The 144,179-nt window shown below is 34.2% G+C and overlaps 3 protein-coding genes across 5 annotated transcripts; 2 read left to right on the forward strand and 1 right to left on the reverse strand.

Moving 5' to 3' along the window:
* The first annotated feature begins 14,143 nt into the window (after positions 1-14,143).
* Positions 14,144-15,355, forward strand: LOC136032472 (neuralized-like protein 4). Its single transcript, XM_065712784.1, has one exon. The coding sequence runs from the start codon at positions 14,144-14,146 to the stop codon at positions 15,353-15,355; it is 1,212 nt and encodes a 403-aa protein (XP_065568856.1).
* A 2,083-nt stretch (positions 15,356-17,438) lies between these two features.
* Positions 17,439-17,846, forward strand: LOC136032473 (protein FAM200B-like). Its single transcript, XM_065712785.1, has one exon. The coding sequence runs from the start codon at positions 17,439-17,441 to the stop codon at positions 17,844-17,846; it is 408 nt and encodes a 135-aa protein (XP_065568857.1).
* A 25,186-nt stretch (positions 17,847-43,032) lies between these two features.
* Positions 43,033-117,377, reverse strand: LOC136032205 (neuralized-like protein 4). Of its 3 annotated transcripts, XM_065712412.1 has the most exons (7): positions 117,225-117,377; positions 112,362-112,544; positions 104,193-104,415; positions 99,249-99,339; positions 64,345-64,544; positions 47,908-48,059; positions 43,033-43,441 (listed from the first exon to the last, which is right to left on the reverse strand). In XM_065712412.1, exons 2-4 carry the CDS (start codon positions 112,483-112,485, stop codon positions 99,333-99,335), a joined length of 354 nt encoding a protein of 117 aa, XP_065568484.1. In that variant the 5' UTR covers positions 112,486-112,544; positions 117,225-117,377; the 3' UTR covers positions 43,033-43,441; positions 47,908-48,059; positions 64,345-64,544; positions 99,249-99,332. The 3 variants fall into 3 exon arrangements, 2 of the variants coding, with proteins under 2 accessions (XP_065568484.1, XP_065568482.1); XM_065712410.1 differs by lacking the exons at positions 99,249-99,339; positions 104,193-104,415; positions 112,362-112,544; positions 117,225-117,377; XR_010618680.1 differs by lacking the exons at positions 47,908-48,059; positions 64,345-64,544; positions 99,249-99,339; ... (1 more) ...; positions 112,362-112,544; positions 117,225-117,377 and adding an exon at positions 47,174-47,227.
* Positions 117,378-144,179: the final 26,802 nt, after the last annotated feature.

A 144,179-nucleotide genomic window follows, 5' to 3' on the forward strand; every position in this document is an offset into this window, starting at 1 on the left:
GACGAATTTGCAGGAATAATATCCACAGGAAGATCGTCCCGGATAGAAGTACAACACCGGATGAAGCTATTCCTCACATACTCGGTTCTTGGCGTGTCCTACTTTAGATAATTGGACCGAACTGTTTGCCTTCATGCCTGTCTTGTCGGTTGGACAAAGGGGGAACAATGCGAGAAAGCTCCTCTGGGGGAGAGGAATTCATGTAGTTGTAGAAAACAGCCATTGACGCTATATTAAACCTTTTACTTAGAGGCTGAACTAAGTCATATGTAGAGTCACAGCCTGTCCTGTTTGCCCTATTTTGAATCTTCTGGAGTGGTGGCAACAGCGTTTTCGGTGCACCAGCATATAATGGGTATCTATATTCAGCTGTAGGTCTGATGCCGGACTTGAAAAGTGGGATAATCGAGCTGGATGGAAGAAGGTTTTTTACAGCGAAGAATAACCCCGGGCTTTCTTGCGCAGGAGGCTCTCAGCCGATCAAGGTGGTTATTCCAAGAGAGATCGTTCGAAAAAGGAATTTCTAGTAGACGAAGCTAGTCGACGGTGCCTTTGATCGGGTAATAAAAAGCTCCTTTGTTTTGGTTGCATTAAAGTTGATAATCTATGTATCAGACCACTTTTCGACCTTAGAAAGATCTGTCTGCAGAGAATGGGAGGATTTTGTTGGTTCTTCGTGTTTTGGGACGGCTGTGTGTGTCGTGGTATCGTCGGCAAAGTGATGCAGAGGGCTTGCAAGGTTGTATTCCTTGTCATTTATGTAGATAAGGAAGAGTGTTGGTCCCAAGACACTGCCTTGGGAAAACCCTGCTTTCACAGAATATTCGCAGGAAATAAACCCGTCGAGAACAACCCGCAGTGAACGATCTGAAAGAAAGCTGTCAATCACTCTTAACAGACATCCACGAACACCGTACGCATGGAGTTTCTTTAGCAGGCCACGATGCCATAATCAGTTGGACGCTTTGGCAATGTCGAATGACAATAGTCTAAGTTCATACCCCATTACCAGAAGTTCGATCCACTCCTGATGCTAGGCGGCTAGGCAGTCTAACGTTGATTGTTCCTTCCAGGATCCATATTGGCGATCACCCAGAAGGTTGTTTGATTCTATGAACTGTTGAAATGTTTTATTGGAAACGCTAACATAGACGGAAAACGGTGCCAAAAGGCATCTCATTACCGCATCTTCAAAATGGAGGTCAGTACTTGATCAGCAAAAGTACTGAGCACTACCCAAGTTTGGTAAATAAGTTCTGAGAATGCACTGGCCGAAGCATGATTTACGAAACGACGGCAAATTTTGGCCCGTGGGTTCCATAGAATAATTTAAACATTTCGGCCTTTTTCTTTGGTTTGGTCCTTTTTATTACGTTTTACGAATTTTATTCAGTTTTAAATTTTTTATCATCTTGCACCGAGGAGGACTGGTGAAAGTCTTTGACAAAATATTTGCATTATTTTCTTTTTTTTCACTGTCTCTCCGCATTCATTTGTTCCGCATTGTTGTTTTTGTATTATGTTTTTTTTTTTGTAAAAACCTTAACTGTAAGGCTGCCTTTTTCCCAAAATACAGGTTGATCTTACTAAGAAATGTAATTTCATCCACTTTATTATTATTATTATTATTATTCCGCAAGTGATTTGTTCTTCCATCTTTTTTTGTTCAAGTATTATCAGAAAAAAATTGCATAAATTGTGAGTGTTATTCCAGGTTTCTTGGCACAATTAGAATAGCGTTTGATAAAAATTATGAAGATTACCTTTCTTATTTCTATTCTTACATTATCAGTATGATAACTAGAGTTTAATTTGAAAAATCGACATTTTCAACTTGTTTACCAGGGCTCAATTTCTATTAGCGAAAAAATACTGCATGCGTAGGGTGCACGCATAGTTATGTGTTTTTTCATATACCCCCTCCTCAAGGTACTTTTGACCTACTACAGATAATGCTGAATACAATTGGGAAAAATAGTTTTGTATCTTCAGAAATATTAACTTTGCTATTTCCCTGTAGCTCCAACCCAGCTCCAAATGGGTACTGGGGAAGGTAAACAGGAAGGGTGTGTGAGAGTACAGGATGGCTGTCCCAATCCCTTCATTGCGGTTCCTGGCTAAAGGGCCAGGAAATGACTATCAGTACCGCCGGTAGGGACTATAAAATCCAGTGTCATATCTTTTATTTCCCGGTAACAAAAGTAGAATTTGAGGTTTTAAATTATGTATTTTGCTACCTGCGGTTACAAAAATTTTACTAAAACCAAAGCCTCAAAATAGAAGAACTTATCTCAGTTCTGATGAATTATAAATAATAGAACAACAATGTAGAAGCGGTCAACCTCAAGAATGTGTTAAACATGGAAAAAAAAGAATAATAAGCGATGTTTTGTTATTCGTGTTTCTATTATTAATTGAAGGAATGCCAAATAAAATTATAAAATACTATTGTTACCTTCCAGAGATTCCACACCTGGGTCACTTGACTTAAAAATTCTGGTAGATTTTAGAATGCATGTTTTTCAACAATAGAACTCTGGCCAAATAGCTCAACAGTCCCCCATCCCCTTTAAAAAAAATCTAGTTTTTTTAATGACTTTGTGTATCTTTAAAATATACGCTTGATTTGAGGGGCTATGTTGAGTTGACGATTCTTGTAGCTTTTGAAAGATAATGGAGGATATTATCTATAAACTGAAGTTCAACGAAGTGATAAAGAGCTCGTTTAACGCTTGAAAATATTATTTTCAATTGTTTGAATATTTTCAATAGTTTACTTGGCCAACAGAAAGCTGACTACTGCCAAGACATTCTTTCGTGGCTTCTCGCTTTCCATAAGTATGAAGAACTTTTTTTTTTTTGATTTGATATTGTCGATAGGGAATACTTGAGCAGTGTGAAAACATGAAAAATTTTGTCATGGAAACGAAACAAGGACTTGTGTAGAGAGGTTCTACGGAATTTGGTCAAGTAGTATGGCTGTCGATCTTGGTTGGTCAATTCGTCTGTTGCAAATTAGAAAAGGAATGACATTATAGAAATTAATTGCCCCTTCTAATTTTCAATTAATAATTCCGAATTACGTTTTGTATACATTTTTATTAATTTACGAAGTATCCACTAATCCAACAACCTAAGCGATCTTTTCTGGTTGTTCTTGTTCGTTTTTCGTTGAGACCAGAAAACTAAAGAAAACGGTGAATTGTATATTCCTAAAAATATATATGTAGACCTATTTGATGTAAAACTAGGTTCTGACATAAAACGGTAAAATTAGGTAAGGGGAGAACGACCAAATTTAATTTTAATTGAGCTTAATTAAAGACATTGAAATTAATGTAATGAAAACAGTAATTACGGTGAATTATGCAAAATGTTAAATGTGGTTAATTTATGAAAGTAAAACAGTTCAAAATAGGGATGATACCTTTTTTATTGACATTGAATAGATATAAAACTATTTAACTGGATATTTCGAACACATATACAGTGTTCATCATCAGCAGTAAAACTTTTTACTGCTGATGATGAACACTGTATATGTGTTCGAAATATCCAGTTAAATAATTTTATATCTATTCACTGTCAATAAAAAAGGTATCATCCCTATTTTGAACTGTTTTACTTTCGTCATGGAAAGGCAGTGTGGTCTTCGAAGTTATCTATGGTTAATTTATGGAAAACGGCCAAGTGATGTCGCTAGGTGAATTCCTGGTGGCGTGTCTGTTTGAACTCAAAATTCTCATTAAGTCATGTTCAGTGAAAATTCTAAGATGACCAATAGACTCGGAATTATTCACAAGGTGTATACGTAGTCTAGAAGTTTCACATCCTGCCCCTATGAAATGTCGATTTTTGCCATTTTATACCACCAAACAGAGATTTTGGTTCAATATGGAGAGGAGAGTTAACTTTAACATTCCCTCATTTTGAATAATACGTTTGGGATAAACATGTAATATAAATATTAAGGTGAGAATGGCTCCCCTATTATCGTATAAATATTTTTAGTGCAAAGTTTATATTTACGTGATACTATTAGGTGGTTGAGACCACTGGGGATTTCCTCATGTCAGGAGAGGCTCCTGCGGATAGGTATTGGGCATATTGAAAAGTGTCTCACATTTTAGGCTAGTTTTTATGTAGATACACTTATGTTGATAGGATGTCCATTTATTAATTGTAATTTACTCTTTTTGTTAAAATAGTCTTTTTTTTGTAATACATGTCATATCATATGCTTGCAGGTAAAAGGGAGGTGGGGGCCTTCCTCAGGAAAAATATATCCCACGAATCCTCATGACCTGGAAAATCATTTTGACATTTCATGCCTCCTCCCCTCCTAAAAATTTAAAGGGGTTGTCAAACACTTTGTGTTAACAAACTACCCCCCCCCCCTGGATACGGCCTTGATGTTACCCATCGAAAGCTGCGAGCATGTGGGAATTTGCTTAATTTTTGTCAAAAAAGGTGATAAACACCCCTAAAACGTCAAGTTATCTTAATGACAATCACACCATCAGATTTAGCATATTACTAAATGAAATCGTGCTGAAGAGGTTTCAAGCACCTATTTGCAAAAATTCGGAATTTTACGCTTTTTTTTATCAGAAGAAAGATCACGGATGCGTGTTTATTTATTTTATTGTATTTTTTTTGTATGTTTTTCCCAGGGGTGATCGTACCGAACCAATGATCCTATAAGATCGGGAGTGGGCTCATTCGATTGAAAACCAAAAGTTCTAGTACCCTGTTTAAGTGATCAAAAAATTGCAGAGCAGCTAGCCCTCCTCCCGCGCCCAAATTTTTCTCCAAAGACAACCGATCAAAATTTTGAGAAGGCAATTTTGTTCAGTATCGTTGAAAGGCTCAATAACTATGTCCTCGGGGATAATATGACCCCCCCCCAAGCCCCTGGGGAAAGGGTTGTAAGTTTCAAAATTTACCCATTGTTTAAGTATTTAATTTTTCAGCGAGGATTAAATCATCTGGAGGGAATTTTACGTGGGGGGGATATTTTACGGGCGAGGAACTTTTTACGAAGGAGTTTCCCACGAGGGGAAGAAATTTACCGGCAATGCTTGAAAAACAATCAGAAATTAAATAAAAAAACAAGGTTTTTAAACTGAAAGCAAGAAGCAACATTAAAACTCAAAACAAAAAGAAATTATTCGTATATGAAGAGGTTGCCCCCTTCTTTATACCTTGCACTTCACGCTAAAGTTTGACTGTTTGTCTCAATTTCTTAAGAACGACTCCTGAAGCACAAGGGCCGAATAATTAGAATAAGAAGCTTTATAAAAGTGCTAAAAACAATAGCGTGTTAAAGAGCAAGTTATTAACGATAAGGTTGACCCCTTCATATAGGGAATAATTTGTGTTCGTTTTGAGTTTTAATGTTGCTCCTTAATTTCAGTTAAAAAAAACTTGTTTTCTTATCGTTTAATTTTTTATTGGTGATTTTAATTTTTTTGGCATTAGTATGCAAAAGTTAAACTGTATCGTAAAGGTCATGGGGAGTCGGGGAGGGATCCCTCATCATATTTATATTATGCCAGATATAATATTGAAAATGAAAAGAAATAATTTTTTCAAACAAGTTTTTTAAAATGTGAATGTTAAGATTGACACTAAAACAAACTCACAGTTTGACTTTAATTCACCGACGCTCCAAGGACGAATACTCTAGAAGAACAGCGTGATAAAAAGTTTTTTTTATGGGGTATTGGAAAAGAAAATTGGAAATTGAATATATATATATATATATATATATATATATATATATATATATATATATATATATATATATATATATATATATATATATATATATCTTTATATATAAAAATAAGTTGTCTGTGGGTTGTCTTTGGGTTGTCTGTCCGCATATGACGTATGAATTATTTCATCATATATAAATTCAAAAACGAATGTATTCAAGCCAAAAAAAACTAAAAAAACTAAAAAAAAAGGTAAAAACTACAAAAAAACTAAACAGAAAAAAAAACTAAAAACTAATAAAAAAACTAAAAAAGCTAAGAAACTAAAAAAAAAAACTAAAAAAGAAAAAAATTAAAAAAAGGAAAAAAATTGAAAAATACAGGAGAAAAAAAAACTAAAAAAAATTAGAATAAAAATAAAAAAAACTAAAAAGGTAAAAACTACAAAAAAAACTAAAAATAAAAAGAAAAAACTAAGAAAAACTAAAAAAAAGGTAAAAACAAAAAAAAAACTAAAAAGAAAAAAAGGGGAAAAACACAAAAATTTATTACATCATATACCAATTCAAAAACGAATGTATATACAGACCGGGACACCGGGACACAAATGACGACCGGGACACAGGGAATATAAATGACGACCGGGACACAGGGACACAACTACAACGGGGACGCCGGGGGGCACAGGGGGATATGTAAATGACGACGGGGACACATGGAATGTTCGATTAGCAATCACCACCAACAAAGCTCAAGGGCAATCATTAGAATCATGAGGTATAATAATAAATATATATAAAAATAAGTTGTCTGTGGGTTGTCTGTGGGTTGTCTGTCCGCATATGACGTATGAATTATTTCATCATATACCAATTCAAAAACGAATGTATTCAAGCCAAAAAAAACTAAAAAATCTAAAAAAAGGTAAAAACTACAAAAAAAACTAAAAAGAAAAAAAACTAAAAATTAATAAAAAAAATTAAAAAGCTAAAAAACTAAAAAAAAACTAAAAAAGAAAAAAAATAAAAAAAGGAAAATAACTGAAAAATAAAGGAGAGAAAAAACTAAAAAGAAATAAAAATAAAAAAAAAACTAAAAAGGTAAAAACTACAAAAAAAACTAAAAAGAAAAAGAAAAAACTAAAAAAAAACTAAAAAAAGGTAAAACAAAAGAAACTAAAAAAAAGGGGGAAAAACACAAAAATTTATTTCATCATATAACAATTCAAAAACGAATGTATATACAGACCGGGACACCGGGACACAAATGACGACCGGGACACAGGGAATATAAATGACGACCGGGACACAGGGACACAACTACAACGGGGAAGCCGGGGGCACAGGGGGATATGTAAATGACGACGGGGACACATGGAATGTTCGATTAGCAATCACCACCAACAAAGCTCGAGGGCAATCATTAGAATCATGAGGTATAACTAAAAAAACTAAAAAAAGGTAAAAAACTAAAAACTAAAAAAAGACCAATTCAAAAACGAATGTATATACAGACCGGGACACCGGGACACAAATGACGACCGGGACACCGGGACACAGGGAATATAAATGACGACCGGGACACTCAAAGAGAAATTACAGACTGGGACACCGGGACACAAATGACGACCGGGACACAGGGAATATAAATGACGACAGGGACACAGGGACACAACTACAACGGGGACGCCGGGGGGCACAGGGGGATATATAAATGACGACGGCGACACAGGGAATGTTCGATTAGCAATCACCATCAACAAAGCTCAAGGGCAATCATTAGAATCATGAGGTATAGATCTGAATACGGATTGTTTTTCCCATGGACAGTTATATGTTGCATGTTCAAGAGTCGGTAAACCTGACAATCTATTTATATGCAGAGACAATGGGACATCGAAGAATGTTGTATATTCGCAAGTTTACGTAGTTAAAAACATATATATATATATATATATATATATATATATATATATATATATATATATATATATATATATATATATATATATATATATATATATATATATATATATATATATATATATATATATATATATATATATATATATATATATATATATATATATATATATATATATATATATATATATATATATATATATATATATATATATATATATATATATTCACAGGTGGGACCCAGGGACATAACTACAATGGCGCGTAACTAATATGGCGCGTAACGACTTACGCGCGTGGGGGGGCTTGGGGGGCGCGAAGCACCCCCACCAATTTGGTGTTGGGGTGGCGCGAAGCGCCACCCCAACAGCTAGTATATATATATATATATATATATATATATATATATATATATATATATATATATAAATATATATATATATATATATATATATATATACATATATGCATATATATATATATATATATATATATATGCATATATATATATATATATATATATATATATATATATATATATATATATATATATATATATATATATATATATATATATATGCATATATATATATATATATATATATATATATATATATATATATATATATATATATATATATATATATATATATATATATATATATATATATATATATATATATATATATATACTAGATAGGTCAGAAGCTTGAGAAGATTCGTTAAGAGGCTTAATTTTGGAAAACAATCTATGTGAGTGATGTCATTTTTATATACGTCAGTATTGCAATGACGTTGTCACACTTGTCAAACTTATGGAGAAAAATTGAAGATTTTCATGCAAAAGAAAAGTTTACATTCAATTGCTTAAAGAGAACAAAACTGGTAATTGCAAAATATTTGTGTGTATTTCAACAAGGGATCACAAGAATTCAAAAAGCTTAAAAAAGAAAACCAAAAGTTTGAAGTTTAGTAGAAATCGTTGTTAGAAATCGGACTTGGTCCAATTATAAAACATCTTTTTAAAAGATACAGAATGAAAAGAAATTAAATTGCGTAAATAGTAAAAAACTAGTAATTGCAAAAGTATTTTTATACATTTTAACAAGGGATTACAACAATTCCAAAACCTTCAAAAAGAAAATCAAAAAGAAAACGAAAAGTTTGAAGCTTAGTACAAATCGTTGCTAGAAAAACATCATACCGAATTTCTTTTGTTATAAGTACACACAATGTCTTTTTAAGACATGGAAAAAAAGTTGAAAATTTTCTTAGGTTCAATTCGGAGTCGCTGAACTTATTATGTAAACTGCGAAAAAAAAAGTTTAAGAAAACAAAAAGTTTGAAGACTAGTAGAAATCGTTGTTAGAAATCGGATCTGCTTTAATAATCAAATATCTTTGAAAAGATTTAGGATGAAAAGACATTAAATAGCGTAAAGAGCAAAAAACGGGTAATTGCAAAAATATTTGTATATATTTTAACAAGGGATTACAACAATTCAAAAACCGTTGTTAGAAATTGGACTTACTTCAATAATCAAATGTTTTTGAAAAGATAGACGTATGAACATTGTATTTGGGAATAGCACATTGTCTCAAATAGTATGCGGTTAGAAGACAAGTGACAATGATTATCCATATATAGAAGCCTGGTGTGTGCCGAGTGCCGGGGTACTTTTTTTTAAGTGTTTTGAAAGGCAATTTAGTAAGTAAGGCAGGCTGTATTTTTTGCACTAAAAATGCTGTCAGTTAATTACTAGTTAAGCTTTAGCTTAAAGAGCATGTTTTTAGGCGGTGTTAAACCTTAATTTACAACATGATTTCTGTTAGTTTTCAGTTTTAATGTCGCACCTTACTTTCATTTGAAAAAAACTTGTGTTTTTTTTTTTTTTTTTTGTTTTTTCTTATCATCCAAAACAGAGGTAAACCGAATAGTCAAACAGTTCGTGGTAACGAACTATAAGTAAGGAGAAAATCGGCTCAATAGTAACCGAAACTCTGAAAAACGGAATTCTAATTAAAAAGAATCAGCAATAAGATAAAAAGAATCAGCTTATTATGCTGATTCCAAATATAGAAGACTAATCAAATTTAGTGTTACCTTTTAAAAGTTAGAAGCCTGAGAAAATTTGCCTAATTTTGAAATATAGATGAAACGCCCCCTAAAATTAAAGGAACCCTGAATGAAAATCACACCATCAGATTCAGCGTACTAGAGAACCCTACCGTAGAAGTTTCAAGCTCCTATCTGCAAAAATGTAGAATTTTATGTCTTCCAGAAGTCATCACGGATGCGTGTTTTTTTTTTCTCTCCAGGGGTGATTGTATCAAAATAATGGTCCTAGAGAATCGGGAGAGGGTGCATTTGAACGGAGATTAAAAGTTCTAGTGACCATTTTAAGTAACTAAAAAGACTGGTGGGTAACTGGGCCCCCTTCCAAGCCCATTTTTTTCCAAAAATTAGCTGATCAAAATTTTGAGATAGCCATTTTGTTCAGTATAGTTGAAAAATCAAACAATTATGTCTTAAAGTGTAAAATGACCCCTCACAGTCCGTGGGTAGAGGCCTATAATTTATGAAATTCACTCATTGTTTACGTATAGTATTTGTTATTAAAGAGTATACAGACATTTTTTTTTGGGGGGGGGGGGGGTTGTGCTTGGGTGGATTTCTATAGGGAGAATCTTCCTTGTGAAGGGAAATTTCTGTGGTGTGAATATTCCAGAGGAAATTTTACACTGGGGGGGGGGGGTTGACAGAATTACTGTACAAAATTGTTTTTAATTGTCTTACATTCTCTTTGCCAAATTTTTCATGTGGAGATGTTCTAGAGGAACAATCTAGGGGCTTTTTTTTGCGTGATTTGTTTTCTGTGAAATAATTTCCACGAAAGGGGGCATTTCTGGAGGGATCGAGAATCCGATTAGAGATTAAAGTCTTATCAAACATTTCTTGGTAACAAACTGTAGTAAGCAGCGACCCGGATCAATAGTAACCGAAACTCTAATAAACGGAATTTTGATACCAATAGTTACAACAAAAGAATCACATTTTAATGATGATCTTAAATATATAAGTTTCATCAAGATTAGTCTTACCCATCAAAAGTTACGAGCCTGAGAAAATTTGCCTTATTTTAGAAAATAGGGGGAAACACCCCCTAAAATTCATAGAATCTTACCAAAAATCACACCATCAGATTCAGCGTTACAGAAAACCCTACCGCAAAAGTTTCAAGCTCCTATCTACAAAAATGTGGAATTTTACATTTTTTGCCAGAAGATAGATCACGGATGCGTGTTTATTTGTTTGTTTTTTTGTTGTTTTTTTTTTCCCAAGGGGTGATCGTATCGACACAGTGTCCTAGAATTTGCGAGAGGGCTCATTCGAACGGAAATTAAAGGTTCTAGTGCCCTTTTAAAGTGACCAAAAAAATGGAGGGCACCTAGGCCCCCTCCCGCGCACATTTTTTTCTCAAAGTCACCGGATCAAAGTTTTAAGATAGCCATTCTGTTCAGCTTAGTCGAAAAGCTTAGTCCCCGGGGGAGGGGCTGCAAGTTACTATTTTTGACCATTGTTAGTAATGTAATGGTTATTATGTAGTGCACAGACGTTTTCAGGGGGACTTTTTCGCGTTAGGGTTGGAGTGGTTCAGGGGAGGGGGTTACGTGGGAGGATCTTTCCACGGAGGAATTTATCATGAGGGAAGAGAATTTCCAGGAAGTGGGCGCAGGATTTGCCAGCATTATTAAAAAAAAAAACAATGAGAAAAAAAATTCACCTGGAAGTAATGAGTAGTATTAAAACTTAAAACGAACATAAAATATTACGTATATAAGGGGGTTCGTCTCCTCCATAATACTTTGCTCTTTACGCTAAAGTATTTTTAGTGGTAAATTATTCATACGTGTTCATAAAAAGGTAAATTCTTCATACGTATATGAGGGGGCAAACCCCCTCATATACGTAATAAAAATAAACAAATATAGAAGTTCGTTACGTAAGTTGATTTGTAAGGTACATATGTTCATTACTAACAAAAATGTTCGTACAAAAAATAAAAATATGTAGTTGGATTTTTAAGTAACCAAAAATTGGAGGACAACTAGGCCTCCTCCCCCACCCCTTTTCTTATCTAAATAATCCGATCATAACTATGAGAAAGCCATTTAGCTAAAATAAAATTAATATGTAAATTTCCTTTTAGTTATTCATGTGCGGTGAGCCAAAATCAAAACATGCATTAATTTAAAAACGTTCAAAAATTAAATAATAATTTTTTTTTTTTAACTGCAAGTAAGGAGCGACATTAAAACTTAAAACGAACAAAATTACTCCATATATGGAAGAGGTTGTCCCCTCCGTAACTCCTCGCTCTTTACGCTAAAGTTTTTTTTATTGTTTTAAGAAGTAGAGTTGTGACAGAGCCGAACTTTAGCGTAAAGAGCCAGGCGTTGCGGAGGGGACAACCTCTTTTATATATGGAGTAATTTTTGTTCGTTTTAATTTTTAATGTCGCTCCTTACTTGCAGTTAAAAAAAACTTGTTTTTTTTATTTAATTTAAATAAAAGAATGCTAAGAAAAAATTTTCAGACTGAATCGTCCGCAAGCAATTTTACACGGAAGGGGGAATCTCAGCGAGGGTGGAACTGTCTGGAGGGAGTTTGACGAGTGGGGGGGGCACTTTACGTTAGATTAAATTTTCATGAAGGAGTTTTCTGTGAGGGTGAGCCAGATTTACTGGCATTTTTTGAAAAACAAACTTAAATTATTCCATATATGATGGGTTGCCCCCTCCTCAATATCTGGTTTTTTACGCTAAAGTTTGAATAGGAAGGTTTTTTTAAAGTGCTAACAGCTTTAGCGTAAAGAGTGAGGTATCGAGGAGGGGGCAACCCTACATATAATAAATAAATTTGTCAAAATTAATATTCAATTTTTTTTTAATTTTTCATATACGGTGAGCCATATTCGAACCTGCATTAGTTGGAAAACGTTCAGAAATTGAATAAGAAATTTAATTTTTTAACTGAAAGTAAGGAGCGACATTAAAACTTAAAACGAACAGAAATTATTCCGTATATGAAAGGGGCTGTTCCCTCCTCAACGCCTCGCTCTTTACGCTAAAGTTTTTGTTGTAAAAAGTAGAGTTGTGACAAAGAGTCAAACTTTAGCGTAAAGAGCGAGGCGTTGAGGAGGGGACAGTCCCTTTCATATACGGAATAATTTCTGTTCGTTTTAAGTTTTTGTGTCGCTCCTTACTTTCAGTTAAAAAGCTTGTTTTTATTATTTAATATTCTATAAGAAGACAGTCTTTTTCATCGGGGACATGAAATCTCGGTGCTGAAACTAAATTTGAGTCTTGTCATTAATCTGGCTTAGATGTTCTTGTAGGTAGTCTGCGGCGGAGAGTGTCACTTATCAGAGCTTCTTAAGATCGCATACGGAAGAATTTACCACTCGTATAGGGATTATTTCTTAGTGATTATTACATGCCATTTATTTATTTTTATTTAACTTGATGAGTTTATTAAATTTGTCTGGTATTCTGGGGAAATATCATGTTATTTGGTAGGAACCTTGCAGAAAATAATATAGACAAATTTAATAGTACAATTTATTTTATACTACTTTTTTTCCTTTAGCTAAACCTCTTCAATATTACCGATCAAAATGTTGGTGTCTAGTTTTTCTTTCCTACTTCTGGCGGGGAATATTTTTTTTATCTGATACAAAATAAGTGATTGATCCAGATTAAGACATTTTTTCATTTGTTTCGTAAAATCAAACAAATTCGTTTGTTATTTCTACAAGCTAAATCTTCGAAATGTTATTTGTATTGAGCCATATCATTTCTGTAAGCACCATTCGATACGTAGCCCCTTTTTTTCTTTTACATTACAGAGCAGAAAAGCTGTGTGCTATAGGTACGCATCTAATTGGATTTAACAATATGCTTCGCTAAAACCAGTATATCGACACTTATTTCTTTATGCTTTTTCATTTCAGATCTGAATACAGTTGTAGTAAGAGGCGAGTACTCCCGTAATGCCCTTGTATGTGCGTCTCATCAGCTAAACAGAGATGAAATTTTTGAAATTTGAGTAGAAAGCAGACATCCATTATTTCCTGGGAGTCTTAAATTTGGGTTCATAACTACAGATCCTCCGAGTGAAAACTTGGCAAATATAGTCGCCAGTCTCGATCGTTGGTTTATCAGTGGCTCCAGTTTGTATCACAATAGCAACCAAGAACAAAAATTTATGTTGTCATTTTTTGAACGTTTGGGACCTGACGACAGAGTGACAATGAAAAGGGACAAAACTGGGGTGGTTGTATTTCAGGTTAATGGCTTAGATTTAGGTGTTGCTGCTCCTAATCATTATAATACAATATACCCTTTTGTTGAACTGGACGGGGCAGTTGACCGTGTAAGAATTCTCAGTAATGGGAACCCTGCGTACCATCCCAGTTAATCTGGAGGCGAATCCTTGTCAATGGGCTCCTTAAGTGCAAATCTACCAGCTTCTCTTGTTCAGGACGTCAATATTGAAGCTGGCCCGTCAAATTCTATTGAAGAAGAGATGAAGTTTAGTGAGATTCACGGTAAAAATATTTGTCTTGTTAATAATGGTTTGAGTGCAAAGCGTACTGCTAGCTATAATCAAGGTCTAGTTCTAAGCCGGATGTCAATTGTAAAAGGTCAGAAATTTGAAGTAAGGATTGAAAAGTTGACAAACAGATGGAACTCATCTGTGATGGTTGGGCTTGTTTGTCAACCAACTGAAAAAAATCCTCTTCCTGTAACCGCTTTAGGGTTTCGTCGAAGTGCTTGGGTGGTAAGTGCTGACACATTGTTCGTCAATGGTCAAAAAGCGAAAAGTCTTCTGCCATTTAACTTAGACAAGATTGCTGTCCATTCTACAGTTGGGCTTTCCTTGTCTTTAGGTGGAGATTTCCATATTCTAACTGATGGAAAAGATTTAGGAAAGGTAGCCTCTGGTATAAGTGATCCTTGTTACGCTGTCTTTGATCTTTACGGTCAATGTGAAGAAATCAAATTGATCAATCCAGAACTGATAGTTAGTGGCTACTATGAGAAGGCCGATTTCGACTGCTCTGTTAAGGAAAAAGAAAAGCAAAACGCAGCTATTGCCACTGATATTGCTAGCTCGTTTAAGCACGGCTGGAACTATATTAATATATGTAAGCTGTTTAAGTCTTTCATTGGTATCCCTTCCTCGTATTTTGTTCCTGAAGTAGCTTGTTACTGTGGCAGCTGTTCAAATGAATATAAATCCAGTGGATCTGAGAAAAATTCAAAGGACCATCACCTCATAGGCTGGTGTAGATTCCCCTTCTCATTGTCAAGGTTTCGTGAAAATACGCCAATACACGTTGAAGGTGCCGAAAGATGGCCCTCTGTTTATTACCCAGCAGAAGTGTGGCCCATACGACAGCTTTTAGACGCTGGACAGCCTTATACTTCTGACGGACTTGGATTGACAAAACCAAAAAGTCCTGTCGAAACTGATTCAAAAACGGAAGAAGTAGAAAGTCCTCAGCTAGTTTTTTACCCTGTTTTACCAAATTCTCCGGGGAGATATACACTACCTTTTCGCTACAAGAAGCAGCTTTACTCATGTCAAGTAGCATTTCAGCTACTTGTTCAGCCCGGATCCTATAAAGTTTCAGAGAATAGAAAATAGAGAAAATAGAGAATAGAGCTTTCCGATATTGTAGAGTGGTCTACTAAAGAAAAAGGTGCCACTGTCTTTCAAGCTCTTCTAGTCAAACTCGAGATCAATAGTCAGTAAATCAACATCCTTTAATCTTTAGCACATAATGTTTTTTTTTTGTACGTACCTACAAAAACTTTCTTTGGCTCTTGTTTTCTTATTTCTTCTTATTTTGATATTATTCAGCCGTGGAAATATGAACTTTGCTCATACATGTTTGTCATCAAAAAGATGACTTATCTGTAAAAATTTGTCTCATGAATTTAGCAGTCCCGATTGAATTCAGCTTTCATAAATTAAACTTCCCAGTGCATCTAATTATTAACTTATACGTCAGACTTATTTTATTTTTGTATTTGCGAACAATTTAGCTGATATAGGGTTATAAATTTTTTGAGGAAATTGAACCTAGTAACATTTTTCTCTTGCATAATTCTAGGCCGTATCCAACGAAAGGATTGGTTCTCCCTCCCATCTGAACCGTGAAAAAACATGCGAAAGAGTTGGTATACTGTTTTTGTTTTATTTAATGGCTCATATACCTTTTTTGAACCATTTGACATTTGCACTATGTTTCAACTTACATAAATGATTCAGCTAAATGAATAATGCAAGTTATTTTAACTATGTTATCTGATGTATTGTTCTAGCTTATGAATGGGCTGAAACGTGAGAGGGGGGAGGGATTCGATAATATTAAAAATCAAGCACTGTGACTATTTAATGGCCAAGATTTCTTTTTTCGTGACTAATCCCCCTCCTTAATTATTCCTGGGTAGAGAAATGCCACAGTGGTATATTTGTCTTGTGCACAGACCTCCTTCAACCTGCGAAAAACCATAAATTCAGTATCTAGATAGACACTTATGTTGGCTTTAAGACATTCCGTTTTTGGCATTTTCGGGTTGGAGGGAAGATTACAAATCTACAGAATCTGGTATTGAACTTTACCAAGTCCGGAAATGTAGCTGTAGAGATTCAGGCTCCAAGAGCTTAATGTTTTGTAAGGCCAGTAAATAATTGCAAGATCAATTTTAAATGGATACCATGGTAAGCTTCTCCTAAATGTTAAGACAAATGAACCAAAACAGAGTCTAATGGATTCTCTTCATTTTTGCTTTGAGAGAAAATCAGGTAGTTTTTAATGTAATTCCTAAGTTGTTAAAATGTTTTTGCCAATAAACGAATTGAGCTTATTTTATAAGTGAAATCTGAAGCATTACCGGCTATTTTGAGATACTGATCACTTCAGAAATGTCAAAAATGAAATTTTATATCGAGCTATTCAAATATTTCACTGTCGTTTACTTGTGACAATATATCTCTTGAGCTTGGGGGGTGAGGGCTGGGTGGGGGAGGTCGCCTATTTGTGAAAATAAACGTTATATTTTGATCAATTTTGCTGTTAACAGAAGCATCACTGGTCGAAATTTTAGATGGGGAGGGGTCGATTTTAATGTGACTTTCTGGTCAATTTTACCGCGTGATATAGATCAGGGCTTCTTAAACTGTGGGTCGCGACCCCCAGGGGGTCGCGAGACTACTGAAAGGGGGTCGCAAAGATCTGATACTTTTCAATCATTATAAATAAAATTTTAAAATTAGTATACACACTAGGTACAAAAATATAAATACAAACAAAAATCATACAAAATACTATTGTAGTTTTATTATAATTTTTTTTTTGAAAAAATTGGCAATGCAAAACTGTTATGTAGGGCCTATAAATGAAAATATGGAAGTAGCATTTAAAATAATAAATACAAGGCGCTTCTCAATTTTCAACTGAAGCTACGACATTGATGTCTGGCCGCCGGCGTCAGTGTTTGCAAGATAACTTAGTGATTTCAGACGCCGCGTCGCCTTGGGCTTACAGGTTACACATTCTGTTTGTACTTCAGTTTGGACTCAGCTTTTTCTTCGTTGTGACATGGGTATTTACTGTGTAATTTTCAGTTGGTGTTTTTAATTATTACGTTAAAGTTCAACTACATTTTGTTTAATTATTTAACCATCATGGATAAATGGCTAATTAAAATTCCAACTAATAAGTATGCCACGCCGTCACAACCAAGTTGCAGTGCTTCAAATCCGACTTCTAGCAAAACAAAATAAAAGAAAATATGACAACAATGAAGAAGAACCAGTGTGCTTAATTTGCAAAGAAGTTTTGGCTGCAGAAAGCATGAAACCGTCAAAACTGCAACGACATTTGAATACTAAACATGCAACGTTATCAAAAAAGCCAATGGAATATTTTGAGCGTCTTTTGCAAACATCAAATAAAGAAAAGAACACTTCGGAGAAGTATGTTACTTTGAATGATAAATATCTATTAGCATTGTATGAAGTTTCGTATTTGATAGCAAAAACGAAAAAGCCTTTTACTATTGGAGAGCAACTTTTACTACCTGCAGCTATAAGAATGTCTGAATTGTTCATGGAAACAGTATGCTACTGAAATTAGTAAAATTCCATTATCAAATGACACTGTGTCCAAAAGAATTTTCAGACATTAGCAATGATCAATTTCAACAGCTTCTTATGAGACTTAAAGACAGCTCAAAGTTTGCAATACAACTGGACGAGTCGACAGACATTTCAAAAATGGCACAGTTGTTATTTTTTGTAAGACATATTTATGAGGGAAGAATTCATGAAGTGAATTCTTGTGCCAAAAACTGTGCCAAAAATGGCACAGTTATTACTTTTTGTAAGACATATTTATGAGGGAAGAACTCATGTTTTGTCGTCCTCTGGAAGGTCATACTCGTGGAAAAGATATATATAAAAAAGTAAATGAGTTTTTTGAAAAAGAAGGATTAAATTGGAAAAATTGTGTTGGTGTGTGCACGGACGGTGCTGCAGCAATGACCGGACAAGATCTTGGTTTTACAGCATTTGTTAAAGCTGGAAATGATCATATTACATTTACACATTGTATGATTCACCGAGAGGCACTTGTTGTTAAAAAAATTGCACCAGAATTAAACACTGTGTTTTTTGATGCAGTCAAAATCATTAACTTTATTAAAAGTCGAGCACTTAATAGTCGATTGTTTAAAAATTTGTGCATTGATATGGATTCGGATTATACAAGTTTATTGCTACATGCTGAAGTTAGGTGGCTATCAAGAGGTCGAAGTTTGAAACGATTATTAACTTTAAAAGATGAAGTTCTTATATTTCTAACAGAGCAAAATTCTAATTTGGCCGATTATTTTCACGATAATTTATGGCTTCTCAAGCTATGCTATTTGGCAGATATTTTTGATAAAATCAATGATATGAATTTATCAATGCAGGGAGTCTGCATTAATATGTTTATGTTAAAAAATAAACTTGAGGCCTTTGTTAAAAAAATTCTTATATGGAAGAACAGAGTGGAAAGTGGATCGCTCGAAATGTTTCCATTTACTGACGAGTATATAATTAGTAACAATATTTCAAAAAAAGATACTCATATAACAAAAATTATAGTTAATCATTTGAAAGAAATGGAAGTTTACATGCATAGGTATTTTCCCAATGATATCGATACGAAACAATGGATTTGCAATACATTTTCAGTTGAAATGGAAGAAATTAATTTTTTAAACTTAAAAGCACAAGAAGAATTTGCCGAATTAACAAGTGATACTACCTTGCGACTCAGATTTTCTCAAGTGCCTGTGCATGAATTTTGGATAGAAATCAAATCAGAATATCCCCTACTATCGGATATTGCAATGAACAAATTACTGCCATTTTGTACAACACATTTATGTGAATCAGCCTTTTCCACATTAACTTACATAAAATCAAAATACCGTTCAACTTTAATAAACGTTGAAAATCTATTACGATCTGCACTAACTCAAATTGAGCCTAGATTTAATTATTTGTGTGAAAATAAACAATCACATCCGTCACATTAATATTGTTTTATGTTAATAATATGTTTTTATTAAAAAAAATTGTTACAAAAGTTAATTTTTTCTATTGAATATATAGATATAGTTTTATGTCATTCTATTTATTGTGTTTTATTACGACCAGTATCCCGTCAACGTTTCCATCTACATCTACGGTGCGATATTACATCTACATCTACGGTTAATATATATTTCATTATATGGAGGAGGGGGTCGTTTAAAATTTCCTAAGCTTGAAGGGGGTCGCTATATAAAAAAGTTTAAGAAGCCCTGATATAGATGTTCTGATAAACATTGGCAAAACGTAACTAAAATTGTTGTTGCCAAAACTGACAAATACTGAAATAAAATCAAATGTTATAAAATAGCGGTGCTTTGGGCGGCAATCTTACGATCTTGATATATACAAACTGGCCTAGAATTTAAGTTCTTATCATATCGAAATCTCATATGTTATGCTTTTGGGTTTTATCAGGTACGGCTAAATAGAGCTGACTCATGTTATTATATATATATATATATATATATATATATATATATATATATATATATATATATATATATATATATATATATATATATATATATATATATATATATATATATATATATATTTATATATATATATATATATATATATATATATATATATATATATATATATATATATATATATATATATATATATATATATATATATATATATATATATATATATATATATATATATATATATATATATATATATATATATATATATATATATATATATATAAATATATATATATATATATATATATATATATATATATATATATATATATATATATATATATATATATATTCTAAGTACCTTAAGTTTATTTTTGTTAATGTTAATGTTAAAAATTGAAGTTGAATGTTACCGCATTTTAATCTGAGTTATTTAGGTCCAGTGTTCCAGCTAAAAATTTCTGTTTTGCTCAAGTTCTTGTTCCACAGGGAAGAGAAGTAGTATCATTCAGAATTAATTTTTATTTGACGATTGCTGCTTTTTTTCGTCGTCTTTTAATAATATTTGGCAGCTGCTTAAAATTAGAAATTTTTGTTATCTATGAGAAAAGAAAGGGTAGGTGATGAAGCTGTATCCAAAATTATGTTTAAATTTCTTCTTTTTTTTGAATTTGCAGTTGCGTGTCCCGTTTTACTATTTTACGTATGGCAAGTGATATTAAAATGTTACTACATACAAGTCCTACGAATTTATGGATTTCACGGAGATCTTTAATAGTTGACGTTGGTGCTCCTTGGATTTGTAGAAACCAGTCTTCACTGGTTTCCATATAAAACCAAAAAAAAAAAAACAGAGATAAAAAATTTGGTTGAACCCTGATAATTATATATATATATATATATATATATATATATATATATATATATATATATATATATATATATATATATATATATATATATATATATGTATATATATATGGATTCTAGATAGTGTTGTAAATGGTCAAATTGGGTGTTCCACGAATTTTACCCCCCCTTAAAATTGGTATTTTACGGTGCCTTGTAATTAACATAGTGCAATACTACCCAAAGGCTTGAAGAAACAGGTTTGGATATGATATTGTTATCGTGATTTTAACTGGATAAACAACAGGGCGAAAGAAAGCAATATAATTATTAATTGCACTCATTCATTCCCTTTGTAATTGAGTTATAAATTAAAAACTGACTAGCCCTTCTCTAACAGCATATCGCCTAATTTGCATATGCTTATTATCTTTTAATGTACAGTTAATGTAACATTTTTACAAAAAAAAAAAAATTCAGAAAGCAATATCATTTGGCCTGTGAGCTTGTAGCAATGTCTCCCAGTCTAAAGTCTAGAACACATGTAGCTTTTTTCGGCACCGATATGGTTAATCGGTGCCAATTTCCTTCTCTTCAGCATGAAATGTCCAAATGTTGGAATGCTACGTGAAATAAAATTATGTGTGTGGTTAAAAACTGTAGACTATAGATTATCTTTAACAGCACACAGAATTCTATTTCAGGTAATATTTTAAAATTCTAACTGCCTGTACGTACATTTGAACGTTCTATGCTTTGACAAGTCATACAACCTTTTAGCCCCGAGAAACACTTTTTTTTTCACCGTTTATTTTACTGAGTGTTTTTCAGTGGTATATAAAAAATTATTGCGACAGATACATTGGCCGATTAAAAAAAAAAAAAAAAAAAAAAAAAAAAAAAAAAAAAAAAAAAAAAAAAAAAAAAAAAAAAAAAAAAAAAAACTGGCAAAAAAGACCTCGAAGGCAGCGACGCAGCTGTTTATTGTCACTGCAATAAAAGATCGCTTATTTTAACGCCCACGCCGAGATGGAAGTGGAACGAAATGGAAGAGGACGCGCTCGGCCTTCTTTTTTTCTTTTCTTTTTTCACTGCTGATTAGTGAGTTTGTTTTTAGAGGATATATGATGAAAAACCTTAATTGGAGGTAATAAATTATTGTTTTTTTCTGGGAAGGGAAAGGACGATTGTAGAAAACAGAAAATGCTACATAATTTTATTGTGGAATGTCCAAAAAAAAAAATTGAAGTGTCAGGGTATTGGGCCCAAATTAGCCCCTGCCTTTGACCCTAAACAAATCTAAGCCAACTTATTATGAACAAGTAAAATGAGTGGTAATTCAGTTTTTGTACCCTAAACTAAATAGTATGTTAACAAAACTTGAATTCTTTTATGTTAAGAAAATTTCTACTTATTACTTTTCAAAATAGAGGAAAGGTATTACCTTTTTTAGCCTAGGAAAATCAAAAATCTTAAAAAAAAATTATTAAAAGCTGAAAAATGATAGACAGAAAAAAATGTTCAAATGATTCCCTAGCTACAGGGCAACTCTAAAACAGCAATTTTATCCTATTTTTCCTTATTTTATCAATTTCACTTTATTTTACCAATTTTACTACCCAGGTTTTTATTTTACGGTAATTTACAACAGTAAATCTAGACTTACCTGTTAAAAGTTATGAGCAACGAAAAATTTGATTTCATAAAAAAGGAAAAACACATCTAGAAAGGAGTCGCAAAAAATTGTAACGTCAAGTTCAGCATATTTAAGAACTCTACTCCAGGAGTCAGTGTGAAATTTTGTGTTTTCCTTGATGGTTATGAGTTTTTTAGTTTGTTTCAAGGCTGTTATAGACTGTTTATACAGATAGTTGTTAAACAGTAATGCATGTAGTTTCGCACCAATTATTAGGATAGTTACAGTGGATTGTTGGGGGGGGGGGGGTAAGGGAAAGTATTAAGAGAGGATTTGTGGATCCTCTTTTAAATATTTGTACTTTTAAATTTTCGTTTGAGGTCCTTGAGATCAACGCAGAAGCAAAAATTAGCCCGATAGTTTTCCTTCATTGGAAGGAATCATTTTGTACTAAGAATGCAATATGGGTACTGAGGCAATGACAGACCGTCTTTTATTGTGAAAACGGTAATTCTCAAATGGAAACGGTAGTTGTCTTTTTAAACGAAATTTCATGCTCCAAAACTTCACCTCTATCACAAAGAGCTGTTGACACCGGAGACAGAAACCCCCTCGTTTTTGACATAATCTTGTTTATCAAACAGTTCGTGGTAACGAACTGTAGTAAGGAGCGACCCGGCTCAATAGTAACCAAAACTCTAAAAAATTGAACTTTGATATCAATAGCTACATCAAAAGAATCGCGTTTTAATGCTGATTCTAAATATATAAGTTTCATCAAGTTTAGTCTTACCCATCAAAAGTTACGAGCCTGAGAAAATTTCCCTTATTTAGGAAAATAGGGGAAACACCCCCTAAAAGTCGTAGGATCTTAACGAAAATGCCACCATCAGATTCAGCGTATCAAAGAACCCTACTATAAAAGTTTCAAGCTCCTATCTACAAAAATGTGGAATTTTGTATTTTTTGCCAGAAGACAAATCACGGGTGCGTGTTTATTTGTTTGTTTGTTTTTTTTTTGTTTTTTTTTCCCAGGGGTCATCGTATCTACCAAGTGGTCCTAGAATGTCGCAAGAGGGCTCATTCTAACGGAAATGAAAAGTTCCAGTGCCCTTTTTAAGTAACCAAAAAATTGGGGGGCATCTAGGCCCCCTCCCACGCTCATTTATTTCCCAAAATTAACGGATCAAAATTTTGAGATAGCCATTTTGTTCAGCATAGTCGAAAACCATAATAACTATGTCTTTGGGGATGACTTACTCCCCCACAATCCCTTGGGGAGGGGCTGTAAGTTACAAACTTTGACCAGTGTTTACATATAGTAATGGTTATTGGGAAGTGTACAGACGTTTTCAGGGGGATTTTATTTTGTTTGGGGGTGGGGCTGAGGAGAGAGGGCTATGTTGGAGGATCTTTCCTTGGAGGAATCTGTCGTGGGGGAAGAAAAATTCAATGACAAGGGTGCAGGGTTCTCTAGCATTACTATAAGAAAACAATGAAAAATAAATATGAAAACGTTTTTTCAAACGAAAGAAGGAAGTAGCATTGAAACTTAAAATGAACAGAGATTATTACGCATATGAGGGGTTCTAAAAATACTTTAGCATAAAGAGCGAGGTATTTGGGAGGAGATAAATACCTTGCTCTTTATGCTAAAGTATTTTTAGTAATTTCAACTATTTATTCTATGGCCTTTCTGATTCAGGGGTCATTCTTAAAGAATTGGGACAAAACCTACGATTTAGTGTAAAGAGCGAGGTATTAACGAGGGTACAAACCCCCTCGTATAGATAATAAAAATATAAAGTTATGAAAGTTTGTTACGTAAGTTAATTCTTAAGTTACGTATATTTTTTACTAATAAAAAGGTTCTAGTTGCCTTTTAAGTAACCGAAAAATTGGATGGCAATTAGGCCTCCTTCTAGTTCTAGTTGCCTTTTAAGTAACCGAAAAATTAGGTTAAGTAACCTCCCTCTCTAGTTCTAGTTGCCTTTTAAGTAACCGAAAAATTGGAGGGCAATTAGGCCTCCTTCTCCACCCCTTATTTCTCAAAATCGTCTGATCAAAACTAAGAGAAAGCCATTTAGCCAAAAAAAGAATTAATATACAAATTTCATTTTAATAATTTATGTGCGGAGAGCCAAAACAAAACATGCATTAATTCAAAAACGTTCAGAAATTAAATAAAAAAAACTAATTTTTTTAGCTTAAAGTAAGGAGCGACATTAAAACTTAAAACGAACAGAAATTACTTCGTATATGAAATGAGTGGTCCCCTCCGCAATCCCTCGCTCTTTACGCTAAAGTTTGACTCTTTGCCACAATTCTACTTTTTAAAACAATTAAAAGCTTTTTGATTGTTTATGCTAAAGATTATGCTAAAGTATGACTCTGTCTCTTTATGCTAAAGTTTGACTCTGTCTCTCAATTCTTCTTTTTAAAACAGTAAAAAACTTTAGCGTAAAGAGCGGGGCGTTAATGAGGAAGGAGCCTCTTTCATATACGAAGTAATTTCTGTTCGTTTTAAGTTTTAATGTCGCTCCTAACTTTCAGTTAAAAAAAACTTGTTTTTTTATATTTAATTTCTGAACGTTTTTGAATCAATGCATGTTTTGATTTTGGCTCTCCGCAGAGGAATAATTGAAACGAAATTTGCATTTTTTTTTTTTTTTTTGGCTAAATGGCTTTCTCATAATTTTGATCGAATGATTTTGAGAAAAAAAGAGCGGGGGAGGAAGCCTAGTTGCCATCCGATTTTTTGGTTAATTAAAAAGGCAACTAGAACTTTATATTTTTTACGAATATTTTTATTAGTAAAAGATTTACGTAACTTATAAATTAGCTTACGTAAAGAACTTTTGTATTCTCATATTTTTATTACATATATGAGGGGGTTCGCCCCCTTGTGGGATCCTCGCTCTTTACACTAAAGCTTAAATTTTGTCCCAATTCATTAAGAATGACCCCAGAATCACAAAAGCCGTAGAATAAATAGTTGAAATTACTAAAAATACTTTAGCGTAAAGAGAAAGGTATTAGGAGGAGGTGAGCCCCTCAAATGGGTAATAATTTCTGTTTTTTTTAAGTTTTAATGCTGTTCCTTACTTCCAGCTGAAAGAACTTTTTCATATTTATTTTTCATTGTTTTTTTTTAAATAATGCTAGTAAATCCTACGCTCCCTTCATGGAGATTTTCTTACCCCATGACAAATTATCGATGGAACGTTCCCCCAGCATATCCCCCTCTTCTCAACCCCTCCCCCAACCAGAAAATCCTTCTGAAAACGCCTGTACACTTCCCAATAACCATTACTATATGTAAGCATTGGTCAAAGTTTGTAACTTGTTGCCCCTCCCATGGGGACTGTGGGGGAGTAAGTCGTCCCCAAAGACATAGTTATAAGGTTTTTTGACTCAGAATTTTGATCCGTTGGCTTTGGTAAAATAATTAGCGTGGGAGGGGGCCTAGGTGCCCTCCAATTTTTTTGGTCACTTAAAAGGGCACTAGAACTTTTCATTTCCGTTAGAATGAGCCCTCTTGCAACATTCTGGGACAACTGGGTCGATACAATCACCCCTGAGAGAAAAAAAAACAAAAAAAAACAAAAAAACAAATAAACACGCATCCGTGATCTGCGTTCTGGCAAAAAATGCAAAATTCCACATTTTTTTAGATAGGAGCTTGAAACTTTTACAGTAGGGTTCTCTGATACGCTGAATCTGATGGCGTTATATGCCTTACTTTTCAATCCACCCTCTCTTACTTCAGCCTGCTTGTATGGATATTGTTTTCATCTGTAAAGCTAATTTATACATTTGTCATGTGTAGTATATATGGGTGATTTCTCCTTTTTTTTTAATTCTTCAATTCTTAATTCAGTTGTATTTGATCAACCAAGTAGTGCTGGTAGACAAGAGGCACACACTTTTGACCCTCTCCTTGAATCTATGGTTAGTTCTAGCTGCAATTATCACACCACCATTGATTATTGTGATAACATTTTGCCCTCACTCTCTTCAAATAGTTGCTTTAATGTATTTTGTTTGAATGTGCGTGGAATAAGAGATAAGTGGGACAGTCTTAAATCGTATTTGTGGTCTAATAATTCTTGCCCTTTTGATGTCATAGGCTTGACAGAAACATGGTTATCTGATAGTGATAATTTTACAGCTTATGATATGGATGGTTATATTGCTATTCAGGTCCCTAGAATGGTAACAAAGTGTTCTGGGAGTATTTCTTTGTTTATAAAATCTAATATTGAAATTTGTAGAAGATCTGACCTTGAATCCTTGTTTACATCAGTGGTGTCTAATAGTAGGACAGTTTATTCTCTTGTCATTGATCTGAAAAGCCAGTTTGCATGTGATACTGTTTGTTTGTTTTATAAGCCCCCTCCTTTTCCAACACATCTGTTCTGTGATTTGCTTGATCAGCTTTCCGGTGTGGGGACTTTCTTTAAAAAACGAATTGGTGTTTTGGGAGACTTTAATTGCAATATGTTAAATGTTGGATCAAATGATGAATGTGACCATCTTTTTGATGTATTTTCTTCTTCAGGGCTACTTCCTTCAATTTTTTTTCCTTCTCGCGTTGACCCTTCAAGAAATTCTGCCACTTTAATAGATAATATTTTCACTTCTCATTCTCCTAATTTGAAGTTCTCTTCTGGTCTTGTTTTCACTGATCTTTCTGATCACTTTCCTATTTATCTATCACTATCTGTGCCTAAAACTGAGATTACTGTGGATGAGAAAGGTAAATCTTCTTTTAGAACTTTTACAGATAAAAAATTTCTAATTTAATACATGGTCTTCAGAGTAATGATTGGTCTAGTGTTCTTGAAGCTAATGATGCTGATTGTGCAACTAGATTATTTTTGTGTCGTATTGGAACTCTGTTGAATAAGCATTTTCCTCTTAGAAATAAGCCAAGGAATTTTACACCCAAATGCCCATGGATGTCTAGAGGTCTGATCAATGCAACCCATATGAAGACGTCTTTGTTCAAGGCTGCATGTAAAAGTAAGACACAGGATGATCTTTTGAAGTATAAACATTACAAAAATGTGCTCACTTCTTCAGTTCGTTTAGCAAAAAAGCTGTATTTTTTGCGTCGAATTAATAAATGCAAGGGGAATTTGCGCAAGGTTTGGACTGTAATTAATGAAGCTCTCTCTCGCAAGAAACTCAAACATTCCTCTCCATGTCTTTATAGAAATGCTGATGGTTCTGTTGTGGACAAAAAATCCTCAGCGAGTGCCTTCAATTCGTATTTTACCACACTTCCTTCAGTTCTAATTCCACCCCCGAGTAGAGTAAGTTGTTTTCCCTTGGCAGAGAAGTCTTTTTTCTTTTCCCCATGTAGTACTACTGAGATTTCTAGTATTATTTCCCAACTTCCTAGCAGTCGTTCAATTGATAGTTTTAGTTTGAGCAATAATGTCCTTAAAAAAATTAGTCAGTTTGTTTCTCATCCGATTTCACACATAACTAACCTCTCTCTTTCTTCTGGTATTTTACCTCATTCATTTAAAGTTTCTACTGTTCTACCTTTGCACAAAAAAGGTGATTCGTCTCTAATTTCAAACTACAGACCTATTTCTCTTCTTCCCGTCATCTCAAAGGTTGTTGAAAAAGTAGTGTATCGTCGACTCTCTTCATTTGTATTTAGTACTAATTCGACTGATGGAAATTCTCTCATCACTAACCATCAGTATGGTTTTCGTCCCTCATTCTCTACCTTACATGCACTTACTGATACTACAGAGTTTGTGCGTGTTAATCTGGACAAGGGCTTGTGTGTTTTGGGTTTATTTCTTGACTTTTCAAAGAACTTTGATATGGTTGACCACAATGTTCTTCTGTCTAAACTATCCTTATTTGATGTGCATGGAGTCCAACTAGATTGGTTTAGGTCCTACCTCTCAGATAGATCTCAGTATGTTTTGGTTAACCGTACTTCTTCCACTAGTTTGCCTGTATTGAAAGGTGTCCCACAAGGCTCTGTGCTTGCACCACTTTTGTTTCTAATCTACATTAATGATCTTGTTGAAGGTCTTCATCCCCATGTTCGCCCTGTTCTTTTTGCTGATGACAGTAATTTTTTCATTGCTGTGGTGGACCTGCCATCTGCCACTTCTATAGCTCAAGGTCTTCTTGATAAAGTAAAGGATTGGTGCTGGTCAAATGGTATGGCTCTTAACAGCCGAAAGAGTGCCATTGTCAACTTTAGGACCCCTTACCGCATGAGAGACGTACGGGAGCCAATCACCCTGACTTTTGGGAATGATATTATACCACAAGCTACTATGGTGAAACTTCTTGGTGTGTATCTTGACTGTTTTCTTTCTTTTAAACCGCATATAACTCACACCCGTTCCTTAATCCTCCGCCAGTCTTCAATGTTGCACCGGATTAATTCATTTCTTCCTCCTGATATTATGGTTTCTCTTTATCATGCTTTTATTCATCCTTACCTTTCTTATTGCTGCTCTGTCTGGGGCAATACTAATAAATCTCTTCTCTGCTCACTTCAAAGAGCCCAAAATAGGGCAGTGAAGGCTACTTTTCTTCTCCCTCGGCTTTACCCTTCCTCTGATCTTTATAATGATACTGGAATAGCTCCGCTGGATCATATTATAGGTAAAAGTACGCATTCTGCTTTTCTAGGTACTCTTCCACCGACCCTGCTGCAGTTTTTCTCAAGGACAGGCTCAGGTAGGTACTTTTCTTCTTTGCGTAATTCTTCTCGACGATTTATTTTACCAAAACGATCCTCTACAGCAGCTCAGAGGTCTCCTGTATATCAGTCAATTCTATTATGGAACTTCATCCCTTTGGATGTCCCTCTTTTTCTTTCTGCAAAGGCATTATTTCGTCGGGTCTTTCCAGTTAAATAATTTTTGTCTCTCTTTTAATTCTATCCCAATTTGTATGTCACTTCTCTTCTTTTAAAATCATTTTCAGCTATATGTTAAATCTACTTCTAAATCTTTTATCTGTTAAATGTCCTTGTCTTGTTCCAGTTTTTTTTTTTTTTTTTTTTTTTTTTTTTTTTTTTTTTTTTTTTTTTTTTTTTTTTATAAGTGTTTTATTTTTGTTCTCTGTGGCCCATTACAAGCATGGCTTCTTGGGCCTATTAACTGATTTAATTTTGTAATAGTTTTCTTTAGTATTAATAAATTGATTGATTGATTGATTGATTATTTTTGTTAAGATTCTATGACTTCTAGGGGGCGTTTCCCCCTATTTTCTAAAATAACACAAATTTTCTCAGGCTCGTAACTTTTGATGGGTAAGACTAAACTTGATGAAACTTATATATTTAAAATCAGCATTAAAATGCAATTCTTTTGATGTAGGTATTGGTATCAAAATTCCATTTTTTAGAGTTTTGGTTACTATTGAGCCGGATCGCTCCTTACTACAGTTCGTTACCACGAACTGTTTGATTACCACGAACTGTTTGATATACCTTTATTTTTTTGTGTGTTTTAGTTAAGACTCATTCACAATGAGATTGTAATGGTGATCTGTTTGACATGTAACATGTTATATCATGTAGACATTATCACCATAGAATTGCTGAAGGGGGGCTGTTTAAGCTTTCAGTTATGAATTTTTACTTGATTATCAGCCTTATATTCGGAATATTTAACTGTTTTGCACAAAAAATTGCAAAAACTAAGATTTTTTTTTTCCAAACTTAATAGAACGGGCTGCCTTCCGCCTTAACTTTCAATTACATACTGAAGTCATGAAAGACCATGGGTTGTTTTGTCTGAAGAATAAAAGAATATTGAATAGAAAAGTGGAAAGTTAAAAGTTAGTTCAAATGTTTGGGGGGATGAATCCCCTCCGAATTACTGACGGCAACACTTAAGATACCTCAGTAGACTTATGAACCTCTTCTATCCTGGGATCCAAAGGTAATCGGTTGAGGCGAATATCTTGCTAACACACAAACAAGACCCTGAGGCTTGAGAGGTTTATGAGCAAATTGTTGGCGATACAACGCAAACGGTATACAACTCATGCTGACGACCTCAACAAGCTATAAGAAACTGAAGTCAGTCTACAGGCCTAAGCCTCCCAACTTGAATCTGTATCAAATAGCTTCGGCATGCGAATAACCCAAAGAAGATAAAAATTAGATGCAACACAAAAGGTTTACATAAAAAGAATGTGCTCGGCCTTCGAGACGAAATATCTCCGTCGTATAGGTTTTGAATAGATTGGGGTGGAAGAGGAGCTTGCGTAGCTGTATGGGCCTCAGACATCTTGGTGCTGCGGTGAGTTATTAGTAGTAGTAGTAGTATAGCTGGTGTGACATATCTAGACAGAGCTTGCAAGGAAGACCTTTGAAGGCAACTTAAGCGGGAACTACAATTCTCTATAAAGTGCGATTATAGCAACTCAAGTGGATTGGTCACATACTCAGGATGGAAAAATCACGCCTACCAAAAGTTACCTTTGAAGGAAGGATCCATAGACGCCCACCTGGAATACCTAGGAATAGATGGCAAGACAACTTCGATTTAATAAAGTAGAATTGAGAGAAAGAGTCAAACTTTAGCGTAAAGAGCGGGGCGTTGAGAAGGGAACAGCGCCTTTCATTCACGGAGTAATTTCTGTTCGTTTTAAGTTTCAATGTCGCTCCTTACTTTCAATTAAGAAAACTAGTTTTTTTATATTTAATTTCCAAATGAAATGACCCGTACCAGTGTGCTCTCTAAGCAGAATTTCCAAGATGGCAAAAAAAGACAAGCTTTTCAAATATTTAACTTCAAAGAACTGTAAAGCTATTCTTAGAAAGTAGTCTCAGCTTCGGTTTAAACGTTGTAGTAGAACAATATATATATATATATATATATATATATATATATATATATATATATATATATATATATATATATATATATATATATATAATTATATATTATATATATATATATATATATATATATATATATATGTATATATATATATATATATGTATATATATATATATATATATATATATATATATATATATATATATATATATATATATATATATATATATATATATATATATATATATATATATATATATATATATATATATATATATATATATATATATATATATATATTCTCTCTATGATATTCCAGTGCCCCGGTAGCACTGAAGAAAAAAGAGGACCGATTAATTTTATTTTCGTGGAATGCCCACCCCCCATCCAACACACACACACACACATTGTTACTCAAGTCTGAAAAATTGATATAATATTTGACAAAAGTGCAACTTTACTTCGCCGAGGTATTTCCACAGTCTTACTGCGGAAAATGATTACCCCGCCCTCTAAAGCTTCATAAGTGTTTTTATACATTGTGAACTAGCAATTTATTTATTTATACCTAGACGTGTTTTTTTGGATTGTAGATTATGTTTTTGGAAGATGACACAGAATTATTGTAAATATCTTGCGGATGTTATTTTGCAATAAACCTTAATCAACTAATTAGATATTCACGACGGAAACCTAACAAGATTCTCTTGTTAATCGATTTTTGATTATTCTGTAAAAAATAATTTTTTTTTATTGTTTTGTAAATACTGCTACTTTTTCCAAGAGTTTATGGAATCCGGAAATCATGTGGCTATTACGTTTACCGCTGATTCTACCCATGTTCTGTGCCAGGAGATTAAGCCATAAATTAACTTCACTCTAAGTAGAATTTAATTTGTTTGTATGCATTCACATGTATCATTGGGGGGGACTCACCCTACTATACGCGAGGTAAAGAAGCGAGATAAAATACGTCGGGATATAGTCGAAACTGTACCCGCACAATAATTGAATGGAATATTAGCTCATATTTACAAAAAACGATCGAGAGGACAGAGGAAAAATAATAGAAAAAATGAATTAGATTTACATATGCTTTCTATAGATCTATGCCAGCTACTTGAATCTAGAGGTATGATTTCTGTAATAAAATGTCTAAATAATTTATCCAAGAAGAATTTAATGAAACTTTTCTGGATTGTTAAGAATAATACTGCTCTTGAATATAATTTTAAAGTAATATGTGATACAATTTGCATTCTAACTAAAACGAAATTTATTTCAAAAAAGAAAAAGTTTGATAAGATTGGTAATAAGGATAACAGATTATATTTACCTATTAATTTTACTTGTAAGCAGATTGAAGATATTAATTTACAAGAAATTTTAAATCAGCGGCATGTGAAACAGGACCTTCCTAGTAATTTGAATTATAATGATAGTCCAGTTTTAACTTATAAATTTTCAAAAACTATTGGGCAAATTATTTTTAATTATAATTTAATACTCAAAAGATTAGATAGTGATATAAATTGGAAACCGGTTTGTAATTGTAAGCAACTTGGCCCATTTGTAAATCCTACTTAGAAACATGTTATAACAGGGGACTTGTCAATAATAAAGGAAGATGATCTTCAAATTATAATGAATAAAGGGGCTAATTTCCGTCTTTCTCATCATCTGAAACCATCGAGAGTTCTTGATGGCTTGGAAAATGATTTTGATTTATTTATTGATAAGTGGTGTAAGAAAGAGAATAAAAATAAAGAGAGTTTTCAAAGTTGGAAGAATTTAATTATTAGTAGAATAAGAAATAAAATATATTCTAACTTAAAAAATAGTAACACTAAATCATTATTTTATAATGCAAAGATTAAACAAGCAATTGCTAATCTACAGAATGAATTTGTAATTGTGCCAGTGGATAAAGCCAATAATAATTTTGCCATAATTTGCCAGAAGCTGTATTGTGATATCTTAAAAAGGGAGTTATGCACAACTAATGTTTACGAAAAGGTAAATTTAGAGGATGAGAATTTAATTGAAAAGACTGAAGAAATACCTTTTAAAAATTTTAATATTAAATTAAATGACAATGATAAAAAGTTCCCTTTCCTATATTGGACTGTAAAATTTCATAAGAATCCCCCTAAACCACGGTTTATTGCTGGAGCAGCTAAATGTTTAACCCGCATTGCTACTACTGACCTCTCTTTAATTTTAAAGGAAATTGTAAATAAACTTAAAACCTATTGTTCTGGTATTAAAAATTTTTCGAATTTTAATCCATATTGGAGTGTTAATAATTCACTACAGGTGATATATTCTTTAACAATGGTTTCAGCTAAAAGAATTGAGTCTTTCGATTTTGCGACAATGTATACTAATTTATCACTTAATGTAGTGTTAGATAATTTAAAAACTGTTAATAAGAAATCTTTCCTCTTATCTAGTAAAAGGTTCTTAAAAATAGACACTTATAATAAAAAAGCTATATGGACAAATTGCTTTAATACTACAGTTAGCTTGAGATGTTACAACTTGGATATGATTTTTGAGTTATTAGAATTTTTTTATACAATACTTATATAAGATGTCAGCCCATTTATAGCTGACTTGTCTTTAAGTCAACTAGAATATAAATATATGATGGATAAGAATAATCCAAATAATTTAAAACATGTTTTGTCAAATAATTAAAGATATTTAGATGATATTTTGGTCTTAAATTGTAAGGATTTCATTGATATTTCTAAAAATATATATCCATCAGAGCTTACTCTTGAACCTAGTCATGGCACTGGTCATGAAGATCATTTCTTAGATTTAAATATTATTATTTGTGATAATAATAAACTAAGCTTTAAAATGTATAATAAAACGGATGATTTTGATTTTGAAGTGATTAGTTTCTCATTCCCTGAAAGTAATATACACTCAAATATCACATATTTGGCGTTTTTCTCACAGTTACTTCGTTATGCAAGGATTTTTGGTAATTATATTGATTTTAAAAATAGATGTAAAATCTTAAGCCAAAAATTGATATCAAGAGGTTTTCCTGCAAATAAATTAACTCGGCAATTTAAAAAATTTAGTTTTCATTATAACGAACTTCTAAATAAATATCAAAAGAATTATCTGGAAATACTTAAAGAAATTTTCAACTGCGTTTCTAATAGAGCGAAATTTTTTTTAAAAATAGCCACATGGTAAAGATGAACTCTATAATTGTTTAGTTCATTCATGTTTTTTGCAATGTGTTAATATTTGTGATTTGGTAAAATCTACCATATTTAGTTTACCTATTGTTGCTAAACAGAGGGATATATTAACAGGATAAGTTTGTTTTGGTGTTACTTGGTTGTTTTACATTTGCTGTTTGTTTTTTTTTTTTTTCATAGGCATGTATTTTGGGGGTGATACCTGACACGGGGATGCCATGGATATTCTGTGGTAGCCACAACACTTGACTGGGTAGAGAATTTAATGTGGCGAAACCCTATAGGTAAGTGTATTCTCCTGATGAGCCCTTGTGTTGGATTGTTGCCTCTGAATTATTTGTCTTTATTGTTTCTATTGTTTGATAAATATTGACGACATGACTGCCTGTCCATGGATTATTCTTTATGGTTGATTGTGGATGGCTATGCTGTTTGACCTATGTGATTGTATGGATGAGTAGGGTTAAGGCCTCATTCAAGTGCTGGTCTATATTAATCACTAATTTTGGAAAACAGTTCCTTTTCTCCTTCTGTCTCTTTTTTTTTTATGTGTTTGTGCTGTTGCATTGGTGATTTCTCTTTTCATGATATATATATATATATATATATATATATATATATATATATATATATATATATATATATATATATATATATATATATATATATATATATATATATATATATATATATATATATATATATATATATATATATATATATATATATATACATATATATATCAAACAGTTCGTGGTAACGAACTGTAGTAAGGAGCGACCCGGCTCAATAGTAACCAAAACTCTAAAAAATGGAATTTTGATACCAATAGTTTTAAATATATAAGTTTCATCAAGTTTAGTCTTACCCATCAAAAGTTACGAGCCTGAGAAAATTTGCGTTATTTTAGAAAATTGGGAAAAACACCCCCTAAAAGTCATATAATATTATCGAAAATCACATCATCAAATTCAACGTATCAGAGAACCCTACTGTAGAAGTTTCAAACTCCTATCTACAAAAATGTGGATATTCGTATTTTTTGCCAGAAGACTGATCACGGGTGTGTGTTTATTTGTTTGTTATTTTTTTTCTTTTCCCCATGGGTGATCGTATCGACCCAGCGGTCCTAGAATGTTACAAGAGGGCTCATTCTAACGGGAATGAAAAGTTCTAGTTCCCTTTTTAAGTGACCAAAAAAATTGGAGGGCACCTAGGCCCCCTCCCGCGCACATTTCCCCCCCAAATTTACCGGATCAGCCATTCTGTTCAACTTAGTCGAAAACCTAATAACTATGTCTTTGGGGAAGACTTAATCCCCCATAGTCCCAGGGAGTGGGGTTGCAAGTTACAAGCTTTGACCATTGTTTACATATAGTAATGGTTATTATGAAGTGTCCAGACGTTTTCAGGGGGCTTTTTCGCGTTAGGGTTGGAGTGGGTCGGGAGAGGGGGTTACGTGGGAGGATCTTTCCATAGAGGAATTTGTCATGAGAGAAGATAATTTCCATGAAGGGGGCACAGGATTTTCTAGCATTATTTAAAAAAAAAACAATGACAAAAAAAAATTCACCTGGAAGTAATTAGTAGCATTAAAACATAAAACGAACATAAAATATTACGTATATAAGGGGGTTCGTCTCCTCCACAATACCTTGCTCTTTATGCTAAAGTATTTTTAGTAATTTCAACTATTTATTCTACGGATCATTTGAAATAAGCCTACCAGAAAGATATGAATCAAGCCAAGAAAAAGCGTTTGATCTTATACCAATATGCAATAGTATCTTTACGAACATCCAAAAATAAAGGTGCCGGGATATGACCAGAATCTATTGCCAAATGAATGAAATTCGAGTGACTCGCTCGGAATCCAAACTGGAAATCATGCAAAAAATCTTTAGCATCCAGAAAACTAAGAAGCCTTGATAGCATAGCCTTCTCCAAAATTTTGCTGAACACAGATAGGAGAGAAAATGGCCTATAATTAGCAGGATCACTCCGAGAACCACCTTTATACAGCACTATAACCTTAGCTCGCTTGAGAGATTCAGGGAAAATTCCTTTCTCGAAAGACAGATTGACAAGCTTAGTCAATGGTGACAGAACAGCAGGCAGAATGGCACGGATAACCCTTGTAGGAATTTAAATTCCTACAACGTAAGTTTCGCTTGTTAAAGCAAAACCCAATTTTGGGCATTTAAAGTAGGACAGAAAAATATAATTCGATTAGATTAACGGATGTTGAGGAAATATAAAAGCCTTTGTGTGGATTAATAGCATATATTCATCGTATGTTAAATAAACTATGAATAAATTTTACCTTAATAGGGTTTATCTACAATATTTCACAAAGGGCTAATGATATTAAGCTTGAATTTTCAGGCAATGTTGAATTAGATAAAACTACGTGCATCCAGGTTGTCAATAGACGCATCTGTATCTGCAAAATCTTAGAAATGGCTTTAAATATTAAGTTGCAACTGTACGAGAATATTGAGGGGCTGTTGAAATAAATCAAAAGACGCAATGTACAGCTAGATCATCAAAAAGGCGTACTTGCAATAACTCAGGAACAGCTCAGCGTATTTAGTTGAAACTTTCAGGGGATGTTGAAATAAATCAGGGACACTATTTACTTCCAGATTTTCTCTTGATTTGCTTCAGATGGTTCTTCTGCAATATCTCAGGAACGGCTAAGGGTACTAAGTTGACACTCCGGGAATCTTATGAAATATATTGAACTGAATCAGAAGACAATATGTGCGTCCAAATCGTCAATAGAATGTATTCTATAATATCTCTGGAACGGCTAATGGAATTAAGTTGAAACTTTCAGGGAACGTTGAGGGAGATGTTAACCGAAATCTAAAGACACTGTTTTTATCCAGACTGTCAAATGACCATAAACTAAAGCCTATTCATAATATTAACAGCAATAAAAATTTGGCAATTATAAACGAACAAAAATTTATTTAAAAAGAATACTTTCCGAAAAGAAGTTTTTCAAGGAAAAGTAAGGAGCCATAGGAAAATCTAAGGCAAACAGAAATAAAGTCCAATAATAATTCAAACTTAAAACAGCCAAAAATTACTATCAATGAATAATATCCCAAAACGAATAGAAACTAAATAAATAATCACATCAAACGTAAACATAACACACAATGATATAGGTGTATAAATAAATCGTAAAATGAGTACAAATTAAAATGAATAATCAAGCCTGACTTAAAAAAGAAAAAAATTACTACAAGCAGGAGCCGGTTTACAGCCTCCTTCCTAAGTCTAGTAAAGGTTCATGTGACGTTTGCACTTTACTGAAAACCAAACGTTGTTTTCACCTTTTTGTTTTATAATTACAAAATTGTAAGATCAAATATAGGAATTGAATAAAATCTAGAAACTTGAATTTCTTAGATTTCCTAGAATTGATATCAATGTATAGCAAACATTCAGTTTATTTTCATTAGTTTTTACAGTCTACTTGATTATTATGGCTTTTTTTTCGTCGATGATTTGACAAAATAAGCCACGTTGTTAAAGACGCTTATAGTTTTCAATAAAACGCAAATGACGTGATAGCCGTTGGAATGTTTAGGGAGAGGGTGGTAGCCCTACTCTTGCTTGTAGTAATATCTGTCCGTTTTAGGTTTGACTGATGATTCCTTTTAATTTTGCCCGTTTCAGAATCATCTATATCAGTGTATGTTTTCTGTTTGTTTCGGGATTAATTTCTTCATTAATAGTTATTTTCGATCATTATAAGTTTGACGTGTCATAAAACTTTTTATATGGCTCTTTACTTTCTGGAAACCATCTTTTTCAGAATTTTTTTTTTTAATTAATTAAATAAAAGGGCAGTCAATTTGCTTTTCGAGTCTTCCAACATCACTAAAGTTTTAAAGCAAAATACCTTCATGTGGAGAGTATGTATTTAAAGCGAGGGGTAGATAGAAGTGGGGCGAGGCAGCCAGCCTCCATTATGATATAGAAAAAATCACGGAAAACCGAAATTAAAAGAAACATTAGAGGAAAAATCCTCTAAAATTGAGGGCTGCACCCTTAAGTTTCCTCATCTTTTTAATGAAAATTTATTTGTCCCTATTGAATGAAATACTTTTTTTGAAAGTTTGTTGAAACTCATGAGAATAATTTTAAAGAATTGCATTGTTTTTTCAAATCATTAAGTGCTGTGTAGCTAGCTACAGGCTTTAGTGACTGTATGCTGTAAGTTTGTAGTTGTATAGTGTAGCTGTAATTCCTGAAAGTTTCGTTATAGGCGGAAAATAATGTCTACGTTTCAAGTATCGCTCAACAAATTGCTCCCTAAAACAACCAGAACATAGGTGTAAATCTTCTAGTGCCACCAGTGCCCGTGGCACTGCACCACCAGTGACACTACTGATGGTACTAGTGTATGGTATTGCGGCCCACAGTCTTTTGTTGCAATCAGTATTCAAGTACTCTGGCACCGACGCTGGTAACCAGTGTAAGTAACGTGGCCTACGATGCCATAGTCAACTCTAACGCGCCACGAATTCTAAAAGTTCTTCTCGCACTGATATTTGTGCTATGGGCCAGCCACAATTATAACCAGTAGGGGAACGACAACTGTTTTACCTTTGGTGACGTATGTGACACTATATTTGGTCTAAGGTAATACGCTCTGTGCCACCAATAATTTCTATATAAGTATATCGTAGGAGGAGGACGGGTCCCTTGGTTGATATTACAATCCTACCAGGGCTGGGGTAAAATAATCAAAACGATGGTAGAAACATAACCCTTTATTTACCAATGTCAAATCCAATATTATTTCGCTGAACTCTAAACAGGGTTCAACTGACGAACTCTAAACAGCGACTAACTAAACAACATATATACGAAAAAGGTAAGTTTATCTCATTCACCACCACGTGAGAACGTGGACCAAAGAAGCCACTAAAACTTTATCCATAAATTATAAATCAATGGCAATATTTAGCTAACCCTTGAAAAGAATAAAAAATAGCTTCAGTGCAAACCGAGATAAGGGGCACGAGCTCCTACAATAGGATTTTGAAAACTTGGTGTATCTCTACTCAGCTAAGAATTTGAATAAAAGGATAAAAAGTAAACATGTTGACGAGACAGAAGAAGCTTTATGGCGTCTGTGCTCGGTGTTGCGAGACAGCAAACTAGAAAATTAAACAGGAATTTTATTGATCAAACCAACTCATGAAAGGTGCATTATACGGAAACTGTGAGAAAAATTACGATTTGTCGTAGACTCAACTTCTTTCAAATACATTAAATTTGTTTGTGCTATATATGAGAATAAAACTGCTGCGATTAATTTAGGATATAAGGCTACTAGCTGGTTTCATATCAAATCAGGAGTTAAGCTGGGCTGGGCTCTATTCCCATTTGTATGGATCATTTTGATGGACTTTGTCTTAAGTAGTACAGTAAAGGCAATGGGAGGACATGGAATCAATGGAGAAGTAAAACTTTCCTTGACTTAAGATTATGCTGATGATTTAAGCACCCTAGATGAAAGTGTCAGCAAAATGAATGAACTTTTAGAGGTTCTTCGAGTTCAGGGTCCTAGAACAGGTTTAAAAATTAATGTTAAGAAGACTAAGTCACTAGGCTAGGAATAAGTAAAGATGAAAAGGTGACGTTGAGTAACGAAAATATCGATCAAGTGGACAGCTTCACTTACCTTGGTAGTAATATAGTAAAGTCGGTGGGTGCAGTGAAGATATTAAAAGTAGAATAGCCAAGGCTTGAGGTTTTTTTCACAGTTGAAAAAAGGTTTTAAAAAATAGGAAGATAAGTCTACGAAACAAGATTAGAATATTGGAAGCTACAATGAAAACAGTTGTCAAATGTGGTTCTAAATCTCGGGCTCTGAAAAAAGGAGGAAGATTTGCTATATATTTTTTAAAGAAATTGCCTAAGGATTGCTTTGGGTATTTTTGTGACTGACCGTATTTCAAACAGTAGGCTGTGCGAAAATTTTGATTCAATCCCGCTTTCTAGGGATATAATGAGAGAAAGGTTGAGATAACCAGGGTATGTTCTGCGGATGAAGGATGACAGATTGCCAAAGATTGTTGTTTTTGGCCAACCATCTAGGGCCAAACGAATAGAAGGTCTTCCCTATATGGGTGGGAGAATATCGTAAGGAAAGATTTAAAGAAAATGGTAACTTCCTGGGAGGATGTAAAGAGGGGAGCTTTGAATAGAATGGGATGGAGGAGGGATGTGGGTAGCTGTGTTGGCCTCTTGTGGCTTGATGCTGTGGGTAGTTGTTATTTGTAGTATTAATAAAGTATGGATTTTTGCATTTTTTGCTGCAAAACAGCACTTCGGCCTGAATAAGGTCAAAATGCTATCAAATAAGGATTCTAAAGACCACTTTGTCCCACGATGAGATACTCGTTCTTAAGCGTATATGTTGTATATACAAAACGAAAGGCTGTTATAGACTGTTTATACAGATAGTGGTTAAACAGTAATGCATGTAGCTTCGCACCAATTATTAGGATAGTTACAGTGGATTGTTTGGGGGGTGAGGGAAAGTATTAAGAAAGAATTTGTGGATCCTCTTTTAAATATTTGTACTTTTAAATTTTCGTTCGAGGTCCTTGAGATCAACGCGGAAGCAAAAATTGGCCCGATAGTTTTGCTTCATTAGAAGGAATCATTTTGTACTAAGAATGCAATATGGGTACTGAGGCAATGACCGAACGTCTCTTATTGTGAAAACGCTTATTCTCAACTGGAAACGGTAGTTGTCTTTTTTAAAGAAATATCATGCTCCGAAACTCCAGCACTATCATAAAGAGCTGTAGACACCGGAGACAGAACCCCCCTCGTTTTTGACATAATCTTGTTTATCGAGTAAAAGAAACACACCTAAATGACTAATTTATTTATAAACTGCTATGAAATAACCATTACTTACAACAACTGCCAAGGGAAGGCAACAAAGCACCTGATAAAAACGACTACAATCCTCAACCGATTAATCAACGTTTAAACAAACAAAATCAAAATTCTCTCTCGTCATACCATTTTTATAAAAGAAATAAAAACAAGTTGTTACAAAACAATTCAAATGACTATATTATAGCTTTCAAAAAATACATCTTTAATTTATTTTCAAATGAACCAATTTGCTCAAAAACCTGAATGCCACTCGGAATGTTATTCCAAATTTTCAGAGCTAGATAAAGGAGAGTGAAGCCGGTGTTTTTATGTATGTGTGGTTTTTTTTATGCTCAACTACAAAAATTGTCGTTATTCCTAGTACAATATGAGTGAAGAACACCATTTGCACAATGAAACTTAGTAAAGGCCGAAGGACACACATTATTCGAACACTGACATGCGAAAATGGCAGTTTGGTATTCATGGACTTTTCCTACGTTAAGCACTCTTAAGCGCTGGAAGCAAGATACCGTATCATTAACTCTCAACACAATTTTCAAACAATAGAACGGCTTTATTCTGTAGAGTTGGACCACAAAACACATTGTATTAAAAAAGTGCAAGGACTCATTATTGCATTGTATAATAGTACAAGAGTCAATAGAGGTAAATCATGCTTTAATTTCCGTACAACTCCTACACCTCTTGTAACTTTAGCTGCAACTAGATCTTGTGATGCCTCCAAGATAAATTGCAATCAAGGAAGAAACCTCGGTAATATACATGATTCACCTGCGTAAAAGCTTTACCATTGAAAAACCCTTTTATCAGAATTTGCTTGACTTTAAATTCTACTAGACACAATAAAACGCGTTTTTTAACGTTAAGTGACTTAAACTTGTAAACGCATTATATGACTTCAAAATCCTGTTGACTTTCAGAAGAAAATCCTCCAATGTTTGATAAGAAACGGTGATGTGGATAAGGTGATATTTAAAACCGGTTTCTCTGTGTACAGTCGGAAATAATAAGCTTAGTCTGATTGAGATAAAGTGCTATATAGTCATTTTTAATTAAATATTTAATATATAAAGTATGTAAGGTTAGGTATTTAATATAAAACGTTCGGTGTGGCCTGCTTTCCATGATTCTTTGTTGTAGTTTCCATAATTTTATCACTAAAGTATTATATTTTTATCATATTTTGGTGTATTTCATTATGATTAACCTAACTTAACTTCTTGAGTGGGGTCGGTATAATACGTAAGTATCCGAAGGAGCAAAAACAGCGATTCTTATGTTGTACAGGTTATAATGAAATTTTTGATTATTAGTTTCGTTTTCTATTTACTTTCCCTTCATTACAGTGAACAATTTGATACGAAGCTCAATCCCCTGATTGGCTAGCTGAAGTTTCTTATCTTTTCTCTTAGCCTTTTTTCATGGAATTTCAATATTCTTTCACATAAAAGGGCTTTTTATTTAACTTTAGTGAAATGTTATAAGCTAATACATTTGAGAACTATCGCTCAAAGGAATTGTGAAATAGAAGGATAGATGCCTGGAGGAAACTAAGGTTTGAAATAGTTTTTTTTTTGTCATAAAAACTTCAAAAATCCTAATTTATTCATTTTTAATCGAATTGTATACTTTTGGCATTTTAAGGGTAGGGAATTTTCTTATGGATGCCCTTGGTCAGCCGTATTTATTTTGCCAATTTTTTATTTAAAATTCTCATACCTATGCGTCTAAATAACTAAAGTTAGTAAATAGATTTATGCAAGATTATTTGTTTATTTCTTTCCAAAATGCTAAAGTAGGTATAGTTTTGAACGATTGGTAGTTTTACCCTTTTCCTGGTCTGGTCAACCAAGAAACCAACTATTAAGAGACCAATGAGGTCTCCTAGAAGTTGGTTTCTTGGTGGCTCTTCTAGTCCTTGGTTTCTTGGTTGGCTTTTTGTTCCCTTTACCAGGAATGCTTGGGTACTTTGGAGTTCCGGTGCCACATCTTGAGCACTGACAAATCTTGTCTGAGCCACAGTAGCCTGTGGCACAATTTTGTACTTGGCATGAAACAATGCAGGCTGGTCTTCCAATACCACAGCTTATGGCTTCAGTTTCATTGATAAAGTGGTTGCAAAAAATATACAAAGGCAGGATGAATACTATAGCCCTCATTTTCTGAAAAGAAAAATAAATTTAGCTTCAATTGACCAGATTACAAGGTCAGGTTTTCCAAGAAATTGACGTTAACTTTACATGAGAAAATACAGCTGAAAATCGAAACTGTTCCTAATCACGCAAAATCAGTTAAATAAACTCTGAACTGTGAACTTTAAGTTTAGAATTTTAAATAATCTTTTTTAAATATCGTTTTTCTTTGCTTTATCTAATGTCAGAAAATATTTCTAGACTTAGAGATCTAGTCTATTTGTAAACAAAAAACAAGCATTTCCAAATGAGAGTAAAGAGAAAATGAAATTCCATCCTACTCCAGAAAAACACTAAATTTTCCATTTTGGAAGAGATGAGCTTGAAACTTCTACAGCAGAGTTGTCTGATATGCGAAATTTAATACTGACATTACCATATATATCAGTTTTCTTTTTAAGGTGTTTTATCCCTTTTCAAACAGTTCGTGGTAACGAACTGTAGTAAGGAGTGACCCGGCTCAATAGTAACCAAAACTCTAAAAAATTGAATTTTCATATCAGTAGCTACATCAAAAGAATTGCATTTTAATGCTGATTTTAAATATATAAGTTTCATCAAGTTTAGTTTTACCCATCAAAAGTTAAGAGCCTGAGAAAATTTGCCTTATTTAAGAAAATAGGGGGAAACAAAAGTCATAGAATCTTAACGAAAATCACACCATCACATTCAGCGTATCAGAGAACCCCACTGTACAAGTTTCAAGCTCCTATCTACAAAAATGTGGAATTTTGTATTTTTTGCCAGAAGACAAATCACGGGTGTGTGTTTATTTGTTTGTTTGTTTTTTTTTTTTGTTTTTTTTTCTTTTCTTTTTCCCAGGGGTCATCGTATCGACCAAGTGGTCCTAGAATGTCGCAAGAGGGCTCATTCTAACGGAAATGAAAAGTTCTAGTGCCCTTTTTAAGTGACCAAAAAAATTGGAGGGCATCTAGGCCCCCTCCCACGCTCATTTTTTCCCAAAGTCAACCTATCAAAATTTTGAGATAGTCATTTTGTTCAGCATAGTCGAAAACCATAATAACTATGTATTTGGGGATGATTTACTCCCCTACAATCCCTGGGGGAGGGGCTGCAAGTTACAAACTTTGACCAGTGTTTACATATAGTAATGGTTATTGGGAAGTGTACAGACGTTTTCAGGGGGATTTTATTTTGTTTGGGGGGTGGGGCTGAGGGGAGGGGGCTATGTTGGAGGATCTTTCCTTGGAGGAATCTGTCATGGGGGAAGAAAAATTCAAGGAAAAGGGCGCATGATTTTCTAGCATTACTATAAGAAAACAATGAAAAATAAACATGAAAACGTTTTTTCAAATGAAAGGTAGGAGTAGCATTGAAACTTAAAACGAACAGAGATTATTACGCATATGAGGGGTTCTAAAAATACTTTAGCATAAAGAGCGAGGTATTTAGGAGGAGATAAATACCTCGCTCTTTATGCTAAAGTATTTTTAGTAATTTCAACTATTTATTCTACGGCCTTTCTGATTCAGGGGTCATTTTTAAAGAATTGGGACAAAACTTAAGATTTAGTGTAAAGAGCGAGGTATTAACGAGGATACAAACCCCCTTGTATACATAATAAAAATATAAGATTATGAAAGTTTGTTACGTAAGTTGCTAATTTATAAGTTACGTATATTTTTTACTAATAAAAACGTTGGTTAAAAATTAAAAGTTCTAGTTGCCTTTTTAAGCAACCGAAAAATTGGAGGGCAACTAGGCCTCCTTCTCCACCCCTTATTTCTCAAAATCGTCTGATCAAAACTAAGAGAAAGCCATTTATCCAAAGAAAGAATTTATATACAAATTTCATTTTAATAATTTATGTGGGGAGAGCCAAAACCAAACATGCATTAATTCAAAAACGTTCAGAAATTAAATAAAAAAAACTAATTTTTTTAGCTGAAAGTAAGGAGCAACATTAAAACTTAAAACGAACAGAAATTACTCCGTATATAAAATGGGTTGTCTCCTCCGCATATCCTCGCTCTTTACGCTAAAGTTTGACTCTTTGCCACAATTCTACTTTTTAAAACAATTAAAAGCTTTAGCGTAAAGAGCGAGGGAATGCGGAGGAGACAACCCATTTTATATACGGAGTAATTTCTGTTCGTTTTAAGTTTTAATGTCGCTCCTTAGTTTCAGCTAAAAAAATTAGTTTTTTTTATTTAATTCTTAAATGAGGCAACCTTTTTCAGGCTAATAGCTATTGATGTGCAGGTTTAAAGTTATCATGAGAACAATCTTTTTACGTATTTTTTTTTTAAGTTTCAGTTAAGACTCAGTCACAATGAGATTGGAATGGTGATCTGTTTGAAAAGTTATATCACGTAGACGTTATCATCACAGAATTGCTGAAGGGGAGGCTGTTTAAAGCTTTCAGTTATGAATTTTAGCTGATTATCAGCCTTTCATTCGTAATATTTAACCGTTTTGCACGAAAAATTGTAAAATTTATGATTTTTTCTACGCAGAAAAACTCAATGGACTGCCTTCAGCCTTAACTATCAATTAAATACTAAATTCATAAAACGCCATGGGTTGTTTTGTCTGAAGATTAAAAAAATATTGAATAAAAAAGTGGGAAGTTATGAGTTAGCTCAAATGTTTGGGGGGATGAGTTCCCTCCGAATTACTGACAACAACACTTATGATACCTGTGTAGACTTATGAACCTCTTCTTTCCTGGAATCCAAAGCTAATTGGTTGAGAAGAATATCTTGCTAACACACAAACAAGAACCGGAGTCTTGAGAGGTTTCTGGGCAATTTGTTGGCGACTCAACACGAACGGTATACAACTAATGCCGACGACCTCAACAAGCTACAAGAAACTGAGTCCAGTCTACAGGCCTAAGCCTCCAAACTTGAATCTGTATATTAAAACTTAAAACGAACAGAAAAAACCCCGTATATGAAAGGGGCTGTTCCCTCTTTAACACCTCGCTCTTTGCACTAAAGTTTGACTCTTTCTCTCAACTCTACTTTTTAAAACAGTAAAAACTTTACCGTAATTAGCGGGGCGTTGATGATTCATCATTTAGATTCTCTAGATGATGACTCAAGAGGATGGGTCACATACACCGAATGGAATAATCACGCCTGCCAAAAGTTACTTTTGAAGGAAGGATCCACCGTAGACGCCTACCTGGAATACCCAGGAATAGATGGAAAGACAACCTCGGAGGTGACCTCCTATGCCTTCTCAAAGAAGCTGACGACCAGGCATCACATAGAGAACTGATCAATGAACGTTTTGAGGGGATGGCCCCAACAAGACCTATGAGAACGTCCAGGACACAAGTAAGTAAGTAAGATATCCCCATAAAGCAAAAGCTTTTATGTACCTTTTGTTGATCAAATTACATCGCTATCGATACAATGATGGAATGCCACTAAAATGGCGATTTTTCATAACTGTTAAAAATCAATGAGATTGGATTAATAAGACACTAAAAAGAAATGAAAAAAAGCAACATAATATTGGGTGCTCCTTTAGTAAAGAGAGCACTTCTTCATCGACTATTTAATATTATAAAAGATTTTATGTCAGAGCATGTCAATAAATTAATTATTTCTAAAATTTAGCAGGTATAGTTTTTACCTGAAAAGTATCAAACACAGCTCTGCAAGTATCCATCTCTTTTATTTTATATCGGGACCCTTCATATCAAATACTAAAATAAATTGAAATAGCTACCTTAACCGTTACTGAGACTAATCAGATGCCAAACTGAGAAAAATACAAGATTACGTTTATTATATACTTGTTTTTTTCGGATGTGACTGCGGGTTTTTCCAAGGAAAGAAACTTTAGCCAACATACATTCCATAATAGAAAACACCAAACATAAAATGCAATCTTTTGTTTGTCTATTCCCTGTTTCTTCGCCATTATAATTAGTATATATTTTTAGAAGCACATAAGCTAATGAGCAATATCATATTGCTTAGAGTCTTCAAAATAAAAATTTATGCATTACTTTTGTCCAAGCCTTTAATGGATCTACTAAATATCTTTGCACGCAAAAGAGAATACCATAAACCCTCTCGGTCCTAGGAATATATGAAAAACTTGGATCTTAACTTTTAGTTTTTGATTCATAAAACTCGCACAAAAATATTTTTACAGGTAAGATCAAGGGTAACAGCTGGGCCGCTGGGTGACAGGAAATAAGTTCAAGTTTTTCAGAAAAGATAAAAATTACTTGACAGCTGAATATTCTTTTTTGATCTATGCCCCCCCTCCTTCCGGGGAATCTACGAAACGCTTTCCTCAAAATTTAACAGGTACCTCCTTTTCCTACCTTTAGTCAAATTATTCTTACTCCTCTACCCTTCCTTTATTTATTACCCCATGTGTGGTTTATGGTCCTTTGTTTTTCTATCTTTCTTTCCGGTTTTAAAAGCTATCATTATCTACGCTGTACCTACCGTTTTAGCAATGTCCGAAGAATATATAAGGATGGAAGGAAACAGCTCTGCCAACACTCCATCAGACGCAGCATCTGGACAGCTTCTGCCAAGAGTGCCGTACGAGGATCCAAACAGCTTTAATAAACCTTTTTCTAAACAGGCTGGGAAGACTGCATATGAAAGATAAAACAAATAAGGTATTTGTTAGTTAAACGAAACACACCGAAGAACTGAGGTTATTTTAATGCTAATGGAATAAAACCTTCATATAACCTTTGGTTCATATAATAATATAATTTGGGCTATATATTTGTACATTAGGGGGGGGGGGGGGTAAAGTATTAGGACAGCGCCCAAAACCAAACCTGACAGGCAAATCTAGCCTAAGCCCCTTCCCCCTAGTGTGCAAATATATAGCCCAAACTATACAATGCAAATTATACAAGTCCAATGCATTCTATGGCATGTCACTTGTCTTTGTTGCTATAAAACCGGTTTTCTGAGATCTAACCTAAGTGCAGTTCTTGAGGGTATTTTGTTTAATTAACAAGTACCAAAATAGAAACTTAATTCCTCATGAAGTTTAACCACAAGTTACCCCCTCTCATAGAAGGGGTAATGTGTACAATGTGTGCCTAAGTGCTTTATGGTCCTCGGTTTCTTTACCTTCTCTCCAATAATTATAAGCAATCGTTACCTATGCTGCCCGTTTTGTGGTTGAATTCAAACTTAGCAATGTCAGAAAAAAAGAAAAAGAAGAACAATAAGGATAACCCTTCACTTCAAACAATATCAAACTAGACGTAACTTTAACATCTGTTCGGATTCTATAGAGAGTGCTGCACGAGGATCATAACAGCTTTAATACAGCTATTTCTGAATAGGGTGGGAGGAGTTCATTGGAAAGATTAAAAAACTGGAACTTCATGCACCCTGAAGTTCCCCCACAAGTTACCTCCTCCATCGAAGGGCGTAAAGAGTAAATCTTTGCATAGACTGAGGCGGAGGAGGTTAGTGTGCAGCTGTGTTGCCCTAAGGCAGGTTGATGTTAGAGTGAGCTGTTAATAGTGGTAGTAGTAACTATAAGTTGGAAATTGAGTCACCCAAATATCGCAAAGAAGGAAAAAATCTCTCAGTCTAATTTTAGTTCAAAACTAGATCTACGTTGCATGGGCAACGTGAGGTGTTGCGGCAACCTGTGTTCGGCTTCGCCGAGTAAAGCGTAATGAGAGCAACACTTTGACTTTGTTTCCTCGGTTCGATTAAAGGCTGAAGCTGTTAATCTGTAAGGATCTAGAAATAAATACTAGGTACACCAACTCGCAAAAGTTGCAAATCCCTGATTGCAATTAGCAAAAGTTGCAAATTCCTCATCGCTAAAGAAGATTGTAGTTTAACAGCCGATTATTGCTTACAAGTCCCCTACAAGTCTTACCGCTGGAACCAAATTGGGCCTATTTTTTACCGCTGGGCCTATTTTTGGTTTCAGTGTGTACCTTACTACTGAATCTCATGAAGGAATTTTTCTACCGAAAAATAGATAATATTTACTTCGATCTGTGCCAAATCTTTGATCCATCAGGACTGCCCTCGAAAAAAAACATCTATCTGTCTTAGTTCAAAGTTGACTTTTTTGCCGTGTGCCAAGTTTCTAACGTCATCACTTAGAAAGGAGCAAAAATTAAACTCTAATTTCCTTAGTAATGGGAGAACTCTTAAAGTTTAAGAGGCATATTTGATACTATTTCTGTATCAACCTATTTTTGGTTTCAGTGTGTACCTTACTATTGAAGTTGTCAACCCCTTTAAACTTTCAAACTGGTTATCTCATGAAGGAATTTTTCTACCAAAAAATGGATGACATAAATTTTGATCAGCTCATCAAGAGCTATCGACTGCCGTCGAAAAAAAAATCTATCTTAGTTCAAAAGTTGACTTTTTTGCCGTATGCCAAGTTTCTAACGTCACCACTTAGAATTCAGTGATTTCTGCTTTGTGATTCAGTGATTTTCAGTGATTCGTGATTTCAGCTTTAAACTCAGCTGAAATCACGAACAGAAATGGGTAGAAACAATAGATGGCAGCACTTTCGGTTCCCACTTTTTATTTCTGTAATTTTTTCTGCCTGCTTGCCTGCTAGAACGGAGCTTTCTACTCAAAAGCAGAAACATGGTTTGATGCAACGAAAGCTTCACTTCATAACTTCAGATAGTTCTCTCTCACATAGGCTATAAAACTCCAAGTCACTTCACACACTAAAGGTTCTGGCTCAAGGACAAGCAAAAACCATCCTTTTTGGCCCCAGGCAAGAGCTCTACGAAGGTTTCCAAAATGCAAAGTCATATTCATCAATCCGATCTGAGGTCCACACTTTCCGTAAGAGCCTCAGAGGCTAGACCCTTACCACTTTCTAGGAATAAGCTGAAATCGGGGTGCTAGGAAAAAAAAACAAAAAAAAAACGACAAAACCATAGTGTTGCTCTCGCAACACAATGGTTTACTACAATCACGAATATCTTTCTTTGCTGGTTCGCGAATGACTTTTTAATTCGTATTGTGTGAAAGAGTTAAGAAAATTATCCTTGGTGATGATAAATTATTCAAAATAAAAATCATGACTGTGAGATTTAATTTTCACCCTTGTGATATTTCGGCTAATTTGAAGGAATTTACATAAAAAATTAAAATGTGTGTTTTCCGACAGTTTGTGTTTATAAGCTGAAAGTACAGGGGATCGGTCTCAATAGTAACCAAAACACTAAGAAATAAGTGTTGTTGCTAGGAAACATGTTAAAATAGTGTATTTTTGCGGTGATTCCAAACACATAAGACTCATTAAACTTTAAATCCCTTAATTTTTTTAAAATTTAATCAACATAACACTAAACGCAACCCCTCCCCCCTAAGGTGTTAGATACTGTTAAAAATCACACCATCATATTAGAAGGTCCAAAAAAGTTATTACTGAGGATACACTCCAAAATCGGTATTACGGGGGGCTGAAATAGTGAGACCCTCCTATTATCCAGGATTACTTCTGTATGTTTGACTTTTAATTTTAACTGTTATTTGAAAAAGAGTCACCTCTTTTCATTTAGTCGCTACACGAAGCACCTGTCAGGAAGTGTTCCACGGGAGGACTGGGAGGAAACATAATCATTGACAGAGGCCTCAGGATACAATATAGTATCTTGAAGAACAAAATCACAGAAATAAAATATTCAGGTATTACTTTAAGTAGGTATTATTTTAACTTTTTAAGTTTTTTCCAGTTTACGTTAGGATATCTATGAAAACTCAGAGTGGTTAGCATGGGCCACACCCAGGGTTGCCATCTGGTGTAAAAAACACTATACTTAGGTGATTTTTTGGCAGATTTGGTGATTTCCTTCAATAGTCTAGTGATTTATGCGCTTATTTAGTGATTTTTGTACGCAATATAAAAATGAAATCCTATGCAAAATAAAGAGGGCATTGGCTCATAATATCAATAAGGAAATTAAAGACAATTCAATGAAGAGCAAAACATCAGTGAGCGTTAATAGTATCATTGGTAGTTTACTGAAAGATACCATCATTGAAAAGAATAATAGCAATGATGATATGTGTGATGAGCTTGCAGGTGCAACCATCTTAAAAGTCGTGTTTGACCCCGAAATGAAATAAGTGTCATGTCAAGATAAAACATGATATTATTTTCTGGAGTGGATTCAAACATTCAAATTTCTTATTATGATGTTAAAAATACATATAATGACATGACCGATTCTATCAACGTAGGCATGATGATTAAAGAAAGAAAATAAAAAAGGAAATGTATTATTCGATGTATGAAATGTTTTCATCAAAATTTGAATTTTCTTGGTAATTTTTGGAATAGGAAATGATAGTAAAATCATGCCGGATATTTTCAAAATCTTAACAAGTATTTCAAGATTACATTGATCTTCAGAAATGTCTTATGAAATTACTGGTTAAGAGAAGTCACTTGCACAATGCATCGTCATTCGACGAATATCAGTACGTAATCATTGGTGAACATAATTTTTTTCTATGCGATTACCACTGTGGGACTCTTTGTTTGGTCATCCAGAGTACTTAGGTTATCATATTTTTTTGAACAGTATTATTTGTACATTGGAAGGATAAACAGTTACACCTCATTTTCAAAAAAAAGTGAAGATGAAATATTTCAAGAAAAGTGTGTTTATGATAAAGTTTTCGTAGCATAGAATGTTGACAAGGACTAATACTTGAACTATGAAACAAGTATTAATGGTAAAAATATTGGAAATGTATTTGTGCGTTGTCATGAAAGTGAGAGATTAAATTCCTATGGAGAATAAAAAAAAATCAAGATTTGTGACATTTGGATATGCGAGAGTAACACTTCCAGAAAAGAAGCCGCTAAAAGAGAGTGCAAGTTTGAAACTAATAGTTGATGACGAGGAGCAACTTCTATCTTATGGTTCTCGTAACACTTTACCTATTGATAGATCCTATCGCCTTCTTTCTGGTATTAGTATTAAAAAAAAAACAGGGAAAAGAAGGTTATATTGCTCTACCAGTACTATAAACCAAATCCTATCTACATGTCGAAACTGTACCTGTGTAAAAACAATGTTGTAATAGACAATGAAATTGCAAATAAAATAAAAATGCCATTGACATAGTATATCGCCAAGGAAATTAAAGACCATTCAACGAAAAGCAAAGCATCTGTGAACGTTAATAGCATCATTGTTATTTTACTAACCTATACCATCATTGAAAAGAACAAAAGCAAAAAATGAAACGTGTAATGAGCTCGTAGGTGTAACCAGGTTGTCGTGTATGAACCCGAAATGAAATAAGGACCATGTCAAGATAAAACATGAGGAACTGTTTTTTGGAGTGGATTCAAAACATTCAAATTTTTATGATGATATTAATAGCATGTAGTATTGTGCGTGCCATTATTTCAATAGAAATATGTATTTGAAATTACTTTGAATTACTGTCATAAATTATTTTCAGACACAGAAACTACTACCAGGCTCAAAAGTAGTGTACTAGAGTCAAAAATAGATGGAATATAGGAGACACATCAAAAAATTGTCTTTTTGTTCAAGGATTTGATGTGGGAAACATTCCAGTGAAACTTTATGCTTTAACTGAAGCTATGATATTTGTGAGCGATACATGGGATCAATAAGCTATAGTTAAAACTATATTAATTTTCGTGTGCAACCACCAAGATATATCTCCCGACCTTTACGGTCACAAAAAACGTACTGGTCTAAAGGAGAGGATGTTAGACTAAGGTCGTTTAATGGAAGGTGGTCAGAGAATTTCATCGATATTTGCAAAGGTTGGATTCTTTTTTGTTGGCCACACTGACCACGTTCCTTTCAGACCACGTTACTTCAGAGTGCCTTTTGTGCAGATATGGTTGGAAACTTGGTAGAGAGTGATATGCCTATAGATGAACATTGAAGACACTTTGAAACATGTCCTTTTGTTCAAGGAGTCTATGGGGAAACATCCTAGTGAAAACTTCTGCTTTAACTGGAGGTTATGACATTTGTGAGTGATACCTGGGATCAAGAAGCAATAGTCAACATTACATTAAATTTCGTCTGCAACCACCAAGATATGTCTCCCAACCTTTACTGTTATAAGAAGAACATACTACTTTTAAATAAGAGGATGTTAGAATAAGGATGTTTAATGGAAGGTTGTTAAAGGATTTTATTGATACCGAAAAACTTGAAAAAGCTGGATTCTTTTTTGTTGGTCACAGTGACCAGGTTCAGTGTGCCTTTTTTGCTTGTGTGGTTTGGAACTTGGAAGAGGAGGATATGCTAATAGATGAACGTAGAAGACATTTTGAAATGTCCTTTTGTTCAAGAAGTTGATGTGGGAAACATTTTAGTGAAACCTTCTGCTTCAACTGGAGAGTATGACATTTGTGAGCGATACTTGGGATAAAGTAGCTATAGTCAAAACTATATTAATATTTGTCAGCAACCACAAAGATGTACCTCCCAAATTTTACTGTCACAAGAAGAAGGCACTGCTCTTAAACGAGAGGATTTTAGACTGCGGACGTTTTTATCAAAACATCAATCAAACAAAACAATTCTGTGAAATCTTGCTACTTCGGATTTTTTCTAAGCCAAACACACGAGCGTGAATAATAGGATTTTCAAATGTTTCATTCAGTCAAATGAGAATCAATTCAAAATGAATATAGCAGAAAAAAAATCTTGTGAAGTCTTGCTACTTTGGATTTTTTTCAAAGTCAGAGACATATGAGCTTTAGTAACCGGATTTTTCAAATGTTTCATTCGGTTACATTACTACTTTTGCCATCCATTCATTTTCAGTCACAGATGACAACACGTTTTGACTAACTCAAGTGTTTAGAGTTAGAAACATAAGAAGTGGAAACTTATCAAGATTCGGACCTGAAAAGATTATTAACTTGCTTTTATTAAAATCTCTACTGCTGCCATCTATTAATTTACAGTCATAGAAGGCAATATTTTTACTACCCCAATTGCAGGCACCTATTTCTGTTCAGAATTCTTCCGAAGAAGAGTAAAAAGTCACACTTCAGTTCTGAATTTTCCAAAGAATAGAAGTGTTTAGCTTATGCTCAACATTTATTCAAGATATAATTGATTTTTAAGCTAGCAAGTAGTTTTTTTGTTTATTTTCGAATGCGAAAATGAGAGTGGTATATGTATGCCGATCATTATTTATTGTTTTTTGTTAAAGGTGAACAAATTAATTTTGTGGGCTAGTTTGTTTGTAATCAGCAATGTGAGAGCCGATTAAAAATGAATCAAGCGGAAAAACACAAAAAAAATCTTTTGAAGTCTCACTACTTTGAATTTTTGTTCAAAGCCAAACACATGAGCGTGAATTACAGGATTTTCAAATATTTCATTCGGTTACATTCCTACTACTGCTGCCATCCCTTCTTTTTCAGTAATAGACGACGACACGAATTGGGAAATTTATCGAGATTCAGACCTGAAGGGAATTATTAACAGGTTAATATTATAATCTCTACTGTTGCGATCCATTCATTATTGGTCATAGATAGTGATATTTGTTTACTACCCCAAGTGCAGGCATCTATTCCTGTTTACATATAAATGATTGCACAACATAATTTTTACCTCCAACCGGGTGCCTGCAGCAAACCTACAATCGTGCCTTTTATCAAATTAAATAAAAAAACTAGTTTTTTAAACTGAAAGTAAGGAGCGATATTAAAACTTAAAACGGACAGAAATTACTCCGTATATGAAATGGGTTGTCCCCTCCGCAATCTCTTGCTCTTTACGCTAAAGTTTGATTCTTTGCCACAATTCTACTTTTTAAAACAATTAAAAACTTTAGCGTAAAGAGCGAGGGATTGCGGAGGGGACAACCCATTTCATATACGGAGTAATTTCTGTCCGTTTTAAGTTTTAATATCGCTCCTTACTTTCAGTTTAAAAAACTAGTTTTTTTATTTAATTTCTGAACGTTTTTGAATTAATGCATTTTTGATTTTGGCCCTCCGCACATTAATTAGTAAAATGAAATTTGCATATTATTTTTTTTCTGATTAAACGGCTTTCTCTTAGTTTTGATCAGAGGATTTTGAGAAATAAGGGGTGGGGAAGGAGGCCTAGTTGCCCTCCAATTTTTCGGTTACTTAAAAAGGCAACTAGAGCTTTTAATTTTTAACGAAAGTTTTTATTAGTAAAAAATATACGTAACTTAAGAATTAACTTACGTAACAAACTTTTATGCTCTTATATTTTTTATTATGTATATGAGGGGGTTTGTCCCCTCGTTAATACCTCGCCTTTTACACTAAATCTTAAGTTTTGTCCCAATTCTTTAAGAATGAACCCTGAATCAGAAAGGCCGTGGAATAAATAGTTGAAATTACTAAAAACACTTAGCATAAAGAGCAAGGTATTTATCTCCTCCTAAATACCTCGCTCTTTATGCTAAAGTATTCTTTAAACCCCTCATATGCGTAATAATCTCTGTCAGTTTTAAGTTTTAATGCTACTCTTTACTTTCAGTTGAAAAACTTTTTCGTGTTTAAGTTTTCATTGTTTTTTTTTAAAGTAATGCTAGAAAACCCCGTGCCCTTTTCATTGAATATCTCTTCCCCCATGACATGTTCCTCCAAGAGAAGATCCTCCCACTTAGCCTCCTCCCCTCAACCCCACCCCAAACCAAAAATATCCCCCTGAAAATGTAAACACTTGACAAAGTTTGTAACTTGCAGCCCCTCCCCTAGGGACTGTGGGGGAATGAGTCATTCCAAAGACATAGTTAATATGGTTTTCGACTATGCGGAACAAAATGGCTATCTCAAAATTTGGATCCGTTGATTTTGGGAAAAAAATGAGCGTGGGAGGGGGCCTGGGTGCCCTCCAATTTTTTTGGTCACTTAAAAAGGGCACTAGAACTTTTCATTTCCGTTAGAATGAGCCCTCTTGCGAGATTCTTGGACCACTTGGTCGATACGATGACCACTGTGGGAAAAAAAAAACAAAAAAATAAACACGCACCCGTGATTTGTCTTCTGGCAAAAAATACGAAATTCCACATTTTTGTAGATAGGAGCTTGAAATTTTTGCTATAGGGTTCTTTTATACGCTGAACATGATGGTGTGACTTTCGTTAAGATTCTATGACTTTTAGGGGGTGTTTCCCCCAATTTTCGAAAATAAGGCAAATTTTCTCAGGCTCGTAACTTTTGATGACAAAGATTAAATTTGACGAAACTTATATATCTAGAATCAGCATGACAATTCGATTCTTTTGATGTATCTTTTAGCATCAACATTCCGTTTTTTAGAGTTTCGTTTACTATTGAGCCGGGTCTCTCCTTACTACAGTTCCTTACCACGAACTTTTCGAAAAGAAAATAATTCGGTATTTTGGGGCTTCTGACATTATTACTCCTTTGCGGAAGTTAGGCTCAAAATTAGAAAAGGATTATATTTTTTCTCTGGGCCCCTTCCACCTCTTAGTTCGTTTATTTTCCCTTTAGTTTTCACCTGTTTTTGCTTTATAGTTGTGTTATCTCTTAGCAGTTCTTTCGTTAGTTGAGTTATGGTTGTGGTATATATGTTTTATCGCTCGTATAGTTGTGTTATTTTCAAATTATACTCCATAATAGAGAGGCCCCGAAAACCCAGCATTGTATATTAAGCTCTGAATTTGACGTTTTTTTCTAACGTGACCAGATTCGTCCTGCGCCCTGCACCCTTTTCATTGAATTTTTCTTCCCCCATGACATATTTCTCCAAGGAAAGATCCTCCCACATAGACCCCTCCCCTCAAACCTACCCCCAAAAACCAAAAAAATCCCCCTGAAAACGTCTGTACACTTCCCAATAGCCATTATTAAATGTAAACACTGGTTGAAGTTTGTAACTTGCAGCCCCTCCCCCAGGGACTGTGGGGGAGTAAGTCATCCCCAAAGACATAGTTATTATGGTTTTCGACTATGTTGAACAAAATGGCTATCTCAATATTTTGATCCGTTGACTTTGGGGAAAAATGAGCGTGGGAGGGGGCCTAGGTGCACTCCAATTTTTTTGGTCACTTAAAAAGGGCACTAGAACTTTTCATTTCCGTTAGAATGAGCCCTCTTGCGACAATCTAGGACCACTTGGTCGATACGATGACCCCTAGGGAAAAGAAAAAAAACACAAACAAACAAATAAACACGCACCCGTGATTTGTCTTCTGGCAAAAAATAAAAAATTCCACATTTTTGTAGATAGGAGCTTGAAACTTCTACTGTAGAGTTCTCTGATACGCTGAATCTGATGGTGTCGTTTTCATTAAGATCCTACGACTTTTAGGGGGTGTTTCCTCCTATTTTCCTAAATAAGGCAAGTTTTCTCAGGCTCGTAACTTTTGATGGGTAAGACTAAACTTGATAAAACTTATATATTTGAAATCAGCAATAAAATGCAATTCTTTTGATCTAGCTATTGATATCAAAATTCAATTTTTTAGAGTTTTGGTTACTATTGAGCCGGATGTTTGATAGCTACATTCTAGTTAGGTTTATTTAGGTTCGCTTAGCGTTCTAAAGTGTTTAAAGTTAGAGACATATGAAGTGCGAAATTATCAAGATTCAGACCTGAAAGGCTTATTAACATGTTCATATTAGAATCTCTACTGCTATCATCTACTCAATTGCAGTCTTTGATGGTGATTTTTTACTACCCCAAGGGCTGCCATCGATTCGGATATAATTTTAGATAGTAGCCTGACTTTCGTTACCTTCATCTGGCTACCTGCAACTAGCCTAAATCTCTACATTTTTTACATAACTGCATTCAAGTTAGGTTCATTTAGGTTTACTTAACATGGCCCAAAAAGCTAAGTGAACTTGAATGAACTTAACTCGAATAATGTTGAACGACAATACCTTAGATAAGCTTAATAATACTTTAACTCGCTTATAGATTCAAGGGATTAAATCCCCATGTTACCGTCTTTACCTTATTTTTCAAAAGCTTTCTTTTAGTGGCTTTAGGGTCTAGATCTTTTTTATTTTGTTATTCTAAGAACATTATATGTCTATTGGCTCTTTAATTATACTGAGTTTCTGATAATCTTTCCACCTTTCCGAATAGTACATCCTTATAGTTTTGCAATGTTTTTTATCCTTTACGATATTAGTTTTCATACATTAAGGATTTTTCTTTGCTTGGTTGTCAACGCCACCATCAATTAGATAGGCATATACTTTAGGTCTTAAACAAAAAAACTCAGATAATATCTTACCGTTCATCTTATCCTTCATTTGTCTTATGACTTTTTTTATTTAATTGAGGAAATTTATAGGAATTATCAACCTTATGTTCTGAAGCATCAAGTTAAATCATGCTTTATATCTGAATAAAAGTCTTCAGTTCTTATATCATAGATAAAACTGTCAGTATACATTTAGAATAAATCTAAAGCCTCACCATATTTAAGTTTCATATTTTCATAATGAAATTCATAAATAGGTAACTTAGATAATTCTACAACAGCAAATCCAATGTAAATAGATTTATCTAATCTTATTTTTGATTTAGCCATCCTAGCTACTGAAAATATATCGCTAAATAAAATTTCAGATCTAAATTTTAGTTTTTTAACGATTTTTGTCTTTGTTCATCACAAGTAATTATTTTAATATTTGCTTTTTTTCTTACATTTTCCATAGTCTTTGCAAATCATACATTATTCATAAGTTTAAAGAAATCTTTTTCAAAATCATTTGTTCCTTCTTGACGTAGTCTATGATTGATATAACCTTTTAAATAATCTGCTTCTCTGAGTGCTATTATCGTTTGGACTTTTCTTAGTACTAAATCATGCTTTAGATAAAATTTTCAATTTTTATTGATAACAACATAATACTCATAATATTTAACAAATTCATAATGATCGGAAGCAAGAGGTAAATCCTTATGTAGGGCATGAAATTGCAATGAGTATTCTAAATCGATTTCATAAATTGCTCACACATTATCCTTATCCATTTCTTATTGAACATGTTGCTTTAATTGTTGGTAGTGATCGAAAGAATTGTTTTCTTTTAAAAGGTCGGGTATTTTAATAAATTTAAAGTCTTTTTTAGGTAAATTTTGTGACATTGCCCAAAAATACAAATTTTCAGCATCTAAATACATTAAATAATTTGAAAATTGTGTTTTATTAAACTTTTTCATATATTTATTATTTGCTTCGGCATATCTTTTTATAGATTCAGATACATCTCCTCTTATTCCTTTTTCAATAAAGGTATACATATTTTCGTCAGAAAATAATGGAATTTCATCGTAGAGTTTTTGGAAAAAACTTTCCATGTTAATCCTGATGTTGAGAAGAATTGTAGTGGATCTAGTTTATAATTATTTAAAGACGTATTTCAAAAAGTTTCAACAACATCTGATAAAATTAAACATCACTTTTTAGATATAATTTAGTGAAATCTAATAGTGTTTTACATTTAAATAATTTCCAAATAGACTTTGCTCTTATATATTCTTCTTCAGAAATATTTTTCCTTGTTAGTCTGGAATAAAACGTGTCTATGTAAGGGTATTTTTTATCATATATTTTTTCATAGCTATCAATATATTCGTAGGGATAAATCCCTTTCTCTATTATTTCTTTGAATTCTTCAGTATTTTGAAATATATCAGAAGTTGACTTAAAAAAATTTCTTAAACAATTGAAATTTACTTTACACTCACATTTAGCTAAATTCTTAGAAGGTCTATGTAGCGATGAAGCCATAAAACAGGGTTTATCTATGAAACGCATATCCTATTGGGTTTCATTAACAGTACTTGTTTTGTAAAACAACATAAAACTCTCCGCTGAATTAAAAATACCGTTATCAGGTACTGCTTCTCTAAGAAATAAATGAAAGTCATATTTTGAGTGATTATGCAATACTATAGGGATATGTTTAGGAATTATAAAGTTTTTATTACATTAAACATGAGTAAATCCACGTATATTACCGATCAAATGGTCGTGATCTAAGTGAAAATTATTATCTATTATTTCTTTTTCTCAAATATCACAGCTTTTATTAGTTTTATTATTTAATTTTTCTTTTACTTGTTTTTGTGCATAACCATGTTCTCTCTGTCTATTTCCATACTCCTTGGCTATTCCTTTGCACACTTCTGTTATGGTAGTTAAAAAATTCCCACTAGCATCTTCACCAAAGTATTCAGAATATTTATTTTGTGATGCGTCAAAAGAACAACATACATGGAATCCATAAGCAAATGGCTTTTGCTTTGCTACTTTAATTGTGTTTTTACCTTTTTTGATTAAATTCTTCATTATACGATTCAAAATCGGCCATAATACACTAGACTGCTTTCATTTGCTTAGCCATATTTTAAGAATGTATTTTTGATCCTAGTTTTGGCACAATGATGTCAGGATTTTCACAGTTTTCTTTTTATTATACTTTGTTGTTCATTAAAGTTTCTTCCGCAAGATGTAAATCGACGAAATCTATGCCCATTTTTAGCTATTTGAGATGCAAGTGATATACTTATATCTTTAATTAAAACATAATGATTATCAAAATAGAGTGAACTAATCTTATGTGTAGCAGTTTTACCATTGATCTTAGTTTTATTTATATGAGCTGTCTCCATTTTATTTTTATTTATTTCAAATGAACACATTTTAATATTACATTTGTTTTCAAATTTACAAATATTTTGAAAATCCATTGGGAAATTCACAATCCCTTTAAAGTTAAACTCATTGTCATGTTTTTGATAGTTTGATAGTCTGTATACATGACTTTTAGCTGGATGAAGATAAGTGAGTATTCACCAACAAAAAAAATATTTATTATCATTATTTGTTATATTTATGCAAGCTTTTCTATATTTTATAAATTCAGTCAATTCTTTATGAGTACCTCCCACATAATTTGGTAGTCTTGTCATTCGATAGTCCATTCCATCGACTATTTCAAATTGTAACCCTGATCTGTCTGTATTCTCTATGACTAATGTTGGTATATTCCTGTGATTACTAGTTAAATGGATCTATTCGATGTCGCTATTTTTATATAAAATCCAGGAATAGCTCTGATAATGGATAGGGTCGAGTTCTTCATTATCCCTCTGAGAATAAAACATTGTACCTGTTGTAAATTTAACTCTACAACTATCTCTATCATTCATTCTATATTTTAAATCTCTAACAACACGGTCAAAAAGTAGTCCAAACCAGCAACATTTGCATTCATTGAAATACTAACTGTAAGGAAATTGTCTCTAATCCATTGAATACATGGATTATTATCGTGTTCTTCTTCTTTAAAAAAAAATACTCTGGGAAATCTGGAACTTCTCTTGTTTTTTCATGTGTACAAAAACATTCGAAATGTCAATATTTCTATCTTTTTAGCATGTTTTTACCGCTGAAATCTCTAATGAGTTTTGGAGCATCCTTATTCACTTTCTTATTAATCACAACTTGTTTATCAAAATAACCTTTTACTTTATTTTTCACTTCGTTATAATTTCCAGCAGTTGGAATCTGTTTTGATTTTTTTAAAATTTGTAAGTTCAATAATATCTTAATTTTTCATAGTGTTAAATTGATCACGTATATCTGAAAAGGTTTTATCCTTTTCTATTATTTAATTTTCTAAGCCTGTTTTTAAATCTGGATTCATACTAAATGTGTAGGGTTTCCTATCATCTCGACTGATAATATTTTATTATTAAGATGATTATTTATTTTATCTTATAGTTCATATTTTCTGCCAACAGCTTTTATATCAAATAGTTTTGATGCTGCGCGTAATTCATGAATTGTGCAACGCGATGGTTTATTTTTTTTCTTGGCAAATTCGGATCTTCATTGTAAACAAATTCTAATCACTTCTGCAGTTTCTGCCATTTATTATGAGCTGATTTTACTTAAAAAATCTCAAATCTTAAAAGTAGTCATGCCTGGGGAATTTTATTGCTTACTATTTACCACTCTTGAGACTTTCTTGAGAACGTGGAAATCTGCTAGTGTTTATTAATATGTTGAATAATTTAAATTTTTTTATTAATTTAAATCTGCAATAAACGAAGATTTATCGTATCCGATGTAAAAAGGTTACTGTAACCGATACATCAAATTATATTAAAAAGAAACGATTTTTTCAATATTATTATAAAATCTAGAGCTCAAAATTTTAAAGTAGATGTAATTCATTTATAATGGATGTTACCAGTATTAAATCCCAGTTTACCCATCTTGACTCAATTAGAAGCTGGATTAATGAAGATGATGGAACAATTAAGATCTGGATTAGGAAAGGGCATCTGATTTGAATTCAGATGCGAAGTTTGTAATAACTATGAAACTGATATTAAAACGGATACAGAAATAACATGAAGGGTAGTCAGTGAACGCTATAGTACAAACTAAAATTGTTGTTGCGTTACAGAAATCTGAAAAAGATAACAGTTATACGCAAAAAATATGGTATTTTACCATATGAACAGCAATAGAAACGAAGTGAGAATAAATGGATATAAATATCCATAAGAATATTTGAAAGGTGATTTCAGTGATGCTAATGAAGATTTCTCTGGTGATTACCAACGATTTTTACAGTTAGGATATAAACATAAAAATGCTGATAGTGGAACAATTGTAAGTTATAATGATTTTAAAACAGTATATCCTTTATTTTGTTTTGATGTTTCAAAGCATATATCGAATATTTATCAAAATATATCAGCTGCTGATATAGAAAATTAACTTTTATTATATTAAGTACCTGCTAATCCAGACAAAATTTACTGTTTTATATTTTCAGAAAGAAAAGCAATCATGGAAGCCATTGATTGTAAATTATATTTTAAGATAATTTATTTTAAATTTAGAAGTTTGTTTAATAAAACTATTTGCTAATAAATGGAGAAACTCTTAAGCGAACTGAAAATTGAAAATAAATATAATCCGAACAAATGGAATATACAATTAAAGCAATAAAATGTATTACAACTAAATATCGAAAGAAAATCGTTATCACTATTGATTTTAAAGGTGAAATGGTTAATCTATTTGCAACTAAGCGTTTTGATTCTAAAGCAGCTGATTTTGAAAATAAATTAAAAAAATTGGATAAAGGTATGGTTTTAAAGGCTGTTTAAGGAAAATGGAAAGATAATAACAAATATGTAGATATTGATGTTAAACTATCCACTAAATATTAAATCATGTTTAATTATTACATTTTATCAGTAATATAGACAGAATGGAATATAATTAAACTCTTACAAACCAAGATTAGAATATTGGAAGCTACAGTGATGACAGTGGTCAAATATGGCTCTGAAGCATGGACACTCCGAAAAGCAGATGAAAATTTACTAGATGTTTTCCAGAGAAATTGCCTACGGATTGTTCTGGGTACCCGGCTGACTGACCGTATTTCAAACAGTAGGTTGTACGAAAAGTGTGGTTCAATCCCGCTTTCTAGGGCTATAATGAAAGAAAGGTTGAGATGGCTAGGCCACGTTCTACGGATGAAGGATGACAGATTACCGAAGATTGTCCTTTTTGGCCAACCGTCTGGGGCTACACGGAAAGCAGGTCGTCCTTGTCTGGGTTGGGAGGATGTCATAAATAAGGATTTAAAGGAAATGGGAACTTCCTGGGAGGGTGTAAAGAGGGAGGCTTTAAATAGATTAGGTTGGAGGAGGAGCGTGCGTAGCTGTGTTGGCCTCAGGCGGCTTGGTGCTGCAGTGAGTTATTAGTAGTAGTAGTAGTATTTCCCAAATTCATCAAATTCTCATTTCTTTCTCATTTTGTCAAATTTCAGGGCCTAGGATAATCCCTTTTTTCAATTGTGCTTTCTGTAGTTTTGTCTAGAAAAGAATGCTCTAAACTTACTTTTTTTATTCAAGGAGTATTCCATGGAATGTTATTTTCGACAGGCCTGGCATGATGCCCGTCTTACGTTTGAGAGTGAAATAGATGAGTTGAGTTTGAGCATTAAAAAACTAGATGGAATATGGTTGCCAGACACCTTCTTCTTTAATGGGAAAAGGTATTACCTCCATACTATTACCATGCCAAATAAGTTTTCTCGTCTGAAAATAGATGGAAGTATTTGTTAATCGATGAGGTAACAGCTGTTCTTTGGTTTAATTACACTAAAACAACTAACAAGTTATATTTACTCTGTGTCCGTTCTTGATATCACATTCAGCTCTTAGCACTATCGTTTTTACTTTTGCAAAGAAACGATTCTAGAATAAAGGCTCATTTATATATATTTAATTTACACCATAAATTTCATGACTATGAGAAAACTACCCCGTACACCACCCTTGACCCAAATTGAACGCTAGAGCTAACTTTACTCCTTCAAGTAATGGATGCAAAGGGTTTAGTCTCCCTCTATATTCCTAATAAGATGGATAATCAAATGTACTTTGCAAGCAAATATCTTATACCTCTTCCTTAGTTCTTCACTAAAATATTCACTGATCTAACCTCCAAGATAGCCGGTGTGTAGTTTTAGAATTCTGAGTATCCAGTAATGCTATTGCAGAGAAGATTTATAACAACGGTTCCTTTTTGTGTGGCTGCATATATGTTTAGGGCGGAATACACCATCTTGTATGATTACGCTACATATTACGCAAAATTGTTATTGCTTGGTACAGACAGCATTTGGCTAAGGTGGGATATCTTTTATAACTTGAAAAGGAAAATAAAACTTATAAGTTTATTTGAACGAGTAATTTCCCGATTTCATACGGCCACTGCAATGGCACAATTATCCCTGGAAAAACACGTAAACCCATGACCATCATTCTTAGAATTAATCAATATTCCGTATTTTCAAACGGTTCGTGGTAACGAACTGTAGTAGGGAGCGAGCCGGTTAAATAGTAAACGAAACTCTAAAAAAACTAGAATCATTTTGATGCTAATAGATACATCAAAAGAATCAGATTTTTAGGCTGATTTTAAATATAAGAGTTTCACGAATTTAGTCTTTACCATCAAAAGTTACGAGCCTGAGCAAATTGCCTTATTTTTGAAAAGAGGGGAAAACACCCCTTAAAAGTAATTGCATCTTAACAAAAATCACATCATCGTATTCAGTGTATCAGAGAACTCTACTGTAGAGGTTTCAATCTCCTAACTACAAAAGTATGGAATTTCACATTTTTTGCCAGAAGACCGATCACGGGTGCGTGTTTATTTGTTGTTTTGTTATATCTTTTCCCCAGGGGTGATCGTATCGATCCAGTGGTCCTAGAATTTCGCGAGAGAGCTCATTCTAATGTAAATTAAAAGTTCTAGTGCCCTTTTTATGTGACCAAAAACTGCAGGGCACCTAGACCCCCTCCCACACTCATTCTTTCCCAAAATCAACGGATCAAAATTTCGAGATGGCCATTTTGTTCAGCATAGTCTAAAAAACTAATAACTGTGTCCTCGGGGACGACTTACTCCCTCATAGTCCCCGGGAGAGGGGCCGCAAGTTACAAATTTTGACCATTGTTTACATGTAGTAATGGTTATTGGGAAGTATACATACATTTCCAGGGGGATTTTTTTGTTTGAGTGGGGGGGGGGGGGGGGTTGAGGGGAGGTGTTTACGTGGGAGGATCTTTCCATGGAGGAATTTCTCATCGGGTAAGAGAATTTCCATGAAGGGGGCACAGGATTTTCTAGTATTATTTAAAACAAAAACAACGAAAAAATAAATATGAAAAAAAAATTTCAACTGAAAGTAAGGAGTAAAATTAAAACTTAAAGCGAACAAAAATTATTAAATATATGAGGGGTTCATCTCCTCCTAAATACCTCGCTCTTTACGCTAAAGTAATTTTAATAATTTCGGCTATTTATTCTACGGCCTTTGTGATTCAGGGGTCATACTTAAATAATTAGGACAAAATTTAAGCTTTAGTGTAAAGAGCGAGATATTAACAAGAGGGGAAACCCCCTCATATACGGAATAAAAATATACGATTATAGAAATTCGTTACGTAAGTTAATTAGTAAGTTACGAGTATTTTTTACTAATAAAAACGTTCGTAAAAAATTAAAAGTTCTAGTTGCCTTTTTAAGTAACTAAAAGATTGGAAGGCAACTAGGCCTCCTCCCCCACCTCTTTTTTCTCAAGATCTTCCGATGAAAACCAAAAGAAAACCATTTAGCCAAAAAAAAAAAATGTACAAATTTCATTTTAATTATTCATGTGCGGAGAGCCAAAATCAAAATATGCATTAATTCAAAAATGTTCAGAAATTAAATAAAAAATAACAAGTTTTTTTTTTAACTGAAAGTAAGGAACGACATTAAAACTTAAAACGAACAAAAATTACTCCGCATACGACAGGGACCGTTCTATCCTCAACGCCCTGCTCTTTATGCTTAAGTTTTTTACTGTTTTAAAAAGTGGAGTTGAGAGAAAGAGTTAAAGTTTGATAGCGTAAAGACTGGGGCGTTGAGGAGGGAACAGCCCCTTTCATATACGGAGTAATTTCTGTTCGTTTTAAGTTTTAATATCGTTGCTTACTTTCAGTTAAAAAAACTTGTTTTTTTTATTTAATTACAGGTAAGAGCTGAAGACCTCTCTTCTAGGGTTTTCAGTTAAGCTGAGTTTGATGACATATTTAATCACTATTTTCAAAATAGCATTACTATACAAAATAATTATAATGTGAGGAAATTGTCATTAAGTTACTACTATAATGACAAACTTTTTCCGAAAATTGTCTGTTATTTTATCTAATGGTTTTAAAAGATTGTAAACGAAAATTCAGTTTCAGTCTCTTGCAAAATACCTAATTCCTTGGCAGTTAAGTTACTGCTTAGGTCTTGCAATTGACAGCTTCCCTCAGAATAGGCTATAATCTGATATAGCAATTTTCAATAACATTGAATAGGATTACAAGATCAAGCTCTTCTTTAGATTAAGAGTCTATCGTACTATACTAAAAATTATATTCCTCTTCACGCTTATGACCCTACTAAACACGTCTTGGAATTTAGGAGACATCATAATCGACATACATCTTGATAATACCAGCATGTTCAGTTTTATAGCTGTGGCACAATTTTTCAAGATGTAGGGATGGGCTGCAACTGCTACAGCTATCACCACCTCATTGATCAAAAGAACGACCATTCCAAATTTTCCTTAATTGTGTGCTTCCCTTTATCAGCCTAACCTACTTTCTACACATTTTTGCGCTGATTCTTAGGTTTGTGCACTGTTCTTTTTTCAGGAATGTTAATTAGCATGGCAGAGATAGTGAGTAGCTGACGGGGCAACACTGAAAGCCTGATGGTCAAAGCTAGAACCTTGCTTTTCCACTAAGAAATTTAACATACATGCTCACTCATCTAAGTGGAAGGCCAAAATCGTAGACTTAGTAGAGAGCTCATTCGAAAACGCATTTTGATATCCAGCGCTCTTTGGGAACCTAACAGAAGGTATTAAACACTTCCGTGTGCCTCTGGAACCCTCCGCAGCCCTATAATTATAATTACATACATATAATTACAACATAGTTTATTTTAACAGTAAACAGTCACAAAAAATCCTAAGAACGCATTTTCATGATGAACATGGTCCATGCAGCCCAGCGGTTCAGAGTGCTTATTCATCCAAATAGCTTTCAAAAACAGTGTTAAATGAAGAAAAAGTTACTAATAAGAAGATGAGTAGATCCGCTTGCCGAAAACAATCATTGATTCCCGAAAATATGGCAGCCAGCGTGTATGAAATACCCTCCCAGGCAGGGCTAAGAAGGCAGAACCCCAGAAGTTGGTTAGAAAAAGATTAAATAGGTTTTGCTGCAGGTAAGGCCGCAGTTTAGGGATGGGAGGTACAGCAGATTTTGTTTTTGATTTATTTGAACTTCGTATGTTATTTAATTCAATTGTATTTTGCTAAACGAGTGTTTAATTATTAGTATTGATTGTTGGTATTTGATTTTTCCTTGCCTTTATGAATGTGTATCATCTTGATTTTTTCCTGATAATATTTGACTTAAAAATTACCCCCCCCCTCCTCCTAGCAAGAACATAAATGAAATCTTTTATTAAGCAGTGCGTGGTCCTAAGGAGTGACGCCGCTCAATAGTAATTAAAACTCTACAAAAACGAAATTTGATATCAATAGATATATCAAAAGAATTGTATTTTTATGCTGATTTCAAACATATCAGTTTCATTAAGTTTAGTCTTACCCATCAAAGGTTACGAGCCTCAGAAAATGTGCCTTATTTTAGAAAAAGGGGAAAACACCCCCTAAAAGTCAGAATATTAATGAAAATCACACCGTCAGACTCCGTGTATCAGAGAATCCTACTGTAGAGGTTTCAAGCTTTTATCTGCAAAATGGAATTTTGTATTTTTTGCCAGAAGAAATATCACGGATGCGTGTTTATTTTTTATTTTTTTTTCTAGGGGTGATCGTATCAACCCAATGGGCCTAAAATATCACAAGAGGGCTCATTCAAACTCAAATTAAAATTTTATTGCCCTATTTAATTAATCAAAAGGATTGGAGGGCAACTAGGCCCCCTTCCCCACCCCATTCCCCCTGAATCGTCCAATTAAAATTTTGAGATAGCTATTTTGTTCACAATATTTAAAAAGCCAAATAATTATGCCTTTGGATATAACATGACCCCCCTAGAGCCCCAGGGGAAAGATCTTTAAGTTATAAAATTGCCCATTGCTTACGAATGGCATTTGTTGTTGGGATTTGCATGCATACATTTTAGGATGAGAAGACAGATTTTCTGCTAGGTTTTTTTTTTTACGGAGGAACTTCCCATGGGAGGAAATTTTCCAGGGGTTGAACTTGTCATAAGAAATTATACGCTGGGGGAATTTGCCAATATTTCAATACAAAATTATTTTTATATTTCTAGTTTACTCTTTTCCATCCCAATTTTACGCCTGGAGTAGTTAAGGGTAATTTTCTTGGGCTAATTTTCACCGGGATTAAATTGTCTAAAGGAATTGTCCGTGATGGTGGTATTTCTCAGTTGAAGTGGGCCCAGATTTCCTGATATTATTTAAAAAACAATCAGAAATTAAATAAAAAAAACGAGTTTTTCAACTGAAAGTAAGGAGCAACATTAAAACTTAAAACGAACACCTCCTCCTCAACACCTTGCTTTTTTCAGCTAAAGTTTGAATTTTTGTCCCAATTCTTTAAAAGCGACTTCTGAAATACAATGGTCGTTCAATTGGAACAATGAGATGCTTTTTTCAAAAGTACTAAAAAACTTAAGCCTTAAGAGCGAGGTGTTGAGGAGGAGGCAACCCCCTTCATATACGTAATAATTTCTGTTCATTCCAAGTTTTAATGTTGCTCCTTACTTTAAGTTGAACAAACTTTTTTCTTATTTAATTACACTAGTAACCACTTAGTGTCATTACACTTTATGTCCTCTCATTGGCGACTTGTTAATTGTTATCCTAAAAGTTATAATTTTATTTGTAATGAATGAATCTAATCTAATTCTAAATCAGTCTCCCTTTAACGGTCTTCAGCAGTGCTACCACAAGCCTTAATAGACCCCATTCTGGATTTTCTAGAATTGTCTGACGAGAGTATCCAGACCAGAGTGAATTTTAAGCTGCACCTTGTTTTAAACAGGATTATATAGAGGGGTTAAATTTGTGTAATAGCACTCAAAGGGTATGTTCATGACTTGAGCAATTGCTGCTGCTGATAATTATTTTGATACGATAATTGTTTGTTTGTAAATACTTAGTTGTTAAAAAAAAGTAGTATGATATCATGATTTCACAAAACTAGACACTTGCTTCTGTTTATATCATTTTCTCTTGTTCATATGTTGAAACTGCTAAAACCTACCATTCATCCACGAGAATTATAGTAGTTTGGTCTTTAGAATCTAAAGATGATAATGGCAGGTGCGTGGGGTGGAGGGCTGGGATCAGAGTCTCAATAAATCTTTCGATATTTATAATTGTTTGTCTGTATTGGCTCATAAATGTCATACACATTACCCTAATGCTTTTACTTTGACGTGTTTCGACTGCTCTCAAAATCTCGTCTTTTATCCCCCCCCCCCTCCAAAAAAATTTACTATGTTGTTCCATAAGTGCAAAATTTGGCTTTATACACAGCACAAAAAGCAAACTCTTTTATGGCCAAGGACTTTAGTGGGCCACGTTCTTGTCAGTGGCTGTCTTAGGGGGGAGGGGGGACTTGTCCCGGATGCATAAATTTTAGATGCGCAAAATATGAAATAAATAGTCTAAAGGTTATATCCATTTTGTAATTTTTTTATTTTTTATTAAAATAAAGTAGAGGGCGCAGTTGGCAGTAAGTATAAGCAAATTGAATATGAAATTTTGCTTATTACAGAAGAGTTATTTTAAGATGGCACGAATATTGATGATATTAAATCCCAATTATTTGTTCTACGAATTCCCAAGATATAAAAAATAACTGAACACTACCACATTTCCTTTAAGAAACCTATACATTGTTAAAATTAATAGTGCAAAACGGAAATGAAGGTGTCTTCCCAAACGTAAGAGTTGTTTATCAAATATTATAGCGTTAATGAGCGTAGAACGTAGTTTTACACATCACTACAAAGTAAGAGAAGGCTCATTCAAGAAAATGTTTTAAATTCTATGTGCTTTTTAACAATAAGAAAATATAAAATTAAAGACGAAAAGATATTGTAATAGATCTGATGTTTTGCTAAAAGTAAGGAGTGATGTTAAAAGTTAAGAACCATATCTAAAATGTAAGCAGGGGGCTACCCTGTTTTTAGAAGTTAATTTCTGTATGTTTTAGCAGGTTTTAATTTTACAATTAAATTATATAAAACCACTAATTTGAAGGGGATAAGGAAAAGGCTTATTTGAGAAAATATTTAATACATTATACAGTTTATATTCATTCTCGTTGGATTACAAATATTCTCAGATCAAATTGAAAGCGAGCTTCGGATTTATCGATTAAAAGCCGCGGTTTTCATGCAGTACTATTTTTTTTATGTTGTGGCTATACTTACAGCAAATTTCTCAGCATTTATGTAGACAGTCCTCGATTGAACAACTTCATAGTCAAAAATTTCCCTTTTCTTCCTGTATGATATTGATTTCAGTGCCATAAGAGTAAAGTGTTTCATAATGTTTGTAAATTTGTTTATTAATAAACTTTGTATAAAAATTTTGCCATAAAAGTCTTTGTCTTCATTTTATAGATTGCTTGTCCCACGGTGAATCTTCAATATATTTCACTGTTGCAATTAAGCCATCTTTTAGCCTGCCACTGGCCGGGAATTGTGTATACTTAACTTTAATTCCTACGTTTTCCATGTTTCTTCCATTTTTAATTCTGTTTTCCAGTGCTTATTTCTGTATTCGAGCATTTTTGCTAGTAGAAGAAGAACTCGCTGTTTCAAGCCGAAGTAATCTCTCCGGCGCTTTAAATAGAGTTTAGGGGAAAACTAAACAACAAATATGGGGAATAAAAGTGGATCCTCAGAAATACCTTCCAAAGAAATGAAAAGATGAATTATTTTCATTCGGTTTTAAATACGTGATCGATAACTGGCTAGTGAAATCATCTGCGCGATAATAGATCTAAAACCGATGCTACGTAACACCTCACTGACTTCAATACCAGACTTTACCTATCCTTGTCTAGCTCGTATCAGGAAATTAATAACGATTTAACAACCAGGTATGAGTAATAGATTGACAATCAATAGCATTGTTGGATGAAATGGACTAGCGGCCACTGGATGGAACTGAATGGTAGGATTTTTCCATAGGTAAACAATTAACTAGGATGTAACATCTGGTGGTTTTTGCTCGGGAATAGCGGATATAAGACAGGCGATTCATAGATTATCGATCCGAGCCAAAACACAGTGAAGTAGCCAAGTGGGGAACAGCCTATCACATAGGATCTAGTCCCAAGTACATAGTATTAGGAATGATTTTATGGTTCAGCTGTCTAAGGCAGCATTCTATTGGATAAATTTTTGGTCTTACGTTCGATTACTACAGCCGACAAATCTTTGATGACAGATTGTGATGGTTTCCTGAGGAAAAAAATATTCCGAAAAAGATTCTGAGGAATAAAATCTACAAGATAAAATTCTCAAAACAGAAAACATCTTGAAGAAAAACAAATCTAGAAGAATTATGTCTTAAAAAACGTCTTGAAATGTGTTGAAACGTCTGGAAAAACGTCTTGAAAAAAAATGTTTTAAAAATGTCTTGGAATATTTTGAAACGTTTTGAAAACGTCTTGAAGAAACATATCTTAAAAATGTCTTGAAACATTTTGAAAAATGTCTTAAAAACGTCTTGGAATGTCTTGAAACGTCATGAAATTTTTTTTTAAGGAAAATGTCTTAAAAACGTCTTGAAACGTCTTGAAAATATCTTGAAGACTGTCTTGAAGAAAATACTCGCGTAAGTATGATTTAAAATCCCAAGCGTGCATCATCCTCAGTAACAACTGGGGTTCCCCACATGACTAGTGGCCCGTGAGCTCTAGCATATCAAGTCACGCGAAATTACGTCATCCTCAATAAATTCTACAAGTCACGCGATATTACCTCATATTCAATGAATTTACTTAGGTAAACAATCTCCTATTACGTAACAACCAACCCCCTATAGTATTACGTAACGGAAAGGTGTGCGGAATCAATACCAACGACTTGAGGGATTCACCGTTAAACTTTTTTGTGATTAACTGTGAAGAAGAAAATATTTGTGGCTATGGGCGTCGTCGAGTTCATTATAGCATAACTGCTATTGCATCAGTATACTGAATAATAATCTAATATCTATGATGTTTGCATGTTCAGTCTGAGCTTAAAAGGCAGTGTTGTCTTTAATTTTGACTTGATGAATTTATGTTTAGAATATCTTAAATTAACTGAGCCTATTTGCTCAGTTTTATCCTTTGCTGCATGGATATATGTTTTTTCTATTTAATTTCAAACGTTTTTTTCTTTGTTCTACGTTTACAGTGAATATCCCTGAAAATATTGTTAGCTTCTAATGCTACACAGACAGATAAAAAATAAATAAAAATAATAACAAATTGACTTTTATTTATCATTTATCGTTATATCAACACAGATTTATAAGTGATTGTTATGAGGTGATTCAATAGTAATTTCATTTTCTGGTATTTTATAATGTTATAAAAGAACGTTTTATTTAATATTGTTACTTCGTAGTATTGGTGTTTTGCTATAATATTACTGTTGTTATAGTGTTATTTTTGTCATAAGTTATATAATACTATAAATAACCTATAAAATTGTAAAATAACAATTGTAAAATTACATAAATAACATTATAAGGTTATTAGGTATTTTTAATGCTATTTTATTTCGTGTTTTACTTTGGTCCAAAACTTTGTACTGCAGACAAATATTATATATAAGAAAGCTTTTGTTTAATGTTTGCTGAATCCTTGGAAAATCATGAGTACAATTCCTAGGGCCGTACCAAATTTGTAGTCTTCGCCTTGAAATTTTGTCCGACTCGTAAAAGCACAACAAAAATGCATAATAACAAACGTTTGGTGCGTTTTTTATAGTGTTTTTCTTTGTAAAACCTACTCTGAAAAATATACCCCATCCGAAAAAAAATCTGGTTACGCCCTTGTTAAACTTACAGACTTATGCAGTCATTGGCTTTTTATCATTTCTTTTCCTTCAAAGAAACATGGTGAGAATAAGATAAATAGTATGAGAAATGAGTAACATATATTTGAGCTTTGATATCATGAGTTAGCATACCTGTTTCTTCTTCTTTGTGTGTTTTGCCGTGGACTTTTATTTTGTTTCATTTTTATTTTCAGGACGCAAACATAACATGGAATTCAGATACTCCAGATTTTACAGACTGTTTTCAAAAACGGTTCTAATTTGGTTGCCTTGTGGCTGGCTTTTGTTATTTGCTGTGTTTGAACTATATTTTATAGTGAAAAGCAAAGCTGGAAATATACCATGGAATATGCTAAATATTGCTAAAGTCGTAAGTAATATATTGTTTTTATTTTATTTGAATAAAAAAGATTTTATTTGCTGATCTACATCCGCAGATAAATATTTTATGCTACAAAGTGTTCTTTTTGTAGAATCAGTATAAGAGAAAGCAATAAAATGCTGACACACCAGTGATTTCTGTGTTTCTTTTAAAAAAGACGCATCTCTCTCCTCCAAAGTCTAAGACGAAGTACTTCTTCAAAATAGATGACTACATACAAAATTTCGGTGTGTTTATCCCTAACCCCCTCTCTTAAGGAAAATTTCTGCTATCCCCCTCCTAACCATCAGAATTGGACATTTAGTCGCATATTCTTCCAAATATATAAAAACATCATTGTTTTTGTCGTTAAGACTTGCTGCAAATGAAATTGCTTACTTTACCTCCTAATCTTATAAGTAGTGTTTGTCCTTCTTTATTTTTATTTTGATGAATGCTATCCCGTAAATACACTGCTATTTTTCTTCTTAAAGTTTTACTCTGGTATTTGATCTAAAATTAAGTGAGATGACTTTCCGCTTTAAAATAATGGCATGAATAATACTTAGCCGGATTGTGTATGAGGAATTTGTTGAGCACTAATCTTTGTACACGGCTTGAAGGATTTCGAAAATTCATTTGCATTGCAGCAGAAACTGATTTAAACCCTTACTTGTTAACATCGCTAACTCTAATAACCGGGACAAACCATATTCATACCTTGGCTGTAGTAGTTCAAAGGGTGTATGTAACACTTTTGCTAGAATGATATTTATAAACCACCCTGAAAAATATGGGGAAGGTAAGTAAAGCACAGGATGACTCGCCTGCAACCCATACATTTCATATCCTGGCTAAAGTGTCAAGAAACAAATTCCAGCTCCGCCACTAGGGTTTTAAGTCTAGTGCTGCTTCCTTTACCTTACCTTTTCATCTATTCAATGGAATTCACTTGGTAGATATAATACATGTTCATATATCTTATTTTAATCCCAAGAAAACTTAGAGTTTCTATTTCTCTAAAAATGTGTTGTATTTCTTTTTTTTTAATTGCAGAAAAAGTATGGAATTTGACCTTTTGATAATGAATTACGTTTGTCCTATCTTGAAGGGTGGATATAATCTATAGAACTTACAATCTTTGTGGATAAAATTTCGTCTATTTTCTATTTAGCAGTAGAAATTTTGAATTGAAAGTATTCCATTAAGATGTAATAACAAATACTTTTCAAATAGTTGGTGCTTCCGATTTTAGAGGTCATGCTGCGAGGTGTTGCTGCATTTGTCCCTTCACTCTAAAACAAACCTCATTAAGGTCTCTAGGGACAGAGTTGTTAATTGAAATATGCAGTATTTGTCATGTATTTTTTTTCTCTTGTTAATATTCTGTTTTGTGTTTTTATTGTTTTAATAAATTTTTCTCAATCTCTTGACATGTGCACTTTTTATACAAAGCGACGAGATATTGCATGCAGTATTACTGACATCTATACAGTATTGCATAACTACACACCAGCTATTGGGATAGGGTGGAGGTCAGAAACTAATTTATCGTGAAAGGGAGTACCCAAATCCTCAAGAAGTAGCTTTTTAGCACAAAATTTTCCAGATTTTCTTGAGAGATCCTTTCGATCAAAGGGGAGGGGGTTTTCAGTTTTAGCATTTCATCGTTAGAAGCAATCAATCTAGACCAAGCATGTAATATGGTTTCTAAAGAGAAGTTTCCCGGTGGTTAACTGAAAACGTTTAAGAGTGCAAAAAATACAATCACTTTACAATAGTAGGTGTTTTGCTTACCAACGGCCTTTCGAAACCCTTAAACTGCTAGTGTTACTGTTTCAAATGAATTCAAACAAATGAACTTTTCCATTTTAGAAGCGCAATGAAAAAGAAAGAGGCTACGCTTTTTATCGCATTGCTCTACTATCAGAGGAACCTTTCTTGATCCATTAAATAAAAAGCAAGTTTTTTCAAAAAAACTTATAATTAAAATTAAAACGAACAAAAATTATTCTGTATATGAGGGGGGCTGCCCTATCCTCATCCCTCGCTCTTTAGAGTAAGGTTTGACTTTTATATCCCAATCATTTAGAAACGACGACTTCTAAAACAAAACAACTGTTGAGTCAGAATGAGAATTATTGTTAAAGAGTTTTAAGACTTTGGCATAAAGAGTGGGGGATGAGGAAGCTGTAGCTTGCCTTTATATACATAATAATTTCTGTTCGTTTTAAGTTTTAATGTTGCCCCTTAGGCTCAGTTGAAAAAAACTGGCTTTTTTATTTTATATATCAAGAGGATTGGTCTGATAGTAGACTCATACGATAACAAGCATTTTTTTTTCATTACACTTCTAAAATGGAAAGGTTTATCTGTTTGAATCCATTTGAAACAGTAAAGCTATTAGTTAAAGGGTTTCGATAGGCCGTTGGTTTGCAAAACACCTACTATTGCAAAGTGACTGTATTTTTGCACTCCTAAAAGTTTTCAGTTAACCACTGGAAAACCTATACTACAAAGAGGGGGAAGGGGCTTGGGAAGCAGCTTCTTTTCTCATACAAAGGATTGTTTCTGTTCGTATTGAGTTTCAATGTGTTTCTTTTCTTGAATTTGAAACTTTTTTTTTTTACTATGTCTGAAGTATGAGTGCGGACGTGGTGCGTATTTGAATATGACGCGTTCTTATGGGACACCTTTCTGTGCCATTTTATTCTACATTTTATTGATTTTTTTTCTTTACGTGTTTTAAAATAGTTTCGGCTACTATGGGCTGTGGTTGGCTCTTCACTAGGTTCCATCTATTGCTGCAACACTGATTAATCAGACGACAATATAACTTGATATAATATACTAAATATTGAAACTAGTCTCTAGAAGAACATATCAATAACGCAATCCCTAATATTAAATATTCAGTTTTATGCATTGGGGCTCCTATGGCCCAATGATTGGTTTAAGTTTCAAGCTGATTTGGTAAAAGTTGATCGGTCCATATTGATTGACCTTCGCTCGAGGGGTTAGAGATTTAAATTTCCAATCAATCAGAGACCGTATATTTTTTCGACCTTTTTTCTTACCTCTTAATATCCTTCCCCCTCACCCGGTAGAATTTTGTGTTTTTTTTCGCACACTTCTTTCATAGCTGTCTAAACTAAAATCCTATCTTCCTTTTACTGTTATTTTTCCTAAGATCAAACAGTTCGGGGTAACGAATTGTAGTAAGGAGCGACCCAACTCAATAGTAACCAAAGATTTAAAAAACGGAATTTTGATACCAAGAGTTACATCAAAAGAATCGCATTTTAATGCTGATTTTAAATATATAAGTTTCATCAAGTTTAATTTTACCCATCAAAAGTTACGAGCCTGAGAAAATCTGCCCTATTTTAGAAAATAGGGGGTAACAACCCCCTAAAAGTCATAGAATCTTAACGAAAATCACACCATCAGATTCAGCGTATCAGAGAACCCTACTGTAAAAGTTCCAAGATCCTATCTATAAAATTGTGGAATTTTGTATTTTTCCCAGAAGACAAATCACGGATGCGTGTTTATTTGTTTTTTTTTTTTGGTTTTTTTTTGGTTTTGTTTTTCTCAGGGGTGATCGTATTGACCCAGTGGTCCTAGAATTTTGCAAGAGGGCTCATTCGAACGGAAATGAAAAGTTCTAGTGCCCTTTTCAAGTGACCAAAAAAATTGGAGGGCACCTAGGCCCCCTCCCACGCTAATTTTTTTCCAAAAGTCGTCGGATCAAAATTTTGAGATGGCCATTTTATTCAACATCGTCGAAAAACCTTATAACTATGTCTTTGGGGACGACTTACTCCCCCACAGTCCCCGTGGGAGGGGCTACAAGTTACAAACTTTGACCAGTGTTTGCATATAGTAATGGTTATTGGGAAATGTACAGACGTTTTCAGGGGGATTTTTTGGTTGGGAGGAGGGGTTGAGAAGAGGGGGTTATGTGGGGTAAACTTTCCATGGAGGAATTTGTCATGGGGGAAGAAGATTTCCACGAAGGGGGCGCAGCATTTTCTAGCATTATTTAAAAAAACAATGAAAAAATAAATATGAAAAAGTTTTTTCAGCTGAAAGTAAGAAGTAGCATTAAAACTTAGAACGAACAGAAATATTATGCATATAAGGGGTCCACCTCCTCCTAATACCTCACTCTTTACGCTAAAGTATTTTTAGTAATTTCAACTATTTATTCTACGGCCTTTGTGATTCAGGGGACAAAATTTGAGCTTTAGTGTAAAGAGCGAGGAATTGACGAGTGGGCGAACCCTCTCATATACGTAATAAAAACATATGAATATAGAAGTTTGTTACGTAAGCTAATTCGTAAGTTACGTATATCTTTTACTAATGAAAATGTTCGTAAAAAACTAAAAGTTCTAGTTGCCTTTTTAAGTAGCCCAAAAATTGGAGTGCAACTGTTCCTTCTCCCCCCTCCTTTTTTCTCATAATCATTCGATGATTATATTTCCCAAAACTATGGGAAAGCCATTTAGCCAAATAAATAAATATGCAAATTTCGCTTTAATTATTCATCTGCGGAGAACCAAAATCAAAACAAGGATTAACTAAAAAACGTTCAGAAGTTAAATAAAAAAAAGGAAGTTTTTTTTAACTGAAAGTAAGGAGTGACATTAAAACTTAAAACGAACAGAAATTACTCCGTATATGAAAGGAGCTATACCATCATTAACACCCTGCTCTTTAAGCTAAAGTTTTTACTGTTTTAAAAAGTAGAGTTGAGAGTAAGAGTCAAACATTAGCGTAAAGAGCGGGGTGTTAAAGAGGGAACAGCCCCTTTCATATACGGAGTAATTTCTGTTCGTTTTAAGTTTTAATGTCACTCCTTACTTTCAATTAAAAAAAACTTGTTTTTTTTTATTTAATTCTTTAAGAGGCTTCAATTCATGAAAATGTAGGGAGAGGACAAAATTTGTTTTTCAAAATACAAGGAGATGCAAATTTTTGTTTTTCAATGAAAATACAGAGAAAAGGTATTAAAAGACTGAAAAAAATGAAAATCTTCATTAGAGTTTTCAGTTTTCAATTCGAAATTACCCGTCCATCGTACTATTACCATTTGTTGTACTTACTTTTTATCATTTTGCTTTATAATAGATATAGGGAATTTGTAGGGGGAAAATTTGAGGCCCTCTTGGTCCCGGGCCCAATTCTTGAGAATTAAACCAACTAGAAGGAAAGCCCTTTTCGGAACCCCTGTCATGGCGAGGTAATGATTCCTTCTTCAATTTTAACGTACAATGGGGTTTCTTTTACGCAAGAACTCTTACGCAGGATAAAAGTTTCGGGCCGTTCGGAAAAAAAAAAAATTAGGCCCATTTTTATCGAACACCTATTTTGAAGTTTTTTTTTTGGTACATCAGGGTCCCTTTGAAGCCGGCACTTACGTATATAAGAAACTTACAGGTACTCTAGAAAATGAACTTTTCCTTTTAAGGGCCATAACTTTGGACGGGCCAATCTTTCCTTTGTCATTTTTTGCATTAGGTTTCCCTAAGGCCCTGTTTTTTTTATCCTATTTGGGGTCCCATTCTCAGAGGTCCTGAGGATCAACCTAATTTCTTATGCATTCAGGTCCCTTTGCCAAGAGACTCGTGGATATAAGTTTAAAACTCTCATCTCGTACTCTCAACACAAAATTTGAGGTTCTTTTAACCTCTCTTCACCACAGTACTCCCTGGAAATCTAAATTTTATCCCCACAAGCTATTGACAAGAAATCGCAGATACAGCATTCTGATACACTGGGTGTAAGTCTTTTAATATGCCTTGTTACTTTACTATGTATAGATTAAAAGCTCGTAGTGCAAAACACTAAAATGAAAAGGGTAAAAAGTTTTTTTTAGCCAACCACCTTCTGCACCCCTCCCCCAAATCATAATCCAGGTCCAAATTGTCCCAAAATACTCCCTTAAATTTCCAGCTCAACCCGAAAAGCCTTTCCCAAGATATCGTAGGTTTGCTATTTTAAAACCTTAGGTTTGATTTACCTTGCTACTTCACTGTGAGAAAATGTTCCACAAGGACTAATAGCATAAAACCTTCCAGCTGGAAGGTTCTAGATTGGAAAGGGAGTAAAAACTAATATGGGCATTCGTATATCTATACACAAGGTGAGAGGGTAGGGTTTTCTTCGTATTTATTGCATCATAATTTTTCTTTCTGTTTCGTTTACTTTTGTTCATAATAGATTAATAGAACCAACGAATATAAGAACTCGTTTAAAAGAAACAAAACTAGCCTCGAAAAGAGCGTCCCCATACCCTCCTGCCGCAAAAAAAATTAATAAAACAAAAACATGCATAGTTAAAAAAAGGGAAACTCAGTTTCCTCGACCTGATGATGTATTTGATTCTAGACTTTCTAGTTTTTCTCTACTATATCTTTGTGAGTTCCAAACTACAGAACGGAAACACAAGTCAGTAAGAACCTCTGTTCCTAATTCAGGCAATCTTGTCCTGTTCCCTGGCGCTATTATCTCCCCCCCCCAGTAGGCTGCTCCTGAGAAAAAACTGGGGCTGTCACTAGCTGAAGATGCGTAGACATTCCATTCTCCTGTTTCACCTCCCTTAATCTGGCACTACTGTTTGCACATATCTCCTGCTCTAAATTGCCAATCTTCCGACAATTTCTTTTACCCTGTCTGACGCCCAGCTGAGCTAAATCCACAGCAGCTTCTTTTATAACGGGGGGTATAATTTGGATCACCTATAGAAGCAGCCTGGCTGAGTTACTCGGTTGAAAGTGTTAAGCTACTTTGGGCTAATTCAGCTGTTTTTTTAAGTCTAAACAACTTAGACATTAACTGATGCAGTACATAAAAATTTTTATATTATGCTGTTCTGCAAAAACCCTTAAATATTAATAATAAATACGAAAACATTAGGTTGAGAAGGAAGGAAGAAATAATACAAGTATTTATATAGCTCTGCTGTATGATAGTTTCTCTCTCCGTGCTGATCATTTTATTTTTGTTCATAATGGATTCATAAAAGTAGATAATATAAGATCTGGTTTAAAGCGACCAAACGAGTCTCAAAAGCAAAACGACCTAATGAGCTCCACTACAGTGTTTCTCGGAATTAGAGAAGTTGTTCATAACGGGTTCATAGTTAATAAAAAGGTGGTTTAAAAGAAACAAAACAAGTCTCAAGGATAAAAATAAACTTATAAATTCAGCTTTATCGTTTCTTGGAAGTACCAGGTGGTATTCCTCTTTTGTAAACATGATAATTATATGATAATTATAGGAGTTGTTCATAATAGTTTCATAGTTAATAAAACGGTGGTCCAGTGTGGCTGAGTTCCACATTCGGTTACAGTACATTTCCAAGCAACGCACGGGTGCTGAAAATGCGTTTTTACTTAGAATATTCGATTGATGTGCTGCCAAAACCCGCATTTTTTCTTACGCGACACGAAGTGAATCGGGGGGGGGGGGGGCAGATGGAGTTCATGCCCACCCCAAGATTTGGCCCAAATGGCGCTTCTGACCGATACTCTTTGAACTGTACCAGTGGTATCTTTTCTTACTTTCTCATGTAAAGTTAACGTCAAATTTCTTGGGAAACATGACCTTGTAATCTGGTCAATTGAAACTAAACTTTTTTTTCTTTTCAGAAAATGAGGGCTATATTATTCATCCTGCCTTTGTATATTTTTTGCAACCACTTTATCAAAGAAACTGAAGCCATAAGGTGTGGTATTGGAAGACTAGCCTGCGTTGCTTCATGCCAGGTACAAAACTGTGCCACAGGCTAATGTGGCTTAGACAAGATTTGTCGGTGCTCAAGATGTGGCACTGGAACTCTAAATTACTCAAGTATTCTTGGTAAAGGGAACAAAAAGTCAACCAAGAAACCAACGACTAAAAGAGCCACCAGGAAACCAAATTCTAGAAGACCAATGCAAAGACCAAGAAAAATGTAAAACTACCAATCGTTCAAATTTATACCTGATTTCGCATTTTGGAAAGAAATAAACAAATAATCTTGCATAAATCAATTTACTAACTTTAGTTATTTAGATGCATAGGTATGAGAATTTTAAATAAAAAATTGGCAAAATAAATACGGCTGATCTAGGGCATCCATAAGAAAATTCCCTGCCATTAAAATGCCAAAAGTATACAAAACAATTAAAAATGAATAAATTGGGATTTTTGAAGTTTTTATGAAAAAAAAACTGTTTTCAAACCTTAGTTAAATACCCACTCCTTGTTTCCTCCGGGCATCTATCCTTCTATTTCACATTTCCTTTGAGCGATAGTTCTCAAATGTATTAGCCTATAACATTTCGCTAAAGTTGAAGCAAAAGCCCTTTTATATTATAGAATATTGAAATTCCATGAAAAATGGCTAAGAGAAAATATAAGGAACTTCAGCTAGCCAATCAGGGGATTGAGATTCGTATCAAACTATTCACTGTAATGAAGGGAAAGTAAAGAGAAAACGAAACTCTAAAAATCGAAAGGTTTATCATAACCTGTACAGCATAGGAATCGCTGTTTATGCTCATTCAGGTACTTACGTATTATACCAGCCACACTCAAGAAGTGAAGTTAATCATAATGAAATATTCCAAAATATGATAAAAATATGATAGTTTAGTAACAAAATTATGGAAACTACAACAGAAAGTTATAGAAAGAAGGCGGCCCAGAACGCATAATATTAAACACCTAACCTTACCAACTCTATATATTATATAATTAATTAAAAAATGACTACACAGCACATTATCTCAATCAGGCTAAGTTAACTGTTTCCGAGCGGACACAGAGAAACCGGTTTTAAACAGATCAAGAACAACAGTGTGGTCGGTATAATACGTAAGTATCCTGATTCGGAACATGCTCAAAATTCATTGAGTCCAAGTTTACCCGCCATATTCTTAAATAGGAAAGTTTGCATACTTTTAGAAAAGGGGGAAAACACCAAGGAGAAAATTAAACCTTTATAATGTTTGAGAGCGCAATTCTTTATCCTAAATGTCTGCTTAGATTTTAAATCTAGATAATTTTTTAGACGACATTATCTTTCAATAGTAATTTTAGTTCCTGGTTCAAATAAAAAAAAAAATCAGAACGATAAAAATACCTATTTTTCCAAATGCAATGAAAAATAAAAGAAAAATTTCGGCTACCCGGGGAAATTCCGATTTTTTAAGGCCGGGGAAATTCCAATTTTTTAAGGCTAAAAATGAATGCCTGAGGTTGTCATGGCACATTTTGTAAGTATTCAAGACTGACTTTAATTTCATGACCATTGCATTCTTTCATTTTAGTCTCAAGAAATTTCAATAATTCAAGGATAACCGGCCAAAACCATTTTTTGCTTTTTAATGTATTAAGAAATTGAAGCGTTTTTTCTGATGTTTTAAGTAACTCTTTTCTGTCAACGGTAAATCTTGTAAGCATTTTCTGCTCTTCTTAGCTCTTTCTACCGATATAATGTTCATCCCAATGATTCTGGCATGTAACATTCAATACAAAAACCACGCATTCGTCTGCTTAAAAATAGTTCATAGCTATAGCATTGCCCTCAGGTATTAGCCAACCCTTACAGGATGAAAGGTGTTTGGTATTCAATATGTGATGACCTTCAGAACCCAAAACCAATAAAATCTTTCAATAGCAGTTGAATCTTTTGTAAACAAATCCAGATCTAGGGAAGGGAGCAGGAAATCTAAGGCGACCCAGGTAGAAAAGGCAAATGGGAGGATGATTTAGGGTGTTTTTCTGTGGGAGAACAATTGAAAAACAAAAATCCCCCTTTCATAGATTTTGAAAAATACAGTTTGGAAAAACTTTAGAAATTCCTATATTTATTGGACAACAATGACTTTTGTTATCACAAAAATTTAAGATTCAAAAATCGGTAGTATGTTACAGGTAGATGACAGTTTGTAGCCATTAGAGTTGATATTTGTATTCGATTTGAATTACTGTTGTTCGTAATTTTTACTACATATCTGTTGTTATTGCTTATATTATTTTCCTAGATTTGTTTTTTCTTTTTTGTTTGAACAATATCTTCCATGAAATTCTATTTAATGTGTTATCAGGGATGAGAGGAACAAAGAAAGACAAAGTGTATGCTATGTTATAAACACAACAGATACAGCGAACAATTTCGTAGACGAAGTCGTCATTTGCCTTTTCTTTCTGTTTAATTTTTTCAAGTGCAATCGTTGCGGAAGTAAAAATAGAACATTAAGATATCTGTTCCTAGGGATTTTTGAATTTGTGTCCCTAGGCCTAGTCAATGAGCCAAATTAAAAGTTGTTTTACTACGACATAATCGGGCTATACCTTAGAATTAGAAGGTTAAGTTTAATCTAAGTGATAGCTTAGAAAAATTTAAGCTAAATACTGAAAAGGTATTTCTTCTAAAAACGTTTGCGGTAATCTGTAGAATTTATGAGTCAGCTTGCGCTGTCTATGTGGTAAATTGTGCGCCGTCAGCAATATCATATTTGATTATATTTGAGATTGAATTAGAATTCAAAAAGATAACCAAATGTCTAGCAGCAGACCAGCTTTTTCAATCCCCCCCCCACCCACCTGCCGAACTAAATCTCTGTTCATACCAAATGACGAAAATATTTTATAGTTGTTACTTGCTAGAGATGTACACTAGAAATGCAACTTTGTATCAAACAGTTCGTGGTACAAACTGTAAATAAGGAGCAAAAAGAGCGTGTAGTAGCCGAAACTCCAAAAAAGGAGTCTTAAAAGAATCAGCTTTTTATGCTGATTTTAAATATATAAACTAATTAAGTTTAAAGCTACCTATCAAAACTTAGGAGTTGAAAAAAATTTGGGTGATTTACGAATAAGAGGAATAGCACCCCCAAAAATTCAGGTGATATTGATGAAAACCACACCGTCAAATTCAACTTATCAGGGAATCCTACTGCACAAGTTTGAAGCTTTTGTCTACAAAAATGTAGAATTTTGCATTTTTTACGAGAAAAAAGATCAGGGAGGCGTGTTTATATGTTGTTGTTTTTTCAGGGACGATCATATCGAGCCAATGGTCCTAGAAAATCGGGGGAGGGCTCATTCGAGCGAAAAATAAAAAGATTTTACAACAGGAAAGTGGCGTTTTCTGCCATTTTGTAGCAAAAATATTATTTGCACAGAACTAGAAAAATATTAGGTAGCCCATCGATTTAAGATTATCAAAAACCCAAATATTGAGCTCCCCAGCCTCAGAAGCAGTAATGTCACTTGGTGGTGAATTTATTCCTAAGGAGTGAAGTAGTCCACACAAATTTAACAGTTCATGTGGACATTTATTTCAAATTTTTATTAACATAAGTTGATTCGCTTGATATTTGATAAAATTTTGTACAGTGACGTATAATTACTAATCAGCTGTCATCAAGGCAGGCGGATTAGTCTTTTTTTATGAGGGAGAAGGGAAGTTAACCCTGAAACCCCAAAATTTTAACTTGCATGCCCATGTTTTCTAAATTTTTACGAGCCTTCAGTGCTTTAGGCAAACATAGAATACTGTTTAAGGGAGTAGCGACGCACAGTGGTACAAATTACTGGTGAGGGGAGGGCATGCTCCCCCTTATAAATAGTTTAAAGAACGAGCGATCAGAAGGGGGCAGGCCCCCTCATATAAGGAACAATTCCTATTCGTTTTGAGTGTTAATGTTACTCCTTAATTTCAACCGAAAAAGCTTTTTTATATTTAAAATCTTAATGCAAATCATGTCAACTATAACGGCTGTAGCAAAAATTAAAAATGTTACTACCAAATCCGGTGGTCATATCCATTGAAATGAAAATGTAACAAAAATCAATGTGGAATTGAGTATGGTAAATAAAATCCTTATAGCTTCAAAGTGATGCTAGAGCAGGGTGGCCAAATCATGGTAAATACCCTAAAAGTGGCACATCGAGTGGTTACAAGTGCAGTATTGTATCGTTGTGTCTGTGTTGACTGAATCTTCTTTTAGCATATAGTTATTGAGTATATTCCATCACAAACACAATGTGCTGAATAAATAGTATGGAAAGTCAAGTGTCATATGGTAAAACTAGTCAAAAGAAAAAAAGGAAGAAAGTTAAAAATATTAAGTTTTCATGTGAGGAATTAATAACAGGCCGAAAGCTGTAAAAACAATAAAATTAGTAGAATTTACGAAGAGATTAAAACTGTCGGCAAAAATGTTAAAAGGGTGGAGGAAACTGGTTCAAATAATAAAAAGAGAGAGACTTCCATGTTCTTCTAGTAATTTTTAGAAAATTTGTTTCTAGTCTAGCTTTTCTTAGAGGAAGAGATTATGGAACTTTACCTTCTTTGAAAATTAATTTGTACGGCAATTTTTGGATTTAGACTTAATTTTATCTAATTCTTTCCGAGGAATTCCAGGGTGCCAAACCCTAAAGCATATTCAAAATGAAGGTGGGCAAACGTATAAATACTTAAAAAGTGGGATAGGGATGCTAAATGTATTTAGGAGCTTTAAAGTGAGTCAGAAGTATTAGCTTTGGAGATAATGTTTCAACATGTTATCCGATCTTGAATTTGAAGGAACTGTGACACCAAGTAATTTCAATGAGGCAGCGGAACTTTCAGGAGGGATTAGATTAAAACAGAGGCCTAGGATTAAAGAAAAATATTGGGATCACGGATGCATCCCAGCTACTGTGAGACCTGCTCCAATCTTCTTGCTTCTTTCCTCTAGCTTTGAAAGAATCAACGAACATCTCTAGTGCTGCCATCTCAAGAATCTAATTTGATACGAGAAGGAAAGAACTAAATATTTCTTAGAGTACTAAAGTAGAGTAGTAAGATAGCCAGGGGTGTCCCGAGGGGGATGGGCGTACCCCTTCACTGCTCAGGGAAAATGGCAAAGAATTCAAAATGCAATATTAAAAAAAAACAAGAGCTAAGAGCTCATATGGCACTTGTGACGAGGCGAGAAGAGCTAAGAGCCAAGAGATCATATGGTACGAGCTCTAACAAAATTCAATGAATCAATAGATTGATTTAAAAAGGAAAATAAGAGGCTTAATGCCGGTCAAGATTTAAAATAAGAGCTCTGAGTCACGATGTCCTTCTAAATATCAAAATTCATTAAGATCCGTCCACCCACTCGTAAGTTATAAACACCTAATTTTTTCTAATTTTTCCTCTCCCTTTAGCCCCCCAGATAGTCGAATCTGGGAAAACGACTTTATCAAGTCAAATTGTGCAGCTCCCTGAAACTCCTACCAATTTTAATCGTCCTAGCACGTCCAGAAGCACCAAACTCACCAAATCACTGAACCCCTCCCCCCAACTCCCCCAAAGAGAGCGAATCCAGTACGATTCTGTCAATCACGTATCAAGTACATTTGTTTATTCTATCCACCAAGCTTCATCCCGATTCCTCCACTCCAAGTGTTTTTCCAAGATTTCCCCCTCCAACTCCCCCCAATATCAAAAGATCTCGTCGGGATTTGAAAAAAGAGCTCTGAGACATGAATTCCTTCTAAAATCAAATTTCATTACGATCCGATCATCTATTCGTATGATAAAAATACCCCAATTTTCACGTTTTCCAAGAATTCCGGTTTCCCCCTCCAACTCCCCCGAATGTCACAGGATCTGGTCGGAATTTGAAATTAAAACTTTAAAGCACAAGATCCTTCTAAATATCAGATATCATTAAGATCTGGTCACCCTTTCGTAAGTTACAAATACCTCAATTTTCAAAATTACCCCCCCCCCCATTTCACTAGAGAGAGCACATCCGGTCCAGTTATGTCAGTCACCTATCTTAGACAGGTTTCTATTCTTCCCATCCAGTTTCATCCTGATCTCACCGCTTTAAGTATTTTCTAAGATTTCCGGTCCCCCAACTGGCCCCCCCCAATTACGCTTGATCCGGTTGAGATTTAAAATAAGAGATCTGAGTTACGAGGTTCTTCTAAATATGAATTTTCATGAAGATCATCACTCCTTCGTAAGTTAAAAATACGTCATTTTTTCTTATTTTTCAGAATTACCCCCCCCCCCCTAATAGAGTGGATCCGTTCCAATTATGTAAATCACGTATGTAACACTTCTGCTTATTTTTCCAACCAAGTTTCATCCCGATGTCTCCAATCTAAGCGTTTTCCATCATTTTAGGTTTCCCCACCCCAAACCTCCCCCAATGTCACCAGATCCGGTCAAGATTTAAAATAAGAGCTTTGAGACACGATATCCTTCTAAATATCAAATTTCATTGAGATCCGATCACCTGTTCGTAAGTTAAGAATACCTCATTTTTTCTAATTTTTCAGAATTAACTCCTCCCCCAACTACCCCAAAGAGAGCGGATCCGTTCTGGTTATGTCAATCATGTATCTAGGACTTGTGATTATTTTTCCCACCAAGTTTCATCCCGATCCCTCCAATCTAAGCGTTTTCAATCATTTCAGGTTTCCCCACCCCAAACTTCCCCCAATGTCACCAGATCCGGTCAGGATTTAAAATAAGAGCTTTGAGACACGATATCCTTCTAAATATCAAATTTCATTGAGATCCAATCACCCGTTCGTAAGTTAAGAATACCTCATTTTTTCAAATTTTTCAGAATTAACACCTCCCCCAACTACCCCAAAGAGAGCGGATCCGTTCTGGTTATGTCAATCATGTATCTAGTACTTGTGATTATTTTCCCACCAAGTTTCATCCCGATCCCTCCACTCTAAGTGTTTTCCAAGTTTTAGGTTTCCCCCTCCCAAATCCCCCCCCCCCAATGTCACCAGATCTGGTCGGGTTTAAAATAAGAGCTCTGAGCCACGATGTCCTTCTAAATATCAAATTTCATTGAGATCCCATCACCTGATCGTAAGTTAAAAATACCTCATTTTTTCTACTTTTTCAGAAATAACCCCCGCTCCAACTACCTCAAAGAGAGCGGATCCATTCTGTTAATGCCAATCTTCTATCTAGGACTTGTGTTTATTTTTCCCACCATGTTTCATCCCGATCCCTCCACTCTAAGTGTTTTCCAAGTTTTAGGTTTCCCCCTCCCAACTCCCCCCCCCCGTCACCAGATCCGGTCGGGATTTAAAATAAGAGCTCTAAGACACGATATCCCTCTAAACATCAAATTTCATTGAGATCCGATCACCCGTTCGTAAGTTAAAATACCTCATTTTTTCTAATTTTTCATAATTACCCCCCCCCCCCCAACTACCCCAAAGAGAGCGGATCCATTCCGATTATATCAATCATGTACATGGGACTTGTGCTTATTTTCCCCATCAAATTTCATCCCGATCCCTCCACTCTAAGTGTTTTCCAAGATTTTAGGTTCCCCCCCCCCGTCCCACTCCCTGGATATATCCCAAATTAGAGATTACCAATAAATATTTGAATCGCCTGCTCACCCCTGCTTTTGAAAATCTTTTTACTTTTAATAGAGACCGTCATGATCATAATACAAGAAAAGCTGATAACTTAACTCATTATTTTAGGAGTACCAATCGGGCATCTTTTGTGATACGGCATTATGGTCCCCATGTTTGGGATATATTGCCCGAGTGTGTGAAAAATGCACCTAGTCTTCCGGCCTTTAAGTCACAGGCAAAGAAGTTTCTTTTATCTCGTGAGTGATTTTGTTCTGAAGCCCGCTCCAGGATGTCATTCTGTTCAAGGTTTTTTACTGATTTATTTTGCTGTTAATTTTTTCTTTCTGTCTTCTTCTTGTCTTTTCCTCTTTCTCTTTTTTTCTTTTTCCTTCATCAGCTGAGTTTCTTTTGTGTTGAGTAGCGTGATATGAATGTGGCTTTAATTAGTTGAGCGTGATAACCTCGCTTGCCCTTCCAAGCTTATTGCCTTTCTTGGCAGGCGAATGGCGAATAGTGTTTGTTTTTTTATTTGATAAATGTAAATGTGTTATTTTCTTTTTTAATAAATTTATATCTTATATCTCTTGGTCCCATGAAGTTAATCCTAGCATTAAAAAAAGCTTACTATGCATAAGTATTTAGCCTCTCTGAGACTTTTTATGAAATTGTGAAAGCTGAGCTTTACTTTTTCGAAATGTTCTATCTCAATAAGAAACAAAGGACAGTATTTTCCAAAAAGAAGTTAGCTAGCCCAAAAAAATAAGTAGATTTGAAGTAAAAACGGGTTCAAATATAAGTTGAAAATGAGTATGTGCATAAACTTTTTGAAGAACTTCAATAAAGAATTAGACTTTCCGAGGCTTATTGGGCATATGAAGGGGGATTATTTATATGAAAGGGGGATTTTTTATTGGGTTATACACTGTCCCACTCCTTGGGGCAAGGGTTGTAAGCTATACAGGGCTGTAAGCAAATATCGTCCTTTGTTTAAATATATATTTTTTTATCGGTAAAGTGGGCTTGTTCGAACCTTTGTGACCTTGGTGGGGATTTTACCCCCCAAAACACACACACACACTCCTTGGGGCGAGGGCTATACAGGGCTGTAAGCATTTATCGCCCTTTGCTCACATATATTTTTTTTTATCAGGAAAGGGGGCTTGTTTGACCCTTGGTGTCCAAGAGGCCAAGGACATTCTAGTGAAGCTTTTGAAGAATTTCGTTGGAGAATATTGAACTAAATCAAAAACACTATGTACATGCAGGTTATCAAAAAGACGCATCTCGGGAATAATTTAGGGTACTAAGTTAGAACTTTCAGGTAACGATGAGAGGGGTGATGAGTTTATCAACTCCTTCATATACGTAAAAATTTCTGTTCGTTTCAAGTTTTAATATTGCTCCTTACTTTCAGTTAAAACGACTTTTTTTATTTAATTTCTGACTGTTTTTTAAATAATACTGGGAAATCAAGAGCCCCATCCTGGAAATTCTCTTCCCCCATTAAAAATTCCTCCATGCATAGATCCTCCCACGTAACTGTATGTCCCGTCGTTATCACGAACTGCTAGATAATTCCTGTTTATTATAAGCTTTAATGTCGCTCCTTATTTTCAGCTAAAAGAACTTGTTTTTATTTAATTTTTGAACGTTTTTAAATTAATGCAGGTTTTGATTTTGGCTCACCGTACATGAATAATTAAAACGAAATATACTCATCTTATAGAAATATATATTTTATATAGATATACTAAAATGGCTATATATAACTAAAGAATATATATAAAGCTAAAATAAACATAAAATATATAATATACAATTACTTAAGTTTACAATTTGCAACTACCTTCATCAAACCACAAAAGTAACTGGCAACACGAAAACACTACGGGCAAAATATTTCCCCTCCTAAACACCTCGCTCTTCACTCTTAAATGTTAGTTAGTATTTAATGAACTTATACTAGTGTTACTTAATATAATTATACATAATGTTATTAATGCTGCGTGTAAAAATTATGGGCAAATTTCACAACTTATAGCCCTTTCTGGTATATGAAGGGTATTGCCCCCTCCTAAACCCCTCACTCTTAAGGCTAAATTATTATTTATTACTTAAATTACCTTCTTAATGGTCTAATTAAGTGACCCTTGTGTTTTAGGAGTAGCTGTTAATGAATTGAGATAAAATCCACACATTGGTGTAAAGAGCGTAATTATGAGGAGGGGAAATTATTCCATATATAACGGGTTGCCCTCTCTTCAATACCTTGCTGTTTACGCTATAGCTGCATTGAAGAGGGGGAAACCCTTCATATACGGAATAGTTTCTGTTCGGTTTGAGTTTTGATGTTGTTTCTTTTATTTTCAGTTAAAAAATCTTGTTTTATTTATTTAATTTCAAATAATACCGACAAATCTGCCTCACCCTCCATGAAATATATCCCCCCTCCCATCACAGGAAACTCCTCCTTGGAAATTTCATTCAGCGTAAAGTGCACCCCTTCTGTCAAATTCCTTCGAGACAGTTCCATCCTTGCTGAAAATCCCCCCTCCCGCGTAAAATATTTCGCAGACGATTCAGAATGAAAATTCTACTTAGTATACTTTCATTTGTAAAAACAACTTTGATTTCTGATTGGTTTGTCAATCACTCTGGAGATACCCCCTTCCGCTGAAATTTTTTCGAAAACCAAAACTCGCGGAAAACAACCCCCGGATAATTCCCGCAGAACATCTCCACTTGTAAAATCGAGTTGGCAAAGAGAATGTAAGACAATCAAAAAGAATTTCGTATAGGAATTTTGTCAATACCCCCAGTGAAAATTTCCCCTGGAAAATTCACTCCCTGGAAAGTTCCCTCCCCTTGAAAAATTATCCCTGTTGAAAATGCTACCAGCAGAATACCCCCTCCCTCCCCACCTTAAAAATTTATGCATACTTCCTAATAACAAATACTTTATGTAAACAATGGGCAAATTTTTAACTTAAAGAACTTTCTCCAGGGGCTGTGCAGGGTCGTGATATCTCCAAAGGCAAAGTTATTTTGCCTTTCAACTATGCTGAAAAAAATGGCTATCTAAAATTTTGATCGTACGATTTTGAGTAAAAATTGGTCACTTAAAAAAGGGCACTAGAAATTTTAATTTCCGTGTGAATGAGCCCTCTCCCGATATTCAAGCACCACTGGGTCGATACAATCACCCTGGGAAAAACATGAACAGAAAGAAAATAATAAATAAACAAACATCAGTGACCTTTCTTCTGGCAAAAAAGGTTATCTAATAGGCTGAATATGACGGTGTCATTTTCATTAAAATTCTATAACTTTTTGGGGGTGTTCCTCCTTTTTTCGATTTCAAATCTTCTCAGGCTCATAACCTGTGATGGGTAAGACTAAACTTAATGAAACTTATATATTTGAAATCACCACAATATGCCGATTCTTTTGATATATCTACTGACATAAGAATTCCGTTTTTTAGAGTTTCGGTTACTATTGAGCCGGGTCGTTCCTTACTTACAGTTTGTTACCACAAACTGTTTGACTGAGACTTTCAGTTAAAGCAATTTGAAAGACAGTCAGACAGTTCGTGGTAACGAACTGTAAGTAAAGACCGGATCGGTTCAATAGGAACTGAAACGCTAAAAGAAGGAATTTTGATAACAATTAATACGTTTAAAAAATAGCTTGTTATGCTGATTCCAAATGTATATAATTCATTCAGTTTAATATTACCGTTCAGAAGATAAAAGCCTAAGAAAATTTGCCTGATTTTCAAAAAAAAAGGGGGAGAACCGCCACAGAGTCAAACAATCTTAATGAAAATCACACACCAAATTCAGCATATCAGAGAGCCCTACAGAGGTTTCAAGCTCCTATCTACAAAACGGGGGATTTTTTTATTTTTTGCCAGAAGAAAGATCACGGATCTATGTTTTTCTTCCAAGGGCGATGAAATCAAGCTCATGGCCGAAGAAAACCGGGACAGGGCTTATTTGAACGAAAATCAGAAGTTCTACTGCCTTTTTTAAGTGACCGAAAAGAAAGCAGGGTAACTATTGCCCCTTTCACTCTCCTTTTTCCTAAAGAAATCCGATAAAAATTTTGAGATAACCAATTGATTCAGCACAGTTGAAAAGTCCAATAGCTATAGCATTGGGGATGTTATTACATTCCACAACCCCTGAGAAAGGGAAGTAATTTATGCAATTTGCCCATTCGCAACATGTAGCATTTTTTTACTAGAAAATAAATGGAAATTTCATCTTTTTTGGTGGGGTGGGGGGGGGGAGGTATTCACACGGGGAAAATTTTTTGTTGGCAGGAAAGCTTCTTGGGTGAAATTTTCAGAGATAATTTTCCATGAAAAGGGGATCTGAAAAATAATTAGAAAACTGATCAGAGTTTAAACAAAAAAACAATTTTTTTTCCGCCCCCTCGTCAATCTCTCACTCGTTACGCTAATGTTTTTTAGTTTGTTGAAAAGGCTTCATATTCCAATTCAACGGCTCTTGTGTTTCAGAAGCTGTTCTTAAAGAATTTTGACAAAAAGTCAAGCTTAAGCGTAATGAGTGAGGGAATAAGTAGAAGAAGCTCTCCTCACATTGGAACCAATTTAGTTCGTTATAACTTTTAATATTGCTCCTTATTGTCAGTTGAAAAAAAAGTTTTTTCATTTAATCGTAAAAATAAAAGCTTGTACTTATCTATTGGCTATTTTTACTGAAGTCAAACTGATACTTTTAGCAAAGCACTGATCAAAGTAACGTTAAGAGTAGGGGGGATTGTGGGTTTGAAGCCCTTGTTTTATACAAGATAATTGTAATTCTTTTTAAGTTTTAACATTGGTCTTTACATTCACTGAATTGTTCATTTTATGTAAGCACTTACTACAGATGCTTGCTGCTATTTACTTACTGTCACTACCAACGATTCGAAGGGTTAACTACATGTTAATATCTGAAACAGAATAGAATACACAGTAAAAAAAAAAGCTATCCTACGAAAGCAATTTGCATGGATGTAAAGAAAAGTTAAAGTAGCTTATAAAAGTGGGCATTAAAGCCAAAATATGCCAAAAACCTAAATTTTCCAGGATAAAGAAAGTAAACATTCAAAGTTTTTCCGGAGAGAATTTTTATATGAAAAAAAAAATTCTTGGAAATTCAGTGGGTATCTGAAGAATGTGGCTTCATTTCGTATAAAATGTGTACAATTTTGTCGAATGTTCTTTGAGCTACATGTGCTGGATATTTTACATCTCAGCGATTAATAGGTTTAGCTACCTTCATTGAAGTGAATAGGGATCTGAAACTTTGATCCTTGTAGTTTAGTTAACTGAAAAGTATCAAATACGCCGTTTGTTTTTGGCATCATTTGTTTTAGAACCTAACCAACATTATAAGATATAACTATGCGATTATGCTTCTGCTTACCAAGTACATTCAGCCAAGACAAAGTTATATGTTAAACTAAGAAAAAACGTGAAACTGCGTCGTTTTATACAAGTCTCTTAAACGATTATAGTTTTTCCAAATGAAATGACCTGTGACCCGACAGTCCATCGGCCATTTGCTATTAAAACTAAATTTTGACTGGTGCAATCCTAAAAGTATTTACGAGTGCCATTCCTAGATACAGTCAATTGAGAGATTCGAACTGATTGCCTTTCAAAAATTTGGAAGGGAAATTTCATCGTTTAAAACACATAAAGCTAAACTGGTCATTGCTTTCTCGAACTAGTGGGATAACAAGACAAATTTCAACTCCTTACCCCTTTGATTCTATGGTAGATCATTTGTTCTTGAACCAAAGAAATATAATGTTAGACATAAGCGTAAAGAGTGGTGCTGATGTACTAGGATGTACTCTTTTCTTTTTATGTTTTATTATCAATCTTTGAGAGGAGCTGCCACTATACTCAAACCCTTAGTAGTAGTAGTGGTAGTACTAGCAATAGTAACAGTAGTAGTATAGTAGTAGTACTAGTAGTCTTATAAGTAGTAGTTTCAACACTAGCAGTGGTATTAGTAACAGTAGTAGCATGTACACACTGTGTTTTCGTCAGTTGAACACCACCCATATCTTGCTCTGGAGGTTTCAGCTTGATACTGTAACTCGCTCCTAAAATATTACTGATAAGCTTTAATGGCAGGTTACCTAAACAAGGCTAATGACAGGTTACCTAAACCAGAAATCACTAACAATTCCATCAAAGACATAAGGATTCTTAATAATTTAAGAAGGGATGAATCTATTAGCATTACAAATGCAGACAAGGGTAACACTTTAGTGGTAATGGATACCAAGGACTACGATTAAAAATTAAACGTTTTACTGAAAGATGAAAAAACGTACAAAAAACTTTCTTTTGACCCGACAGAATCGTTCACAAAGAAGTTTAAGAACGAGTTAAAAAGTTTGAAGGAACAAAGGAAGATTAAACCTCAACTTTACTACAAATGCTTACCAAGAAGTTCTTTGTTCAATAAATCCTATGGACTTCCAAAGATACAAAGGCCAAACCTGCCATTACGACTAATTGTTGCAAGTACAAAGTCACCAACAAGTGCTCTTAGCAAGTGATTAGTGTCATTATGTAAACCAATCATGTCGACACAAATTTCTTACATTAAAAATTCGTCAGAACTTGTGAGAAAACTAAAAGCAGTGGAAATTTCTTCAAATTCTATAATCTCAAGTTTCGACATAGTATCAATGTATACGAATATTGATGTAAAAGCAGCAGAAATTCTTCTTGAAAGAAAGATATTAAGAAATTTGGACTTAATTTAGTTTGGTTGTGCAATACGTTTTCTTATTTTTTTTTCAATTCAGAGATTTTTTTTCGAACAACTAAATTTTTTACCCATGGGGGCCCCTTTAAGTCCTTTATTAGCAAATTGTTTTGTAGAAAATATTGAAATAATAACGTTAGATTCATATTTTTTAAAACACAAATTTTGGAGGAGATATATGGATGACATAATTTCAGTCTAGAATTATTTTGAGGAGGAATTAAAAGGTTTTTTAGAACATTTTAATTTTTGGGGAGGTGAGTTAAAATTTACAATACAATTAGAAGAGGATAAGAAACTTTCTTTTCTGGATGTTTTTCTTTAAAAAAATGAAAATAGTTTAGATTTTAAAATCTACAGAAAACCTACTAACAACAATAGATTTTTGTCGTTCTCCTCCAGTCACGCTCACCAAGTAAAAATTGGTTCAATCATATCCTTAACTGACCGCATTTTTAGAATTTGCTCTCCAAAATTCATTGACGAGGAATTATTGTTGTTAAAAGAAATTTTAATAAGTAACCATTACCCAGGCTGGTTAATTGAACAGACTTTTTCGAAAAGAAGAAAAACATTTCTAGAATTTTCTCACGATATCCTGGAAACAACAGAAAAGAAAGGTAATTTTGCTCTTTACCATTTTTTCCAGGGCTAAGTGAAAAACTTAAAAGAATGTTATAAAATAATGGTTTAAAGGTAGATTTAAGAGGTAGTAATACTTTGTCTAGTTTTTTTAAATTCTGGAAAGGATCAAACTTCCTTAGAGCAACAAAGTGGGGTTTTAAAATCCCATGTACTTGTGGAAGCTCTTATGTGGAACATACTAATCAGAATTTGAAAATGAGATTACTACAACATCATAATTCTATTTCATCGTCCTTAAGCAAAATTCCAAACCTGAAGATTTCACGTCGGCTCTATCGGAATATATTCATAATTATCCAAATTATTTTATCTCTCTTTTTACGCGAAAGTTTCTTTAGTACTTTTGAAAAAGCTTCTTATTGTTCCAAATAAACGACCTTTATGTTTGAAAAGTCGCTCTTAAGGAATTAGGACATAATTCACCCTTTAGCGTAAAGAGCAACGTGTTGAGGAGGAGGCAACCCTCTTCATGTACGTAATAACTTCTTTTCGTTTTAAGTTTTAATGTTGCTCCTTGCTTTCAGTTGAAAAACTTGTTTTTTTACTTAATTTCTGATCGTTTTCTATGTAATCCCTGGAAATCTGGTCCCACCTCCACGGAGAAATACCCTCCCCACGGATATATCCTCTATACAATTCAAACCCGGAAAAAATTTACCCAGAACAATTATCCTTAACAAGTCCACGCGTAAAATTAAAACAAAAAGCAGAAAGCAAGAAATACAAAATAATTTTGTATAGGAATTCTGGAAAATTCCCCCAATGTACAATTTCCTCTGACAATTTCACCCCCTGTAAACTTCCCTCCCCATGGAAAGTTCCCCCGTGAAAAAACCCCAGCAGAAAATTCGTCTTCCCACCCTAAAATATATGCTTGCTTTCCAATAACAAATACTATACATAAACAATGGGCAATTTTTTTAAATTAAAGACCTTTCCCCTGGGGCTATGGGGGGTCAAGTTATATCCAAAGGCATAGTTACTGGGCTTTTCAACTATGATGAACAAAATGGCTATCTCGAAATTTGAATCGGACGATTTCGGGGGAAAAATGGATGGGGGAGGGGGCAAGTTGCCCTTTAATCTTTTTGACCACTTAGAAAGCACGCTAGAACTGTTAATTTGCGTTCGAATGAGCCCTCTCACGATATTCAAAACGAAAAAAAAACACGCATCCGTATTTTTTTTTGGCAAAAATACAGAATTCCACATTTTTGCAGATAGAAGCTTGAAACCTCTACAATGAAGATCTCAGAGACGCTGAACCTGATGGTGTAGATGTTCATCTAGATTATATGACTTTTATGGTGTGCTCCCTCTTTTTTTCGAAAATAAGCTACATTTTTTCAGGCTTATAACTTTTGATGGGTAATACTAAACTTAAATGAAATTTGCATATTTGAAATCAGTATAAAATTCGATTCTTTTAATATATCTATTTGATATATCTATATATCAAAATTCCGTTTTATAGAGTTTCGGTTACTATTGAGCCGGGTCGCTCCTTACTTACATTTCGTTATCACGAACTGTTAAATATTAGAGAACGAATGCACAAATTAAAACTTTTTCAAATTTTCATAAATAAAGTTTAACAAAACGAAAAATTATATTCGATTTAAAGAATTAATTAAAAAAAATAATAAAAATACAATAAAAAAATAAATTTATTAAAGAATTATAAAAAGAAATATTTGTAGTTTTAAGAAAATTATTAAAGAATCCTGAGGTGGAATTCCATGCTTCGAGAGAAAGCAGTTATGGATAACGGTCAAATTTCATTTAAACAGCAATGGACCGGTAAGGCAGTAAGACTTTATATTAGGATTTTATCCATTGATTCAAAACCTATTATCTCACCAAATTATGGTAAATATAAATAGAAGACAACTAGACTTTATCAAATTAACAGTCAAGTAGTATATGTATACTTACTAGGGTCTATGCGCTGTTTTCCCACCATTTACAACAGCAGCGTGGAGCCCACAAGTTGTATGAAACAGCAAAGACTCCTCGAGTTCAGCTTCTGAAATTATAGAAACAGAGAGCAAATAAAAAACGGCCAGATTGAGGCAAAAAAAGCTAGAACGAGAAAGGCCACATGTATGCACCTGTTTTTCTACTGTAGATGCATGCGTCAACTTTGGTTGCACCAAAGGAAAAAAAAAGAAAAAAAAACTTTTTAAAAAAGCGTTCTTTATAAAAACCTTGGCATCTGCCTCATTTTACCGTATTTAAAAAAATAACAAAAAAAACAGCAAGTATTTTATATTTTATTTGCGCAGTTTCAGTTACTTTTTTTTCCTTAATAGATTTCGCAGAAAGTTAGTCGACAGTAAAATTTAGAGAAGAAATTTGTTGGTCGATATAAAAAAACTAAACGAGACAAAACATACAAAATTAAGCAAGGAGTGTTAATACTAAAAATCAAAGTTGTAAAAACCAGAAACGTCTGAGGACTTTGAGAACTAAATTAAACCAGTTGAGCCAATCGACCGAGCGGGCTAAGATTAAGTGGGTTGCCCTTCTAAACCTGTTCTGAAAAGTCCATCCGCAGTCTACCCTACAAACGGACTTACTGGTTATGACCCGAAGATAAACATCCAAAATTCCAAGACACTTATTCCTAAATATAGAAATCAATATAGAGAAATGGGTGGCTGGCCGTTTAATTAGAACAATAAGCTTTGTGTGAAAAATCTATGAACAAACTTAAGCGTAAAGAGCGAGGTCTTGAGGAGAAGGCAACCCCTTTCATATACGTAATAATTTTTGTTCGTTTTTAGGTTTGATGTTGCTTCTTACTTTCAGTTGAAAAACTTTTTTTTTATTTAGTTACTTACAGATAGCGTTTGTTAATGGGAAATATACGGAACTAGTTTTAAAAAAAGTAAAGAGTCTCATTAAACACATTTTTTTTTCTATGAAAAAGACTATGTCAATAAAAAATGAGCAGAACTTAATTTAAAAAAATTCCACAAAACAAGTTTGTCAAAGAATACTAAAGAGCCTCATTAGGCCAAAAATGAGTATAAATAAATCCAAATAATTTTCCAAGCGTAAAACTACAACAAATCACCATCAATAAATGAATTAAATCCAAACGAACAGATATTAAAATAAATAACCAATTCAAACTCAAAACGGCCAAAAATTGACATGGAAGCTCTATAAAAAAAAGAACTTTGGCGTAAGAGCAAAGTCTTGAGGAGGAGACAACCACTTTCATGTAAGTAACAATTTCTGTTCGTTTTAAGGTTTGATGTTGCTCCTTAATTTTAGCTGAAAAACTTTTTTTTTTATTTAATTACTTACAGATAGTATTTGTTAATGAGAAGCATACGGAACAAGTTTTTTAAAGAAAAGTAAAGAGTCTCATTAAACCAAAAATGAGCAGGAATAAATTAAATAATCTTCAAAGTGAAAACGATAGAGGCTGTTAGAAAAACAAACAGAAAGATATGTAATATTTTTTTCTATGAATAAAGACTATGTTAATAAAAATGAACAGAAATTAATTAAAAAAATTCCACAAAACAAGTTTGTCAAAGAATAGTAAAGAGCCTCGTTAAGCCAAAAATGAGTAGAAATAAATTTAAATAATTTTTTCAAGCGTAAAACTACCACAAATCACCATTAATAAATGAATTAAACCCAAAACGAACAGAAATTACAATAAATAACCGATTCAAACTCAACACAAGCAAAAATTAACACGAGTAGCACTGACAACCCGCACACCTCCCCAAGGCCAGAACATAATTTGAACTTTACTGAAAACAAAATATATTTTTAATGTTTTCACTATTTTGACTTGAACAAATAAAAAAAGTATTAACACTATAAGGAATAATATCAGAATATGTATATCAAACTGATAGTACATGGTTATTTGTTTTTTTTTTAAAGTAAAGTGCAAATTATATTCTGGTCTTGGAGAAGACGTGGGTGTTGTCAGGAATACTCCTTTTAATTTTTGTTAATTTTGACTAGGTCATCCTGAGTTTCTTTTTTTATGTTTCATTGAAAAGTACTAAGGAACAGGAAAAAGAGGAATTTACCAACCAAAAGTATCTTAAAAACTTAGAAAAAAAAACACAAATCCACTTTTGTTGACAAACTTCCATATGAACTTCTGCAATTTTTGGGAATACTGGGCGCCAAATTAAAAAAATTGAAGAAGAAAAAAATGTAGGCGAACAATCATCGAAATGAAGCTAAGACATATGGCACCAAACAGTTTAAGAAGCTTTAGCTATCCTTTGAAAGGATAGTTGGCTTTCTTTTTCTAATCTTCCAAGTGTAAAACTACCACAAATCACTATTAATACATAAATGAAACCCAAAACTAAAAGAGATTACAATAGATAACCTATAAATGAAAACAAAACTAACAGAAATTACAATAGATAGCCTAGTCAAACTCGAAACGTGCAAAAATTAAAAGGAGTATGGCTGAAAACACCCACATCTTCTCAAGACCAGAACATAATTTGCACTTTACTAAAAAAAAAGAAATACTATAATTTCTGTTTGTTTTGGGTTTAATTCATTTATTAATGGTGATTTGGGGTAGTGTGACGCTTGGAAAATTTTTCGAATTTATTTCTACTCATTTTCGGCTTAACCAGGCTCTTTACTATTCTTTGACAAACTTGATTCGTAGAAAAAGTTTTTAAATTAATTTCTGTTCATTTTTTATTGACATAGTCTTTTCCATAGAAAAAAATGTTTTATATCTATTTGCTTTTATTTTTATTAGACTCCATAGTTTTTACTTTGTAGATTATTTGACTTTATTTCTGCTCATTTTAGTTTAATGAGGCTCTTTACTTTTCTTAAAACTAGTTCCGTATATTTCCCATTAATAAACACTATCTGTAAATAACTAAATAAAAAACAACATGTTTTTCAAATGGAAGTAAGGAGCAACCTCAAACCTCAACCAAAAACGAACGGAAATTATTACGTATATGAAAGGGGTTTCCTCCTCAAGACACCGCTCTTTCCGCTAAAGTTTTTCTTATAGAATTTTAGAACAAAGTTTATTGTTCTAATTAAACGGCCATTGTGTTCCAGGAATCGTTCTTAAACAATTAGGACAAAAGGTCAAAACTTTAGGGAAAAGAGCAAGGTCTTGTGAAAGGGGCAACTCCTTTCATATACGTAATAATTTCTGTTCGTTTTAAGCTTTGATGTTGCTCCTTACTCTCAGTTATAAAAAACTGTTTTTTTTTTTAATTTATATTACTGTTGGTTTTTAAATAATACCGGAAATCCAGCTCTCTCTCCATGAAAAATTCTGGTACTTGTGTATCATACGCCACCCACTCAAGTTTACGACGTGTAAAACTGGAGAACAAACCGGTTTCTTCGTTACTTTAGAAACAAATTTGAGCTATATATTTGCGCATTAAGGGGGGGGGGGTAGGATAATGTATAGCGGGTCTCCATGCAAAATGTGTTAGGTACAGTTATTCTGCATATTATTAAGTAAAAATTACTTTCTGACTTCAAACCGTCCAAATGCTTTACACCCCCCCCTTATGTGCAAATATATATCCTAAATTATATATTTCCCATCTATTCTTTCACTTGTCTTTGTCTTTTCCCGCGCTAAACTGAAAGAAACTAACACAGAAACCGCTTTGTTCTCGAGTTTTACACAGCGTAAACTTGAGTGAGTGGAGTATAATACACAAATACCAAAATTCCTTCACCCTATGGAAAAAAAACATTAAAAAACTCAAATAAAATTCTCAAATTTGGAAAGCCTTATTTTCCACAAAGGGGGAGGGAGTGTTTTCCGCGGAACGGACTTTCTGAGGGGGGGGGAGGTATTTTCCGGGGGATAAACACTTAGAACCGCAGAAATAACTTACACATTGATTTACGAATGACTTAAACAACAAGAACTTTTCTTTTATATCAATCGGTAGAGGAAAATGCGCTTATTATCATACCCGAAATCGGCATCATTATCACCCAGCAAAATGGCTCAAACTAGAAGCGAAACGAAAACAATTGAGGCATAGGGGGCAGATATTAGGCGAGAAATATGAGGGATAAAAAAACAGCGAGTTTGGCGAACAGAAGTGTCGATAGGGGAAGAGGTAGCTAAGGTATGAGATGCCATCAACGGTCATAGTAATTGAGATACCAAGGGATATAGCCTGTGATAATCAATCGGCAATGCAAATAAAAAGAAAATTTATGTGTTTTTCTGAATTGAATTCTAAGCCGAGATTATAGTACTTATTAGATAAGCGGGAAAAGATTTCAGAAATACTGTCAGTAGTCTTACTTTGGTTGAGGATATCATGAGCAAATGAGATAAAATATGTGCAGCCAAAACTGTCTTCTTAAACTGGTCGATTATATCCTGCATAATATCCGGTACATAAGAACTTTGGCACCCGGTAAGAAAATGGGATCTTATAAAAGATTTATTGTAAGGGATTTTATGAAGACCTTTCATAAATTAAAAAAAAAATCTCATGAGTTAGTTTCTTCTGACATTGTTTAGATCCAAACTTACCAAGTTTAACAGGTAATGCACCGATATGTACATAATCCATCAAGCCTTATAAGTAGGGAACTACTGAAGGTAGTCTGAATAAACTTTCCAGGGTCATAATTTGGACTATAGGTTCATCCAAAAGAGCTGCATTATACAACACAATAACTTTTCAAAAATGAAAATTCGTTATTTCCAAGAGATGGAGTGAGCCAAGGGTTTCCCCTTCCCAAAGTAGGTCCACGTGAACTCCTCCCAACTACCCTATTAATATGGGCTTACACGAATCTATTTTTAAGTAAATGGAGGCAAAGATTTGCTCATAAATAAATAAACGAAATAAAAAAATCAGAAATATATACCGTCCATAATTGGTGATTGCATATCCAAAATCCAATGGTGTGTTTCTTCTCAAGGACATATTTTTCTCGTCTCTATTATCTGGATCAGCAATCGTGACACGTACTGCCATACCATAGAGATCGACAACACCCCACACTCGTGCAGGGACCTTCTTTGATGCAACTCCTTGGTCAACATCATTTATATAATAGTGGAGTTCAGCATTGGATTTTCTTATAATTCCTGAAAAAAAGAAGTTGAAATGTAGAAGTGCACAGGAAAATTAGAATAAAGAAAAAACCAAAGAGATTACTGCAAAACGCTTATTTTCAAGAAAATAGCCATTTTTTCTGTAGGGGGATCTGCCCCTCCCTCTTTCATAATCTGATATTTATTTACGGGATGGACTTATGAAATGGTCTTTTCCAAAATAAGAAGTTCCTTAAAATACACTTCTGCACTAACTAGTCCATTATTACACGTGAACAAAGGTGTTGAGATAAATGTGCGAAGGATTCCATAGCTTTGTTCAGATTTATATATTATATGGAGGATTAAGATCGATTACTCATCACCATTTATAAGTTAGGAAAAATTCAAAAAGTAAGATATGCTTTCAACACTTAGGATTACAGAATTATGATAAACGCATGCTTATCCTGATTCTGGTGAAATTTCAGTTTTTAACAACCTACACCATCTTCCTAGATCATCAACACGCCCTCAAATTACCATATGGCGAGCAAGCACATATAGATTTGATAAGCTGAGGCTCTTAAGTGGTCTCATAGTAGCATCGGGATAGACCTTTCATAACTTTACCTAACCATAACCGTGACAACAAACAACGCTTCAAGTTCGCCTTGAAACGTTGCACCCCTTGGGGAATCATGGCCATTTGACGACACAAACATTGCACGGTATTTTGATCCATAGAACACATCAGTGTTTTGCTATTTTTTTTTCGTTTTTTAGGGATGGATAAACTCTTCCTAGCTATTTTATTATTATTGGTTCACTCTCCGCCATAGTACAATATTTAGAGGTAAGAACGATAAAAGAATATAGGATGGATAGGAGTGCCGCTAGTGATGCTAAAAGTAAAGATCAGCATCTACTAGCGTCTAGAATTACTTACAAGGTAAACTACAGGAATGGTAACTATCTCCCTGGTGTTTATGACGTTGGTACACTCCATACACTCCAAGATGATAATTTGGTAGGAACTCTTCAAGAACAGTTGGATATGAAACTGTAAAGTCTAGAACTTGACAACGTAAAAGATGGATGGAATAACTTTAGGAAAATTGTTTGCAAAGTAGCGGAAGACATTTTAGAGACAAAACTTAGATAAGATCCTAATTTTCATTTTTATGTCCTATATTTCCTTGCCGTGTGACGTCCGCTTATAGCTGTGTGCTATTATGGCAACGAAGAATATATATATGCTAGAACTATTAGCAAATTTACTTCAAATTTGGTAGAAGAAAGAAGGGGTTTGTAATAAAAGTTTTGAGTGATAGTTCTTACGAAAATAAGAACAAAGAAGGGGAATCGAGAAGGTTCAATTAGCGATAATGAAAGTGTTACGGAGAGATGGGAAATTTTTTTGAAAATCGGTTAAACATCAATGAAATATAGGAAAGAATGAGGAAAAGAACAGAAACAATTTCGACAATTTAGATGCAAAGAAATATTTTATTTTAAAAGCAGAGAGTTAGTGACGATACCAAAGGGATTGAAGAATATTAAGGGATCCAGTAATGATAGCATGGTAAATGAATTTTGAAATATGACAGTTACGGATTTCGAGGTAATATACAGTCGAAGACGATGACTTTCTGAATAGGAGAAGTACCTACTAATTTTAGGAAAACTTTAATGAAACACCTTCATCAGACGCAATGTTGTGTGATAGTTGGAGAGGTATAAAGCTTATGCCAGCCCCGTGCAAACTATTGGCTTCTATTACATTGCACCGGTACAAGACGCACTAGATACCTATTTGCCAGAAGAGCAGCATAGTTTTAAAGCCGATAGATCGTGCTCTGACATAATTTTCATAATTAGAATGCTTGTCGAAAAATCAAAGGAATGGAACAAGAAGCTGTATCTACTATTTATTGAAATCGAAAAGATATTTGAATCAGTTGACCGAGAATGCTTGCGGAGAGTCTTCAAGGATTATGACGTGCCAGAAAAACTGGTGACCATGATAATACCACTGTATGAAGATGCTGAGTGCTGTACTAAGACCAAGAATGGCACAACCAGATTTTTCAAGACAATGTCTGGTGCATGGGCACCCATAAGGGGGAGAACAAGAGGCGGCACCGAACCCTCCTAATTGAATGATGCTGCCACTTTTTTACATTTTGTTTTGACATTTATATTATACAGCATTAGAAGTGCCAATTAGACCAGGTAACCCTTCTCCCTCTAAAATTTAGTTTATAAGCACATATGGTCTGGTGTCTCTCAAGGATATGTACTTTCCCCATTTCTTTTTGTAGCTATAATGGATTACATATTAAAACAGAATCTGGATATGGCGTAGAAGCAGGCAATAAGTAACATTTCGATTTAGATTTCATGGATAGCGTAGTCTGGCTTTAGATCCTAAGCAGAAGGTACCATCAGCTATTTGAAGCAAATGCATATAATGCAGAAAATGCCAGGCTAACCATTAATATAAAGAAATAAAACGATCCAAATGGAAATTCAAGGCCAAACAAAATACTGAAAAACACACAAAGTGAATATTTCGAGAAGATAACTGCCTCTCTTCATCAGCGCGAACAAAAACAAACATTCATGGAAAATGCGGAAGAAAAAACCAAAAAAACAAACGCCAAAAGTCAATGTGAAAAAAAAGAAACCAATGAAAAACCAAAATTAAAATATAAATAAAATTCAATAGCAGCCAAATATTGTCAGAATTAAAAAAAAATACCTAACAACCATAAAGCAAGTCATTCACCAATATCCATGATTTGCACAAAATCCAAAAATTAGAGCTAAAAAAATGGAAAAATTAGAAAAATTAGACTCGATAGTAGCTCTAATTTTTCGCAAAGACTTAACTTCCTATTCTTCCAAACTTTTTCCAACTGTAAAAAAACACCCTGAGCCTTGGCTTTTCTACTTTTAAGATCTTCACTGCACCCTCCGTCTTTAATAATAATTACATAAAAAAACTAGTTTTTTAACTGAAAGTAAGGAGCGACATTAAAACTTAAAACGAACAGAAATTACTCCATATATGAAATGGGTTGTCCCCTCCGATATCCCTCGCTCTTTACGCTAAAGCTTTTAATTGTTTTAAAAAGCAAAATTGTGGCAAAGAGTCAAACTTTAGCGTAAAGAGCGAGGGATTGCGGAGGGGACAACCCATTTCATATACGGAGTAATTTCTGTTCGTTTTAAGTTTTAATGTCGCTCCTTACTTTCAGTTAAAAAAACTAGTTTTTTTATGTAATTTCTGAACGTTTTTGAATTAATACATTTTTGATTTTGGCTCTCCACACATAAATTATTAAATGAAACTTGCATTTAATTCCTTTTTTGGCTAAATGGCTTTCTGTTAGTTTTGATCAGACGATTTTGAGAAATAAGGGGTGGGGAAAGCCTAGTTTTTTTCGGTTTTAGTAAAAAATATACGTAGCTTAAGAATTAGCTTACGTAATATTCTTAAATTTTTATTATGTATATGAGGGGGTTTGTCCCCTCCTAGCTACCTCGCTCTTTACACTAAATCTTAAGTTTTGTCCCAATTCTTTAAGAATGACCACTGAATCCGAATGGCCGTAGAATAAATAGTTGAAATTACTAAAAATACTGTAGCATAAAGCGCGAGGTATTTATCTCCTCCTAAATACCTCGCTCTTTATCCTAAAGTATTTTTAGAACCCCTTATATGCGTAATAATCTCTGTTCGTTTTAAGTTTCAATGCTACTCCTTACTTTCAATTGAAAAAACTTTTCCATGTTTATTTTTCATTGTTTTTTTTTTAGTAATTTTAGAAAATCCTGCGCCCTTTTCATTGAATTTCTGTTCCCCCATGATATATTTCTCCAAGGAAAGATCCTACCACATAGCTCCCCTTCCCTCAACCCTACCCCCAAAACAAAAAAAAAATCCCCTGAAAACGCTGTACACTTCCCAATAATCATTATTATATGTAAACACTGGCCGAAGTTTGTAACTTGCAGCCCCTCCCCCAGGGACTGTAGGGGAGTAAGTCATTCCCAAAGACATAGTTATTATGGTTTTTGACTATGCAAAACAAAATGGCTATCTCAAAATTTTGATCCTTTGACTTTTGAGAAAAAATGAGCGTGGGAGGGGGCCTAGGTGCCCTCCAATTTTTTTGGTCGCTTAAAAATGACACTAGAACTTTTCATTTCCGTTAGAATGAGCCCTCTTTTTCGACATTCTAGGACCACTTGGTCAATACGATGACCCCTGGGGAAAAGAAAAAAAAACAAACAAACAAATAAACACGCACCCGTGATTTGTCTTCTGGCAAAAAATACGAAATTCCACATTTTTGTAGATAGGAGCTTGAAACTTCTGCAGTAGGGTTCTCTGGTACGCTGAATCTGATGATGTGATTTTCCTTAAGATTCTATGACTTTTAGGGGGTTGTTTTCTCCTATTTTTTAAAATAAGGAAAATTTTCTCAGGCTCGTAACTTTTGATTCGTAATACTAAAATTGATTAAACATATATATTTAAAATCAGTATTAAAATGAAATTCTTTTGATGTAGCTGTTGATATCAAAACCCCATTTTTTAGAGTTTTGGTTGCTATTGAGCCGGGTCGCTCCTTAATACAGTTTGTTACCACTAACTGTTTGATACCACTTAGGTAGGTGAATCTGTCCATTAGATCAATCTTCTTGCTACCCAGCATTACGTTTTCATCTTCACTTATTCCAAGTCTTAGCAACTTAGTCTTATTAATGATCAGTTTTAAACCTATGCTCGCACCCTGAACTCGCGAAACCTCTAATTGTTCATTCATTTTGCTAACACCTTCATCTAGGATGCTAAAATCATCAGCATAATCTAAGTCTAGGAAGGTTTTACTTTCCCAATTGATTCCATGTTCTCTCACTGCCTTTGCTGTGCTCCTTATGACAAAGTCCATCGAAATTATCCATGTGAACAGGGACAGAATGTGACCCTATTTAAATCCTGATCTAAGAGAAAACCAGTTACTAAAGTCTTTCTTACCATAATTGCAATAAAATTATTCTTGTAAATAACCCTAATTATTTCAATCTATTTATCTGGCACACCATGCAAGTATTAGACCTTTGCTTAAAGTTATTCTATTAGCTGGATCAAACCGATGCTCACAATCTATAAAAATGAGGACTAAATAGGTTTGATGACTCACTCAATTATCAATTATCAATCTAAGAGTGAAAATTTGATCGACACATCTTTTACCTTGCTAAAACCATAATGTTATTTTCTTAGAACTTTATCCGCAGCTTCTGTAAGTCTAAAAAGTATCATCATACTAATAAATTTGCTTCCTACAGAAACTAAGCTAATACCTCTACCACAATCACTCTTACCATCTTTCTCATAGTGGGTTTTAATAAAAAGTTTTCCTTAATTAGCTAAGCACTTCTCCTTTTTCAAAAATCATATTCATAATTTTCAGAAATCTATCTCTAACTTCATAACAACCATACTTGAAAAAAAAACTCGTTTACCATAGTACCATTACCTGGGCCTTAATAATTTTTAAATATTTATAGTAGCCTACTTCACAAATTCGTCCTCTTTACTTATCACTGATTGTGGCTCTGTTCTTAATATTTAACTGCAACAAGTCCAGATTGACTATTTCCTTTCAATTTATTAACCTGCCAGTATTTTATTTTACAATTACGCCATCTGGCTGCATCTTCCAGATATTCAGCAATCTTATCCATAGCCTCCATTTCTCAGCTCCTTAATTCATATTTTTGGGCTTTCTTCACTTCCTTTACATTCATTTCATTTTCATGTAATCTATCAGTCAAATAATTCCTGTACAATCTCCTCTTTCTCTTTATTAAAGCATAAAGCATATTCACTAATGTTCCTAACTGTTTTTTTTTTCCACAAGACAATATCAGCAACTTCACAAACTATTTTCCTAAAATTATTCCGACCATCTTCTACACTGTCAAATTTTCGACTGTCCAGTTTAGTTTTTAACAGCTCCTGGAAATTTCCTTTTATATTTTCATTTTGGATCCATCAGCCCATAACTGTTCCTATCAGCCTAATAACTGTAAATGTTCCTGGAAGGTAATTACGCTTCCTATATCGCAGCTTTCGATTGACCGAAGACCATAATAGATGGTGATCTGTACTTTTAATACCAATAACATCACTTCTATGTACCCTAGTATCTTATATCGATCCTGCCAATCTTCGGTTTACAATAACAATCAATAAGGTTAGCTGTCTTACTATAATGTGAATACCATGTTAACTTATGACCAAATACCTGTTTCTACCAAACAGAGAGTTAAAACCCCTTGTAAAAATACCTTATTTCTACCTAAGATCCTATATATTTTTTCCTATATCTGTAAGTAAGATGCATTTGAGTTACTACCATTTCCATTAATTGGTTCAACAAGGGAATATACTACTATAACTGATACCCTGCAATTTTTAGTCATAATAAGAGCAACTAGGATTCTATCATTAATGCCTCCTAACCCTAAATTTGACTTAGCAGGTTCTCTATTCATCACGGGCCCTGTTCCCTGCCTAACCACCCTATCTTTCTCACCTGAGTAAATAAACTATATATCACGTAATTCCATTTTTATTCTACCCTTGGGATGTGATTTTCTGAAACTCCTAATAAGTTCAGTTTAAAAAGTCTAAATCTGTCAGCCAGAATATCGATATGAAAGTTGTTTTTTAACGTTGTTATGTTCCATGTTGCGATTTTAATATCATTTAAATCATTGAAATTATTATGGTCCCAAGAAAAGCAGTGGTCCCAGAACCAATACAGCATGGGGACTAACACATCTTTTTAAGTATACAGGAAGAACATAGCCCGGTATAGAACCGGAACGCAAGAAGTCCCTGGGACCTCCAGATATATGGAGGCTTTGTGCAATCCCAGGCCCACCTTGGTCACAATATGGTTTTCGACACTTGTTGAGGCTCTTCTATTAACCAGAATTTAAATCCTGCACAAGCAATCTCAAGCCTATTACCTCCAACTATTTATATATTCATGCTTACAAACATTATACTACTACGGGTAGGCAACCCACAATAGGTAACTTAGCTAGGAAGAGATTCTTCAACCCAAAGAAGTCCACCAAAACACACCAAACCCAGAAGAATTAAACATTATTCAGAATCCAGTGCAAAAGCTTTGTCGTGTACTAGGCAATAATTTTCCCGAGGGGCGCCAATCCTCAAGGTCACCCAGCACCCCTTTGGAAAAACTCATGAAAGGTTGAACCTGATGCCACTCTGAGGCCACACAAGCAGGGTTTCCTTGTCAGAGATAGGAACGGAGAAAAGAGCTTATGAGGGAGCAGAGATCCTAGTCCATCTCACAGCACCGAAACGGCTTTAACTTTTTTTTACCCCGTCTATTCTTGTCAGGACATTCAATAGGGAAATAGTTTTTTCCTTTCATAAATAGTTTTCTTAATTCAGATTAAACCACTAATGAGTAACATTTGAGCTCCTCTAAACACTTCTAATAAAATTTTCAAAGATTATTTTCGTCCCATATATATTTTTATTTGAGAGAGAGTCAATTTTGAGGAGGTAATACATAGATATTTATTAGCCACACAGTATCCCAAAAGTGTTGGACCTGACAGAATCAGGACCCCCAACCACCGGGTAGGCCTTGCTTTACTCATATTAAAAGATTTTTGCGTTGGTGCTGTTCAACGTTGTTTTATGGTGCTGTTCTCTAACGTTGTAATCCAACCAATGGTTTATATTTTAATAGTTTCTAGAATTTCCTTCAAACCCCAACACCTCCTGACCACGTTAGAATTATCTACTTGAAGAAAATGCTATTGTAGAAGTTTCTATAATAAAAAGGATGTCCCTACTTTAGTATTTGGACAAACAATGGAAAGTCAATTTAAGGTATATCATTTTAATCTATATTGACAGAAGACAAAACAATTACCGATTATATCCCCTTCCTTCAGTTCATCCAAGTTCATCTGACCATACTCATGCCGTATACAGCGTCCATTAGTCAGAATACCATAGCCAGATATCATTATAGTCCCTGACCGGAGGTTCGTCATTGTGGCTGGAAGGCTGAGAGTTGAAGGATCGTGTGTCGTCACACCAACTTCGATACTCCCTGACCATTTGTCAACATGCAGCGTAATATAAAAACATAAATAAATAAAACAGTAAAACAACAACATTAAGACGGTACCCCAAATATTTCGCGGGAAACCTCCAAGATTATATAAAAAACAAACCATCAGTTTTTCTATTATGAAGAAAAGAAAAGAAGATAAAATAACACTATTGAAGTGAACTAAGGTGAAAGCTATTGTCAAGAATGTTGCATAAACAGTAAAATAAAAATTTGGTTACGTTTACACATAATACATTGTCACACATCGCGGTAATACATTTAACCAACAGGTCTCAAGTAGAGGAAATATAGTCAGTAACACCGGAATTCCACCACACTGTCACCAAATTTGCATATTAATATAAAAAAAATTGCCTGATTTAGTTTGACCATGTTCGTCGAAGGACAGAAAACGTTCTTCCTAAATAGGCGTGGAATTGCAAACTCCTCGCTCGCTGAAAAAAGTAAAGATGACATGTAAAGAACCTGGTTCAATATTCACGGCAGGTGTAACTATTCCAGGTCTAACTATTGATTGGGCTATTCCAGAATCACGGGCAAAGGCGTAACAGACAAAGCTAGAGATCTCTGCTTCACAATTACAGACTTTGCAAAAATAACTTTGAATTACAGACTTTGCAAACTGTTAGGAACACTCTAAGCCTTCAAGGGGAAGACTGAATATTTATGGAAACGGAAAAATTCTAGTTGATTGACATTGGCTATCTCGGAAAGGGGTTAGGTTAGGAAAATGAAACTTTCAGGGATGGGTCTAAAGGCTCAAGTATGTCCCGGGAAGGTATTTTGAAGTACCCACCTCCACTCCTTCTCCCTCTAGAGGGACCTGAAGTTTGCCTACATGACAGGTGATATTGAATGTTGACAAAACAACATTTTACCTTAATTTTCAGTTACCAGTTGCCTTTTCTCTGTCTTTAGTTTTGAAAATGCAATTCCTGTTATTTGAGAAAAATTCTGAGCCATATCAATGTTTTTTTTCAAAATTTAGGAAATGTATTTGCATATCTTTAAAACCTCATAAACTGGAATTGAGCAAAGTTGTGAAGCTAAAAACAATTTTATTGTACTTCATTCAAGCAGAAGATGTATTTTGCAAGGTTTCACTTTTATAACACACATATTTATAAAGGTTATCAAAGGTCAGGGCCCTCTAGAGGGAGAAGGAGTGGAGTTGGGTACTTCTAAATACCTTCCCGGGACATACTTTAGCCTTTAGACTTATCCCTGAAAGTTTCATTTTCATAACCTAACTCCTTTCCGAGATAGCCAAAAGTCCATCAACTAGCATTTTACCTATGGAAACATATTGTGCTGCTTTCAGACGCAGCGTACTAGTTTTGGCTAAGTAAAGAGCCAAGTGCCTCTCAATCATTGTTCTTTCTTTCCTATCCTTCGTACGGAAGGTGTCATCATAAACAGTTAGGAGGGCTCATCCCATCGTAAATTGGACGTTCTAGTGTCCTTTTCAAGGACCAAACGTGCCTTTTCAGAAGCCAGGATCGTTTCAACCTCTGTCAAGAAGGGGAATAGAGCTAAGCCTACAATTTCTATTTCATTGTCTGCACTTTATTTAACTTTATTCGACAACATAAATTTTTATCCGCCTGATTACTCGACAGGTTAGTACAATTTATCCAATAATAATTTGGTGAAAAGTAACAGCTATAGTCTTGCGTGTATATGCCTAATCGAGCCTCTGTGAGAGACTACATTCTTGTTATTCTCATCCATAACAGAATCTAAGTGATTTATTTTAAGTTTGGTAGAGATGAGCAGCCATGACTTTGATACACCTTTAGAACTTAACAAACGAAAATATAGAGAAAACGGGTATAATATTTCAAACAAAGCAGTGGACAAAAAAGGCAACAGACTGTAAATAAGAAAGAAATCCGAATATTTCGACTTCACATCTAGAAGCCTTTATCCACGAAAAAAAAAATGAATCAAGCTAAATTAAACACAATATACAAAGAAAAGGAAAAATGGAAAATAAAAAGAAAAGAAAGCAATAAATAAAACTCATTTCTTAATAACTTCCAATATTGGATATTGGACGTTATTAAGATGTGAGTTTTATTTTTGTTTTTCTTTTCTTTATATACTGTGTCTAATTTAGCTTCATTCATTTTTTTTTTTCTGTTGATAGAGGCTCCCAGACGAGAAGTCTAAATATTCACGTTTCTTTATTATTTAAAGGTCGTTACGTTTTTTGTATTTTGTTTTGTCCACTGTTTATTTTAAATTTTATACCCGTTATCTCAATATTTTCACTTGTTAAATTCAGTAAATGACACGACAGGGTCTAAGAAATTACATACATCTTCAGAGGGCATAAATCTAATTTGACAGACATTATCGATTGTGTTGCTCTACAACTGTGACCCATGGCTCATAGCTGTCGTAACATCTCTTGAGGTCCCAGCACCAATTACTTAATTCATTTTCTGAGATCCCAGAGTCTAGCTTACCATGGGATCGTAACTAAAGTAGTTTTGGAGGATAAAACTTCATAGTACAGAAAATATTTACGAAAGGAGAAGAATCAAAACATAATAAAATAAAAACCTTCCCATGAGAGTCCACGAAAAGGCAAAATCTCAAAACTGAAAATGAAATTCAAGACAACCAAAATATTTATAAAAGAAAACACATGTCGTATTGTAATATGATCATTGGCCACTAACTGAACAACAGTTAATAGTAGCTCTCGATTATTACGAATAATGCTGTTATACATTGATGCCTCCTGATTGTATTCAGACATTAAGTGCTTTATTTGGAAGTATGAAACACAACTCCATGGATACTGCGAGATAATCAAACAGTTCGTGGTAACGAACTGTAGTAAGGAGCGATCCGGCTCAATAGTAAACGTAACTCTAAAAAACGGAATTTTGATGCTAAAAGATACATCAAAAGAATTGGATTTTCATGTTTATTTTAAATATATAAGTTTTATCAAATTTAGTCTTTGTCATCAAAAGTTACGAGCCTGAAAAATTTGCCTTATTTTGGAAAAAAGGGGTAAACACCCCCTAAAAGTCATAGAATATTAAACGAAAATCACACCATCGCATTCAGCGTATCAGAGAACCCTACAGCAAAAATTTCAAGCTCCTATCTATAAAAATGTGGAATTTCGTATTTTTTGCCAGAAGACAGATCACGGGTGCGTGTTTATTTGTAGTTTTTTTTTTTCAATGGGTCATCGTATCGACCAAGTGGTCCTAGAATGTTGCAAGAGGGCTCAATTTAACGGAAACGAAAAGTTCTAGTGCCCTTTTAAAGTGACCAAAAAATTGAAGGGCACCTAGGCCCCCTCCCACGATCATTTTTTCCCAATGACAACGGATCAAAATTTTGAGATAGCCATTTTGTTCCGCATAGTCGAAAACCATAATAAATATGTCTTTGGGGATGACTTACTTCCCCACAGCTCCTGGGGGAGGGGCTGCAAGTTACAAACTTTGACCAGTGTTTACATACAGTAAGGGTTATTGGGAAGTGTACAGACGTTTTCAGGGGAATTTTCTTGGTCTGGGGGTGGGGTTGAGGGGAGAGGGCTATGTGCATGGGGGAAGAGAAATTCAATGAAAAGAGTGCGGGATTTTCTAGCATTACTATAAAAAAGCAATGAAAAAATAAACATGAAAAAGTTTTTTCAATTGAAAGCAAGGAGTAGCATTAAAAATTAAAACGAACAGAGATTATTACACATATGAGGGGTTCTAAAATACTTTAGCATAAAGAGCGAGGTATTTAGGAGGAGATAAATACCTCGCTCTTTATGCTAAGGAATTTTTAGTAATTTCAACTATTTATTCTGCGGCCTTTCTAATTCAGGGATCATTCTTAAAGAATTGGGACAAAACTTAAGATTTAGCGTAAAGAGCGAGGTATTAACGAGGGGACAAACCCCCTCTTATATATAATAAAAAAATAAGAATATAAAAGTATGTTACGTAATTTAATTCTTAAGTTATGTATATTTTTTACTAATAAAAACGTTCGTTAAAAATTAAAAGTTCTAGTTGCCTTTTTAAGTAACCGAAAAATTGGAGGGCAACTAGGTCTCCTTTCCCACCCCTTATTTCTCATAATCGTCTGATCAAAACTAGGAGAAAGCCATTTAGCCAAAAAAGAGAATTAATATGCAAATTTCATTTTAATGATTTATGTGCGGAGAGCCAAAATCAAACATGCATTTATTCAAAAACATTCAGAAATTAAATAAAAAAAAAAGTTTTTTAACTGAAAGTAAGGAGCGACATTAAAACTTAAAACGAACAGAAATTACTCCGTATATGAAATGGGTTGTCCCCTCCGCAATCCCTCGCCCTTTATGCTAAAGTTTGACTTTTTGCCACAGTTCTACTTTTTACAACAATTAAAAAGTTTAGCGTAAAGAGCGAGGCGTTGAGGAGGGGAAAACCCATTTCATATACGGAGTAATTTCTGTTTGTTTTAAGCTTTAATGTCGCTCCTTACTTTCAGTTAAAAAAAATAGTTTTTTTTTTTTTAATTTAATATTAATAAAGCTGAACCTTGATCGACAGCGTAATCGAATTAGAAAAGCACCAATAGAAAAAATGTCCATTACAACGCCAAAAACTGAAAATATGGTAAGCTAAAAGTCAGAATAAAGCAACTTACCAGCCTATCAATCCTTATTTCAAAAAGTTCATCATCCTTAAGTGGGTGATGAGTCATCACAATTTCATTACTGAATTCATCCGATGGTTTAAGCCTTTCACCAGTCCTTCTTTTGGCAGACAACTTGACAAGAGATCCGCAACGTGTATGGAATCTTAAAGTATCCCTCAATTTTGGTCCTTGACTAGTTGATGCTTCATGTACTTGATTGGAATCTGTGCTTGGTGGTACAAAAAAAGATGAGCATGTTGTTCCCTGTCAGTAACTATGGCTATTTGAGAGCATTTACCATAAAGATCAAGTACAACGTAGAGATTACCTGGAATATTAGAGGCCGCAACGCCTTGTGAGCAGCTATTAACATAGAAGACAAGGTCACCTTCTCGGGTACGCATGACTCCCACCCTATCACCTTCTTCTAGATTATCTAGATCAATCCCGTATGACTGTAAGACCGGTCTTCCATTATGGAGAACAGAGGAGCCTGAAATAATTAATTTATATTAACATAACATGAGGGCACGCTGGAAATTTTTCGGGTGGGGAGGGCGAACACCAAAAAGTAATAGTGGTGGAGGTAGGGTAGGGGAATACGTTTTTGGATAAAAGGTGGCAAGAACAAAAAAAATGTCACAATTTGTGACATACATTCACTGTGTTTTACTCCACAATGGGTGAAATTTTTTTTTCCCTGAGGGGAATTTATCGGCAAATTATATCGTATCGTATTAACACGCTACCGATACATCGGTGTCAGGACCCAAAAATCCATATCGGTGGGGCCCTAATTTGTAGCATCAGAGGGAAACTTTATGCATCCAAATTGTATGATGCATATACTCCGTTTGTATGATTAATGTCTATTGTTGACTCTCGTTTTTTTTTTTTTTTTTTTTTTTGTATCACATTCTTTTTTTTTTTTATTTGTTTTCCGTTTTTTTTTTCAAGTTTTTACTCCACTATTTATCTTTTTGATGTAAGTGGGTTAGAAATAAATATTATTAATTACATACAACATGTACAATACAAGCAATTCTTTACCTTCACCTCCATAATTATAATCAATCGTTACCTATACTGCCCATTTTGTGGTTGAATTAAAACTTAGCAATGTCAAAAAAAAAGAAAAAGAAGAGCAATAAGGATGGTACCTCTCTTGAGACAATATCAAACTAGACGTAACATTAACATCTGTACGGTTTCTATAGAGAGTGCTAAACGAGGATCCTAACAGCTTTAATACAGCTAAATCTGAATAGGGTGGGAAGAGTTCATTGGAAAGACTAAGAAAAACCGGAACTTCATGCAAACTGAAGTTCCCCCACAAGCTACCTGCTTCATCAAAGGGTGTAAAGAGTAAAGCTTTGCATAGACTGGGGCGTAGGAGGATAGTATGCAGCTGTCTTGCCCTAAGTCTTGTCAGTATTGAATCGTAGTTCAAGGTGAAATGGGTGTGGGATTCGCTGCCAAAATTGACCGTGCCCTATCCAACACGCACGAGTTCAAACGCAGCTCTGAATCATTTGAAAGACATGTTAGAATTTTTTCAAAATCAGAGTGCTCCTGAGGATATGCCTGTCTTTGTTATCCGTTCCTCAGCCGAAATTCCGTGTATTCCAGCAGTTGCTTACTCCAGGATAGCTTCTAAGCTTAACAGAATTCAACAGAATCTTTTGCAAGTTAATGAGAAAATGTCAACTTATGATCTGAATTTTCCCAGCCTCTCGAGCAGTGCTACTGGTAGTGATATAAGCAAAGCCACTGTTATTATCATGAATGTACCGCGTGATCTCAATAATGCATCTAAACGGAAGGAAAGAATTGACTGTATTTCTGGTCACTAGTGCATTGACACTGTGCGTGCCTCTGGTGATAAACTGATTGTGAAGATCGATAGCGTGGCCGCTGCTGACTTTTGCAAATCTGCGCGCTCGGTTTTTCGTGATTGTGAAGCAAAAGTGGTGGAGAATAAGTTTTTTGGTATAATGAAAGGCGTTGCACAAGATCTTGATTTTGCGCTTCTTAAAGCTTGCAGAAATGTTGGAGACGCTATGAGAATTGGGAGCTCAAATTGTGTGAAAATTACGTTCGAAGACGAAATTTCTCATTCCTTGGCCCTTAAATCTGGACTGAAGATAGGCTATGAACTATTCCGAGTGTATGAATATTGGAGAATTCCTTGGTGCTGCAGGAAATGTCAACCACCTGACCAACTTGCTGCAAAATGTCCCGATCAAAACTACAAATGCTCTCGGTGCTCTGGTCCTCATATGAACTCAAGTGACTCACCTTGCAGTAACACCCAAAAGTGTGCAAATTGTAGTGGGGATCATGTTGGTTACAGTTTTCGTTTCTCAAACTAAAGGCTCTTGCTAATTCCAAAGTTCCACGACCTTCTCACTTGCAATTATGAATGAGTATAAAGTCTCAATGTGCTCTTTCAACATCAATGGGACAAAGGAAAAAGTGTTAAGCCTTGATGAGAAACTAGCTAATCATGATGTTGTTCTCTTACAGGAACACCTGCCCCCAAGTTGCAGTGTAAACTTTCTAAGGCGGAGTTCTCAACATGCTGTTTTCAACACGAATGCCCGCCGTACCCGAGGCAGGCCTTCTGGTGGTCTTGCCTGTATAATTAAGCAATCTTTGCCTAGCTATTTGTCTCCTAGCTGCTACCAATCTTCTGAACACTTTCTTGCAATCCGGCTTGCAGATATGATCCTAATCAACACCTATTTGCCCCATGATAGAAGATTCTATCTATTCTTTCTTTTCCAGTTATGCGAATGTCTGCAACAAATTAAAGACTCTCATATCTGGTATCGAGTTTCTGGGATACAAGGGGTGCTTATAGGCAACTTAAACTGTGACTTCACCGTTTCCTCGACACTAAAGGAAGTGCTTTTTAAGTGTCTACCCTCAGCATTTAAGGTCCTAACGAAAGACCTCAGTTTTACATATATTCACTGTAGTAGTTCTGTCTCAAATTTGGACCACTGTATCTGCTATCATTCATTACAAACTTCAACAGTACATGTTGATAAAGAGGAGAGATATTACGATCATTTACCTCTGTATTTTGATATTACGGTTACTTCTGACGTATACTCGAACCAACCATCACTGTCGCATAAGTGGTTTGAAAAATGTGATTGGTCTAGAGCGAACATGCCTCTTTACCTTGCTACACTTGGAGCTTTACTGTCCACCGTACGTTTCCCTTTCCATCTTCTTTGCACAAATGCGTACCCCATTTTTGACAATGCTCGTGCTGATTTGTATCGCTATCGTGACATTATCTTATGTATAAAGCAATCTGAAGATGTGGCCGTCCCGCTGATCCGTGTCAGGAGGAATACCCAAAAACCAATTTGGAAGTGTGATCCTTTGCTGAAAAAAGTCAAGAATAAGGCCAAATTCTGGTTAAGAATCTGGTCTGCCTGTGGTTGACCTTCTCAGGGTACTGTGTTTGATCTAAAACAAAAGACGATACTCGAATATAAACGCGATCTTCGTGCCCATCGTTACTCCGGTAAAACTTTTCCGAAAAGTAACAGTGAGTGGCGAAAAGTGATACATTCTGCCCAGTTTCCAGATACAAGTTCTAGTGACATTATACCTCGTCCATCTTGGATCGAGCATTATTCAAAAATATTTTCGAAAGTTAATTATGCAGTGCATAAGCGTTTCTCAAGTTTGTTCGAAAAAAATTTGCCGCCACGTTTATGTCAGAGACATGTGGTTCCAGTTGAAAAGTGGGCTATTGCTAAAGGTGTTAAGGGCTTGAAATCAAAATCTTTGGATATTGATGGGATTAGTGTTTCGAATCTTGTTCCCAATTTTTTTTGAACCAATTTTTTATAGGCCCATAACGGTAACTTGTACTCTTAGCAAGCTTTTTGAACACCTCCTGCTACCTTATATCACTAAGCTTGCTCTAAATGAAGATAATCAATTTGGTTTTAGATCTGGGCTAGGCTGTCAGCCTGCTCACCGTGCTTTGACTTCTTTATTAAAAGATGCCCATCGCACTCGCCGCGTACTTTATTTTGCGAACCTAGACTTTTCTAAAGCGTTTGACAGTGTTTGTCATACTCAAACATGGACAACATTATGCCAGAGAGGAGTAAATCCGTCGGTAATTCACGTGCTTCGTTTTCGGTACTCCCATTGTTACCTTCGCCTTAAGTCATTAGATAATTCTTATTTTGGTCATATCCCTGTTCGTTGCGGTGTAAGAGAAGGGGGAGTTCTTTCGCCGTATATTTTTAATGCTTTTATTGGAAATGTATTATCAAAAATATCGACTACGTGCCTACTAGGACCATCTGATATCTCATATCTGGCTTATACGGATGACTTTCTTCTGATTAGTCAAACTGAGTCTAGTCTTGCCTGTTCAGTAAAGTCAGTTACTTCTACTTTCCACGATATTAGCCTGTACCTAAATATTGACAAGTGTGAGTTTCTTGTTTTCAACGGTAATAATTGTTCAGAATCACTATACTGTGGTGGTTTTAGCATTCCCCGTATTAAGTCATTTCGTTGGTTTGGTATATCAGTTTGCGATTCTATGAATGCTCTCCGGTCTCGTGCTGTTAAAGACATTAGTCATAAGCAGAGGCTCAGTTACTCTAAGATTGTTGTAAATCGTGGACACTATGGGAGAAGAGCGCTAACTTGGCTTTACTCAAATTTTTGTGATCATTCTGTACTCTTCTGTTCTGGTATTAGGCCACTTCTGTTGACTGGTGATCTAAAACGTATTCGCATAAATTATTAGCGGTACTGCAAATTTCTTTTATATCTACCTCGTTCTTACTGGAATACAAAACTGGTTAATAAGTATTGTGCGACAGATATTACTGGTACTTTCAAAAATTATCTGCCAAGCTAGCTATTGAAGCACTTTATAGGCTAGGATATTTTCATCGCCATATCTGTCTTTTTTCTGTATGTGATTAAATTTGTTTCTTGTTTTACTTTTACTGTTTTTCTTTTGTATTTACTCCACGTAACCTCTATTTTGTGAAGTGGGTGATAAAAAATTATTATTATTATTATTAAGGCAGTTTGATGCTAGAGTGAGCTGTTAATAGTGGTAGTAGTAATTTTAAGTTGGAAATTGAGTCATCCAAATATCGCAAAGAAGGAAAAAATCTCTCATTCTAATTTTATTTTAAAATCATTTACTACAATCACGATATCCTTCTTGGCTGTTTTGCGAATAACTTTTTAACTCGTATTTTGTGAAAGAGTTAAGAAAATTATCCTTTGGGATAAAAAAAATATTCTAAATAAAAATCACGACTGTGAGATTTAATTTCCACCCTTGTGATATTTTGGCTAATTTGAAGGAATTTACACAAAAAATTAAAATGTGTGTTATTCAACAGTTTGTGTTTATAAGCTGAAAGTACAGGAGGATCAGTCTCAATAGTAACCAAAACACTAAGAAATAAGTGTTGGTGATAGCAAACATGTTAAAATAATTTATTTTTGTGGCGATTCAAGACACATGAAACTCATTAAACTTATAATCCCTTAAATTGTCTAAAATTTAATCAACATAACACTAAACGCAACCCCCTCCCCCCTAAGGTGTTAGATGCCGTTGAAAATCACACCATCGTATTAGAAGGTCCAAAAAAGGTATTACTGAGAATACACTCGAAAATCGGTATCACGGGGGGCTGAAATGGTGAGACCCCCCCCATTATCTAGCATAACTTCTGTACGTTTGAGTTTAATTTTAACTGTTATTTGAAAAAGAGTAATTTCTTTTCATTTAGTCGCTACACGAAGCACCTGTCAGGAACACAGGAGGAACACAGGAGTGTTCCACAGGAGGACTGGAAGCAAACGTAATCAGGCCTCAGGATACAATATACTATCTTGAAGAACAAAATCACGGAAATAAAATATTTAGGTATTACTTTAAGTAGGCCTTATTTTAACTTTTTAAGTTTTTTCCAATTTCTGTTAGGATATCTGTGCAAACTCAGAGCGATGAGCATGGGCCACACCCAGGGTTGCCATCTGGTGAAAAAACACTATATTTTGGTGATTTTTTCGGCTGATTTGGTGATTTACTTCAATGTTCTATTGATCTTTGTGCTGATTTAGTGATTTTTGTAGGTAACATAAAAATTCCTGTAAATAGTGATAAATCACTAGGGGTGGCAACCCTGGCGACACCTATAACATTCATTTAAAAAAATATAGCCCCCGGTATACCCAGGTTTGATCCGGAGCACTTTCGCACTGTCATTGCGCGTGCGCTTGTATAGTATGTATAAGAAACGGTTCCATCTGTCTCAGATTTTAACCAACAGTACCATGGAATTCTGATTTTTTTTTTGTAAAAAAACACGCTTTTTCTTACTTTTATTTTCAGGTGTTTTGTAATTTTGAATTGGTTGTCAAATTTTAGAAGGAATAAAAACATGGATTTTCACGGATATGCTAACTTTAACTGCTGGTCTAGCCATTTGTCTGGTAGTCTAAGAAACAAATATAATTTTTCTCACATTTTTCTTTCAGTTCTTTCTATTTTGCGTAGGTTTCCAATAGAATGAAAATATTGCATTTCATACACATTATCTTTGACAATAGGTTGAGGCACTTATGTGCCTCGACTCAATTAAGCTAGCATGTGCATTAATAAGCAAGTATATGCTTATGTAAGAAGAAAATGGAATATACAAAAGGAATTGCTGCATAAAATATACAGAGTTGCTTCAGAGGTGTTAATTATGGCTGTAGAGGAAATTTTATTCGAAATATTTGACTTCCTGAACAAACCTTCATAGGACAGCCTACCATTTTCCGAAAAAGTTTGACTCTTTCTCTCAATTCTTCTTTTTAAAACATTAAAAAACTTTAGCGTAAAGAGCGGGGCGTTGATGAGGAAGCAGCCTCTTTCATATACGAAGTAATTTCTGTTCGTTTTAAGTTTTAATGTCGCTCCTTACTTTCAGTTAAAAAAACTTGTTTTTTTATTTAATTTCTGAACGTTTTTGAATCAATGCATGTTTTGATTTTGGCTCTCCGCAGAGGAATAATCAAAACGAAATTTGCATATTTTTTTTTTTTTGGCTAAATGGCTTTCTCATAATTTTGATCGAATGCTTTTGAGAAAAAAAGAGCGGGGGAGGAAGCCTAGTTGCCCTCCGATTTTTTGGTTAATTAAAAAGGCAACTAGAACTTTTAATGTTTTACGAATCTTTTTTATTAGTAAAAGATTTACGTAACTTATAAATTAGTTTACGTAAAGAACTTTTGTATTCTCATGTTTTTATTACATATATGAGGGGGTTCGCCCCCTCGTCAGTACCTCGCTCTTTACGCTATTAAATAAAAAAACAAGTTTTTTCAACTGAAAGTAAGGAGCGACATTAAAACTTAAAACGAACAGAAATTACTTCGTATACGAAAGGGGCTGCTTCCTCATCAACGCACCGCTCTTTACGCTAAAGTTTGACTCTTTCTCTAAACTCTTCTTTTTAAAACAGTAAAAAACCTTAGCGTAAAGAGTGGGGCGTTGATGAGGAAGCAGCCCCTTTCGTATACGAAGTAATTTCTGTTCTTTTTAAGTTTTAATGTAGCTCCTTACTTTCAGTTGAAAAAACTTGTTATTTTTATTTAATTTCTGAACGTTTTTAAATCAATACATGTTTTGATTTTGGCTCTCCGCAGAGGAATTTGCATATTTTTTTTTTTTTTTGGCTAAATGGCATTCTCATAATTTTGATCGAATGATTTTGAGAAAAAAAGAGCGGGGAGGAAGCCTAGTTGCCCTCCAATTTTTTGGTTAATTAAAAAGACAACTAGAACTTTTAATTTTATACGAATCTTTTTATTAGTAAAAGATATACGTAACTTATAAATTAGCTTACGTAAATAATTTTTTATTCTCATGTTTTTATTACACATATGAGAGGGTTCGCCCCCACGTCAGTACCTCTCTCTTTACACCAAATCTTAAATTTTGTCCCAATTCATTAAGAATGACCCCTGAATCGCAAAAGCCGTAGAATAAATAGTTGACATTACTAAAAATACTTTAGCGTAAAGAGCGAGGTATTAGGAGGAAGTGAGCCCCTCATATGGGTAATAATTTCTGTTCGTTTTAAGTTTTAATGCTGCTCCTTATTTCCAGCTGACTTCCAGGGGGATATACTGGGGGAACTTTCCAACGAGGAATTTGCCATGGAGGAAGAAAATTTCCATGAAGGGAGCGCAGGATTTACTAGCATTATTTAAAAAAAAACAATGAAAAAATAAACTTTTTCATATTTATTTTTTCATTGTTTTTTTTTTAAATAATGCTAGTAAATCCTGCGCTCCCTTCATGGAAATTTTCTTCCCCCATGAAAAATTCCTCGATGGAAAGTTCCCCCAGTATATCCCCCTCTTTTCAACCCCTCTCCCCAACCAAAAAAACCTCCCGAAAACACCTGTACACTTCCCAATAACCATTACTATATGTAAGCACTGGTAAAAGTTTGTAACTTGTAGCCCCTCCCACGGGGACTGTGGAGGAGTAAGTCGTCTCCAAAGACATAGTTATAAGGTTTTTTGACTACGCTAAATAAAATGGCTATCTCAGAATTTTGATCCGTTGACTTTGGGAAAATAATTAGCTTGGGAGGGGGCCTAGGTACCCTCCAATTTTTTGGTCACTTAAAAAGGGCACTAGAACTTTTCATTTCCGTTAGAATGAGCAATCTCTCGACATTCTAGGGCAACTGAGTCGATACGATCATCCCTGGGCAAAAGAAAAAAAAAAAATAAAAAATAAACACGCATCCGTGATCTGCCTTCTGGCAAAAAATATAAAATTCCACATTTTTGTAGATAGGAGCTGGAAACTTCTACAGTACAGTTAGCTGATACGCTGAATCTGATGGTGTAATTTTCGTTAAGATTGTATGACTTTTAGGGGGTCTTTCCCCCTATTTTCTAAAATAACGCAAATTTTCTCAGGCTCGTAACTTTTGATGCGTAAGACTAAACTTGATGAAACTTATATATTTAAAATTATAATTAAAATCCGATTCTTTTGATGTAGCTATTGATATCAAAATTCCATTTTTTATAGTTTTGGTTTCTATTGAGCCGGGTCGCTCCTTATTACAGTTCGTTACCACGAACTGTTTGAAAGCTTAAATTTTGTCCCAATTCATTAAGAATGACCCCTGAATCACAAAAGCCGTAGAATAAATAGTTGATATTACTAAAAATACTTTAGCGTAAAGAGCGAGGTATTAGAAGAAGGTGAGCCCCTCATATGGGTAATAATTTCTGTTTCTGTTTTAAGTTTTAATGCTGTTCCTTACTTCCAGCTGAAAAAACTTTTTCATATTAATTGTTTTTTTTTTAAGTAATGCTAGTAAATCCTGCTCTCCCTTCATGGAAATTTTCTTCTCCCATGACAAATTCTCGATTGAAAGCTCCCCCAGCATATCCCCCTCTTCTCTGCCCCTCCCCCAACCAAAAAAATCCTCCTGAAAACGCCTGTACACTTCCCAATAACCATTACTATATGTAAGCACTGGTCAAAGTTTGTAACTTGTTACCCCTCCCACGGGGACTCTGGGGGAGTATGTTGTCCCCAAAGACATAGTTATAAGGTTTATCGACTACGTTGAATAAAATGGCTATCTCAGAATTTTGATCCGTTGACTTTGGGAAACTAATTAGCGTGGGAGGGGGCCTAGGTGCCCTCCAATTTTTTTGGTCACTTAAAAAGGGCACTAGAACTTTTCATTTCCGTTAGAATGAGCCCTCTTGCAACATTCTAGGACAACTGAGTCAATACAATCACCCTTGGGAAAAAAAGCAAATAAACACGCATCCGTGACCTGCCTTCTGGCAAAAAATGCAAAATTCCACATTTTTGTAGATAGGAGCTTGAAACTTTTACAGTAAGGTTCTCTGATACGGTGAATATGATGGTGTGATTTTCGGTAAGAGTCTACGACTTTTAGGGGGTGTTTCCTCCTTTTTTCCTAAAATAACGCAAATTTTCTCAGGGTCGTAACTTTGGATGGTTAAGACTAAACTTGATGAAACTTATATATTTAAAATCAGCATTAAAATGCGATTCTTTTGATGTAGCTATTGGTACCAAAAGTTTTTTAGAGTTTTGGTTACTATTGAGCCGGGTCGCTCCTTACTACAGTTCGTTACCACGAACTGTTTGATATTTGCCTTCTCTGCAGCTAATCTAATAGTTCTTTTGGGAATGGGCTTGTTTTTGTTCGTTCCTATTTTTGTTTTATTTTGAATTAGATTATTTTCTATAATTAATTTTGTGTACATAGGGTTGAGTGTGTATTCACCCAAGTCTCTATTTAGGGATGTATTATTATTTAAGTTTCTTTTGATTTCGATTGGCTCGCGGACAGTTTGTTTGATTCCTAGGTCATTGCTAATTAGAATTGTGTCGTCAAATAGAACATAATGGTTTGGATTTTCAAAAATATGATTACTTAAAGCTGTATCGAAAGATATGGAGTTATTTTTAGATTTTAATGCTTTTTCAATACTTTCTTTGTGTTGCTGTAATCTTGTTCCTAAAATTTGGAGGGTTCGACCAACGTAATAATTTCACAACTAGATGGTATTTGATATGGCCCTCTTTGACGAGTAACTGGGGTTTTATCCTTACCAGAATTCTCAAGATTCATTATACTTAAATTGCTTGTGAATACAACACGTAAATTGTTCTTTAAACAAACTTTTCAGTTTTGAAGTAATTTTTGGAATATAAGGTAGGTAAATCGTGCTTGTGGGTTTATTCGAATCATTTACTGGTGTGGGATTTAAGGCTTCAGAACAATGCATCTTTAATCTTTGAGCAATAACAGTATTTATGAGAGAAATTGGGTACCCGTTGCCAAAAAGTATGTCTGTAATAAAATTTAATTCTTTTTTAACATACTCTGAACAGATATTAAGTACTCTATCCGCAAGAGATATTACCACACCTCTTTTAACCTCTGGAGGATGGTTAGATTTGAAGTGAAGGTATCTATTATTATGCGTAGGTTTTCTGTAAACCTTAAAATCAAGTTTATTCACACTGCGTATTATCAATACATCTAAAAAAGGTATTTTTCCATCTCTTTCGGTCTCTAGAGTGAATTGCAGGTTTCTATCGTAAGTATTTAAATGTTCTAGAAAACCTTTAAGCTCACTTTCGCCATAATTCCAAACTGAAATTACTTCGTCCATGAAACGTCCCCGAAACACATGATTAAGAAAATACGAATCTAGGGCCTAATTTTCAAGATTCTTGACGAAAATATTTGCGAGTAGGCCTGATAGAGGTGCTCCCATAAGAAGGCCCCTTACCTGTTTGTAATATGAATCTCGAAACTGGAAGTGCATGGAATATTTGTTCCATAATTTAACTAAATGCATGAGAACATCAATGTCTAGACCTATTGCTGACTGTTCGATTAGATGGTAATTGTTTTCCAGTTTATTTTGTAATATTTGTTCAGATTTTGAAACATCAATACTAGTATACAAAAAAACTATGTTAAAGCTGCTTAATATGGAATTTTCAGAAATGTCTGTTTGTTTCAATTTTTCCACAAGATCAACTGAATTTTTTATATAAGATTTTTGGGAGTGAAGCAATGGTTTAAATGCAGTGCATAACCGTTTTCCAATGTTTGAGGCAGGTCATTTTGTACTAGCTACAATGGGTCTTAAAGGAATGCCTTGTTTGTGCAATTTTGGTAATCCATAAAACTTTGAGAAAAATTCACCACGAGGGAGAAATTTATTGTACAACTGTGGAGTGATTCTGCCATTTTCTTTCAAAGTTCTTAATTCTTTTATTACTTTTTGAGCAAATTGATCAGTCTGGTCATGGGTTGATTTAACATAAGTGGTTGTATCATTTAAATGTGACTGAATTTTACCGTCATAATCAGTTTATTCATAATTACTATGGAGTTGCTTTTATCGGCTTTAGTGATTATTATTGAGGAATCCTTACGGAGTTTGTTCAAAACTTTTGTGTCATATGATTTTTCCATTGCGTTATTGGGAGAATTAGGAAGTTTTAATGAAGTGTTGTAAAGAGTGTTAATCAAACAAGATCTAACTGTATCCGGGTTTGAAACAAGAGCACTACATTTGTGGAGAGATGATTCTAAAGATGCTACCAAGTCTGCAACTGGAACTTGTTTCGGTAAAAACGGAAATTTTGGTCCTTGTTCTAGAACTTTTTCTTCAACATAGCTAAGCTTTTTAGATGAAATATTTACAATCGCAGGTCCAGGACTTATCTTAGTATTGTAAACTTGGTTGACCACTTGAGACTCATATTTCAACCTTGTAAACTTATTAATGAGTCTCTCTTGTGACACACGGAAATCATGATGGAATAAATTCCTTTCCATCCTAACAATCTGCGAAAAATCATCAGTTGACAAGCTCTTGGACAGAAAATTTTCTAGTGATTTTCGTTCTGAGGAAATTACATGCCTTCTGTGTTTTTTGTCCTTAATAATATGATTCAACGTTTTTAGCTGTAGTTTATGTGTGAACTGTGACTCTCGTAAGGTGTTTAAGTGAAATTTATGCCTTAAGGACTTAGGAATAATTTTATTCCTTCTGCAAGATTCCAGAAACGTTTGTTGATTAATAATGTTCGCGTGTTTTTTCTCTGAACTAATAAAATGAAAAATATCTTTGGTCAAATGGTCCCCACAAGTGTGACGTAAATAATTACGAAGACCACACTGCCTTTCCATAATACAACAACAAAAGAGAGAATAATGAGGACTTTTTTCCCAAGACAGTGAACCAACAAAACTTATTTGAATATTTCGGCCCTTGTCTAAGGACCGTCTTCAGCAAAGAAAATAAAAAACAATAAAACACTTACAAATCCATTTTTTTAAAACAGCCTTGGCATCATTACTTCTTAACGAAAAGTTCAGCCAAGACTTTGTGATTAAAGCTAACATTTTACAAGATAAAAAGGTTCATTCATTTCACTAACTGTATTTATTAAAAATTGGAATGATTTCTTATTGCGATATTTGCCTTCTCTGAAGCTAATCTGATAGTTCTTTTGGGATTGGGCTTGTTTTTGGTCGTTCCTATTTTTGTTTTATTTTGAATTAAATTATTTTCTATAATTAATTTTGTGTATATAGGGTTGAGTGTGTATTTATGGAGTAGGAACGAACAAATTTCTATTATTGGAATATTATTATTGAAATAGACAAACAGGTTTGTCCTCGCGGACAAACAAACTACCCGCGAAGCAATCGAAATCAAACGAAACTTAAATAATAATACATCCCTAAATAGAGACTTGGGTGAATACACACTCAACCCTATGTACAAAACTATATATATATATATATATATATATATATATATATATATATATATATATACATACATATATATATATATATATATATATATATATATATATATATATATATATATATATATATATATATATATATATATATATATATATATATATATATATATATATATATATATATATATATATTTATATATATATATATATATATATATATATATATATATATATATATATATATATATATATATATATATATATATATATATATATATATATATTTATATATATATATATATATATATATATATATATATATATATATATATATATATATATATATATATATATATATATATATATATATATATATATATATATATATATATATATATATATATATATATATATATATATATATATATATATATATATATATATATATATATATATATATATATATATATATATATATATATATATATATATATATATATATATATATATATATATATATATATATATATATATATATATATATATATATATATATATATATATATATATATATATATATATATATATATATATATATATATATATATATATATGTTTTTAACTACGTAAAACTTGCGAATATACAACATTCTTTGCTGTCCCATTGTCTGTGCATATAAATAGATTGTCAGGTTTACCGACACTTGAACATGCAACATATAATGGTCCATGGGAAAACAATCCGTATTCAGATCTATACCTCATGATTCTAATGATTGCCCTTTTTGCTTTGTTGATGGTGATTGCTAATCGACGATTCCCTGTGTCGCCGTCGTCATTTATATATCCCCCTGTGCCCCCCGGCGTCCCCGTTGTAGTTGTGTCCCTGTGTCCCGGTCGTCATTTATATTCCCTGTGTCCCGGTCGTCATTTGTGTCCCGGTGTCCCAGTCTGTGATTTCTCTTTGAGGGTCCTGGGCGTCATTTATATTCCTTGTGTCCCGGTGTCCCGGTCGTCATTTGTGTCCCGGTGTCCCGGTCTGTATATACATTCGTTTTTGAATTGGTCTTTTTTTTAGGTTTTGGTTTTCTACATTTTTTTTTAGTTTTTTTAGTTATACCTCATGATTCTAATGATTGCCCCTTGAGCTTTGTTGATGGTGATTGCTAATCGAACATTCCCTGTGTCCCCATCGTCATTTATATATCCCCCTATGCCCCCCGGCGTCCCCGTTGTAGTTGTGTCCCTGTGTCCCGGTCGTCATTTATATTCCCTGTGTCCCGGTCGTCATTTGTATCCCGGTGTCCCGGTCTGTATATACATTCGTTTTTGAAATGGTATATGATGAAATAAATTTTTGTATTTTTCCCCTTTTTTTTCTTTTTTGTTTTTTTTTTGGTTTTTACTTTTTTTTAGTTTTTTAGTTTTTTTTTCTTTTTTCTTTTTAGTTTTTTATTTTTTTTTTAGTTTTGTTTTTCTCCTTTATTTTTCAATTTATTTCCTTTTTTTCTTTTTTTTTTCTTTTTTTGTTTTTTTAGTTTTTTAGCTTTTTTAGTTTCTTTATTAGTTTTTAGTTTTTTTTCTTTTTAGTTTTGTTGTAGTTTTTACCTTTTTTTAGTTTTTTTAATTTTTTTTACTTATGTCCTGGTCGTCATTTATACTCCCTGTGTTTCGGTCGTCATTTGTTCCCCGGTGCTTTGTTGATGGTGATTGCTAATCGAACATTCCTTGTGTCCCGGTCGCTTTCTCTTTGAGTGTCCCGGTCGTCGTTTATTCCCTATGTGCCGGTGTCCCGGTCGTCATTTGTGTCCCGATGTCCCGGTCTGTAATTTCTTCAGTCGAAAACATAACGTCAGTCAACACACAAACATGACGTCACCCAACAGACAAACCCACACATCCATAGACAACTTATTTTTATATATATAGATATATATATATATATATATATATATACAACTATATATATAGTTGTATATATATATATATATATATATATATATATATATATATATATATATATATATATATATATATATATATATATATATATATATATATATATATATATATATATATATACTAGCTGTTGGGGTGGCGCTTCGCGCAACCCCAACTCCTAATTGGTGGGGGCACTTCGCGCCCCCCAAGCCCCCCTGCGCGTTTAAGTCGTTACGCGCCATATTAGTCACGCACCATTGTAGTTTCGTCCCTGTGTACCACCTATGAATACAGATAGATTTATATAAGTGTTTTGAACTACGTAAAACTTGCGAATATACAATATTCTTGGCTTTCCCATTGTCTGTGCATATACAAAGCCTTATGTACTTATAATGACGTCATATGCAAACGCTCTTTTTACAAACAAACAAACATGCATACACACAACTCATTTTTATACAGATAAGTAGATAGATAGATACAATACAAATTAACTGCGTAAAACTTGCAAATATACAACATTCTTCGCTGTCCAATTGTCGCTGCATATAAATAGATTGTCAGGTTTACCGACCCTAAAACATGCAACATACAATTGTCCATGGGAAAAACAATCAGTATTAAGATCTATACCACATTTTTCTAATGATCGATCTTGAGCTTTGTTGATGGTGATTGCAAATGCTAATCGAATTGGGAATTGCAATCTTTTAAATTGAAAAGGCAGATCCATTGGAATCATGGGAATGCGAGGAATAAGAACAGCCTCACCCTCAAAAGGCCCTGTCAAGTTTGTGGCCTCTATTACGTTTTCCATTGTTTTTTCTACGACAAGTCGCGTGCCATTGCAAAGCTTTGGTGGGTTTATGTTACGTAACAATATTATTGGTAGGCCTATTTTTAGTTTTAGCACGTGTGGTGGAAACCCTGAAAGATCCACGGAATTTAAAAATTCAGATGAATAATTAACCACCTCATTTGGTTCCAAAACTGTGTTGACTGACTTGTAAAGGACTGCCTGGTCTCGAATCTTGGTCAAAAGAATATTGTTGATTTCGTGGAGGTCTATATTTTTGGGTACAAGAATCGCTCTTTCACTTAGCCATTTATTATTTTTATAATTATTTAGAATATTCGGAAATACTTTTTCAATCAATTCATTTTTGGACCTCACTAAATTACAGAATTCAGCAGGTAGTTGTATACGTCCTGAAATTGAGTCTACTGGGAGCTTTCCGTTTCCAATTGCCAGCAATTGATCCGAAAATGTTTGAACAGAGTCATCGTTTTGCAATCGGACACGCATATTTGTAGTTAATTTTAATGTCTTTACGTGTGCCCATAAATTATAATTTTTCAGGCAAGCATTCGTTTCGTCTGCAGGGGTTGATCTAGGTATTATAGGTAATGTTTGCCTGAAATCTCTCGCAAGCAATATTAATATGCTGCCAAAGGGTTTCAAATTCCCTCGCAAATCTTTCAAACATTTATCCAGAGCCTCGAGCGATTTTTTGTGTGCCATTGTGCACTCGTCCCAAATAATAAATTTGCATTGCTGCAATACTTTACCCATCCCAGATGATTTGGAAATATTGCACGTGGGAGTTTCTGTAGAATGCAAATTCAGAGGCAATTTCAAAGCGGAATGAGCAGTTCTTCCACCAGGCAGCAACGTTGCGGCTATTCCGGACGACGCAATTGCCAACGCTATATCATTTTTTGATCGAATTGATGCCAGAATCAGTTTTATCACAAATGTTTTACCAGTACCTCCTGCCGCATCCAAAAAGAAAATTTCTCCAACGTTGATATCGACACAATGCATTATCGTATCATAAATGTCTTTTTGTTCCGACGTTAACTTGGAAATGTTATTTTGTACATACGACTATAGATAAATCGTACTGTAACTTTGTTCACGATCCAATTCTACACATGTCGAAACAGCAGCGGTACAATTAGGTGAAGGCATTCTCAAATCCTGAAGAGATTTGTTTTCCATTCATACGCACAAATCTTCTATAATAACTAACGTGTAGTTATAAATTTCTGATGTAAAATCAAAAGTTATATCTGACGTCTCTAACCGTTTTCGATGGAGTATATCGTCGGACATTTTCAATTTATATTTTTCCCATAACTCTGTAGGAGCTGAAGGAAAGCAAGTTGTTAGTATGATTCCAAACAATGCTCGAATTTGACTTGGAGTTGACGTTTCGCACGCGTCATTGATGCAGTTATCCCAGTGTTGGTCGTTCTGCAATAAATTCAGAGCTTGGCATGCACTACGGTAAGTGACATGTATAGTACCGTTTACAGTTCTCAAATACTCAAAGGACGTCAGACCGGGTACATTCACCAAAAGCAGGCGTAGAAAGAAGCATTCATGTTGATTGGGGTGAATGGTGTAGAGTCTTCCTATCGTGGTCTCTTTGAAGAAGGTAGGTTGGCCTTCGACTGACTTACCCTGTTTTCGACGTTCAAATAATTTATTTTTAGTAATCCACGTGTAATACGAAGGCACTTCAGTATGCAGCAGTTTTTTTGCAAAAGAATCATTTTGGCATAACGAAAAGAAAGTAGTTAACATTGTATCCGGTGGATTCAGGGCTCTTTGTTGCACGTTGGATTCCGAAAAATAAACACGTTGACCATTCTATAAATGTACCGCTAAGTGAACAACAGCTGGACTTCGTTCATGTATCGGAAATGAAAGAATTCGCCAAACAGCTTCAGTACTGCTTATGTATCTTCCAGCCTGATATTGTACGATTTCATCGATATCACTGGTTCGGACTGCAAGCCAAAAACTGCCATGTCACTTGCCTTTCTTGACGTATTTACATATGTATTTGATTGCCTTCACGGAGTTACAATATTCAACGTTTATGTGTGCATTAAATGTTTTTGATAATAAAGGGGAATATGGAACAACCCACTGGTTATCTACTTTGATGGTGGTACCGTTACGCTTCTTTATTATTGCTGTTTTACCGCCATCTTCAGTAGATCTTCTTCGATATTGTGGGTAACCATCATTGCCAGTAATTGTGTTGGGTACTAAAAGCCGAGGATATTGCTTTGTGGACCTTCCTTTGGCCATGCATGGTGAATTTTCGTTCAGTGCAGCGCAAGGTCCATGTATCATATTTTTTTACAACAATATCATATAACCCCTTATCGACATTTTCATCAGGTATTTCAGCGGAAATAATCTTCCAACGTTCGTGGTATTACCGTCATTTACAACTGCATCTCGTAAATGAATGTATTGTTCAGAGCGGAGCTTGGTCTGATTCAGACGGATAAATAGCAAACGTTCTGATTCAATTTTTGCATACATATCAGCGATGTATTGGTGAAACAATTGACGGCATTTTAAAATACAATTGTCTTCATCCTGCCGAATCATTAGTCTATAGGAATAATAATGCATTGCACTGCATTTCTTATTCATTTCTTTGTTAGTGGCTGGATTTATCAATTTAATATTAAAGTGATAGCCGTCGGCTCCATCCCAAAAAATGATAGGATATTGTAGGGCATCGTAGCATTGATGAGTTTCAGCAATTCTTACCAACTGAGCGTTTCGCTTATGAAGAATAATATCTCGAGGTAAAAACTGATCACCGACCATAACGATTGCCACTTCGTCGATAGTTGGAGCATTTTATCTACGCACATGTTGGCCAGGAGGCGTTTTGTCAGCGGAAATAACAATGCTGCAAGCCTGTTTTCTTGCTGTTCTTGGGATTCCTCGGCACGCTTTCTTTTCTTACTTTCTCTATCAGCTGCAAGTTTTTTGGCATAGACTCTTTGAGCAGCTTCCTCGGCTGTTGCCATTGTAGGTTCTTCAGTCATTTTACAATTAAACATTTTTCCGTCCACGATCTTCTTACAATTAAAATTTTTTATTTGAACGAATTTCTTAAATACATAATTTTTAATGACGTCATCATCATAACAAACATGACGACAACTAGCTTCATGACGACATGACGACATGACGTCACTCGACAGACATGACACACCTACAACTTATTTTTATATATATAGATATAGGATATAAATATTTTATATTTTTCATATAAAATAACATTTTGCATATATATCCTTTATATATTTCAGTCTATTCTTTGTTTTACTACAACGTTTAAATCTAAGCTAAGACTACTTCCTATGAATAGCTTTACAGTTCTTAGCAGTTAAATATTTGGAAAGCTTGTCTTGTGCTGCCATCTTGGAAATTCCGCTTAGAGAGCACATTGGCACGGGTCATTTCATTTGGAAAAACTATTTCTTATAATGCTGGTTAGGTTCTAGTATAAATCGTGCCAAAAACAAACGGCGTATTTGATACTTTTCAGTTAACTAAACTACAAGGATCAAAATTTCAGATCCCTATTCATTTTAATGAAGGTAGCTAAACCCATTAGTCAATGAGATTAATAGTGACAGTAAGTAAATAGCAACAAGCATCTGTAGTTTGTGCTTATATAAAATGAAAAATCCAGTGAATACAGACCAATGTTAAAACTTAAAAAGAATTACAATTATCTTGTATAATACGAGGGCTGCAAACCCAAGATCCCCCCTACTCTTAACGTTACTTTGATTAGTGCTTTGCTAAAAATATCAGTTTGATTTAAATAGAAATAGCCAATAGGTAAGGACAAACGTTTTTTTAAGATTAAATAGAAAAAAACATTTTTTTTTTCAACTGAAAGTAAGGAACATATTAAGAAATATAACGGAAAAAATTAGTTCCTATGTGAGGGGAGCTTTTCCTACTCATTCCCTCGCTCATTACGCTGCTTAAACTTGACTTTTTGTCAAAATTCTTTAAGAACAACTTCTGAAATATAAGGGCCGTTAAATTGGAATAAGAAGCCTTTTCAAATAACTAAAAAACATTAGCGTAACGAGCAAGGGATTGACGACGGGGTAGCCTCCATAGAAGGGGTAATTTTTGTTCATTCTAAGTTTTAATGTTGCTCCTTAGTTTCAGTCGAAAAAGCTACTTCTTTTCGAGAGCCCAAATCGGCAAAAGAGTTTGCAACAACAGTGTTTATTTTAAATGTCTTACTGTTTCTCAAATCCATTCGAAAAACAGCTGAACCCTTCAGTGGAAAACGTCCTACGAAAAATCTCTTCCCACACAAAATCTCCTCCCGTGGTAAATTTGGCATGGAAAATTATTATAGGATCCCCCATAAAATGTTTACCGACAATTTCCCCTTGGAAATTCTCCTTACGAAAAAAAAATGTTTTTTGTTTAATTTATTATCGGTTCTCCAACTATGCCACAGATCCCCCTTTCATGGAAAAATATCTCTGGAAAGTTTGCCCAGAAGCTTTCCTGCCAACAGAAAATCTTCCCCGTGTAAATACCCCTCCCCACTGAAAAAGATGAAATTTTCGTCTATTTTCCAGAAAAAATACTATATGTTGCGAATGGGCAAATTGCATTAGTTACCGCCCTTTCTCAGGGGTTTGTGAGCTGTCACATCATCCCCAATGGTGTAGCTATTGGACTTTTCAACTGTGTTGAATTAATTGGCTATCTCAAAATTTTATCGGATATCTTTAGGGAAAAGGGGAGTGAAAGGGGCACTAGTTGCCCTGCAATCTTTTCGGTTACTTAAAAGGGCAGTAAAACTTCTGATTTTCGTTCAAATATGCCCTGTCCCGATTTTCTAGGACCATTAGTTCGATTTTATCACCCTTGGAAGAAAAACACAGATCCGTGATCTTTCTTCTGACAAAAATAGAAAATTCCACGTTTTTTCTAGATAGGAGCTTGAAACCTCTAGAGTAGGGTTCTCTGATATGCTCAATTTGGTGTGTGATTTTCATTAAGATTGTTTGACTCTTTAGCGGTTCTCCCCTATTTTTTGAAAATCAGGTAAATTTTCTTAGGCTTTTATCTTCTGAAGGGTAAAATTAAACTGAATGAATTTTATACTTTTGGAATCAGCCTAACAAGCAATTTTTGAAATTTATTAATTGTTATCAAAATTCCATCTTTTAGAGTTTAGTTTCCTATTTGACCGATCCGGTCATTACTTACAGTTCGTTACAACGAACTGTTTGACTGTCTTTCCAATTACTTAAACCGAAAGTTTTAGTCAAACAGTTCGTAGTAACTGACTACAAGTAAGGAGCGACCCGGCTCAATAGTAACCAAAACCCTAAATAAAGGAATTCTGATATCAATAGATATATCAAAAGAATCGAACTTTTATATTGATTTCAAATATATAAGTTTCATTAATTTTAGTCTTACCCTTCAAAAGTTATGAGCCTGAGAAAATTTGCCTTCGAAAAAAGAAGGAATACCCCCTAAAACTCATAGAATCTTAATTAAATTAACAACATGATATTCAGCGTATCAGATAACCCTACTGTAGAGGTTTCAAGCTCCTATGTGCAATAATGTGGAATTTTGTATTTTATGCCAGAAGAAAGATCACGGATGCGTGTTTATTTGTTTTTTCTGTTTGTTTTTTTCCCAGGGTGATTGTATCGTTCCAGTTGTGCTAGAATATCGGGGAGGGCTCATTCAAACTAAAATAAAAGTTCTACTGTCCTTTTGTAGTGACTCTTTTTTCTCTAAATCGTAAGATCAAAATTTTGAGATAGCCATTTTGTTCAGCATGGTTGAAAGGCCTTTGAAGATATTGTGACCCCGCATAGCCCCTGGGGAAAGTTCTTTAAGTTACAAAGTTTGCCCATTCTTTACATATAGTATTTGTTATTTGGAAGTATGCATAGATTTTTCAGGATGGGGGTGAATATTCTGCAGGTGACATTTTAACGCGGATAATTTTTCGTGGAAGGGAACTTTCCAGGAAGTGAACTTCCCAGGGGAAATTTTTCACTGGGGGAATTAACAAAATTCCTATAAAAGTTCTTTACCTCGCAAAGGTTTGAGCCTGAAAAGATTTGCCTTATTTTCAAATCTCATCAACCCCCCCCCCCCCAAAAAAAAAAAAACATCAAAGGTTACGAGCCTGAGAAGATTTGCCCTATTTTTGAAAAAAGGAGGAACACCCTGTAAAAGTCATAGAATCTTAATGAAAATGACAAAATCATATTCAGCGTATCAGAAAACCCTACTGTAGAGATTTCAAGCTCCTATCTGTAATTACATAAAAAAAACTAGGTTTTTTTAACTGAAAGTAAGGAGCGACATTAAAACTTAAAACGAACAGAAATTACTCCGTATATGAAATGGATTGTTCCCTCCGCTATCCCTCGCTCTTTACGCTAAAGCTTTTAATTGTTTTAAGAAGCAGAATTGTGGCAAAGAGTCAAACTTTAGCGTAAAGAGCGAGGGATTGCGGAGGGAACAATCCATTTCATATACGGAGTAATTTCTGTTCGTTTTAAGTTTTAATGTCGCTCCTTACTTTCAGTTAAAAAAACCTAGTTTTTTTTATGTAATTTCTGAACGTTTTTGAATTAATGCATGTTTGATTTTGACTCTCCACACGTAAACTATTCAAACGAAATTTGCATATTAATTCCTTTTTTGGCTAAATGGCTTTCTCTTAGTTTTGATCATACGATTTTGAGAAATATGGGATGGGGAAGGAGGCCTAGTTGCCATGCAATTTTTCGGTTACATAAAAAGGCAACTATTAATTTTAATTTTAGCGAATTTTTTTATTAGCAAAAAATATACGTAATTTTAGAATTAACTTACGTAACAAACTTTTATATTCTTTAATTATTATTATGTATATGAGGGGGTTTGTACCCTCGTTAATACCTCGTTCTTTACACTAAATCGTAAGTTTTGTCCCAGTTCTTTAAGAATGACCCCTGAATCAGAAAGGCCGTAGAATAAATAGTTGAAATTACTAAAAATACTTTAGCATAAAGAGCGAGGTATTTATCTCCTCCTAAATACCTCGCTCTTTATGCTAAAGTATTTTTAGAACCCCTCATATGCGTAATAATCTCTGTTCATTTTAAGTTTCAATGCTACTTCTTCCTTTCATTTGAAAAAACGTTTTCATGTTTATTTTTCATTGTTTTCTTATAGTAATGCTAGAGAATCCTGCGCCATTTTCATTGAATTTTTCTTCCCCCATGACAGATTCCTCCAAGGAAAGATCCTCCAACATAGCCCCCTCTCCTCAGCCCCACCCCCAAACAAAATAAAATCCCCCTGAAAACGTCTGTACACTTCCCAATAACCATTACTATATGTAAACACTGGTCAAAGTTTGTAACTTGCAGCCCCTCCCCCAGGGATTCTGGGGGAGTAAGTCATCCCCAAAGACAAAGTTATTATGGTTTTCGACTATGCTGAACAAAATGGCTATCTCAAAATTTTGATCCGTTGACTTTGGGAAAAAAATGAGCGTGGGAGGGGGCCTAGATGCCCTCCAATGTTTTTGGTCACTTGAAAAGGGCACTAGAACTTTTCATTTCCGTTAGAATGAGCCCTCTTGCGACATTCTAGGACCACTTGGTCGATACGATGACCCCTGGGGAAAAAAAAACAAAAACAAAAAAACAAACAAATAAACACGCACCCGTGATTTGTCTTCTGGCAAAAAATACAAAATTCCACATTTTTGTAGATAGGAGCTTGAAACTTCTACAGTAGGGTTCTCTGATACGCTGAATCTGATGGTGTCATTTTCACTAAGATCCTACGACTTTTAGGGGGTGTTTCCTCCTATTTTCCTAAATAAGGCAAATTTTCTCAGGCTCTCAACATTTGATGGGTAAGACTAAACTTGATGAAACTTATATATTTAAAATCAGCATTAAAATGCGATTCTTTTGATGTAGCTATTGATATCAAAATTCAATTTTTTAGAGTTTTGGTTACTATTGAGCCGGGTCGCTCCTTACTACAGTTCGTTACCACGAACTGTTTGAAAATGTGAAATTTGTATTTTTTGGCAGAAGGGAGATCACGGTTGCGTGTTTATTTTAAATTTTTTTCTGTTTTTCTGTTTGTTTTTACCTGTGGTGATCGTATCGACACACAGGTGCTAGAATATCGAGAGGGGTCGTTCCAACGGAAATTAAAAGTTCAAATCCCTTTTTAAGTGACCAAAAATTGGAGGGCAACTAGGCCCCTTTCCCTGCCCATTTTTTCTCAAAATCGTACTATCTAAATTTTGAGATAGTATTTTTGTTCAGCATGGTTGAAAGGCCGAATAATTATGCCTTTGGAGATATTATGACCCCCCACAGCCATTGGAAAAGTTTTTTTAAGCTACAAAATTTGCCCATCTTTTACATATAGTATTTGTTATTCGGAAGTAAGCATGCATTTTTCGGGTGGGGGAGAGGGTGAATTTTCTGCTGTTGGAATTTTCAACGAGGATAATCTTCCATTGGGAGGGAAGTTTCCAGGGAGTGATTTTTCCAGGGAAAATTTTCACTTGAGGAATTGACAAAATTCGTATGCGAAAGTCTTTTTAATTGTCTTACAATCTCTTAGCCGACTCAATTTTGCATGTGAAAATGTTCCGCGGGAATTATCCGGGGGTTATTTTCCGCGTGTTTTGGTTTTCGGAAAAATTTCAACGGAAGGGGGTATCTCCAGAATGATTGAAAACCGATTAGAAATTAAAGTCTTTTTACAAATGAAAGTATACTAAGTAGAATCTTCAATCTGAATCGTCTGCAAGACATTTTACGCGGGAGGGGGGATTTTCAGCGAGGATGGAACTGTCTCGAAGGAATTTGACGGAGGGGGTACACTATACACTGGATGAAATTTCCAAGGAGGAGTTTCCTGTGAAGGCAGGGGTATGTATATCATAGAGGGTGAGGCAGATATACGGGTATTATTTGAAAACGATCAGAAATGAAATAAATAAAACAAGATTTTTTAACTGAAAGTAAGAAGCAACATTAAAACTCAAACCGAACAGAAATTATTCCGTATATGAAGGGTTCCTCCTCTTCAATGCAGCTATAGCGTAAAGAGCAAGGTATTGAGGAGAGGGCAACCCTTCACATACGGGATAATTTCTGCTCCTCATAATTACACTCTTTGCGCTGATGTGTGGATTTTATCCCAATTCATTAATAACGACTTTTAAAACACAAGGGTCACTTAATTAGACCATTAAAAAAATAATTTAAGTAATAAATAATAATTTAACCTGAAGAGTGAGATGTTTAGGAGGGGGAAATAACCTTTTATACCAGTAAGGGCTGCTAGTTGTGACATTTGCCCATAATTTTTACACGTAGCATTAATAGCATTAAGTATATTTTCGTTAAGTAGCATTAGTATTAGTACATTAAGTACTCAGTAACAATTTAGAGTGAAGAGCGAGGTCTTAAGGGGGGGGGGCGAAGAACACCCTTCATATAGTTCTAAACCTATAAATTACGAAGTTTACCCGTATTGTTTGCCCGCAATATTTTCGTGTTGCCAGTTACTTTCGTGGTTTGATGAAGGCAGTTGCAAATTGCAAATGTAAGTAATTGTATATTATATATTGTATGTTAGTTTATTTTAGGATTATATATAGTTTTTAGTTATATATAAACCATTTGAATATGTTTATATAAAACATATATTCCTATAAAATGAGTATATTTCGTTTTAATTATTCATGTACGGTGACCCCAAATCAAAACCTGCTTTAATTCAAAAATGTTCAGAAATTAAATAAAGAAAACAGTTTTTAACTGATAGTAAGGAGCAACATTAAAACTTAAAACGAACAGGAATTATCAAACAGTTTGTAATAAGGACGTGAAAAAAAGTTAAGTGGGAGGATCTATGTATGGAGGTATTTTTCATGGGGGAAGAGAATTTCCAGCTTGATCTTCCATAATTATATAAAAACAATAAGAAATTAAATAAAAAATAGTTTTTTCAACTGAAAGTAAGGAACAGCATTAAAACTTAAACGAACGGACATTTTTGCGTATGTGAGGAGGTTCTATTCTTCGTCAATCCATCGCTTTTTACGCAAAAGGAGTTTCTGAATTTCAAAAGAGCTATTTATTCTAATTAAACGTTTTTTGTGATTCAGGAGTCATTCTTAAAGAATTGGAACAAAATTTGAACTTTAGCACAAAGAGCAAGGTATTAAAGAAGGGGTGAGTCCCCTCATATTGGGTATATGAAAGAGTTCGCTTTCTCGTCAATGCTTCGTTCTTTGCGCTAAAGTTCAAATTTTGTTAAATAATGGCCGATTTAAACAATAATTTGTTTGTGTTATTTTTCGGCAAATCTTAGCATTTAATTTATCTTAAGCAGCTTCATAACTATGCTTTTTATGTGATAATAAACCAAAATATTATGTGTGTTTGGCCTGTGGTTGTTATTAAAAAAAAGCAAGTTTTTTTTAACTGAAAGTAAGGAATAACATTAGATTTTAGAGCGAACATAAATTATTACATATATAAGGGGGGGTTAAAGATCTTTTCTTTCATTCATTTCAGTCATTTGAGAATTGCTAATCTTGTGATTTTAATTTTCATAAAATAGTTTCGTCCTCTTTAGCCGTTTTGTTACTATGCCTTACAAAATTAGTTCCGCAAATATCCCTAATTTTAGCTACGTGGAGGAATCTCTCCATGGGGAAATTTCTCGCAGGGGAAGAGAATTTTCCATAGAGGGGGAGCTGGATTTCCGAACATTATTTAAAAATGAT

This window comes from Artemia franciscana, chromosome 10 (genome assembly GCF_032884065.1).
Source record: "Artemia franciscana chromosome 10, ASM3288406v1, whole genome shotgun sequence".
NCBI classification, from domain to species: domain Eukaryota; kingdom Metazoa; phylum Arthropoda; class Branchiopoda; order Anostraca; family Artemiidae; genus Artemia; species Artemia franciscana.

Coding starts and splice junctions, on each gene's coding strand:
- LOC136032472 (XM_065712784.1), top strand. CDS start 14,144: ATGGGCTCCTTAAGTGCAAATCTACCAGCTTCTCTTGTTCAGGACGTC.
- LOC136032473 (XM_065712785.1), top strand. CDS start 17,439: ATGCCACGCCGTCACAACCAAGTTGCAGTGCTTCAAATCCGACTTCTA.
- LOC136032205 (XM_065712410.1), bottom strand. CDS start 64,369: ATGGAATACTCCTTGAATAAAAAAA. Junction 48,060..64,344: donor ATACTCCTTGAATAAAAAAA/GTAAGTTTAGAG, acceptor TTTCATATGCAG/TCTTCCCAGCCTGTTTAGAA. Junction 43,442..47,907: donor CTTCGGACATTGCTAAAACG/GTAGGTACAGCG, acceptor TTTTCTTTTCAG/AAAATGAGGGCTATAGTATT.